General features: G+C 33.3%; 20 protein-coding genes and 1 pseudogene across 29 annotated transcripts; 7 read left to right on the top strand and 14 right to left on the bottom strand.

Annotated features, from left to right (window-relative positions):
- Positions 1-6,372: 6,372 nt before the first annotated feature.
- On the bottom strand, positions 6,373-8,052 carry LOC140954594 (uncharacterized). Its single transcript, XM_073404733.1, has 2 exons — positions 6,856-8,052; positions 6,373-6,544 (listed from the first exon to the last, which is right to left on the bottom strand). The coding sequence occupies exons 1-2, from the start codon at positions 7,997-7,999 to the stop codon at positions 6,510-6,512; spliced, it is 1,179 nt and encodes a 392-aa protein (XP_073260834.1). The 5' UTR covers positions 8,000-8,052; the 3' UTR covers positions 6,373-6,509.
- Positions 8,053-12,675: 4,623 nt separating this feature from the next.
- On the top strand, positions 12,676-16,132 carry LOC118057639 (BTB/POZ and TAZ domain-containing protein 1). Its single transcript, XM_035070279.2, has 5 exons — positions 12,676-12,883; positions 13,117-13,250; positions 13,649-13,952; positions 14,059-14,375; positions 15,656-16,132. Exons 1-5 carry the CDS (start codon positions 12,731-12,733, stop codon positions 15,828-15,830), a joined length of 1,083 nt encoding a protein of 360 aa, XP_034926170.1. The 5' UTR covers positions 12,676-12,730; the 3' UTR covers positions 15,831-16,132.
- A 7,225-nt stretch (positions 16,133-23,357) lies between these two features.
- On the top strand, positions 23,358-24,278 carry LOC118057641 (peptide methionine sulfoxide reductase). Its single transcript, XM_035070281.2, has 2 exons — positions 23,358-23,717; positions 23,784-24,278. The coding sequence occupies exons 1-2, from the start codon at positions 23,400-23,402 to the stop codon at positions 24,036-24,038; spliced, it is 573 nt and encodes a 190-aa protein (XP_034926172.1). The 5' UTR covers positions 23,358-23,399; the 3' UTR covers positions 24,039-24,278.
- A 26-nt stretch (positions 24,279-24,304) lies between these two features.
- LOC118057640 (vignain) lies at positions 24,305-26,118 on the bottom strand. Its single transcript, XM_035070280.2, has 4 exons — positions 25,563-26,118; positions 25,107-25,342; positions 24,871-25,011; positions 24,305-24,732 (listed from the first exon to the last, which is right to left on the bottom strand). The coding sequence occupies exons 1-4, from the start codon at positions 26,002-26,004 to the stop codon at positions 24,469-24,471; spliced, it is 1,083 nt and encodes a 360-aa protein (XP_034926171.1). The 5' UTR covers positions 26,005-26,118; the 3' UTR covers positions 24,305-24,468.
- A 1,343-nt stretch (positions 26,119-27,461) lies between these two features.
- On the bottom strand, positions 27,462-31,311 carry LOC118057642 (vignain). Its single transcript, XM_035070282.2, has 4 exons — positions 28,733-31,311; positions 28,275-28,510; positions 28,029-28,169; positions 27,462-27,874 (listed from the first exon to the last, which is right to left on the bottom strand). The coding sequence occupies exons 1-4, from the start codon at positions 29,178-29,180 to the stop codon at positions 27,611-27,613; spliced, it is 1,089 nt and encodes a 362-aa protein (XP_034926173.1). The 5' UTR covers positions 29,181-31,311; the 3' UTR covers positions 27,462-27,610.
- Positions 31,312-31,460: 149 nt separating this feature from the next.
- On the bottom strand, positions 31,461-34,136 carry LOC118057643 (uncharacterized). The gene is made up of 2 exons (XM_035070283.2): positions 34,032-34,136; positions 31,461-31,666 (listed from the first exon to the last, which is right to left on the bottom strand). The coding sequence occupies exons 1-2, from the start codon at positions 34,134-34,136 to the stop codon at positions 31,580-31,582; spliced, it is 192 nt and encodes a 63-aa protein (XP_034926174.1). The 3' UTR covers positions 31,461-31,579.
- Positions 34,137-35,457: 1,321 nt separating this feature from the next.
- On the bottom strand, positions 35,458-39,188 carry LOC118057644 (autophagy-related protein 16). The gene is made up of 5 exons (XM_035070284.2): positions 38,925-39,188; positions 38,611-38,737; positions 38,235-38,416; positions 37,932-38,127; positions 35,458-36,734 (listed from the first exon to the last, which is right to left on the bottom strand). Coding segments are annotated over exons 1-5 (1,530 nt in total). The 5' UTR covers positions 38,927-39,188; the 3' UTR covers positions 35,458-35,711.
- A 351-nt stretch (positions 39,189-39,539) lies between these two features.
- Positions 39,540-43,373, bottom strand: LOC118057645 (uncharacterized). The gene is made up of 5 exons (XM_035070285.2): positions 42,886-43,373; positions 41,507-41,543; positions 41,179-41,415; positions 41,025-41,072; positions 39,540-40,246 (listed from the first exon to the last, which is right to left on the bottom strand). Exons 1-5 carry the CDS (start codon positions 43,185-43,187, stop codon positions 39,761-39,763), a joined length of 1,110 nt encoding a protein of 369 aa, XP_034926176.1. The 5' UTR covers positions 43,188-43,373; the 3' UTR covers positions 39,540-39,760.
- Positions 43,374-51,907: 8,534 nt separating this feature from the next.
- LOC118057400 (alkane hydroxylase MAH1-like) lies at positions 51,908-53,667 on the top strand (annotated as a pseudogene).
- A 3,859-nt stretch (positions 53,668-57,526) lies between these two features.
- Positions 57,527-60,931, top strand: LOC118057401 (alkane hydroxylase MAH1). The gene is made up of 2 exons (XM_035069959.1): positions 57,527-57,699; positions 59,464-60,931. The coding sequence occupies exons 1-2, from the start codon at positions 57,527-57,529 to the stop codon at positions 60,929-60,931; spliced, it is 1,641 nt and encodes a 546-aa protein (XP_034925850.1).
- A 1,662-nt stretch (positions 60,932-62,593) lies between these two features.
- Positions 62,594-64,709, bottom strand: LOC118057647 (leucine-rich repeat receptor-like serine/threonine/tyrosine-protein kinase SOBIR1). Its single transcript, XM_035070287.2, has one exon. The coding sequence runs from the start codon at positions 64,611-64,613 to the stop codon at positions 62,721-62,723; it is 1,893 nt and encodes a 630-aa protein (XP_034926178.1). The 5' UTR covers positions 64,614-64,709; the 3' UTR covers positions 62,594-62,720.
- A 5,504-nt stretch (positions 64,710-70,213) lies between these two features.
- Positions 70,214-74,142, top strand: LOC118057408 (protein-L-isoaspartate O-methyltransferase 1). 3 transcript variants are annotated; one of them, XR_012168065.1, is made up of 5 exons: positions 70,214-70,477; positions 71,982-72,252; positions 72,915-73,079; positions 73,490-73,834; positions 73,994-74,142. XR_012168065.1 is itself a non-coding variant. In XM_035069966.2 (5 exons), exons 3-5 carry the CDS (start codon positions 72,021-72,023, stop codon positions 73,738-73,740), a joined length of 648 nt encoding a protein of 215 aa, XP_034925857.1. In that variant the 5' UTR covers positions 70,340-70,477; positions 71,520-71,668; positions 71,982-72,020; the 3' UTR covers positions 73,741-73,971. The 3 variants fall into 3 exon arrangements, 2 of the variants coding, with proteins under 2 accessions (XP_034925855.1, XP_034925857.1); XM_035069966.2 differs by lacking the exon at positions 73,994-74,142 and adding an exon at positions 71,520-71,668 and having other exon boundaries at positions 70,340-70,477; positions 73,490-73,971; XM_035069964.2 differs by lacking the exon at positions 73,994-74,142 and having other exon boundaries at positions 70,215-70,477; positions 73,490-73,971.
- Positions 74,143-74,209: 67 nt separating this feature from the next.
- LOC118057407 (28 kDa ribonucleoprotein, chloroplastic) lies at positions 74,210-77,069 on the bottom strand. The gene is made up of 4 exons (XM_035069963.2): positions 76,449-77,069; positions 76,256-76,357; positions 74,759-75,040; positions 74,210-74,506 (listed from the first exon to the last, which is right to left on the bottom strand). The coding sequence occupies exons 1-4, from the start codon at positions 76,980-76,982 to the stop codon at positions 74,441-74,443; spliced, it is 984 nt and encodes a 327-aa protein (XP_034925854.1). The 5' UTR covers positions 76,983-77,069; the 3' UTR covers positions 74,210-74,440.
- Positions 77,070-79,491: 2,422 nt separating this feature from the next.
- LOC118057581 (probable galactinol--sucrose galactosyltransferase 2) lies at positions 79,492-83,822 on the bottom strand. The gene is made up of 14 exons (XM_035070211.2): positions 83,408-83,822; positions 82,949-83,214; positions 82,724-82,814; positions 82,573-82,621; positions 82,404-82,495; positions 82,192-82,299; positions 81,984-82,103; positions 81,457-81,867; positions 81,216-81,357; positions 80,800-80,867; positions 80,545-80,679; positions 80,221-80,447; positions 80,035-80,123; positions 79,492-79,948 (listed from the first exon to the last, which is right to left on the bottom strand). Exons 1-14 carry the CDS (start codon positions 83,584-83,586, stop codon positions 79,667-79,669), a joined length of 2,259 nt encoding a protein of 752 aa, XP_034926102.1. The 5' UTR covers positions 83,587-83,822; the 3' UTR covers positions 79,492-79,666.
- A 6,600-nt stretch (positions 83,823-90,422) lies between these two features.
- Positions 90,423-95,491, bottom strand: LOC118057412 (E3 ubiquitin-protein ligase RGLG2). Of its 2 annotated transcripts, XM_035069974.2 has the most exons (12): positions 95,291-95,491; positions 94,175-94,425; positions 93,585-93,669; positions 93,359-93,499; positions 93,160-93,273; positions 92,976-93,073; positions 92,043-92,122; positions 91,861-91,966; positions 91,639-91,766; positions 91,307-91,547; positions 91,075-91,131; positions 90,423-90,962 (listed from the first exon to the last, which is right to left on the bottom strand). In XM_035069974.2, exons 2-12 carry the CDS (start codon positions 94,400-94,402, stop codon positions 90,882-90,884), a joined length of 1,359 nt encoding a protein of 452 aa, XP_034925865.1. In that variant the 5' UTR covers positions 94,403-94,425; positions 95,291-95,491; the 3' UTR covers positions 90,423-90,881. The 2 variants fall into 2 exon arrangements, with proteins under 2 accessions (XP_034925865.1, XP_034925864.1); XM_035069973.2 differs by lacking the exon at positions 95,291-95,491 and having other exon boundaries at positions 94,175-94,749.
- A 3,206-nt stretch (positions 95,492-98,697) lies between these two features.
- Positions 98,698-102,868, top strand: LOC118057415 (rhodanese-like domain-containing protein 11, chloroplastic). 4 transcript variants are annotated; one of them, XM_035069978.2, is made up of 11 exons: positions 98,701-98,943; positions 99,065-99,160; positions 99,395-99,502; positions 99,910-100,006; positions 100,232-100,271; positions 100,375-100,449; positions 101,273-101,360; positions 101,488-101,555; positions 102,337-102,409; positions 102,506-102,553; positions 102,636-102,868. In XM_035069978.2, exons 1-11 carry the CDS (start codon positions 98,782-98,784, stop codon positions 102,642-102,644), a joined length of 864 nt encoding a protein of 287 aa, XP_034925869.1. In that variant the 5' UTR covers positions 98,701-98,781; the 3' UTR covers positions 102,645-102,868. The 4 variants fall into 4 exon arrangements, with proteins under 4 accessions (XP_034925870.1, XP_034925869.1, XP_034925868.1 ...); XM_035069979.2 differs by lacking the exon at positions 101,273-101,360 and having other exon boundaries at positions 98,698-98,943; XM_035069977.2 differs by having other exon boundaries at positions 98,703-98,943; positions 102,506-102,868.
- A 440-nt stretch (positions 102,869-103,308) lies between these two features.
- Positions 103,309-105,227, bottom strand: LOC118057414 (cytochrome P450 71AP13). The gene is made up of 2 exons (XM_035069976.2): positions 104,205-105,227; positions 103,309-104,072 (listed from the first exon to the last, which is right to left on the bottom strand). Exons 1-2 carry the CDS (start codon positions 105,114-105,116, stop codon positions 103,461-103,463), a joined length of 1,524 nt encoding a protein of 507 aa, XP_034925867.1. The 5' UTR covers positions 105,117-105,227; the 3' UTR covers positions 103,309-103,460.
- A 5,505-nt stretch (positions 105,228-110,732) lies between these two features.
- On the bottom strand, positions 110,733-113,135 carry LOC118057416 (cytochrome P450 736A117-like). Its single transcript, XM_073404797.1, is given in 3 exon segments — positions 110,733-111,525; positions 112,109-112,131; positions 112,134-113,135. Coding segments are annotated over 3 exon segments (1,533 nt in total). The 5' UTR covers positions 113,032-113,135; the 3' UTR covers positions 110,733-110,913.
- A 3,765-nt stretch (positions 113,136-116,900) lies between these two features.
- On the top strand, positions 116,901-120,453 carry LOC118057417 (serine/threonine-protein kinase AFC2). Of its 4 annotated transcripts, XM_035069982.2 has the most exons (12): positions 116,901-117,106; positions 117,737-117,926; positions 118,203-118,229; positions 118,325-118,478; positions 118,585-118,633; positions 118,731-118,845; positions 119,109-119,200; positions 119,344-119,500; positions 119,584-119,648; positions 119,733-119,830; positions 119,918-120,020; positions 120,144-120,453. In XM_035069982.2, the coding sequence occupies exons 1-12, from the start codon at positions 117,020-117,022 to the stop codon at positions 120,288-120,290; spliced, it is 1,284 nt and encodes a 427-aa protein (XP_034925873.1). In that variant the 5' UTR covers positions 116,901-117,019; the 3' UTR covers positions 120,291-120,453. The 4 variants fall into 4 exon arrangements, with proteins under 4 accessions (XP_034925873.1, XP_034925874.1, XP_073261044.1 ...); XM_035069983.2 differs by lacking the exon at positions 117,737-117,926 and having other exon boundaries at positions 116,975-117,106; XM_073404944.1 differs by lacking the exons at positions 116,901-117,106; positions 117,737-117,926; positions 118,203-118,229; positions 118,731-118,845 and having other exon boundaries at positions 118,387-118,478.
- A 5,030-nt stretch (positions 120,454-125,483) lies between these two features.
- LOC118057419 (sesquiterpene synthase 2-like) lies at positions 125,484-127,995 on the bottom strand. The gene is made up of 7 exons (XM_035069989.2): positions 127,834-127,995; positions 127,449-127,716; positions 126,986-127,352; positions 126,697-126,915; positions 126,444-126,582; positions 126,080-126,328; positions 125,484-125,943 (listed from the first exon to the last, which is right to left on the bottom strand). The coding sequence occupies exons 1-7, from the start codon at positions 127,945-127,947 to the stop codon at positions 125,650-125,652; spliced, it is 1,650 nt and encodes a 549-aa protein (XP_034925880.1). The 5' UTR covers positions 127,948-127,995; the 3' UTR covers positions 125,484-125,649.
- An 8,268-nt stretch (positions 127,996-136,263) lies between these two features.
- On the bottom strand, positions 136,264-138,659 carry LOC118057420 (sesquiterpene synthase 2-like). The gene is made up of 7 exons (XM_035069990.2): positions 138,504-138,659; positions 138,124-138,391; positions 137,661-138,027; positions 137,372-137,590; positions 137,118-137,256; positions 136,740-136,988; positions 136,264-136,601 (listed from the first exon to the last, which is right to left on the bottom strand). The coding sequence occupies exons 1-7, from the start codon at positions 138,639-138,641 to the stop codon at positions 136,308-136,310; spliced, it is 1,674 nt and encodes a 557-aa protein (XP_034925881.1). The 5' UTR covers positions 138,642-138,659; the 3' UTR covers positions 136,264-136,307.
- Between the last annotated feature and the right edge of the window lie 735 nt (positions 138,660-139,394).

Raw genomic sequence — 139,394 nt, 5'->3', positions numbered from 1 at the left:
CTTCATCCTCATCAAATCTCATCCAATTGAGTGCATGCTCCCACAACCACCACCGAGCTAGGTGGAGGTGGAGGTGGAGGTGGTGGTGATCTAAGATGAATCTTTCGACATTCAAGGCCTGCCCAATTATGAAGGCTTCGACTTTGAATTCAAGATATTGTTCATTCAAAACCTCCATCATGGGCTTGAGGAAACCAGTTTTGCCTTTCTCCATGCTAGGTCTAGTGCACTTTCTACAAATATTTCCCAAGTATATATTAGTCATGGGGGAAGTAGTTTTTTTTTTTAAATATTGACACGGTTTGTGTAAAGTTTCAGAAGAAAAATGATATAGGTTAGAACAAGTTTTAAGAAAATAGTTTAAATATAACCATGTTATTAAATATTAGTTTTGTACGCAGGAAAATATCGTTGTTAGGTCAAAAGTCAAAATGCATGTCCTTTGTAAGTTACGTGTATAAAATTCAATAAGATTTTTATTAAAATTCATTGGCTAAGAGATGATGTTCTAGATTCAATGGTCAAAAAAGAGAAATGAAATAAATTGATGTGGCGGAAAAAAAAATAAAGAGTGAAAAAAAAGAAAAAAAAAACAATATGGCTGGAAACACATTGAGACTTTATTTTTGACATATCTGGTATTGTTAAAAAAAATTCAATGAGACGATGCAAACCACACCTTAAAAAACTACTAAACGATTCTAACCCTAAATTAATTTTAAATTACCTTAATAATAAATTAACCCCTAACAAATTATTACCTTATTTAATGTTATTTTAGTTAGAATCATTTCGTCAAAATTAATTATATTAAATATGTTGAAAAAGAAGCCTTAGAATATCAATTAATACCTGTTTGTTTGACGGCAAGGGAAGAAACTTGAAAGGGGAAGTGATTGAAGAAATTTCAGAGAGAAGAAGTGGAATAGCCAACTGACTCAATTCGATCATGCTTTTCCAGAAGTCAGCAGAGCAAATAGGGACATAACATTGCCAGTGACGTTAGGAAAGGGGTAAATAAGCCATTAAATAATAACAATTATTATTTATTCTTTTTGGGTTATCTTTAATTGAAAATCATTTTCATCCATTAAATAATAACAATTATTTCCAATAAATAAAAAACAATGTCAAAGCTTTGTCCCTTTCTTTCATTAATACAATTAGAATTACGTTCTCCAACAAAGTCAAAGCTTTCAAGTGATGAAACTTGGAAGGAATCCTCTGGGCCTGACTGCATTTTCAAAATAATGAAAATGAGGATAAGGCCCATTACTTAAGATTTCTCAATGGGTCGACGTAAGCCTAGTAAAAGCCCAATTGTATTCGGGACCTTGAAATCAGGTTTTAATCCAAGACTAAATAGAATGTAGAGAGAGATTGATGGCATGTCTCCCCTTTAGATTTATCCATCAAATAAAAGAAATTATTTCCTGCAATTTGAGTGCAAATATTTTGAGAAATATAGTTTTATACATCATCATAAGCAATCTTTCCTGCATTTTGATTAAGAGTTCATTTCCTATATCTATCATCCCTTACCAAAGAAAAAAAAAAAACAAGATAGATTTATTTGTATGTGAAAAAAATGCTTTAATTTTTTTTTAAATTGTTTTTTATATTACACATCAAAACAATATGGATATACAAAAAAATTAATTTTAAACAAAAAAAATAACAATATTAATTTTACAAATAGTATCGTAATGTTGGTCAATTAAAACCCTTTTGGTCAAGTATGCTCTAATCCACCATGGATTTTAATTATTGTTAAAACTAGTTATTGGCGTATTGTAGGTTTAAATTGACGCTTTTGAAGAGAAGTTGGTCTTTACATTTGACGGCAGTTATAAATTGAGATGGATTAAACCACATTTTGCAGAATTGAATGTGTATATTTATTGGAATCATTTACGATTTTTCTCTATTTATTTTAAATATAAATTGAAAACTTGTTCGTTTTGAATTTCCCATTGAAAACAAAAATGTAAAATAATCGACGTCCAATGTAATTTTTGAAAAAAATTAAAAAATCTGGACAATCTATTATTGTTTTTTCTAAAATAAAAAAAATTCTAGTTTTCTTTTCAAATTTAATTTTAAAAATAAAAATAATACCAAATGACATGTTTTTAAATGTTTATTTAAGTTTTTAGATTAAATTTTTATTTTGCAACTTTTTTGAGCTATTTAAATGTTTATCTAAGATTTTAGAGTGTTTGTTTTAGCTATTTTTGTATAAAAATGGTTAAAAAGAATTTTTTAAGTGTAGAAACCCAACTTATGGTTTTATATTTAAATTATATTTACCTTAGGATTTATATTTAAATTATATTATATTTTTACTAGTTTTTAAGTTGTTTTTAAACTTGTTAAGGTGGTTATATTATGTTAAAATAATTTTAAAATGATTTGATTTGAAGCTAGATAAAAATAATAAGCTAGAAAAAATCTCGTGACTTCGATTTTTTCTAGTGCAAAAAGCAATTTTTTTTTTCTGCGGTGTAGTGCGGTCTCCATAGCTACTATAGATACAAAAAGTGTAGTCGTATATTTTCTCTTGTATGCTTTTTTGTTATTTGTTTTTAAATAAAAATGTCTCTCAGAGCATCATTAGAAAATTAAATTTTTAACACATAAAAAAAATTGAAGCTATTCGTTTTGAATTTCCCATTGAAAAACAAAATGTAAAATCATCAACGTCTAATATAATTTTTGCAGAATTTTAAAAAATCTGGACAATCAATTATCGTTCTTTTAAATAAAAAAAATATTTTTTATTTTTATTTTCAAATTCATTTTAAAAAACAAATAATAAAAATAAAACCCGAACAGTGTATTTAGGGTTCTCATCTAGCTGTGATTGAAATGATGGAGCCGAACCTTTCCTTTACTTGGATAAGCGAGAAGGGAAAAGATACTATAGGTTAAATCCACTTAAACACATATGGAAAATATAGGTCATTTTTTTCGGTAAGTTAGGTCGGGAAACCGAATCGATCCAATAAATTTTATTTATTTATTTATTATTTTTTAAAAAATTATCTACTTTTTAGGAGAGGTATTTTTCACGAGAGAAGATAACATATCGATCACATGAAACCATGAATATGAGAGGAAACTCTCCGATAACTTGATTAAATTTTTTGTTAAAATTTTTATAAAAATCTTGTTTTTCGTGCAAGAACAAAAACATCAAAAACAATCTTCACTTTCATACTTTCTTACTGATCAAGTTTGCAACAAACAATCGATGCTTCGATTCATTTCTAGCAAAGATCATTGTCCGATCCTCTTACCACACCCTAAACACCAAAAAAAAAAAAAAAATCAAAGAAATTCAAAACAATACAAATGTTCATGATCTACCCAGAGGAGGCTAGCTATTTTCAAAATACTCTGCCATCAAGTATGTCATAGAAACGAAAAGAGCCGCTTGAAGAAGAAAGTATAATAGTATATTCCATGAAAAGGTGATAAAACAATGGAACAATGCAACAGTAGAGAATGTATGTTGCAGCCAAAAGCTTGAGGTCTGCGTGTATTGTATTAGGGTTTTATAATCCCTTAATGTCCACAATTAATGCCTAAATACATGCCTAAGAATATTCACATTCCATAATAGGAATATTACAATCAGCTCATCCCATATTTAGATATTCCATAATACCCCCCCTCAAGTTGGAGCATGAAGGTCTCGGATGCCCAACTTGCGCAATAAAAATTCATATTGTTGCTTTCCCAAGGCTTTTGTGAATATGTCGGCAAGTTGTAATGAAGACGTAACGAATGTAGTCGTAATACTCCCAGCCACAATGGCATCACGTATAAAGTGACAGTCAACCTCAATATGCTTAGTGCGCTCGTGAAACACAGGATTCTGTGACATATGAAGGGCCGATTGACTATCACAATGAAGGGACATAGCAGTCGGATGAGAGACGCCAAGACTTTCCAGTAAAGCTTTAAGCCAAGTCAACTCACATGTCGTCATAGCCATGGATCGGTATTCTGCTTCGGCGGAGGAGCGGGAGACAATGTGTTGTTTCTTGGTTTTCCAAGATACCGGTGAATTACCAAGAAAAACTATCCAGCCAGTAAGTGATCGTCGAGTAAGGGGGCAACCGGCCCAATCGGCATCACACCACCCGTGTAGTCGCAGATCACTGTCACTACGAAGAAATACACCTTGACCCGGATTACCCTTAAGATACCGGACCACCCGCAAAGCAGCGTCCCAGTGTTCCTCCCGTGGGCATTGCATGAATTGGGATAGAATATGCACACTATAAGAGAGTTCGGGTCGAGTGAAGCAAAGATAAATCAATCGTCCTACCAAGCGACGATATTTTTCCGGATCGACTAATGCGGTACTAATGGACAAAGCAAGTCGATGATTTTGTTCTAAAGGAACAGCTGCTGGTCGAGCCCCTAGTAACCCGGCCTCCGAAATAATGTCAAGTGCATATTTGCGTTGACAAAGAACAAAACCAGCAGGATTGCGCGCCACCTCAATGCCCAAAAAATATTTTAGGCAGCCAAGATCTTTCATGTGAAAGCAAGCACTAAGATAATCTTTGAATGTCTGTATATCACCCGGATGATTGCCAGCAATAATAAGATCATCAACATACACAAGGACACTAAGTTGTACTTCCCCTTGCAGATATGTGAATAAGGAGTAGTCAGAATAAGATTGCTGGAAACCATAGCTCGTCAAGGCGGTTGAGAGTTTAGCAAACCAGCACCGAGGAGCCTGTTTTAACCCATAAAGCGACTTCCGAAGTTTGCAAACTACCCCAGTTGTCCCGACGCGAAAGCCAGGCGGAAATTTCATGTAAACTTCCTCCTGAAGATCACCATGCAAAAATGCATTATGAACATCCATCTGATGTACTGCCCAATTCTTCGCGGCGGCCACAGCAAGAAATACCCGTACGGTAACCATCTTTGCGACAGGCGCAAAGGTGTCCGTGTAATCGAGGCCTTCAGTCTGATGATTGCCCAAAATGACTAGGCGAGCCTTCAATCGCTCAATAGTACCATCAGAATTATATTTGATCTTGTACACCCACTTGCATCCCAAAGCTTTCTTCCCAGCCGGTAGACTCTGAACAACCCAGGTCTCATTAGTTTCGAGTGCGGAAATTTCACGCTGCATGGCATCTCTCCAACCTTTGTTTCGGACTGCCTCCGAATAAGACACGGGTTCCCGCTCAGCTGTGATGACTGCAAGAAAGTGTCTATGTCGCATAGAAAATTTGTCACAATTCACATAATGTGCTAAAGGATAGGGTGTACCTGAAGGATGCAGTGGGTCGAGTGGCGAGCGAGATGGACTCAGTTGAATGGTGTTGGTGACATAATCATGAAGTCGGACGGAGGGATACCGCTGGCGATGTCCTCTTCCCAATAGATTATCCTCTTCTTCTAGATGAGGAGAAACCGATGGGGCAATAGTGGGAAGTGACTCAGAAGATGAATGATCAAACTCCAGCATATCCTCTGGTATAAGATCGTGGGCCTCATCAGAAGTGGTGAGAGCCATATCGGGAGTGGAAGGCCCATCAGTAGTTTGAGCAAAAGGAAAAACATCTTCGGAGAACACAACATCCCGAGAGACAAAAAAATCTTGTCTTTCCAAATCATACAAGCGCCATCCCTTCTTCCCATAAGGATAACCAACAAAAATACACCGACGACTTCTACTTGCCATTTTATCCCCCGTCTTCTCATGTGCATAACACAAAGACCCCAAAACACGTAAGTGATAATAAGACGGTTCCACCCCATGTAAAACGTGATATGGTGTTTTCCCATCCAAAATCAAGGAAGGGGTCCGATTGATTAAGTACCCAGCAGTCAATACACACTCGCCCCAAAATTTAATTGGAAGAGAACCTTGAAATCGCAGAGCGCGGGCTACATTCAAAATATGTTGATGTTTTCTCTCCACACGCCCATTTTGTTGTGGAGTGCCTGTACAAGAAGTCTGAAAAATAATTCCTTGATCAAAGAAATATGATTTCAGACATGTAAATTCTGTCCCGTTATCGCTTCGGACAATTTTGACTTTCCGAGCAAATTGTCTCTCAACCATGACAAAGAATTGTTTAAGCATACTAGATACCTCTTTCTTGTCAACAAGCAAATAAATCCATACAACACGAGAGAAATCATCAACAATAGTTAAAAAATACGAAGCACCACATGAAGAAACTGTTCTATATGGTCCCCATAAATCACAATGAATCAGTTCAAAAATACCCAAGGTCTTATTTTCGCTAACACAAAATTTATCTCTCCGCTGTTTTGCTCTTTGACAAACATCACAATTTTTATTCAAACTGTTTTCCTGGTTACTAGAATGAACTTCGGGAACTAACTTTGTTATTCGTAGAGAAGGATGCCCCAGTCGCTGATGCCAAAGATCAAGAGACGCTCGATTACTGATCTTCATTGTATTAATCCGCGGTATCCCTTTGAAATAATAGAGTCCATCTCGTCTCTCACCCGCACCAATCAGCATCCTCGAGGTGTGGCCCTGTATAACACATAATTTTTTAGTGAATAGTACAAAACAATCATATTGATCAATTAATTGCGACACAGAAATTAAATTGCAAGTAAGTCCTGGCACATAAAGAACATTTGCAAGGCACAAATCTCCATCAAGAACTGTTGTTCCCTCTTTGACCGCCAAAGCACTACTTCCATCTGGTAATCCAACGGGACACTGATCAATTATTCTTAAATCAGTAAGTTCCTCAATGGACCCGGTCATGTGATTAGAAGCCCCGGTGTCCAATATCCACACCGAACCAGTCACTGTCCCATATAAATTTTTAAGCTTACCGGTCATTTTATCAGTTATTTCCTTCGGCTCTCCCAAGATAGCCTTTAATTTTGCCCACTGTTCGTCACTCAAACCTGGGAACGACAACGACGAGCTTCCTCCTGCGTCTGCAATAGTGGCAGAGCTGGACCCGATGTTGGTGAGAGCAGCGTTAGCACGGTGGGTTCCTCTGTGACCCCGGCCTCTTCCCCGACCACCGGAGTACCCTCTGCCACGGCCAGCCTCTCTTCTCTCGTCTCCCCTGGGTCTGTCACCCCACCATTCAGGGTATCCCGTTAGGGCAAAGCAATTGTCTTCTCCATGCCCTGATTTATGGCAGTGCGAGCAGATCCCCTTCTCTTGCCCGTCGGTTCGAGTCATGGAGCCCTGGTGTCGTCCGTCGGTTCGGTTGCGAGCAACAAAAGCCACAAATTCTCCTTGTTCTTCTCTGCCTCGAGTCATCCCCTTCACCTGTTCTTCTTGAGTGAGGATGGAATAAACCTTGTGCAGCCCCGGTAATGGGTCTTGTGCCAGGATGTTAGATCGGGTTGTCCCGAACCGCTGCTCATCAAGACCCATGAGAAACAGGTGCACCTTCTCTTCCTCTCGTCTCTTTTCCAATTCTGAACTCAGATTGCATGTGCACTTTCCACACTTGCACACCGGCAATTGCTCAAAATTGCCCAGCTCATCCCATAATTGTTTCAATTTCCCATAGTAATCCATGATAGTCATTCCTCTCTGTTTGCAATCGGCCAATTGGGACCTTAATTGTTGAATCCGAGGTCCATTGGTGATGCTGAATCGGTCTTTGATGTCCAACCACAAATCCCGTGCAATCTCTACATGAGATATGGTTGATCTGAGTGTGGATTCGATAGTGTTTCGAATCCAGGACACCAACAATGAATTGATGGTCCACCAGTCTTCCCAATCTTCTGATTCTTCACTGGGTCGTGCAATAGACCCGTCGATGAACCCGAATTTCTTTCGGGCTCTCAGGGCTGTTCGGAACGAACGTGCCCACTCTTCATAGTTGTTCCCCTTCAGTTGGACCTGAGTAATCGTAAACCCAGGATTATCAAGAGATGTAATATCGTATGGCGAAATTGTTTTTCGATTCTCGCCAGATACAACCCTGCTGCCGGACATGGATTCTGCCATGTGTTCTGTTTGATTGTGTTTCGATTGTTTTACTGCTCTGATACCATGATAAAACAATGGAACAATGCAACAGTAAAGAATGTATGTTGCAGCCAAAAGCTTGAGGTCTGCGTGTATTGTATTAAGGTTTTATAATCCCTTAATGTCCATAATTAATGCCTAAATACATGCCTAAGAATATTCACATTCCATAATAGGAATATTACAATCAGCTCATCCCATATTTAGATATTCCATAATAAAAGGACCTCGTACAGGGCTCCATCTTTATCCTTCAAAGACACCACCGATCTTCCCACTTGAATTAAAACTACCTTAACGTTCTTCTCCAAGTGGTTCCATAAACAAATCCTCCCCGTCAATAACCTCGTCACTTTATCTCTTTTCTAGATTTCTTTTCCGGTGGGGCAGTCCACGAAGCCGCGACTTCTATGCAAAATCTTCCACTTCCATTAAACTATTTCCTGCAGTCTTAAACAATATCAATAAAGAATACCGGAGACGAGGCCTTCTGGCAACCGGCCACCTGGTTTTCTTTTGCCCTGAGTGGGTCAGCCGGCCAGCTGCAATCGTCCATTACCGTCAAAATAATGATTAAGGTCGGGATTATGTGCCACGTGTGGGAACTTTACTGGCAACCCTGGGAAGGAAGTTCACTGCACAGCACAACCTGGGATGTTTTTGTCTTGACGAGCAACTAGGTCTCTGCCACGTGTCATTTACAAGACGTGTCATCTTGTTGGAGGTACAAGTGGAGCAGGAGTGGATGAGAACGAGTAACAGGTCAGGCTGAGCTGAGACCCTTCTGGTTATCCAAGAGACGTTTATTATATTTCCGGCCTTAACCCTTCTTCCAAGCTGGTTTATCCCTTCCAGGTCACGTTCTGGTGTTTCTTTCTTTTTCCGTGGCGCCCATTTTTCTGATATTATATATGGGACACGTGGACGGAAAAGAGCTAGAGGTGAAATAAAATATTAAAATGTACGGGGTATTCATTTATGTGCAGCAGGAGGTACATGCTTAGCGGTTACGCGTGTTTCCCACGCGCCCATGGATAAATATTTAAGCCTCGTCGAAGAATCGCATTGGTTGGTGGTTGAAAAGAGGGAAAGAAAATCTAATCTCAACTTGCCTACAAAGACGGGACCTAATTTGGTTGGTTTTGGATTGGGTTGCCGGAGATTAGAAATGGTTGGAGGCCCGAGGTGAAAAACAAAGTGATTGAGTAAAAAATTATATATAAAATAAAAATAAATTTCGAGAGTTTTTTATTTTTATTTTAAGTAACACATGTTAATTTTTGTTTTGAAAATAACATAAATAAACAAAATAAAATCATAGCTATGATATAAATTAACTAAATATAATTAATAAAAAAAAACATAAATAAACAAAATAAAATTATAGTTAAGATTTATAACTATTAAAAGGATGGCTAAACAAAAAATCATTGATAACATCATAATCTGAATAAATAGTCTTCATGAAAATTGTAGATAATCTTATCTTTTAAATCCAAAATGAATGGGATTATTTAGGTTTCTCAAATTCCATATATAAATTAAACATTGAACAAGGTTTGGACTACAAGATACATTCAAACTTTTTTTTCATTGCTAATATTTAAACTTAAAAACATCATAATTGAGTTTTAGGCTTTTCATAAATGTTTTAGGTCTACATCTTAGATTTTCATCAAATTAAACCAAACCTGAATCCGATGTCAATATTTCAAGTTATAGAGCCCGTTTGGCTCTGCGGCTGCGGCTACATTTTAATTAAAACGCAGTTTGCAGCCGTTTGGTAATGAGAAAAATTGATTTACTGTACCCGGGTCCCATGTAAATTTTGCGTCAAAAACACAGTAACCGAAAAGCAAAAAAATCATGCTTTTCACGCACTGTGCAGCTAATTGCACTATTCATTGAACAGTGCAATTAGCGTGAACAGTGTACATGGTACACTATTCACGTTAAAAAATAATGCAGTGCAAGTGAATTGCACTGTTCACGTGAACAGTGCAATTCACTTGCACTGTTCGTCCAGTTTAGTTTTTTTTTTTTTCTTCTTCTTCTTCTTTTTTTTTTTTTTTTTTTCTTTCTGCAATGTGTTAATTTTATTAATTTTTTTTTAAAAAAAAACTAGTTTAGAGTGAATTAAATTCATTCGCACTGTGATGTGAACAATATTTTTTTCTTGAAAAAATAGTATAGAGTGAATTAAATTCATTCGCACTATAATATCAATTCTATATCTGATAATATTTTACCTAATTTTATTACACACTCAAAAAATTATGAAAACTATAGTTCTTATCGGATGAATTTTGTACGTAATGAAATTATACATAGTTTAATGGAATAATAAAAAATATTTTATATAAAGAATTATTTATTCCATGATGTAATAGGAGTAATTAAATCTACAATATTTAAATTTAAAACCATCAATATTAATATATATTTCTTAAAATTATTTTATAACCTCAATTTTAAAAACATTCTTAACCAAACACATTAAACTACTTTTTATTCAACCTCAATTTCAACCACAGCTTTAACCAAACACCTATTTTTTCAAACCAATCTCAATTAAAAGTACTTTTTATAAAAACAACTTTTTTCAAACCACAACCACAACAGTTATCGCAATACCAAACACGCTTTAATAATCTAAAAACTAAATGATATTTGAGTTTCAATAGAGTCAACCCAATTAAGATTTATTCTCTAAGTCTAGCTCTTTCTCTTTCTCTTCACATAAACTCTAATTTTAGTAATTAAACACATTAATCAATCATTTTAATTATAAGATATGTTTTTTTTTATATATAAATTTGCATTTAAAATCAACATTTATTGTAAATTAAAAATATTTTATATTATCAAATTTATCATTATAAAATGTGTTTAAATTAGAAAACTTAATGATACTTTAAATGTAATATAATAATATAAAATCTTAATAGAATCCACCTAATTAAAATGAGAGACAAAAAAGGAGAAACCTTGTCAAACGTTTTTTATTAGCAGGCCTAACAACTTTAGCTCTCTTAACCTTTTTTTTTTTTTTTTTTTAGAAACTCTTTCTCTCTTCCTATGAGGGTTAAAATTGTTGCCAATGTTGTGACAAATGAATTTGTAAAAACATAAAGTCCTAAGAAATTAAATTCTTGGATAAATCATAAAAATCAAGTAAGATATTAAAAAAATAATAATAAGAAAATAATAAATCAAATTAGAGCTTCCTTAATCTTGGTCAAGAAACTTAATTGCAATAGGCATTAAAGGGCATCGAGAATAAATAAGTTATAGGAAAATAAAATCTATAAGATAAAAAAAAAAAATTTTTAGAACCAAACCAATAGTATATATTCATAGAGTGGCTCATCTGAATATCCATATTAATAACAATTTTAGAACCAAATCAATACAAATTTATAATTTAATAGGTGGTACAATAATAAAACTTGGAATCAAAGAGTTTGTTCCCTCGTGGTCTTAAGTTCCAGTCATGTTGTTGCTAATATAATAATCATTGGAGGCTTATATGATTATTAATTTCAGAATCTGTAGGATTAGTTGAGATATACGCAAGTTAATGTAAAAACACGTATTAATAAAAAACATTACAGAAAATAAATAACAAATCTGACCAGCAGAGATAACAGCAAACCATTAATGGCAAAAGGCAGGAGATAAGGAGACAAAAACGAAAATTATTGGATCTCGGGCTTCATATTATTATCCCTCAACAGGATTAAATCCATGACCACAACTGAATTCTGAAACTAAAATCCAAAGTCATTAAAAGAATTCCTTTTTCCATGGTTAATCTGCAGTAAAAAAACAAAATCAAAGCAAAGAAGAGAGAAATAATCTTGTTTCCTGCCATGTAATTAATTCTCATAACATGTTCCATCTTTTGCAGTTGATAGAGGATGAAAATACGATTCTTTTTTGTGTCTGTGCTAATTGATCATCAAGAACAAACATAAATTAGTTACAATTCTGCAGACAGCACTGCCATAACTTTGATTCCCGAAGCAAGCTTCATTGTTGGCACCTGAAAGAAAATGAACTTGACATTTACAGCAGGAGACAGTCAAGTTTCCCCCATTTAAATCTGGGTTAATTGAACCAGAAGAAACAATTATCAAAGGAGAAGAAGGCAATCGCCTTGTTTTCATCTGTAACTCTAAGCTCTAGATAATTCTCAATGGTTGCGAATCCAACACCTTTTTTTTCATCCCTTGATCTTACTTTCACTATTGATGTTCCTCCTCCCATTAAAAATCTCCTTTGGAGTAAGATACCATAACTAAGAAAATTAAATTGAAAGAAAAAATTAAATTTTAATGAAAATTCAAGATAAAATTTAATTCGATTAAGGTTATGAGTTAACATTTTATCGAGTTTACTTGCAACGATGGTGCCTAGGTTTTTTTTTTTTTTTTTTTAAAAAAGAAAAGCCTTCCTGTTCGTCTTTACAAAATAGTAACTGACTTGACTGGCGTTGTCATGTTAAACCAAAAAAAAAGGGACACAGATATTTTAATAATAAACGCACCGCCAAAAGCGCGTGGGCTAGATATTTCAGTAATTTTACTCCCAATGTCCGTTTTCCGAATCACCTGCCTCTGTCATTAGCTGTCTATAAAGCCCGAGACAACCATCCCCATCTCCCACATATGCATTACACATCTCATAGAAAAACAAATCGTGTATCTCATGGAGGAATTTCACAACACCGCCTTCCCCACCATCTCCGGCGACCTCATGAGCGATCATTTCCAGTTCTCCGATCAAGATTCATTGCCAAAACCCGACGTCGAAATCCTCACTTCCAGTGGCCTCCGCATCCCGGCTCACACTGGCATTCTGGTACGTCGTCCCCTTTTCTTTTCTTTTCTTTTCTTTTGGCTTGCACTTTCACTTATGTTAATTGATTCTCAGATCGAGTAATCTTCGGAAACACCTATAAAGGGTCCAAATCTTTTAAACCCGTTTTTGTTTTTTTCAATCGAAGTTGGCCTCGAAACGTTAACAACCTGCATTTTGCTTTGAATTTTTATATTCTAATTCTTGTCTTTTATATGCTGTTGTTTTTTTGGCAGGCCTTGGCGTCACCGGTGCTGGAGAATGTCATAGAACGGCCTCCTAAACACCGTAGCTCCGAGAAAACCATTCCTATCCTCGGCGTTCCATGCGAAGCTGTTTCTGCTTTCATTCAATTCCTTTACTCCTCAAGGTTAGTTTTGCCCTTTCATTAATTTTTTGAATTTTTTTTGTTTGATTATTATTGATAAGGTTATTAATTATTTATTTAATTTTACATGCTTTTTTGTTAGTAAATTGTCATGTTAATCAGAGCCGTTCATTCTTTGAAATCCAAATCAATTCCAACGGCTAAAAATTAACAAGAGCTCTCAGTCTAATTTGACGGCTTATCAGATATTTTTTACTCTTTTTTTCCTTAAATTCTTGGTGTCCGAAGAAACCTGACCACACATGTTTTCTAAGGCTACTTTAGCTTTAGTATTTTGGTCGGTCACGTAAGCGAAAATAGGGATATTTTCTCCAAAATCCGAGGGGCAAATTTGATTAGTCTTCAGTTTCTGTGAAATGATGGGAGTGGCCCTGGTGCAGGTGCAGCGAGGAGGAGTTGGAGAAGTACGGGATCCATCTTCTGGCATTGTCACACGTTTACTTGGTCCCACAATTGAAGCACAGATGTTCAAAAGCTGTTGGGCAACGGTTGACCATTGATAATGTGGTGGATGTGCTTCAATTGGCTCGGCTCTGTGATTCACCGGATCTTTATCTCAAGTGCATGAGGATGTTGTCTAGTAATTTCAAGGCTGTGGAGAAAACAGAAGGGTGGAAGTTCATGCACGAGAATGACCCTTTTCTTGAGCTTGAGATTCTCCAATTCATTGATGAAGATGAATCTGTAAGTTTTAATCGCTAATTTATGGGAATATAATTAAATAACAAACACAATTGACCCGATCGAGACCTATTAAAGGTATTAATTTAAATCGTGAAATGATGCGCAGAGGAAGAAGAGAACAAGGAGGCATAGAGAGGAGCAGAGATTGTACATGGAGCTAAGTGAAGCAATGGAGTGCTTAGAGCACATATGCACAGAAGGGTGCACAACTGTTGGTCCATGTGACTTGGAACCTAGCAAGAAACGGGATCCGTGTGACAAGTTCTCCATATGTGAAGGTCTCCAGCTTTTGATCAAGCACTTTGCCATTTGTAAGAATCGGGTTAATGGAAAATGCACAAGGTGTAAACGGATGTGGCAGCTCTTAAGACTTCACTCATCAATCTGTGACCAAACTGATTCTTGCAGGGTTCCACTTTGCAGGTAAGTGATTAAAGTCCCCTTTATTTTGTTTCTCTATTGTCTAGTTTAGCTTGTTGGATCGCAGTTAGTAAAAGAGTTTTTTGATTGTGCATTATACAGCTAATTGGCCTAACACGTTTCTTAATCATCCGTGTTTGATACGTACATGACCTGAACTTGCTAGTATTAGTGGTCCATGGAAAGAGAGATTTTTTCTACTGGGATGTGGAAACAGTGTTAAACTTATCATTTCTGATTGGATCTTGCCTTCTTTTTTTGGACTTGGAAGACTCTTCAGAGATTCCCCACCAAAGAAAGAAGGCCCTTTTAAGGATCTAAAGTTGACACGTTTTACATCATTGCTTCCTATACCAATGGTCCAAAATGTCTTGCCCTGGATATGACCCTATGGCAGCCTCCACCTTTTGCCTCTTATCACTCCGCGAATCTTCAAAAAAAAAAAAAAATCTTCCATTTAGTAGGTAGGGCTCGCAAAGTGTATTTCGCCGCATGATAATAACCTTCAATTAATTGACAGAACCACTTTTTAGTAGTTTGTTGTCATGTAGTGTCGGCTTTTGGATTGCTTTTGATTTTTCAATGCTAATTTGTTTGCCTCTTGAAGAATAAAACTGGTAGGTGGCTGATAACAGTTGCTTAGCCTTTCTCTGTTGAGCCTTCTAGGTTTTACCCTATTGTGTGGTCATTCTTTTGCTCCGGATTCCGCTTAAGAATCCGGGGGAGGAGTTATTTATGTCCATCAAATTCCAATGAAATGGCTGCTGGTTTAATCAAAAAGAGGAACATTGAACCAATCTATCAAGGCCAGGCGAGGCCTACCTCAATGTGACAGATAAAAATGGAAATTTCATCAGATTTTTTTTTAATCTTGATTATGGTTATATTTTGGCTGTACCTGGGGATGGCCCAACTTGACTGTTTATGGACTGGGAGGGACCGAGGGAGGCGTAGAGCCTGTACTAGTGGATCACTTCTCTCTGCTTTTAGGAGGCATAACAACGGAGAAAATGCTACAATCTTTGATTACATGACAACCAACAATTTATTGTCCTGTTAGTAGTAATTGAAGATGATTAAAGTCTTGTACAAAAATTTCTTGGAAGTTCTTCAAGTTGTCGTGTCCTTTTATAGAGCGATAAGGGGTTCCATGTTATGGCATGTTTTTTTTATTTCAAGTAATGCTATGATTATCATGGCTTCGACTTGTAATAATCTATTGCAACTGTACCAGTCCAATACCTAAGCTAGTGCTCTTGCTGTTTGTTTTTAACCTGTGACAGGCAATTTAAATTGAAAATGCAACTAGAGAAAAAAGGAGTTGAAACGCTGTGGAGATTACTGGTGAAGAAGGTTGCGTCTGCCAGGGCCATGTCTTCTCTCTCTCTCCCCAAGAGGAAAAGAGAAGAACCAAGGGAGACCATGCATGATCATGGTATTAGGAACTTCAGACTATAATTGGACAACTGTACAAGAGTCATTATAATTTCAGTTCTTTTTTTTATTTTTGATATTGAAGAGCTGTCTCAGGTTTTTGTAAAAAAGAGAAGTGTCATGTTGTGATAGTTTAGTCCTCCGGCCTCCCAAGAGAGTGGTAGTAGATAGGAGTGGTTGCTTGAAATTCTAAACCTCTTTAGGATATGCAAGCAGGTCTTTCTTTTCTTGCTTGCCTTGCATTCCTTAGCTTTCATTTCTTTGTTCAAGTTGTCAAATAATATAAGAGTATTTTATATTATACAAACAAGTTTTTCATATTTCAATGCCGGAAAAAAAAAACATGCCCGCAACTAACTCTTGATGCCTGTCTCGTGTTCCTAATCAACCACTTCAACTCTTGAGATTTGTCTTGCTCCATGGAAACTGATGAGCTCCAACAGGCTGCACATTTGGGAAGTTACACGAAAGATCTGATGAAGTAAAGGGACTTCCGATTAGTAATCATAGAAGAGTCCTGTACTCTTGTTCAAATTAAATTGAACAAGTCAGTCAAGCTCGGTTATCTTGTTGAGACTTTGTTAGATTTATTTATTTTTTTAATTATTAATCTGGATTAACTTATTGTGACTTGGATTTTGACCGGGTTATTGTTGGAGCCTGGTTTGATAACCTTTTGCTTTTTATCCGGGGGAACATACAGGAAATTTTATTCAGTCATGAAGGGCCACTCTCGGACTATTCTGCACATTTTCTTTTTCTTTTTGGAGTGATGTTCCTCGGTAAATTTACACGCTGCAACTCACCAGGGAAACATGCGATCATGAAACATAAGCTTTTGATCGTTTCCAAGAAATAAAATAAATAAAGGGAATTCCTTTCAGAATCATAGCACATATAGGATGTGATCAGTAACTTTAGGCCCCACTCCATGCTCAAAAGTTTCTTTTTCAGAACAAACATTGAAGGTGTTTACAGTCTATGTATGAGAAAGTTAAAACTAACCTCTCATCCTTAGTCTAGTGTCTTGACGACAAGTAAATAAGAGATGGCAAAAAATGAAATGAAATCCGATAATGGGTTTTCTGAATATTTTATGCAGGTGAAGCTGAGACGATGAGACCGTACTGTTAAAGGGCGACAAGAAATCAACTCAGGGGTCTACTACTTGGATCTATCATCATTGCATTGCTTCGATCACAGTGGTCCTCTTGCTGTTTAAAGCTACTTCTCGAGAAACAACATATGAAGGCCCTCCTAAACAATAACATATTGAATTAGCAGGGCCTTCATATGTTTTCTCTCTCACCTCATTGCGCATGTCAAAGACTCACGTCACACAAATGACTGTCTTTGCAATAAACACCTTTGATGCCATTGCTAATAACACCCCCACTTGTTTCTCCTTCAATCATAAATGTCACAAAACTCTCAAAAGATAATCATCATGTCTGGAAAGCTTAATTAATTCCTTTCTTTCGTGGTTAAGGTATCTTTGGATATCTTGATGGAACCATTCGCATTCCACCTAAAGAAATTTTCATGGCTGTAACCTCTTCTGTCATCTCAACCCAAAAGTTTAAGCTGTTAGGTGAGATTCCAGGATATAATTTATATTATTTTTTAACACACCTTCTCAAGTGAAAGCCTTTTAGGCTTGAAACTTGTATATATCCATATTACCATGTGCTTGATTTTTTTATCAAATAAATGGAGATGGTGAGATTTGAACTCATGACCGCTTGGTCATAAAGCTCTGATACCATGTTAAAGAACCATCTCAACCCAATATCTTAAACTGTTAGGTAAGATTCCATGATATAATTTATATTATTTTCTAACAGCGCATAATGACATATTAAATTAGAGTTTTGTTAGCAGGAAGTGTTGCTGCTTCTTCTTTTTCATTGCAAATAGGTGTCAGGGTGATCATTATTATGACGCAACCAACAGTCCCTTGTCAGGTGTTCAAACCAGCAGTCCCTGTCAGGTGTTTAAGGCGTTAATATTGATTCGGGTAGAATCCTTCCCATGGGAAAAGATTGAATGTGATGTAGAATTTTGGTGCGCAAGTATAACTTCATGAACAAATTGGGTGCACAATGCTCGTATCAAGTACCTTTCTTTCCACTCTCTTGGGATAGGAGACGGCGGGTTGCACTTCCAGCAGATATTTGGGAGGGGGAAAAGGATAATCACCGGTGGGTGAGAGTTGTGTTTAGCTGTGATGTTGTTGGTTCATCTGAAAGTGCGGTGGTAAGGAAATTCTAATTTCAGGTTAGGTCGGCCTTAAAGTTCCTCTGTACAGAGGTTCAGTTGCAGCAAAATTGGAATGGGAAATCAACATAGCCTTTTCAGCTACTAACCAAGAACAATTCACTTTTTATCATGTTAAAGTTTACACTTATTTTATCATCAAAATAAACAAAAAATAATAATTTATTAATGCCACTATGATTTAGTTTTTTATTTGAATCTTATTTTTAAGATCTCCAATCAACTAGTTATAATTATCATTATATATATATATATATATATATATATATATATATATATATATATATATATATCTTTAAAGGCTTTAAAACCATTCTCATCGATGCATTATACACAAGCTTTCTTGACAAACCTTTGGTTAGCTGATATATAATATTTTCTAAATATTGTTGACTATCACAATGTACATAAATAGCTCGTATTGGTTTAGTCAACATGGAATATCTTCTAAAAAATTCCTAAGTCATTTGACTTCCTTTCTAACTTTATCAAGAGCAATGAACTCTAATTTCATAGTGGATCTTGCGATATACATTTGTTTAAAGGATTTTCATGAGACATGTACTCCACCAAGTGTTAAGATATATCCACTAGTGGATTTTGAATTCTTAATGTCAGATATCCAATTAGGGCCATTATACATTTCAAGTGTCGTCGAGTAACTAATATAGTGTAGCTATAGTCTAACTTGCACCTCAAATATTTAAGTACAATTGATATTGCTTACAATGATTGGAACGATACCAATCCATCAAATGTCCTAGAAGTTTTTATTCTTAGTATGGCATATGCAACACCCAAGTCTGTTATGTCAAACTTATTAATTAATATTTTTTTTAGTAAACTTGATCATGTGATCATTGCTGTCTAAAATAAGCATATCATCAACATAGAAACATATAATAATATAACATTTATCTATGTTTTTCATATAAATACATTTATCAACTTTGTTGATTTTAAACTCATTTGACAATATAGCCTTGTCAATTTTTTCACGTCATTATTTAGATGCTTATTTCATATCATATAATAATTTGACAATCTTACATTCTTTCTTTTCTAATCTATTAACAACAAACCCCTCAAGTTGTTCTATGTTAACCTTCTCATTAAGATCACAATTTAAGAAAGTTATTTTTATATTCATTTTATATATTTCAATCTTGTTAATAGTTGTAATGTCTATTAACGCTTGTATGAAAGTTATTCTTGACACATGTTAATGCGTGTCAAAATATTTCATACATTTTTGTTGTCTAAAACCTTTAACAAGAAGTCTAACTTTACTTGTCAATAAAGTCATTGGTTTTCATCTTTCTTTTAAAAACTCACATATAGCCTAATAGTTTACTTCTAGGAGGAAGATCCACTAGTTTTCATGTATGATTATTTATAATTAATTTAATTTTTTCATTGACTGCCTTCTTTTAATAAGAAGCTTCCAAACAAGATATTATTTCGGAGTAGGTTCAAGGTTCATTTTCAAAAAAGTATGTTAAAAAATCAGGGCCAAATGTTTTGATTATTTTTTCTCATTTTCTCCTTCTAAAATGAATTTCATCATCTTCGGATTAATAATGATTACTTGAGTTAGCCTAAATCATTCTTTGAAGTGAGTGATTTTCTCTTACTTCATTCCATAAAAACAAATCTTCAAAGAATATAGTATTTCTTGATTCCATAATAGTATTAGGATGAATATTCTCAACACTTGATTTATGTACAAGAAATTAATATGCACTACTATTATATGCATATCTGCTAAATACATGATCTACAGTCTTAGATCCTATTTTGATCTTTTTAGGATTAGGTATTACTATCTTTGTAAGATATCCTCAGACTTTGAGGTATTTGCAGAAAAGTCTCGTACCTTTCCATAAGTCATACAATATCTTATCTAATTTTTTTGGGGTACTTTGTTAAGTATATTATTTGCAGTTAGAATTACCTCCTCCATAAGTTTTGAGGTGCTTTTAATCTTATCAACATTGCATTCATCATTTAAGTTCTGCAATGTCATTTTGTTGTAGTGAATAAGGAGAAGTAATTTGGTGGATAATACTATTTTGAAAACAGTGTTCGCTAAATGATGCTTTATGTTTTTTTACATCAATCACTTCTTATTATCTCTAATTTTTTTTCTCAAATTCCGCAATGTCATTTTGTTTAATTCTTCATAGACCAGATCTAAATCCAAATTTTAGTTGGTAAAAAATAATATTTTGTGGCCTAAAATTTTATTTTACAATAAACTTACATTAAAACCCAAGCACGAGTCGAGCTAGGCTGATGCACACGTGTTTGCCAAAATATTATTTTCTAATAAACTCATACTCAGGCCCGAGCACGAGTCAAGTTGGGCCAACACATACTTGTGTGTGAGTTTAACCCTAAAACCCACTTTACCTAAAATCTTGGATGCTATTTGAATCCAATTTTAACTTTTCAACTACCTATTTTATAAACACAAAGAAAATCTTGCTTCTTTCCTATGTTGGATAAAATTATTTTAAAGAGTTTCGAGTTTTAAAACTTGCATATTTAATGAGATAATTATAACAATGAAATTCCATGACACTTAATAAAGAATTTTAGTAAAGAAATTAAGTATCGCTAACATTATTCTATCATGTAATATGTTTCTTCTAGTTTGAAATCAAGATTATGGTAAGTGTAATATTAAATGATAAAGATTCCCTCTCCATGATTTTAAAAAACTTTCTTCCATAATTGATGTCAAGATTTTGATTACAAGTTTATTATTATTATAAATATAAATATAGATTTGTTCAACAATTATATAAATACGACAACAATTGATCGATAAGTTTATGATTTAAAATTGTTTACACCAAAAGTAAGTGGAAGAAAAATTAAAAAGATTGAAGTTGATATCTAAAATTATTATATCTTTAAAATTAAAAAACAAAAAGAATTGAAAAGTTTTGATTAGACAACTACAGAATTGAGATAAGAACAATTTAAATAAATAGTTCCTTCACGCTCATGAGGAATTATAGGGGAAATTAATAGTTTTATTACTAGGTAGCTTCATTATCGTGCCTTATCTTCTTCAATTAACATGACAGCATCCCCTGCTTCCATATTCTTCCTCGCAGAACTCAACTTGACAGTGTCCCCATAACTCTACTGTTTCAACAAGCCTATTTTGAAATTATTTTGATGCGTTGATATCATGCTTCCAGAATCTGTTTGTTTTTGTATTTTAAAAGCATTTTTAAAAAAAATTAATTTTTTTTTATTTTTTATTAACTTCAAATTAATATGTTTTTAGTGTTTTCAAATCATTTTGATGTGCTGATATCAAAAATAATTTTTAAAAAATTAAAAAATATCATTAACATGTATTTTAACACGAAAAACTATTTAAAAAGTAACCACAATCACACTATCAAACAAATAAAATATGCCACCAAAATTCAGCCATAGTTAGAGAGTGATTGCTGGGATATAAAATGGCAAGATTTTCTCTCCTAAAATCTCATCTTCAGACACAACGAAACTGACTTCCCTTGGAGAACTTTTACGACCATCCTTTAAAACTTTTGAGGGATCAAACTCCTTCATCCAGCAAGTAGCAAGAAAAAAAAAAGTTGTTTTCTAGAAGTATAAACGGGCCTGGCTACTTGCTTTCTAACAATGGACTGTGATTATTTTTTAAATAATTTTTCATATTAAAATATTAATAAGTTAAAATATATATTAATGATTTTTTTTTTATATTTTAAAAATTATTTTAACACATCAAAATAATTTAAAAATATATTAATTTAAAATTAAAAAAAATAAAAAAATTTAAATATTTTTAAAACATGAAAACAAACAGTTACTTTCATTTCTGCCCTCCTCCGCAAGGGTGATAAGGTGATGATGCGATGCTGGTCTGACTTTATCGTTTGTTCTTACAGCTCAAGCTACTGAGGAATGGACCAGACATGGATTTTTAATTAAATATAAGGACTACCATGACATGACATGTCATAATATGATATGGTATTGTCAAGTTTGTATAGTTTATTTCTATTAAAGTAGAGAGCAACCATTCTATCGTGCAGGAAGAGATCATTGAATTCAAGACTCTTGCTTTTTAACATCTTCAATCTTGATGATGAAATGAAAATAAAATATAATAAATCTTTGCTTTTCCACAGAATTTGTTTCAATAATAAATCAAGGTTTATGATAAAAATAATAACAATCAAGACTAATATTTCAACCTGATAAGATCCAGATCTAGATTCAATCATGAAGGTTAATATCAAATAAATTTACTGTTGAAGGATAAAATCAAAAATTAAAATCAAACTAAAAAAAATTATAATTTAAAATTTGATAAAAAAAAACTCGTAGAAAATAAAATTGAAAAAAAAAACTAATTCTAAAAAAATTAAATAAGATAAATAGAAAATAAAAGAATGGGGATAAAATTAGATGAAATAATTAATTTAATCTAAGTTTTAAAAAATTCCTTTTAAAAAAGTACATTTAATAAAGAAAAAACACATGAAACAACTCGTGTTACTCTAAAAAGGTTAGAAAAGTCCCATTAAAAAAGAAACCAAACACATGATGATTAAACCAAAATAAAAAAATAAAAAAGAGAATGCAAAAGACCAAACGAGCTTGAAAATCTCTTAACGTCAAATTAATATCTCAAGCTTGCAACCCATTTAATTTTTTGTTTTGGCTTCTAGGGATAATTACATTAATTTACTGTTTAATTAAACATAAAACACTCCAAATATCCAAAAATAATATATACATGCCATAATTATGCTTATAGACATAATTATTTATATAAAAGAAATTATTTAAGAATTCATATATCAAATATAAAAAAATCTCATTCATATAAATTACATTTGCACCAATTATATTAAAGGAGTAGTTGGTTTAAATTAATGTCACGATACCCATTTTTAAAAAAAACTAAAATATATAGTAAAGATAACAATTGTTGTGATACTTAAAAAAATATTTGAAATTATAGTAGTGATTATTTTTTAAAATATTTTTTTATTTAAATATATATTAAAATAATATTTTTTATTATTTTTTAAAATTTATTTTTAATCTCAGTATATAAAAAAATAAAAAAAATTATTTTAAAGCAATAAAATAAATTCAAAGATTTTTAAAATCATTTTTTGAATATAAAAACAAACGCTCTCCAAATGAGCTGGCGAAGTGCCAACGTAATCAGGGTTCCCTCGCAGCTTGCACAATCATCCTCCACAATATTTATTAACACTCGTATTTTCAAGCGCCTAACACAGTCCACGACAGAAAATGGCAACCAGCACCACCAATCCTGCTCTGGATCCGGATCTAGACCAGCCAGACAACCCGAATCACGAGTTCGCTCAATTCGGAGCTGGATGTTTCTGGGGGGTTGAGCTTTCCTTTCAGAGACTACCTGGTGTGGTCAAAACTGAAGTGGGCTACTCTCAGGGTCACGTCCCAGATCCAACTTACAAGCTGGTATGCACCAACACCACCAACCACGTTGAAGTTGTTCGTGTCCAATTTGACCCGGAAGTTTGCCCATATACCAACCTCCTCTCTCTTTTCTGGTCTCGACATGATCCTACCACCCTCAATCGCCAGGTATTCGTCTTGCTTGACTTTGCTGGCAAATTTCCGATGGATTGATGTTTTGGTTTGATTTTACAGGGTGGCGATGTTGGTACACAGTATAGATCAGGGATTTACTACTACAATGAGGCCCAAGCTAAGTTAGCCCAGGAATCAAAGGAAGCTAAGCAGTTGGAATTGATGGATAACAAGGTTGTGACAGAAATTCTGCCAGCAAAGAGATTTTACAGAGCTGAAGAGTACCATCAGCAGTATCTGGAGAAAGGTGGAGGTCAGGGTGTTAAACAGTCTGCTGAAAAAGGTTGCAATGACCCTATTAGATGCTATGGTTAAACCTTCCTTTAAAAAAAAAAACATCGTTTTGATGAATAATATAGAAATTACACTACTGGGGCTAATTTAAATGTGAAAAATTCATTTTGTTTCAAATTGGATTCCACATTTTAAACTGGTCTTGATAGTTTGGTTTCACTTTACTAGGTTGTCCTGTCCACTTGCACCAAGTATCAATAAGCTTATTGTGTATTGTATTCTAAAGACATCCCAGTATCAATGAACTTCCTTTTTTTTTAATGTTTGTTTCATTTATACAGACAAGGTATTTTGGAAATATTTATTCATCCCTCACCAGTACATGGATTTGAAGCAGGTACATCGTTAACAAAAGTTTGTATTTGTTCAAGAGACCTGAAAGTTTCAAACTTTGATACAGTAAAAGCAACATGAAATTACAGCGAACTGAAGTCAATGGTATATGTGTAGTTTAGAGTTCGTCCTTGGGAGAATCTGTGGGTCCTATAGGATTAGTTGAGGATTTCTTGATGGGATAAGAAGCCTCCATTGCGATACCACAGAGTCCCCTTCTGTCAGAGATGCTACGCTGCATCCTGATGTAGCCTTTCTCTCCCCATTCAGATCCCCAGGAATTCCTCACAATCCAGTACTTAGTGACATCAACTGTTGTTCCATAGCCTACAATTGCAACTCCATGATCCAGCTCTTTTCCACACTCTCCAGTAAATACACCCTGCGTTGATATTGATATTCAATTTGTAAATGTTTAATCACAAATTCCTTGGCATTTTGAATTTCTCATTGTCTTGTCTGGTGGCAATTCCTTCTTTAAATTGACTAGTTTTCAGGAACTTTTCCGAAGTTAATTTACCTCTGAGTAGAACTGGAAATCTGAACCTCCAGCGTCTATGGCTACAGATACGGGTTGGTTTGCAACAGCTTTTAGTAATGCATTCTCATTATCATGAGGCACATCCTCATATCCATCAATAGACACTGCTGGCTGGTTTGCCTGCAAAAAACACAAAAAGAGTGATACTTTGTGCTGATCATGCTCGAGCAATTTACTACTTCCATCAACCATATTAGTTGAATGTGAAAGAGCACCTTTTTAGCATCACAGTGTCCATCTTGAGAACGGTAAGGATAATTAGCTTCTGTTGTTATGCCTTTCTGTTTCGTAATGAACTCAAAAGCATAATCCATTAGCCCTCCATTACATCCATGGTTTTCCTCGGTGTTACAGTCCACCAACTCCTGCTCGGACAAAGATATCAACTTATTTGTCTTAATAAAGTTAATACCTTCAACGGCTACAATTGTCGAAAATGCCCAGCAACTTCCTGTACCACATTGAAAACATTTCACAATTAAACAGCGATCAATTGTTCTACCCCCCTTTTCTGACAGTGCTATGTTCAGAAGGGAGGTAACCTTTATTTTTGCTTAATCAAAGCACGAGTATATTCCCCTGTACATGTTTGTTGCATGACTGAACGAGCTATAGAAGGGAAATACTAAGGTGAAACTATATCCATGTGAGAAATGAAAAATAAGCCTTACCGCATTTGCCCTGGTCCTTAACAGGAGTGACGGCGCCTTTCTTCCTCCAATCAATAGAGGCTGGTACTTTGTCTATGTTCCCATACATGAAGCTTCCATTTCCCAGCGGTGCTCCCCGAAACATAGTATGATGCTTAACTTTAGAGCTAGCATAAGCGGTCCTGAATTCATGGTTAGTCATGTCTGCAAACTTATTCAACTTTAACTTATAAGGCCTATCCATCTTGTTAGTATTATGAACATGCAAGACATTAGCCCTGAACACATTGAAACGCTTGCGTTTCTCGTCAAGACTCGTAGAAACAGTGTGGTGGCTCCGCCACTTCTCATACAAATCCCACAAACTTTCCTCGGATTCTAAATCCTTTTCATGGAAATCAAAACTCTCGGTGAATCCTAAAACCAAAGCTAAATAAAGAGCGACAAATAAGAGTTTCTTCATTTTCGTTGATTTGCTAGACTTGAACTCAACACAAGATGGGAAATAATCAGGAACTAATGATTGCTTTATATAGAGGAACGAAAGGAGAGGAATGATGGAAGAGAAGTAGAACAAACCAGAATACAAAAAATAAAAATGAAGAAGTTACAAGTTCCTTAAGGGCATCAATTATCTGTATTTAATAATCGGTCAATGTACAAGAATCACCATGTATAGTTTCAGTTCTTTCCATTGATATTGAAGGAATTTTATCAGGTTTTTGTCATCATATTGAAATTGTCATCTCTAGGTACGTCATTCCCTCTCCATTTCTTTATCAGGGTTCTTTAGAGAAGGTGAAGTGTTGAAAAGATATGAAATTGAGTGAAGCATTCTTTAAATGAGGGAAGCGATAGGAGTACTGGTTGCTTGTAACTCTTAATTTCTTCATTTTAAGAACCAACTTGTCCTCTTGTATCTTTCCTAGGAATCTTTCAGCTTTCATTTCTTATCTAACAAGTTAGCAAGTCAAATTAACATTTGTTAGCACGAAGAAATTTTCAAAACTTGAAGAACAAGGATGCCATTTCATTGTCTCGGCCATCTGGTAAATGAATTGTGAGTGAACTTAGCTCGGCCCGATTCATGTACATGTGAGAAGTTGCAGCAGATTGGATAAAGGGATGCTGGATCTCCAATTAGAAATTACAGAAAATTCCTGTCCTTTGTTTACTGTCTGGAGAACATACGATTAGGAATTAAGAAATTCAATCATGGAGCACTACTCTTCCTCTAAAGGCTTTAACTCGCATTTCTGTTTGTTTTACAGTGAATTCATTCGTTGACTCACCAGGGAAACATACAACCATGAAACTAAGCCTGCTAAACTATTTTGAAATGAACATTGTTAGATTGAAATTTGAAAGTGGTAGCTTCAGGCTCCAGTCATTTCTATGTGCATCAGAAGTCAGATTTCTCTTTTTCTCCGCCATAGAGAGTACATGCTATAAACATCCTCCTACAGCTACCCAACTAACATCATCCATAAACCGATTCAGAACACTGTAGTTATCTGTCATTCAATTAAATCATTCTCGTAAACTGAAATGATGCCCCTTTTTAGCATAAATGTGAAATTTCAACTTTTTAGGTGAAAAGAATTAGTCTGAAATTTCAATTTTTTTTTATCTCAGATTTCATCTCCTTATGCAATGCTGATAAATAATGATGGCCGGTTAACATGTCCTGAAGCAACCTGCCGATAGAGAAATCATAAATCATGATTCTTTGCCTGGTAAAGCGGGCAGCTGCTGTTATTTGGGAGAAAGCAAATGCAATGGTTGACAGCTTTGTTAGGTTCTGTAACGACAAGGCAAATAGTCCTGACATTGCCTTGGATGGTTTAGGACTTGATTGACTTGCTTTCCTTGTTTTGTTTCAAGTTTCTTAAGTTCTTCAACTGTGAAGTTTTTCAAAAATTTATTCTTCAATATATAGTATAACATTTTAAGAAATTACATCATGATCAAATTAGGGATACGTTATTTTTAAGAGGCAAATCTGATACAGCAGGAAAAACAACTGAAATGGATAGCAATTCTGAAACCAATGATATTGCTTATGTAGTTTAGAGTTCATCCTTGGGGGAAGATTTGGTTCCTGAAGGATTAGTTGAGGAGTTTTTGATAGGATATGAAGCCTCCATAGCAATACCACAGAGTCCTTCCTTGTGAGAGATGCCTCGCTGCATCCTGATGTAACCTTTCTCTCCCCATTCAGGTCCCCAGGAATTTCTAACAATCCAGTACTTCGTTCCATCAAGAGTTGTTCCATAGCCCACAACTGCCACTCCATGATCCAGCTCGGTTCTGCACTCTCCAGTAAAGACACCCTGCATTTCCCATTAAGCTTGTAAATATTTTGTTTCAAATGCTAGTCGTTTGACAGACTGCTCAAATGAACATTCTATTCATCATCTTTGCAAAGGAGAATTCTCGGATTGAGGCTAAATTCACAAAGTATTTCAGTAACTTTCTGAAATTTACCTCGGAGTAGAACTGGAAATCTGAACCCCCAGCATCTATGGCTACAGATACTGGTTGGTTTGCAGCAGCTTTCAGTAATGCATCCTCATCATTTTCAGGAACTTTCTCATACCCATCAATAGACACTGCAGGGTTGTTTTCCTGTAAAAAAAGGAGTTGTACTTTTATGTTATGCTGATCGTAATTTAGCATTGATTAGTTAATAAATCAAATTTAGTTTAATGTAAATGTAATAAGAAATGAAACCTTTGCATCATCACAATGTCCATCTTCAGCTTTATAAGGATAAGTAGACTCTGTTGTTATGCCTCCCTTTTTCTTAATGAACTCAAAAGCATATTCCATTAGCCCTCCATTACATCCTTGATTTTCTGTAGTGTCACAATCCACCAACTCTTGCTCAGACAAAGATACTAGCTTATTTGTCTTAATATAATTAATACCCTCAACTGCAACTATGGTTGAAAACGCCCAGCAACTTCCTGTACCACATTGAAAAGGATATAAGAATTAAATTGCAAGCAATCCAAGCAAGCAAGGAAGGATGAAAATTTGCAGTGCTGTTTTTTGATAGGTCTATGCTCAAATAGGATGCAGCCTTTCTTTCTTCCTAATCAAATATCATGCATGTCGCTTTGTGATGAATGAACGAATTGAAAAAATAAGGTAAACCTTCATTGTAAGAAATGAAAAGTGAGCCTTACCACATTGACCTTGGTCCTTAACAGCAGTCACAGCACCCTTCTTCCTCCAGTCAACAGATGTTGGGACTTTGTCTACCTTCCCATACATGAAGCTCCCATTTCCTCGTGGTGTCCCACGAAACATCCTATGATGTTTAACCTTTGATCCAGCATATACAGACCTGAATTCATGGTTAGTCATGTCTGCAAACTTGTTCAATTTCAACTTATAGGGCTTACCCATGTTGTTAGTTTTGTGAACATGCATAACATTTTCCTTGAACACATTGAAACGTTTGTGTTTCTCATCAAGACTTGTTGAAACGGTATGATGGCTCCTCCATCTCTCATACAAATCCCACAAACTTTCCTCAGATTCCAAATCTTTTTGATGAAAATCCAAACTTTCAGTGATTCCTAAAACCAAGACTAAAGAAAGAGCAACAAGTAAGAATTTCTTCATTTCCATTTGCTAAGCTAGAACTCAACACAAGATGGGGAATAAGGACTACTATTGGTTGCTTTATATAGAGAAATGAAACAATAGTGGAAGATATGTAGATCAAGTTGTAGAATAGAACAGAGGATCATTAATTAATGAGGTTACAAGTTCCTTATGGGCATCAACTATTTAATTATGTATAATAATGGAGGAGGATATGGAGATAGTGTTTGAGAAATATGGAAAACAAACTGTGTGTGTACAAATGGAGTGATTTCAACTAAACAAGAAAGTCCAAATATAAGCGAGTTTGGTTCACATGTATATATCAGAAGGAAGGATACAAGTAGTTCCTGAGCAGTTAATAACATAAAAAACTTGTGGACTTAGGGCATTTTACAGGATGATCCTTACATGCAGAACACGCTATCGCACCATGTTATGATATAAGAAAGAGAGGGGAAGAGAAAAGGGGTGGTGACCACTGATTTACTAAAATGGTTGCGTCCATAGAAGCTTTTGAGCCACGATAGTTTTGCAAGCTCGGAAATAAAGTTGCTTGCGACTGCTTCGGCTTTAACTGAACCCACTGATCATAAAGTCTTTGAAATGGTTTGGTAGAGAAACTGTAAAGGGATTGAGTGAATTCTGCAAGAAAAATCTATTTTCAGACCCAACGAAACACGAGGACGGAGAACTCTCTCCAGATTATGGCACTGAGCCACGTTTTTTGCACATCTGTGCCCACCGGCTACTGCCAAACTTTCCCACAAATTGAGGTTAAAAGTGGATGAAATGTTCTTTAATTACCACCAACGTGACCATTCAGTATCTACCTTTTGCGTTTTTTTTTTGTGGGATTATTTATTGAAGGGTCAATTATCTTCAGGTAGTTTGCTGATGTCGTAGCAAGACAATGAATCAATGGAAAAATCCAATTTCTTTAAACTGAAAATGACTAGATTTTTTTGTCAAGGCATTGCTTGTAGGGCTACACTAGCGTAGGGTGTTGGGTACTTATCCCTTCCACGGTTACAGCTCAAACCACACTATATTCTCATTTCCGCGGTCACGAAAACATTCATGAAGCTTAGCTGTCGTTCGATTTTCAGCATTTTTCGAAAGCTAGTCATCCCTTCTTGAAATGACAAAAGATTTTGATATACTATCACTTATGAGCTACAAGACGGACATGAGTTTCTGCTTGAACTGAAGGGGTTGCGTGCCTTGTTCATCTTATAAGAAATTATGGCAGGAATGAACCCCATTTCAAATGATTAATGATCCTAAAGTAGGGCTCAATTCTTGAGGACATGTAAATAATTAAGGAAATCCAAAATAGCAAGGCTAGGCTGTTCCTTCGTCATCTATCAACAATATATCCAAGCTCGGCAGTTTCTCCGCCATCCATTAACATGGCATGCCGGGATTAGGCCAGGTAATACAATTAGAGCCATAGCAAGAAACCTATTGTTTGTTTGATTGATTGATCCGCGAACAAGTATAGAGGCGTTGGTATAGCAAACTGGAAGAAGAAAATAGTTAACAACGAACAATCTCCAGAAGCTGGCCGGAGAGAAATACCAGTTCACAAACATACTGGTAACTTGGACTGTAGTTGAAGGAAAAACAAAGAGCATGCAAATGCTTGTGGTCATCTCATTAACTTCATTAGATAACAGGATTGGGCTTCTTCAATCTACAAGGAGGGCAGGGGAGGTCTGTTTCCAGGAAGAACATTATGGTTTTGTGACTGCAAACGGGTAAAGGAAGTGAATTACAGAATACAGGACCACCAGAGATCAGCGTGTTTACTCCTTTAATTTATCGTGGGACTTCAATTATCAGCAATATAAATGCTTTACAGGAAGATAATTAACAACGGTTCACTGAAACTATTGACTTTTTCAGAATCATCTAAGACCATTCATTGGTCATGCTGTTTTTAGCATACCATATCTACGAAACCTCAACTCTTATATCCCCAAATTCCCAATTAAGTCCATATAGCACGGGCAATCTGTGCTTTACAGTAATTGCAATTGCAGGTTCAAAAGAATTAAAGACATGATGAAGCTGAATCACATCAAGCAGTCTAGCAAATGCAAAGGCTATATTCCTCTTTTCTCTTTAGTGCCAAAGACTACTGAAAAGGCCTTATTAATTATTATCTCTTATGGTATGATTAATTACGGCATGTAACTCTTTCAATAATAGCAGTTAATACTTCAACAAACATTTAAACAATTTTGATACGCTGTCCATCAAAAAAGAGGAATAAGCAACAAGAGATAAGAAAAGATGGCATAAGCAAACTAATTTGTCAATTCATTTATTTTCAGTGACAACATTTGTAAAACGAAGTACCAACCAATTATGGTACTTTGGGGAAATGAGGGAAATTGAAATTTGACCATACAAGTAACTCATGCGAGAGCATCCTTATCTTTAGCTTGTCGCAATAGCTCTTCTCTGACCCTCTTGATCTCCATCTCCTTTTCAAATCTTTCTTGCTGAAATGATGATAGACAAACCCAATTAATGGCAAGTATTTATACACAAAAACTCAAAATTCAAGTAAGAATTGATAAAACAGTGGGTATAAAATACACCCCCAGTAGTATGATGAAGAAGATGAATAAAAAATGTTTTAAACAGCAACACAGTTTAATTTTCTGACTATGTATATTGCTCTGCATACTTTTCATAAATACTTCCAATTAAAATCTGGTCTCCGTGTCTGCAATGCTCAAACTTGTAATTCCTTCTCCAAGCAAATAAATCAACTCAATAATTTTAAAACCACTAAATGACAGCTTTGGCACATCCATGTGCCACCTTTTGCCTTGACAAAATCAGCTACAGGACATGAGTTGTCTGTAATGTCTACAACAAGAATAGTTAACTATACCCATTGTTGTAATGAATTCCCATGTCTACTAAAAGCAGCGATACTCATACAAGAAAAAGTTTCAAGCTTTGCATCCAGAAACTTGTCCCTCCACAATGACATTCTATAATTAGCATTCATGCTAATGTATAACAATCAGAAACTTTTAACTTATCATTAAGAAGCATATCAAACTCTGGAACATCCTCCAAGAGACTAACTCATCCTCCAAATAGTTCATGGCCAGATTTATTACAATCTACATTGTCCAAGGCCCAAGCAAGATCACCTTACCGGTTTCCGTTTATTTTAAGACATTTCCTATTTAAGAACCAGATGGCACAAATAAAATCTCATGTAAATGCTTTCAAAGCTGGCTAAGCAGTAAGGAAAAAAACTTGAATTGACAATGATGTCCGGAAATCCACCTAATTCAAAGCCAGCTATGCTTTCTTTGGTGGAAGGATAAAAATAAAGAGCACCTAAGGAGTAAAACACAAGGATGTAGAGCAATCCTTACCTCTAGTTGTTTAGTTATTGAGAGGAGCAATGAGACAAGAAAAAAAATACAGATAAAAACACAGACGCTCATGCCTTCCTCATACTATCCCTCCAGATTAGAAGGATTGGAAAAAATGTGAACCTAGGAGGAGAGCATAGAACGTCTCCCATTTCTTGGGTGTATATCCACTTAACCTGATTGAATGGGTACTTCATCCTTCTAATTGTTTCCCTCCCTCCTTACCCATCCATCCAGTTTCCTCCCAAGCAAACATAGTGTGAATACATATCCATCAAAATTCACACAACAGGATGTGGTACACAAGAATGTATAATTGCAGCTTAAAAAATGAACAAAAAGCTAGTCTTTTCCAACGAAAATTACAGTAGAACCTTTGCAATAGAAAGACATGAAGGATCAAGAGGAGAAACTTCACCTACAATCGAAACATTTCCAGGTACCTTATCTATCAAAACCATAACATGCTATTCATCTTTTATTACCTCCATAACTAAAGTATCACTATCCTGCTCTGTAAAACAATAAAGGGGAGAAAGAGGGTGCAATTTGGGACAGAAACCAAGTCCAGAATCATTTCCAAAAATTTAGAGTTACCCTATCACCACAACAAATTAACAGATGCTCAGTGATTGATAGAGCCACTTTTTTCATAGAATAGGTTTTACTTATGGAGATTAATCAGATCAATGGTACAAAAGTAGCTGGTAACAGAAAACTAATTAAACCAAGCAGCTGTCTTGCGGGGAATGCAGCACCAAAACTTACAGAACGCACATAACACATTTTTCATTAGTAGTCACTAATCTCAATAACGAGATGTGCAAGCAATAACATCACAATCTATTAGAAAGGAGTTGCAGAAATGCCAAAAAAGAATTACGCAAGACCATATCTTTAGTATATTTCATCAAGCCTATCATTAGAAATCTTTCAAAAACTCAAGTATAGGCATGCATTGTGAAAGGAAAGGATACCCCCTTGTCAACCAAATACAAAGACCCAAAAATCAATAAATTTCTACTTATCACTTAACCTAGCAGGTCAAGATTCCTTCTAGGAACCCAAACTTAATAATATGCTTTCTATTAAGCTAGCTAGTAAGGATTTCAACTATCTTTCTAACTCTCCCCTTTCATTAAATAAATCAATCAATTTCTAAGGGCATATTCAACTGCACCATCAAATTACAAAAAAAAAAAAAAAAACCCACATCAAATTCCAACCACATTTTAACCAAGTAAACTATTTTCATAGTAAGAAATAAAGATTATCCAAGAACAAAGAAACAAATTTATACCATCATTAGACAAATTGGTGAATACCCATATTAATAAATGAATTGGGAAGCTCCAATTCACACCTAGCTTTTGTTTTTGAAAAAGAAAAGGAACGAAGGAAGTGATCAGAAACAATATTCAATTCAAACTTGAAAAAACAAGAGGTGAAGAAGAGATGAGAGACGAACCTTTTCATCCTGGCGAAGAGCATTCCAGACATGGATTTTGTCCATAGTTTGCCAAAATATAAAGGCACCCACTGACATGGCGAAAAAGCCGGCCACTTTCACCATCTTTGCTTAGCTTAGCTTCTCTTCGCTTCCTCCAAAGTGTCTCTGATTTGGGAATCAGATCTAATGATGGATGGATAGACGCGGCTCGGATTCAATGGCCTATATCTTACTGATGGGACTGTACAAGATTAAGGCCCACGTGATTAACTAATACTCTAACTGTGGCCCAATCTCACAATACCTCCTCTTTTCTTTTCTTTTTTACAAACAAATTTAACTTCTTCTTTTTTTTTTTCTTTTTACAGAAAATAATAAAATGGAACTTCTAGCCAGAGGTAAGCAAAAAAAATCAAAAAATCAATTAAATTAAGAAAACCAAAAAAAAAAAATTAAAAAAACTGAACCTTAAAAAAACCAATTAAACCGATTAAAATTATAAAAAAACCGACCGGTTTGGTTTTGATTTTATAAGTCTAAAATAAAAAATAAAAAAAACAAACCGAAACTGAAAAAACTGGAAAAAAAACCGAGCCAAAATCAGAAAAATTAAGCCAAACTGGTTGAAAAGATTTTTATTCTAAAAAACCAAATCAAACTGAAACTGACCGGTTAGAACCGGTTTCAGTTTTTTTTTTGAATTTTTTTTTTTGTTTGGTTGCTTTTTTTTGATAAAAACCAAACCGAACCGAAAATAATCACTCTACTTCTAGCCTCTGGTGCAAATAAAAAATAGTTTTTATTTGGACCTTCAAAAATGAAAAATCAAACAGTGCATTTTCATTATTATTTTTTATAATTTTTTTTAAAATTATAATTATAAAACTTAATTTGGAGTCTCAATTTTTAAAAATAATTTAAGATTTGGATTGTGATTCAGACCTGAATTGTAGATTAGCTGAGTTAATGAATAAATAAGAGGATTAACTTAAATTTTGAGTTTTTTTTGTGAAAACAAAATCCCTAAACAATGTTCAAAGCCTGCTTTATCTAAGGTTTACTAGGACAATAACCCTAGATCCCAACTTAATAAAAAATTATAAGAATAGTAAAGTATATTTACCAAAAAAACCCAAATACAAAATGAAAATCATCAAACTTATGTCAGACATACATTAAAAAAAAATCTTAAATATTTCTTAAATTTCACATAAAATGAAGAAAATTTTATGATCCTAAACACAAACGCATCTTTGTCCTGCAGACATTATTCAGAAGAGGAAATAACTCAATGCATGTCATCACCTGAACATCCTCTTACTTTCCAACTCTGCACAAATCAGTTTCCAACAGGTTCCTTTGTGGAAATTATGCAACATAAATGTCCTTGTACTGTAATCTCAGAAACTCGAAACACTGAGGACAAGTACATTAACCAGTAAGAAGCACAAAACCAGTAAATCAAGAACGTTATTAAAGAAAAACCTGTCGTGCTCTTTCAGCAATTGAATTCAACCAACAGAATCATTCAGTAAGAATAAACTAATCAACTATGTCTGTACAGAAGAAGAATTTTTTGCCATATTGCTAACTTGGGGTTCCATTAACTTGATAATGGCTTACAGTGTTCCACAAACTTGTTTGAAGAAATTCTCCGTGTAGACAACCTATCATATTTACAAGTGAAGACGCAAACCATCATGTCCAGGTATAGATAATTCCATTCTTGTCAGAAGAGGCTAGTGGTTTGCCAAGACCACTCCATGAACAACAAAGGACTGGAGCTGTGTGTTCCTTCAGGGTGCTTACTATATCACCTTGAGATATTGACCAAATATGTACAGATCCATCAGCTGAACCAGCAGCAACATAGTTGTCATCAGGACTGATACAGGAGCGACTCCAATTCGAAGCCACCCTGTTTCCAGTTGCTCTTAGAGTGCCACAAACTTCCAAGGATCGCATATCAAATAAGTTATGCAAGTTGTCTCTCCCACTTGTCAGTACAACACTTCCATTTCGAGACGCAGATATAGATGTGACAGCTAGTGAATGTGCAGCAACTTCACTAAGTAGCTTTCCTGTCTGAATATCCCACAAACGAAGATTCCCATCAACATGACCTGAACAAATAGTCTGTCCATCCATGCTGAAGCAAAGAGAATTGCAGTTGCTGTGGAAAATGATCGTGTTGGTGCAGAAACCTTTTTGCAGATCCCACACTTTTATGGTACGATCATAAGCAGCACTGACAACATGACGAGTTGAAATTTTACTGACATCAACAGCACACACTTTATCAGCGTGACCTGTGAAAGTGTGACGTACTCGCCCTGTGGTAACATCCCATACATACAAGTTGTTTGAGCTGCTAGCTGCAATGATGGATCTATTGTCATGAGTAATGGAAAGATCAAGAACAGAGCCAAGACAACCATAAAGAGTGTGACTTAATGATCCTGTATTTGTATCCCACATCTTGATTGAACGGTCTTGCCCCCCACTAATCAATTTTCCAGAATTGTACTCAAACAATATAGAAGCACAGCCACCCTCATGAGCAGTGATCTTGTGCTTGCATGTAGAAGGGATCGTTGATTCAACAAAGTACTCAGCACCATCTTCATTTCGCCGGACAACTCCATCCACTTGTTGCCTAGCAAGGCTCTCTAAACCACTTGCCTTGAGCCGATCAATCATTTCTTCATAAAGTGCATTAGCCTAAGTTCATAAGGACATCTTTAGCTAACTACATTTATACCAGCAATAAAGCAGGAAGAAAATAATTCCCACATGCATCTCTTCAGAAGCAAAAGCAAGAACTTAAAGACACTGTATGCAAACTCCACAATTTCACAACAGATTATATGAAGGTTGGTTCTGCAGATTGGTTTCAGCATCTTTTGCAATGCATGTTCACTCTGAATCACTCAACTTACAAAAGAGTACAACCTCTCAAGTGTCACGTTGCATATTCAACTTTCTCTATCATGAAAATACACTAGTCCAGAGAAATGGGGAGACTTCTGTATGAAAACTTTTATACAACATCTGGAATTTCATACACAAAAAAGGAGCCAACAACCTTCTGCAAACTCAATACCAGATCCAATCACAAACAAAACATATAGTTTCTAGAATTTCTTAACCATCCATGGGCTTTATGAAGGGAATAACATGGAAATAAAACAATATATATACTCCCAAATGTCCGCCAAAAAGGATCTTCCAGAGGAAACTACTTCAAGAAGTGTTGGTCAATTCTAAAAACATCAAGAAGAATTTCTTCTTCAGATTGATTTTTTTTGTAAAATACAAAAAACCCACAAAAATTCATATATCAAAAGGAGGTCAGCATATATTTCAGCAGCCACTAATGTTCTTCTAAAACAGCAAAACACTGATTGCCTAGCAAAATCTCACCCAACAGTTGATACTCATCCAATACATACACTGTACATTATCAAGCTATAGCAACACTGATAAGCAGCCAAGAAGATCTCAAAGTGTGCCTATCAAGAATCCTAAGTTCATGGAGAGCTATTGAGCATTTAATTGACGTGATGAATAAGCCATGTACTGTTAAGCTGCACATGCAAATAATCACACTAGAGGAGGCAAGCAGAGGAATGAGTCGAGTATGTTATTAGTCAGGTCGGTTAGCTAGTGTTTTGTTATTAGAATAAGTGCCAGCTATTTAGTTGGAATCAGTTGTAGAGTCTTGATTTCATGTACTTGTGATATTAAATTTAGGAAGAGTCTGTTATTTCCTTGTGTATTTAAACTCTAGTAATATGCAGTAAAGGAACAAGTTGATTCAATAACAAATTGTTGTGGTTTATTCTCACCCTAAGTAGAATCCTATTTACATATAATTACAACATCTTTGACAGGGACCTATCAAACACTACAAAGTACCTCATTAAGGCGTTCGGCATCCTGCATCTTTTGTAGCATCCATCGATCAATCAACATCTTATTTTCAGCCTCAGCATTCTTAGCTTTAAGAGTCATCTCTTCCAATTGTGTTCTAAGTGCATGGTTCTCACTCATAACCAATTCTAATGCATTAATCTTTTCCTCAAAATCCTCCTTCAACTGACCACACTCATCCCTGACGAAAAAACACAAGTCTAAATAACCCCACAATGCCAAAAACATTAAAATCATCTGTCTTCCTAACAGGATAAAAAACAAAAGTAACAGGATAAAGAAGAAAACCTTATTTGAGTAGCCTCATTTTGCAAATCAGTGATAGCTGCTTCCTTCTCTTGTAGTGAAGTCTTCGCTGCTCTCGATTCGGCCACCTCCACCACAAGTTGGTTGGATAAAAGAGATTGAGCTTTGTAACATTGCTGAAGTTCTACTTCTAGATTTTCTGCTTTCTCTTTCCACTCTGATCCCTTCAATTATATACAAAAAATCAACTTGAACACGGCACTAATACTAATTAACTGCAATCTCATCATTATTATTATCAGTTTCATTAAAGAAAAATACAATCATAAAGCCCAGAAAGAAAATTACTCCCCAAATGAAAGCATGATTCGCGGTGAATAGCAAGTAAGAAATTAACAAAAAGAAAAAGAAAGAAGACCTGAGAAATAATGGGCCTGGAAAGAGCAATAAAGGCAGGGGCATGAGCTCCTTCTTCCAGTAAATGCCGCTTCTTTAAAGCTTTCAACGCCTGCTTTATTGCTTCTCGACCAATCTCTTCTTGCGACCTTAAAAACAAAAATATTGGAAACCAAAATTAAGCGAAACAGTCCAGTTTTTGCTTCTCTTTTTTTAAAAAAAAAAATAAAAAAATAGGAGGATCCGGAAGCGTAGGATTTGCTTCTCTATTTAAAAAAAAAAAAAAAAAATCAAAGAAGAGAAAATTAATAAAGGAAACTGTTTTGATTTACTTACATATCGATCGATAAATTGATCGACTGGTTTTTCGTGGAATCAATTTCTTTTGAATTTTGGAGTCTGCGAGGAGAGGAGAGGAGAGGAGAGGAGAGGAGGAGCACCGCTGCTTCTTGCTTCAACTTTCAAGCAAAGAGAGATTGAAAATTCGAAAGGGTATTTCTGGAAATATAAAACTTAGAAGATGAAGAAACCAAAAGGAAGGAAAGATTAAGTTCATTTTTTTATTATTGGTTTGAAGTTTATAACCTACTAATTTAAGAAGACTCATAACCATATTTTCTCAATTTTATTTTAATTTTTTTATCAATAGACCAGTTGCTTATAAAATAATCAACTCAAGTTAAATTAATTTATATATGATTTAATTTTAAATTAAATTAAATAAAAAATAATAATTTCATTTTATGAAAAAACTTAATCGACGCTATACCATACAAAAAATAATTCCTGAGCGTTTTTTTTTTGCAAAGAATTGATGTTTCTAAAAGAAATGATTTTTCTATATTGATTTTTTATTTTTATACAATATTAAAAAAAATTTTAAAAAATAAAAAATATATATTGTTTTAATATATTTTTAAATAAAAAATACTTACAAAAAAACAGCTAATATTCCATTACCGACCAAACATAATATATATCAAAGAAACTCTACAATTACATGACAGTCATTATGCAACCGTAACAGGAAGGCACACACTGAAATCCATAAAGTTGAAAGAAAAAGAAAACACAAATAATTTCCCCATCTTTATCCCCTTTCCTTTCTACTTTCTTATCTCCCCCCCTCCTACAACACATTTAAACAACTTTTACAGATGATTTTGGTATTGTTATCGAATTCTATCCACCCAGTCCACACTCTTCCGTGCTTTCTCTAGCTGTAAATCCATGTTTTTTCTCGATTTATCGCAGTATTCCACGCTTCTCCGTGACCTCTCCATGTGCTCAAACGAGACCTTTAACTTTTCTGCCTTGTCCGTGTGCGTGAACTTGAATTCGTGAAATCTCAGTCTTTCTGGCCTCTCTGTGCTCTTCCTTGGTTTTTCCCTCCTATCTGTGCTCTTCCTTGGACCCTCTGAACAATCACTACTTCGTCTGGCCTGTTCAAACCCATCTACACTTCTCCTCCCGGCATTTCTTCGGTTTGCTGATTTCTCAACTGTTGATATAAACTTCTTCAGATGCCTCAGATACTCCGGATACATCTCCAAATTACAGTGACTACCCCCTTTGAGCCACAGAGGTTCATATTTCTCTTGGCACAGCTCCCAAAGTTGCTTGCCATGAGAACAGTCAACTACTTCATCAGCAGTTCCCTGCAAGAAATACTTGAGATTTCTTCAAAGGGTCCAACAAGAAATGGCCGTGTGGGAACAAGAAAGCTGAGATAATTATAATATGTTGAAAATAAAGTTCATTGCATTCTCCGAGTTTGCAATGATGTACGGAGTTGGCTGATAAGGAGCAAGCGTCGCCTTTAATCACACCTCTATCATCAGTTAGTGAAAACGACAAGGAACACAGGATATAATCTAACCAAGGAACTAGGGAGACATGAAGGTGGGGGCGGCGCTATTTGTTTGATCTTCCAATACTTGATATTAGCTGTCCTCGATTTTCAGACGTTTTATTTACCAAATGTACTTTCACAGATGCATTAGCCTAAGCTCCCTATAATTAAACTTCAATGTAACCACACATTCAATTTCACTACTCATTGTATCTCTATCCAACAAAAGCCCGTCCTCTTGGTGCTTTAAATTTCAATGAATTCATACAGTTTTGTTCTGATTGTTAGAAAGTACCACGTCTGACTTCATTTCATCCACCCTTCTCTTTCGCAAGAACATTTCATTTACCACTAGTTTCTCAAATGTATTTTCATGTTCTGTATTATTCAAATACTGCGCATTCATATGCTATACAAGACTTACTGCAGGACTTGCACAGAGGTTTTTACTATCCCCAACAGTTTATTTGCATGATATTACATTGGTTGACCAAACACTATTCAGAAAGTTTCATGAATGGAGAAAATAATGGAAATAAGTTTTCGTAATTTAAAAACACTAGATATAGAACTATGATACTTACATGGATTACCAGCGTGGGACACTTCACCAGAGGAATTTTGTCTATGTTCTGGACAAATTTAAGCGAAGCCATGTTCAGAGGCATAGTAGATGCATGAATACTCTTTAAAACATATGACATGATATTTAAGAAGACCAAGAAACAAAATATTAACCTTGTAGATGTCAAACCAGTATGAGCGTTTCACAGGATACATCACTCTTAACCCTGATAGTATAGGACTATGCAGTACAACAGCTCTTAGTCGAGGTAAACGTGCAGCAAGATCCACGGTTGGGCCACTTCCCACAGATTGGCCATAAAGGATGATATTTTCCTGCTTGGCACCATAGCTCTCCTCGAGACACTTATAAGCAGCTTCAATATCTGCATATGTATTGTGTTCACTGGGCTGCAGAAAGTAATTGAACGACCTTCAGAGGATCGGTTGCCAAAATAATTTTACTCCAATATAAAGTTAATGAAGATTCTATACAGCATACCTTTCCTGATGATTGTCCATAGCCAGAGTAGTCATACCTAGACAAATTGAAAAAAAGATGCTTAAATTCCCTTTCTATATCTGATGCTTGAGTGCTGGATAAACTGCATAAAAGACTCAAACAAACACAGAATCGGACTGGTCCTCTATGAACTCTGTAAAAGGCAACCACCTATAAGAAAAAAATGCTGTCTTTGACCACTTAATATTTAAACAAGGCACAGGATGCCTCCCAGTATGAGGCGTTGTCAGTGTCTATATGATTGCTGTGACAACATACCCAAACCAACACCTCTATAAAAAGTTCTCTGGCGTGAATTTTTTTTTTTTCCATTTCACACCAGAGTTTTCCCAAGTTGCATGCTTGGCCACCTATATTAAGTTGCATAACAACAACTTGATGCAGTAAAGAACTCTATATAATGGATCCAATCAACCTAAGATCCAAATTGGCACTTGCAAGTCTAGATTTATGCCAGTAAGGTAGATCCGTACCATTTTTTTTCAAATAAGCAGCCACATGGAGTTCTGTCAAAATCTAGACAGAAAACTAGCTTGCAAAAGCATGCTTCTGGATTTCTGAAACAACCCTCATGCATAAATGCTTGTTCTTCTTCAATTTTCAGGCCCCCATTTTTGCTTGCCAAATTTTTTATTCATTTAAGTCACCCCATACAAAGACTTGGACTTTCTTGATAAAATTGCAGAAAATAGAAAACAGTAGACTAGTGTTAAGACCTTGCAAGACAAAGAAGATGAAAACATGAGTAGTATACACAGAACATCAGGAAGTTAAAAGCAGCAAAGTTAGTCTCAATTTTCTCCCTTAACAACTATTAGCCCTAAATCGCCTAATTGATCCAGTATGCCAATTGCCTAGATCAAAACTCATAGGAGATTCCATTCTTTCACTGAAACTATCATAATTCCTGGCTAAAACCAAGAATCTTAACCAATCTAAGAATAAAATCACACAATCATGATATCAGAGGAAGGGATCTGCATAAAACAACTCTGTTTAGCTAATCTGTGAATCAGACACAAATCAATTACTTGATCTCAAATTCTTCCACCCACTTTAACCAAATAAACAATCAAGCTTTATGAAAAATACCTCATAGCCACACCAAAAAAACAACACCTTTCACCTGCTAGTAACCTTTTCCCAATAACCCCAAAAAAATCCCTTCCTTCTACACAAAGCAAACTAAAACTCACTCAGAAATCCCAACTGGGTATCACTAATTCACCTGATTTTCACCAAAAACACATATTTTCTCCACATGCAAACTCTCATAAGCCATAAAAAACCAGACAAATGAACAAAATCTATAAACTTGAACAAAAGGGTAAATGAGAAAACAGTGAAAAAGAAATTACCCCATGAGATTAACACGCAAGTGAATACTCAATTCGATGAAGAGCTCATACATCTGACCAATATCAGCTGCATTTCCATGAGAGTAAAGCAAAGTAGAAGTTGCCATTGGATATCTAACGTAAACAGCAACAATCTCAGTCCCTCGCCGAGTTGGGAGACGCAAAACATCAACATTTTCACGGTGAGAAAAGTGTTCAAGAAGTAAGAGACCAGCGGCATCATCTGTAATTAGCTTGTATGATGGTGGGTTTGGTGGGAAAAATGCTAATTTTGCTGCCATTGATGAAGTCACCCCTCCCATCTCTAAAAAAAAAAAAAAAGACAAAACACCTGTTTTTTCTTTTATTTTCTTTCGCAGTAATAACAACCTTAGCAGCAGCAACAGCAGAAGTAGAAGAAGATGAACACTCCTTTCCTTTTCTTTTATTTTCTTTTGTTGGTTTGTGAAGTGATATGAGAGTGTTCTTCAATGGAGAAATGTGCTTAGAGGGGCATGATATGATTACAGGTTGGCTCATGCAAATGTCTATGATACCATCCATACTCACGTGCGAAACTGTTGTCCCGATATATTTTAACAAGTCTTTTGCTCTCTATTGCACAAGTGTCCCTTTTTATTTTATTTTATTTTTGCCTACAATTTGGAATCAGGACACTTTGAATCCATGTAGCGGTTAAATTAGGAACCACTGTCATGGGCCTTTTGTTTTCGTTTAATTTTTTTTAAAAATGTTTTTGAATTACAGTTCTTAAAGTGATTTATTTAAAAATTATTAAAATAATATTTTTAAAATTTATTTTTAACATCAATATATCAAAATAATCTAAAAACACTTCAAAAATTAATTAAAAATTAAAAATAATAAAATAACAATTTAATCACAATACCAAACAAATCATTATTTTGAATTTTTAGTTAGTTACAAAAATAAATAAAAAAATCATATATTATATTATTATTTAAAATATAAAATAGTGTGGTACAATGATATTCACTATTCATTTCATTCTCTCACAAAATATTATTTATTTATTGTTTTTTTATACTTTGATCCCTATATTTTTCAACTTCTCCAGTTCAGTCCCTTGACTTTTTTCCTTTTCAAATTAGCCTTTATTAGTAATGTTATCGTGGTTTTATGTGACTGCATATGTGCTAATATATTTTTTTTTTCATTTTTTTTTTATATATTTGATTGGGTTGTCCTGTGTTAATTGACAATTAATTCTATAAAATTAGCTCACTACTCCTTATAAAAATAAACTTGAAAATTAAACTCAAGGCTAGAGGACCAAAGAAACATAGGGCTTTTCACAATTTGCAGGCAACAGTTTCATTTTCGCCCTTAGATTTTAGTTTTATTGGGTTCAGTACCTCTTTTTCTAGATTCTTACATTTTAACCACAAACTTTACTTTTATCATGCTTCACTTCCTACAGTTGAGAGAGAAGAGAGAAAAACATCAAGAAAATTTGATGAGAGAGAAGACTTGGCTGCCAGATTTCAACCATTAAAAACTTTAATTTTGGTGTTTATAAATACCAATTTAAGAAAAGAACTTAATAAAAATGATTTTCACTGTCAATGATATGAAAAAAAAAAAAGAAAAAAAGTAGATCAACCCTCAATATTTTTTTAAAAAATTTTGATTTGATTTTTATTTTTTATGTAGATTATAATGTATTTTGTTGTTGGAAATTTATAGATTAACGTGATTATTTTTTTCACATTTTTGGGGTGCAAAAAATGATTGAAATTTAGGTTTTTGAATAAAAAAAATTTGAACAGAGGGTAGAGATGCTCCGGTGATTTAAAAAAAAAATTTTAACTACGTGGCCCTGACTGTAGCTCAGGAGCGCCTAGGTATGCTTCTATATACCCTCATCTTTAAAAAAAAAAACACATTTTTATATCTTAAAAATAAAATGATATTTAGATAATTGATTACAATATTTTTTTTTTAAATAGTCAAGTTATTCTATGTTTTATAAAAGATATTTAATTTTTTTATTGTAATATTTTTTTATTGTAATATTTTTTAGTTTTAATATTTTTTATGATTATATAAAAAACTTATGTGCACATTTTTAAAAACATTAGCATAAATATTTAATGAGAATCAAATATATATTTTATCATTTTTATTTTTTATATTTTATCAATTTTTATATTATTTCCTCTAATTAATTTTTTTTATACAATCCCTTGAAAAGAATTGAAATATGATTTTTTTTATTATGTGCTTTATTATTATTATTATTATTATTATTATTATTATTATTATAAATAATGATAAGTTTTAATCTGAATAATTGTATTTTCATAAAAAAAAAAATATGTTCTCTTCAAAGATAAAAAGAAATTAACAAGTAAGAAAAATGAAGTTTTGGATAGAGAAATGCATTTTTTTTCTTATTTAATATAAATCATTTGAGTTCTGAAAAATATTTATTTTATTCTCTACAAGTTTTTATTAGTAAAAAAATCATTATTCAATCAAAATAAAAAAAAAATTAATAACAAAAAAATTTAATAAAGAAATACACTTTTCTCTTAAAATATAGATTATTAAATTTCTTACTCTAAAAAATAAATATCGTTGAATTCTTTTGTAATATAAGTTCTCATCGTTACAGAATTAAATAAAAAAACAGGTTTTAAAAGTCACTCTACAAGCTGTGTTTAAAAGAGAAGAGGAAAGAAAGTAAACATTGGCTAAGTATTGAAGAGAGAATAGCAATAAATTAAAATACAGGGACATCATTGCAAGACAGGTTTTTTTTTTTTTTAAATAACCGCGCACCAGCGAATCCAGGTTGTCCCATTTTGTTACACGTGTCCTACTATCCCCAACTGGAAATAAAATTCGTCAAAGTTTAGATCCACGGGAGCAGATATCTAAATACAAAACACATCGGACCGTCACGTCGTTGATATTTTGTTTACACACCTTGTAAGTGTTTATTATTGTATTTTAAAAAAATTAATATTTTTTTAGTGTTTTATATTACATGAGCTAATATTAAAAATAATTTTTATTTTTTAAAAAATATTATTTTAATATATTTTTAAATTAAAAATATTTTAAAAAATAATTATAAACACACCTCTAAACGGGCTACCATTTATATTCAGCTGTAAAATTATTTTTGAAAAATATTAAACTTATATTTTCTCAAATTAATTTTTTAAAATTATTTTAATATATTAATATTCAAAATATATTATTTTAATATATTTCTAAATAAAAAATATTTTAAAATACAATTCTCTTTTAACTTCCATCTTATCTATGAACAACACTCCCGTCCATCCATTTCCAACAATACTGTAGATACAACTTGTGCATTATCACTCAATATAAAAAAAAGTCCAGTGACTACCTAGTATTTAATATTTATTAAACACCCCATGGTATAATTTCAATTAATTATATACAAAAAAAAAATTAATTATATACAACAAAATCAATCAACACACGTGTGTGGGTGTGTATATGCGTGTGTGTGTATGCCACTCATTAATAATAATTAAGATAAGAGGAGAACAGCAAATGTCAACAACAATGCTGCCATCACAAAATAATTGAAGTAGCAAGAAAGAACCATAAAGTATGGTTATGTGGTGGTGAATCAATTTATTAGTCAATTATGACTAAGACAATATGTTTAATCAGCAACAATATCAATCTTGCTTGGGTTTAAATTTACTTCAAATTAATTTTTTTAAATCAATTTAATTTTAATATGCTAATATTAAAAAAATTAAAAAATATATATTATTTTAATATATTTATAAACAAAAATCACTTTAAAAAACAATATATATAACACTTTCAAGCCCCTCGAAATCATAAATTACTAAATAAAAATAAACATTTGAATTAAGAAAAAAAGTGGGGTATTAAAGACGACTTAGGATCCTTTTCAATCACTTCGATGTGTTTTGGCAGCGGGAGAAATGCTTTACAATCTTCCATGCCTCTATTATTATTATTATTATTATTATTGTTTAAGGACAGTGGCTCGATTAATCCTCCCAAAATTTCTAATTTAATTGTATAAATTCATATCTTGAACAGAGGCCTAATCTTCAATTAACGATCCTTTCCTCGAGATTTTCCAATCAAACTGAGTAATCTTCCCCAGCGCATCATCAAGCGAGGCCTCTAACAAAACAAATAGAGGAATAAGAAGAGATTTATTAACAATTAAGATTTAAGATTTACGTTTGTGTTCATAGCTGGGAATGGAGGTGGGGAAACATGGGAGGCCGGCGTGCATCGGGATGGACCCGTATGGCCCCAAAACTAAGGGCAGAGTCCTACAAAGTATAAAGCTAAAAAGAGGAGTACAATATTATTGCATTGCCTTTTCTAGGAAAGTGCAGAATGTAGAATCCCAGGGAAGGAGACGGGTGGGGGGAATCTGCAGAATCTAGAGCAGACCACCGCAGACCACCGTAGGCCTCCTTGGCCCTAACTATTCCGAAGATCAAAGAACCCCACCACAAGAATGCAAGGAGCATGTTGGCGATGCTCGCGACAATATCCTCGAGAAAGAGAGAATACCCACATGTCTGCTTGTCTAAATCCTAATGCCATTATCGGCGGCCAACCATTGGGCTTGGAGTCTGTTGGCTTTATGCCCATCAATTCCTTTTCTAATTAATTAGCAAGTCTTCCTAGGCAAGATGATAACTGTGATTGGCTACGAGGAAAATTCTTCGATGATCTTGAAGGGATTTTCATTCTTCTTTTTCTTTGATAATGAATCCTGAAAGCTCCTTGAATTGGAAAAATAAAACTAGATCCAAAGAATTTTGTTGATTTATTTATTAACGTAAGTGTTTAGACCAGCTTTTATAGATCTTGATTAATCTTATATACCCTGAAGTTAACAGACATATAGGTCTCCAATGACCTTGAGGTTTGTGGAACTCGACCTAGTAACTTCTAGGAGCAAACTTAGAGTCTGATCAGTTGAATTATACCTCTCAGAATTGAATTTTGTTATGTTTGTCCATACATGCGCGCGTGAGAATTGTGACTTTACTTAAAAAAAAAAATATATAGAAAAATAAAAGTAACTAAAACTTCAAACCAACCAAAAAAATAGCATCAAGCTAATATGACAAAGATGGACTACAAAAATTATATCATACCATATTATATTATATTATTAACAAAAAAAAATCTAAAAGGGCCAATAAATTATTGTAGCATGTGAGGAGATTTATTATGGATTCAGTGTAATATTGATTTTGCTCTTTATTGCTTTTAATAATTGTCTTTGCACTGGGTGCATATTTTTCATGAGATCTAAATATCATTTGAGAATTGATTGGGGGCAAAGTTGATTTTCTGTATATTTTATGTACAATAAAAATGCTATATTGCCTTTAGGAGCTCAAAAAATTAGCCTCTGGTCCAAAGGTTTTTGCGTATTTGCAGGCTTATTTGCGCAATTAAATAACATTTGCGCCCTTAGGGCCTAAAAAATATTGGCCTTTGAAGGAGGGGTTGTCTTTGTACATTTTATGTATAGTAAAATTTCATGTTTGCCCTCTAAACTCAAAAAATTAAAGGTTGTCTTGGGTGGATATTTTTGTATTTGCATCAAGTTTTATATATATAATATTCATATGTCTTTACAGCTTTTTCGATAATTTGCTTTATTATAAAATTAATAAATCAATAAGTAGGCCTACGCGTGCCACACACGTATAGGCGTGTCATCAACCTCTACGCCATTCTAGTGGGGGCACGTATGGTGGCTAAAAAAGGTCGATCACCTACTCACTCGATGTGGAAGTGGTAGTGCATCTTTTAGGGTGGCGTGTTTTGTCATATAAGCGACGGTTTGACGATGATTGATCTTTTTTCCCCTCCCATTCTTTTCTCTCTCTCAAGCCTCGGTATGTGTGTGAAGTTTTGAAAAATTCAATTGTGTCCTCCAATTTGTATTTATTTTTTATTTGATCCTTATTTTTTTCATTTCTATTTTTTCTTTAGATTGATATTTCTTTAAGTTTGCTTTGTTTTTAATTTCATTCCTAATCATTTAATCTCGTTAGTTTTTTTTTTATCCAATCTGACCCTCATTCTTTTAATTGTTATTTTTTATCCTTTTCATTATTTATTTTATTTTATTTTATTTTATCCTTTGGAGTTTGATTTAATTTTATTTGGTTTCCAATTTTAGTCCTTATTTTTTTTATTGCTCTTTTTTTTTTTTATCATTTTCTTCATTTTTTTTTTCAATGTATTCCCTTATTAGTTTGTTTCAATTATTATTTTTTCATTGTTTAGTCCTCATTGTTTTAATTTTAATTATTTAAAATTTTAATTTTTTTATGGTTTGAGATTTTTTTGTCTTTTACAGGTAATATCAGTTTCATAACCCGATCCACTAGTTTTGATGATGAATCTAGTTTAAATTTGATTTTTTTTTAATTTTTTTTTATCATTTAATATTGAATTATTGGACCTCGAGCTTCTTGATTTGCTATTCTTTCTTTTTTGCTAGGTTATCTCTGTTTTATATCTCAGATCGCAAATTAATTGAGTTAACTTGGGTTGATTTAGGTTTTTTTAATTTTACCCTATGCCATTTAATTATTGATTTGCTATTCTTTTCTTTTTGTTGGGTTGGCAACACGTGAGTGGTGAGTTTAGGATTTTTTTTATTATTATTATTTTAGAAAGAGAGGTTGAATATGAAGGTTCATTTGACCTCTCTTTTTTTCTCATTTTTTTTTTCTCTTTCTCGTTGTTTTTTTTTTTAATTGCATGTTTTCCTCCCTCCCCCTTCCTTTTTCTTTTTGATGATTTGTTTTACCGATTAGTTTTAACCCCCCCCTCCCAACACACACACACACTCACTCACTATTCAATCCCTTATTTATGCTATCTAATATCCCCCATTTTAATCCCTTTTTCATCTTATCTTATCCTATCCATTTAAGTTGTTTTAGAAAAGGGTTTGTAATGTTCATACTGGTCCCTCCCATTCTTCAGTTACATTATGCTTGATAAATTTTTTGTTGATTTGTTTTGGGAAATTCTTGATTTTAAAAATTCATCAACATTCACATGACATGATGAGAGAAAAAAGTAGAGAAAAAAAATCACAAAATAGCAAAACAAAATCACCAAAAATCATGTCAAAATTATATTTTTTGAAAATTGTTTTGAAAATATGTTTAAAATAAAAATAAAAAGCATGTGATGACATGGAGAAAGATGTCACGCTGTAGCAACGTGTGCAACTTTCTCTAGTGTTGGAACTCCCCCATTATTGATGGCATTGGATACATCTTGGTGAGACCTTATCGGCAATGCAACATTTATGGCATAAAGGTCTATTTTTTTCCTCTTTCTTCTCTCTATTTTCTCTCTTATCTTTTTGAAATTCACTTTTTTCTATCCAAAATTCAAAGTTATCCTCTCATTTTGTTTTTATCTCAGTATTGGATCTCATTATTTGGAGTTTGATTTTTTTTTTTTTTTCTGTCTCTCCTCTCCTCTTCCTTTATTATATATTGTGTTGATCACTTTATAATTTAAAAAATACCTAAAAACCCCTGCAATTCGTGGATAATATTATCTGCTAACTCTTTAAATTGTAGTTTCTTTCAAAATATTATGTCTACTGTGTTATTATTATTATTATTTTTTACTGTATTAGAATAATAATTAAAAAAAACTCCAACTATTCTATCACTAATGGCAACCCAATTTCAAGCACGAGTGACCTACTGGGTCTATGATATCTTTTCAAATAATGGGCTAATTCCTTAAAACTCAAGAACTTCACAGTATGTAGAAAAATAGAAAAGAAAAGAAAAGAAAAGGTAGCCTCTCAAGAACTTCGTAGTATGTAGAGCTGCTAGAGCACGCTAGAGGTCCTCTCCTCTCCTTTCCCAAATGAATCATTTTCAGATTATTTTCAATGGTATTTGAACACATGACAACTGGATTGGTATTTAATTTTGTGAAAAATTGTTCAAGACTTTCATTTTTCAAAAGAAAAAAAACTAAGCTAAGCCTTTTTCTCTTCTATTTGAATTTAGTCCTTGATTTATAATAACTCTTTTTTGCTCTCTTTGTTCAATTTAATCCTTAATTTATAATAACTCTTCAATTGAGTCTTGAGTTTCTTCCCACTTGAGCTTATGCCTTTTTCTCTTTTATTTGACCTTTGATTCTCTAATAACTTTAATTAAGCCTTGAATTTAAACTCACCTAAACTCAATGAAAGCCAACTGGGGAAACAAGAAGGAAATGGAAAAGAAAAAGACATCTAACCAACTTGGTTGCTGTATTGTCATCATGTTCATGATTTAAATAATAAACTAAATGTTTAACTCGGGTTAATTAGGGTGATTTTATATGTTGTCTTCTCAATATTAAAACAAAAAATATCGTCCATAATTTTTTTTTAAGCCAACTCACATTTACACTTATCATCTGATTTATTTTTGAACCCATTAAATTATTATGTATGTCATGACAATTCTCACACTGTTTAGTCTAAAGCTTAGACCATATAAAGAATTATGCTGAGAGGTTTGAGGATTGATTTGCTAAGCTAACTTTAATAATACTATCAAAAAGTTCTTCATGATTTACTCGGTTTTTTAGAGCGTGTTTGGTAGTGTGGTAGCGATTGCTTTTCAAATAGCTTTTCGTGCCGAAAAGCATGCCAATGATGTTTTTTTATTTTTTAAAAATCATTTTTGACATCAGCACATCAAAACGATTCAAAAAGTACAAACCGAACTCAATTTTAGCAAAAAAAAAAAAAAAAAATTCAAAATTTGACGAAACGCAGTTACAAACGCAATGGCAAACACTCTCTTACACTAAAAAAATTAAATAAAATTTTTTAAAAAAATTAAAATTTGAACAATATCATCTTGTATTTTTTTTAGTTAAATTGAGTTTTTACTGGGTTAACTTAATATACAATGAATTTACACATGTTGTTTAACAAAAATGTTATTGAAACCTTCAATTCATGCATGGAGGAAAGCGTGGCGAACGTAAGAAGCATATAAGTAAGCTTTGGGAGGACTTATAGGACAACATTAGACATAAACTCGCATCCAATTAATGGCCATGTTTTCTTATACATACATGCTATTAGCATTTTCAACTATCATTTTAAATATTTCTTTGCCTTCTCCTTTGGTGGAGGAATAGAAACTCTCTGCTTATCAACTGGCCTATTGTTGTAATGTTTCCAGGGCTTTTACTCAGTGCATCTCGAGCCCACGAGTCTGTGACTGATCTTCTTCCAAAAAATGATGGCACACTCGTTTTTAAAGGACCTTGGTTTGCTGGCTTTGACTTCATGATCACCAGTAATCCCATGAATGTTCAGCCCATTTTGAGCAAAAACTTCACCATCTACCACAGAAACCTCGAGTTCAAGCAGATTTTTGAACCATTGGGTGATGGGATTTTCAATTCTGATGGAGATTGGTGAAAAACACAAAGAAGAATAAATCACACTTCGCTTAAGCATAGAAAATTTGAGCTCGCTCTCGAGAAAATCATTCAACAAAAAATCTTGCAAGTTGCAAGGACTATTCATGGTTCTTGATCATGTCTCAGTCCTAGGAGTTGAAGTGGATTTACAAGACGTACGTCTGCGCTTTGGTATTGGGATTTGATCCAAATTGTCTTTCAATCGATTTCCCTCAAGTTCCATACGAGAAGGCTTATGATGTTATGGAGGAGGTTGCGTTTCGTCGGCATCTTAAGCCACGTGGCTTTTGGAAGCTACAAAAATGGCTTCAAATTGGAGAGGGGAGGAAGATGGAAGAAGGCTTGGGAGATCATTGATCATTTCTTGTACCAACGCATTTTAAGAAAGCGAGAGTTATTAAGCGAAAGCAAAATCCAAATAGAAGGAGAAGATCACTTCGATTTATTAACATATAATTTGGTCGAAGATGATGATAAAGGAGGAGAAAAGGGTTTCTTCAGAAAACCAGATAAAATTGTGAGAGACATGGCTTTTAACCTTTTGGCAGCAGGGAGTACTAATACTGTAGCTTCTGGCCCCGTTTGGTTTTTGTGGCTCGTGTCGACACACCCATTATTAGAAATGAAGATTTTAGAAGAAATAAAAGCAAATTGAAGTGTAGAAGGAGAAGAGAAGTGGAGGTTTTTCAATTTTAAAGAGCTAAGTAAACTGGGTCATCTTCATGCAGCTATATGTGAGGCCCTTAGACGGTATCCACCCGTTCCTTTCGAACACAAAGATTCAATCGAATTAGACATTCTTCTAAGTTGTTAGACAATAATATAAATCATATTTTGAAATCTTACCTAACAGTTTAAGTTATTGGATTGAGATGGTTCTTTGACATGGTATCAAAGCCTTAATGATCAAGCGGTCACAAGTTCGAATCTCACTATCTCCATTTATTTGATAAAAATTAAGCACAAGGTAATGTAGGCTTATGCAAGTTTCGAGCCCAAAAAGCTTTCACTTGAGGGGGTGTGTTAGAGAATAATATAAATCATATCTTGGGACTTTACCTAACAGCTTAAACTATTGGGTTGAGATAGTTCTTGGACACAAATGGGCATCATATTGGTCTAAACACAAGGATCGAATATTCTCTTTACTCAATGGGAAGGATGTAAGAAACATGGGGTGAAGATTGCCAAGAATTCAAGCCGGAAAGGTGGATTTCAGACCAAGGACAAATCAAACCTGTTTCCCCTTACAAGTTCATAGTATTCAATGCAGGACCGAGGACTTGAAACACGGCTTGAAGGTTAGAGTTCTTCAAAGACGTCAATCTTAGAAGAGCAGGCTGTTGGGTTGATCACGAGTTTCTCCCTTTGGGCTATTTAGATTGCCATTAGCTATTCTATTTTTCTGCTTTTATTGTTGTTTTGTTTTACTCTTCTTGTTGTTGTCTCCTGTTTTCTTGTCTTGTGGGTTTTGCCTTGGTGTTTCTGTGTTCATTTGCCTATCACTCTCCCTCCCTCTCTTTCTCCCCCTCTCTGTGTATGTAATATGTATACGCAAGTGAATGCTAATTAAAAATCTTGTATTTTAAATTCAGTAGCCAGCCTATCAATGATCGTTTGAACTTTCTTCCATTAATCCCTGTAACCAAGGTATCATTGACGAAATAAAAAAACAAAGTTATATGCTTTTCATTGGATAAATAAATCGACAATGAGAGCCTTAATTTTACATGTGATCAAATGAAATCTATCAAAAAATTTAAAGAGCAAAATTTTTATTATCATGAGAAGTTTATTATTTCATATTTTTGTATATCAAGTGCATAATGATTGAAGCAAAAATTGTTAAATTTACCATGAAAATCTATAATATTATTTAAGAAACATAAAAAAATTGAATGATAATTTAAATATAATGTCAAGTATTTTTTTTTTTATAGTGTCCAATAAAAAACCTTGCAAAAATAAAAATAAAAAAGGGTTGGGTATTTGTGCTAATAATATGAGGCTTGTGCACGCAACCCAATAAAAAAGAAGGCTTGTGTGCTTGTCCTTCAATATTTTTTTGTTTATGTTACGTTGGATGTAATATTATTAAAATTATAAATTAACTTATAAAACCATACAATCTATTATATTATATTTTATTAATGTTATGTATGAGATTTTTTTTCTTATTAAAATTATATGAAAGATATTTATTTCTCATGAATGCCATCTGAAAAAAATAACTTTTTAACCCTTCCATTTCATCAAAATAACAAAGTTCATGGATTATAAAAATTCCTTGAACCATTTAGGTTAATTGTTCATAATTTCTATTATTTAAGTATTCATACTTTAATTTTCAAAGTATTTATCATATAAAAAATAAAAATAAAATCTATTATTCTTGAAATTTAAAACTCATTCTCATAATGTTACAATTAATCCCAGCAAAAAAAAAACGAGAAAAAAAAACAAATAATAATAATAATTGAATGCCGAACAATCTCAGCCGCCTGTCACCCTCTCTGTCATCTTATGTGGGTGGGGATGATTAAGCCTGCTTGAGACGTCGTGGACTTTCGGTTACCCTTCAAATATTATTTTAAATGTTTGTCAAAAGAATATAAATTTTTCTTTTATTTTATATTCTCAATATAATTTTTATATTTTAAACTTTTAACTTCCTAGAGACATTCCATCATCTTGTGCAGTTAACGGTAATATTTGACATCGTTATTTTTATTAACTAAGACAAGATTGTAACAGAGATTAAGGAAATAATTAATTATATTGCAGGAGTTTACCTTCATGCGAAAGATGATAAAATTATGTTTTGAACGTGAAAACAGGAATGCGAGGACTTTTGAAGCATTAATCTGATTGCAGTGGATAGAAAATTGGTCGCATTAAGGCTAGGCATTTCTGAACATTCCGTATTTTCATTTTTTTTTAACTAGCTGTTATGTCCCGAATTGTGAAAATATTTTAAATAATTGATAATCGTTGCATTATCAACGGTTTGATAATTGATGATGTATCAAAAATCTAACTAGCTTGGAATCGAATTCTGGATTGGATAATCGGTTAATCAACTGGTCCTAATAATCTTTTGCATTCTTTTTAGCCAAAGTAGGTAATAGCTTATACTTAATCCTTAATTAATTGACCAAAGCTGCTCGTGACTGATACCTGTAAAATGTCTCATTTGGTGGAGGTGAGGACTTTTCTATGTTTAAATAAGTATTTTTTTTATAGAGAGAAAATACAAGAATATTTTATAGAGAGATGCTTTGAAAATATAAATGCAGTAGAGAATTAGAGATTTTGAACCTTTGTTCTAAAAGTCTCATAGTATATTTATAGCCTATAAGTCTTGTTCTTTTGTGAAAAGAAGGGTCTGCACTATAATTACCCTGATAACATTTAATGAGGGATAAATATCTCTTACATCTATATTAATGTTTGATGAGAATATGATGGATCCTTGAAGAACTTTTATACAGCTAGAAAGGTGTAGAGAGATTTAGAGTTTAATACGTCAAATATAACTAAGCCTATAAAGACTAAGTTCTTCCATGAGGTTTTTAAACCTAAGAAGATTGGTCATTCCACTGGACATGTCAATGGATGATCATAACCTTGGACTTAGCTGACCACAAAGTCCAAGTATCTTGGATATGATATGTTTTTCAGACTCAAGTTACCTCGAACTTAGCTAATTGTCAAGTTCAAGCACCTTGGATCTGACATGTGTGTCATACCCACGTTCTTTGGACGTGGCTGACTGCCAAGTTTAGATGTCTTGAATTTGGTATATTTGTAAAATCCATATGTTTTAAATGACCAAACAAAAACTTAATAAAAAGTTGACTCATCAATAATATATTCTTTTAGTTAAATTATGATATTTTAACTAAATAAAATATAATTAAATGATTTGATCAATCAATAATCTAAAAATCCAAGTACTCTTTATCAAATCTCAACATATTCCTATAATATAATTTATTACTAAAAAGTAATATTTTCATCATTTATTTTACTTATAACTCAATTTAAAATTAAAGGTTTTTGTGATATATATGTAATATGATATTTTACAAGAGTATAAGCGATTTTTGGAAATATTAGAAGGCACTAATAGGAAAAATAAAATAAACTTAGTAGTCATGTAGCGTTAATTAATTTATTATATTAATATTTCATATTAAAAAAAATTATATTGAAAATTAAATTTCAATAAAATTTAACTAAAAAAGAGTGTAAACCTAATTAAACAAATCATGTGGTATCCAAGACTTTGGCATGTCATAAATAGAGTTTTTTAGTATTTTAACATAGTAAAAAAAAAAAAAAAAAACACTGTGCAAAAAATATTTTAGGAAGTAACACGGTTTAAAGAGTCGTAGATAACATTTGCGATTCACGAGTTGTAAGTGTCACTTGCAACTCTCTCAAATTGTAAAATTGTTATACATAAGATTCAATAAAGAGAGAGGAAAGAGGAGAGAGAGAAAATTAGAAAAAAAGAAGAAAAAGACCTTAGAGACATACCGAAACTTCGATGATGATACAACTAATATCGTTGGAAAGATCTTGACGGGACAAATCTATTGATACTAAGAAAAGTCATCAACGATGATCAGAGTGTGACACATGAGTGACCTAAAGGCAAGTGAGCCTCAACACTTTTGGACAATTATTTGTGATCTTTTTTTGTGTTGTTGGATTGGTTTTATCGAGATCTTTTCAACAATACTAGTGTTGTCTTCATTGGAGTTTCAATGTGCTTTTGGTGTTATTGTTTCTCTCTTCTTTTTCCTAAATGAATAAAAAGATAACTAATGTTATTAATCAAGAGAACATCATCCATATGGCTATGAAAGTGGAGAGACAACTCAAAAGAAAAAGGGAATGTATAACCAACTTACAATTCAGGTTCATCATCATCATGGAAGTCAAATTCAAAAGATCAAAAGAGGTTGCCAAATTAAAACCCTTCACTAGCACCAAAGTTGAACCACTTAAAGCTAAGGTTAATACATGTATGGTTTCTAAAGGTAAATATGATACTCAGCCTAAATGTACTCGCAACGTTAAATGTTTTAAATATCAGGGGCTTGATCATTACGCTTCAAAGAGTCCAAACAAGAGAATAATGGTTATTAGAGACATTGAAGACGTGGAGTTTGAAAGTGACATAACTGATTGTAAAGACATGCTACCATTAAAGGATTGTATTGATGAGGAGATTGCATACCCGGTTAAAGGTGAGGCTTTAGTTATAAGGCGTACACTTTTGGTTCAGGTCAAGGAAGATGATATTGATCAGTAAAGGAAGAATATCTTTCATAAATGTTGCCATGTACAAAACAAGGTATGTAAATGGAGAACATCTTTCATACATATTGCCACAAAATAAGGTATGTAAATGGAGAACATCTTTCATACATGTTGCTATGCACAAAACAAGGTGTGTAGTTTGATTATAGATAATGGATGTTGTGCTAATATAGTTAGTATTATCCTTGTTAGTAAACTAAACTTGTTTACTATTAAGCATCATAAACCTTATAGATTGTAATGGTTGAATGATTATGGTGAGTTGAAAGTGACTAATTAGGTATTCTTTCCATTTTTTATTTGGAAGTTTATTGATGAGGTTCTGTGTGATGTGGTTTCAATACATACAAGTCATATCTTGTTAGAGAAACCATGTTAGTTCAATAGGAGAATATTGATTATTAGAGAAAATGGAGACATTGATTCCAAAAGTGACAAATCTAATTGTGAATACATGCTACCATTAGAGGATTATGTTGGTAAGGAGATTGCATACCTTGTTGAAGGTGATGCATTGGTTATAAGGCGTATACTTCAAGTTTAAGTTAAGAAAGATGATATTGATCAGCAAAGGGATAACATCTTTCAAACATTTTGTCATATACAAAACAAGGTGTTTAAATTAATAATAGATAGTAAAAGTTGTGATAATATAGCTAGTATAATCCTTGTTAGTAAACAAAACTTGTGTAAAATTAAGCATTATAGACTGTATAGATTGCAATGATTGAATGATTGTGGTGAGGTGAAAGTGACTAAGCATGTTTTTTTTTTTTTAAAGTATGTTGATAAAGGTTTGTGTAATGTGGTTTCAATGTATGCAAATCATATCATATTAGGGAGACCAAGATACTTCGATAGGAAAACAACACATGATAAGGTTAGAAATAAGTATACTATTATAAAAGATGGTAAAAAATTACTACACTTGTAATTTGTAATATCCTCCTTGTAATTTTGGAAGAAATAGGAGAGAGAGAGAAATAAAAACAAAATAAAATGATATCGGAGTCGCACTGAAGCTTCTATAGCAATATCATTTATACTATTGAAAAGATTTTAACAAGACAAATTTAATGACATCAAAAGTCACAAATGATGAACGAAGAAGGCCATACGAGTTGTCCAAAAGTATCGGGGCTCACTTGCATTTGGGTTGTTTGTGTGACTCACTTAAGTTATCATTAATGATTTTTCTTAATTTTTTTGGATGAATCTTGTCGAGATTTTTTTAATAATATTATTAGAGTTTCAATGTGTTTTTTTTTTATTCTTTCATTTTTCCTATCTCTTTTTTTTGTTTATTAAATTTTATGCTCATTAATTTTTTAAAAGAGTCACATATGATAACAGCAAATGTTATTTATAACTATGTAAACTATATTATTTATCTAAATATTTTTTAAATTATGTTATTTTATCAGTTTTTTTCCACTATGCTAGAATAAAAAAATCGTGAGAAATGCCCACCGATTGAACATTAATGACGTCTGATTGTAATTAAAGAGCTATTTGTGGTCTCGAAGACCTTGGCATGTCAGTACTGACCCAACCAACAGCATTGAATGAACTGTTTGATGAACCCTCTACATTTTCCGCGACTCAACGAACTCTGCAACTTATCGATGTAATATAAAAGAGATTGGAGGACTTGCAAGACAACACAATAAAATCAAAAAAAGAAATAAAAAAAATGCTACTGTTGGCTTTTCTATGCATCATCTTTCTTTGTCTTTCCTTTTGGTGGTGGAGGAATAGAAGCTCTGTGATTATCAATTGGCCCGTGGTTGGAATGTTGCCGGGGCTGTTTCGCAATTCATCTCGAGTCCACGAGTTTGTAACCTATGTGCTTCAACAGTGTGGCGGCACATTTGTTTTCAAAGGGCCTTGGTTTGGTGGCCTTGACTTTCTGATGACCAGTAATCCGGCGAATCTTCACCACATTTTAAGAAAAAAAGCCTTCAATTATCACAAGGGCCCTGAGTTTAAGGAGATTTTTGCTGAAAGTTTTGGTAATGGAATATTTTGTGCTGATGGAGATCGGTGGAAAACCCAAAGGAGAACAGTTCACTCTTTTATAAAAAATAGCAAGTTTGAGGAAGCTGTAGAGCGAAACATTCAACGAAAAGTCTTGCATGGAATATTTGTAATTCTTGAGCATTTCTCAGAACAAAGAAGAGAAGTAGACATGCAAGATGTGTTGAAGCGATTCACGTTTGACTGTAGCTGCCTATTGTTGTTGGGATTTGATCCGAACTCTCTTTCAGTTGAATTCCCTCAAGTTCCATACATGCAAGCTTATTATGATATGGAGGAGGTTGCACTTCAACGACATCTTAAGCCACAAAGGTTTTGGAAGCTACAAAACTGGCTTCAATTTGGGGAAGAGAGGAAGATGAAAAACGGTTCGGAGATCTTCGATCGTTTACTGTACCAGTGCATTTCAAGAAAAAAAGATTTATTAAACAGAAGCAAAATCCAAATGGACAGAGAGGATTTCGACTTGCTAACATTCATGTTAGTTGAAGATGATGATCGAGAAGAAAGGGAAATGAGTGCCTTCAAAAACTCGGAGAAATATGCAAGAGACATGGCGTTTAACCTCGTATCAGCTGGAAGTGAGTCCGTAAGTTCCGGTCTTACTTGGTTTCTTTGGCTTGTGGCAACTCACCCACCGGTAGAAAAGAGTATTTTAGAAGAGATCAGAACAAATTTAAATGCAAAAGGAGATGATAAGGGGAGGTGTTTCAGTTTTGGAGAGCTATCTAAGCTAAATTATCTCCAAGCAGCTATATGCGAGGCCCTCCGACTCTATCCACCCATACCTTTCGAGCACACAGTTTCGATTGACTCGGACACTCTTCCGAGCGGGCATCGAATCGGCAAAAATACAAGGGTTATTTATTGTCCTTACTCAATGGGAAGGATGGAAGAGATATGGGGTGAAGATTGCCTGGAATTCAAGCCAGAGAGGTGGATTTCAAACAATGGAGAAATCAAACATGTCTCGCCTTACAAGTTCATAGCATTTAATGCAGGGCCGAGAGCTTGTATCGGCAAGGACTTGGCCTTGGTGGAAGTGAAAGCTGTTGGCGCCGCCGTGATATGGAATTATAGCTTGAAAGTGGTTGAAGATCATCCTATTTTACCAGCTAATTCTATAGTCCTTCATATGAAACATGGCTTGATGGTTAGAGTATTGAAGAGATGTCTTTCCTAGAAGAGATGGAAGAGATGGAAGAAAAAACAGTAACTCGCAAGCCACAATGAAACAGGACCATGCCCAATCCAAACTGAACCAAAAACCCCACAAAAAAGATGGAATCCTGCGGGTCACTATGAAGCCTGACCCAAACTTAATCTCCAAGAAATTATATTTCGATGTGCACCTTCGTTGAACAATGTGGAGGCACAATCTAGATCGCATCATCTTCCATTGTGTTTTTAATTTGGCCAATGTCTGGAGTGCCTTTGTATCAATTTCTACGGCCTTTAGTGTGGATAAAGAGCTGCAGGCCTGTGTGTTTCTTTGTTTGATAGTGATCTTCTGATGTCTCGAAAAACTTATGGCCATTGCAGTTCTGAATATTTTTCCCAGCCAGAAATTGCTTGCAGAATGTTATTTTACAACAGTTCTGGCAACTAAAACCATGTAGGATTCCGAGCGAGGAATTTAACAGCTTTCCATGTGCTTCGCGTTTGACAAGATGAAGAACATAGAAAAAGAGTGAACCCCTAGGCCAATTTCTTGCATTTGCTTTGTCTTGAAAAAAGATTTCTTGCATCATTTATCTTGACATGTTGGGGGACAGTTATTATGCTGTCATGGAAGTGTTAATTTGTATGTTTCCTTGCTGTTGTTTTCTTTATGACAAGCGAAAGGTTGAAATAAATTTGGGATCAGATTGGCTGCTTTAGAGTAAACTCTTCCCATCAATGAAGAAGAGGAAGGAGCAGTCATGGAACTTGCATTCTTATAATCTATTTGCTAAAATCCTACCTTTTCAAAGTGCTTACTGCAAGAAAATTATGATTGCAAGTTGAAAGGGCTTGGCACTATCACCGTGCAGTTTCTGTGGCCATCTTAGGATTTATTTATGCACAATATTTTATGTTAGATCGGTTGCCCTTCTTCCAAATGTTTGTTTCACAAAATCTTTTAGCTGCTTTAGAGCAGGAAGTGGAACAGTTTATTTGCAAGTCAGTTCTTTGTGAAGCTATTTGCTGTTTATTCTATGGACGATTTTTAGCACTGAAACTAAGAATACTCCTGAAGCTCTTCAAGATTAATTCCTTGTATGAAAATTTGACTCCATATTTGTGATAGATTTGCATAGATTTCACTTCTGTCTTGGCTCAAATGATGAAATGAGTTTATCAAGCATGGAACAAGCATGGAACCATTCACTAAAACAACGCTTAATCTTGTATCATTCTTCCCCGCTAAGCAGAGAGAGAAGAGAAAGATTCAGGTTCCAGTCTTGTCCTTGCCATCTTCAGAATCTACGCAGACGCATTACATGCTATACGGAATTTGTAATCGAGATTTATAGATTTTTTCTTTCTTTCACGTTTCATAATTTCATATCAAGGGCATACAGCTTCTTTCCTCAGAGCTCTGCTTTGTGTGTATAAATCATATCCTTCCCCTGTTTCTCTTCTTATCACAGCAAACTCCCCTGATCGTCAAGGGTATCTATGTATGTTGAACGCGTTTCCTATGTATACTAAAGAGAATTGACTATGGCAGCCTCTTGTTTGGGATAAGTCAAGAGGATTTGTGCCAGACTTTGATATAAGGATGAACTAGCAAGAGCCTTTCATTTATGTTATATGCAATTCAGATTGAACACACTTAATTTGTGTATGTAGACAAACTATAAGATGGAAACACATTTTACAGGCTTCCTTGGATATAAACTTGTTGATAATTCTTAACACAAGTTCGAAACATATATTTAAACAGCATTATTCTTGATTTCTTACACATCATTGCCTTCCATGCTCAACTAGTGTTTGATTTGTGACAACATGCACCTAACATCCTTACTATTTGGCCTCTGTTTTGGGTCATCAATAGTGCAGAAGCAAGCAATCTTCAGAACCAGCAGCATTTGCTCCTCTAGCCCATTGCCCATCAGCTTTGGATCTATAGCTTGTCTTGGATTGTCCGAAATCATTATATTTCTCATCCACTTAACCAAACTCATTTCACGAGTGTTTTGAAAAAACTCATCAGATGGAAGCTTTCCCATCACCAATACCCCAAGCACCACTCCAAAACTGTATATGTCACACTTGTCTGTAAATTTGAGCGTTTGGTGGTACTCTGGTGCGATGTACCCCACTGTTCCTGCAACATTAGAAGTTGTGATATGTGTTTTGGCATCTGGCATTGCTTTTGCAAGTCCAAAATCGGCGATTCTAGCTTCCATGCTGTCGTCGAGAAGTACATTTGCAGGCTTGAGATCTCTATGAATGATCCGTGGACTGTGGCTCAAGTGAAGGTACTCAAGTCCCGATGCTACTCCGACTGCAATTCTGTGGCGAGCTAACCAGTCCAATTCTCTTCTCCCTTCAGTAACATGATTCAACGCATCTTGTAGACTTCCGTTTTTCATTAATTCATAGACAAGATAATGACAATCAGGACGAGACACATGAGCTAGAAGAGGAAGAAGGTTTCGATGCCGGATGTGGCCGACGGTATTGATCTCTGACTGGATTTGTCTCATTTTCTTGTGTAGAACCTTACTATCTTCTTCAGTCAACTCGGCAGCATCCTTTGGAGGCTGAATAATCTTTTTTATGGCAATCATTTTGCCATTACTTCCTGGCAGCTCAGCTTTGTAAACTTCTCCGCATCCACCTTTCCCAATGACTTCCAAGTTTGCAAGCCCATCATCTTTTTCCAAGAAAGCTAAATCCTCTGCTCTCTTGATCAATGGACTAAATATTGCAGGTCCTCCATCTCTCCGTCCGCCTTTTACTGCTGCCAATACCATCTTAGACAATAATGAAAACACAAACCCAGATAAACTCCCAGCTACTGACCCGGCGAGAAATCCAAGGAGCCAACCGGCAAGCTTCCTTTTGCCTTTCTTGTGCTTGTGTGACGCTGCTGCTGATGGTCCAGGAGCTGGAGCTAGGTTGTAATTTTTGCTTCCAGAAGAAGTATTCCTTGATTTTGTACTCGACGTGTTCTCCGCCAAAATATAACGTTTTGGGTATTGGGGCCTTGAGGATTCACCTTTTCTTATCACTGGCACAGGTCCTTCAAGAAAAGTGTTCCCTGAGAAGTCGAAGGACTGGAGATTGCGAAACGAACGTATAGACTTTGGAACTTTTCCAGTGAAGAGATTATTTGCAAGAGAGAGATTTTCCAGGTTGGGGAAATGCTTTAAGAAACTCAAATTCCCAGAAAATAAATTGCTAGAGAGATCAAGAACTCGAAGACTAACAATTGATGATAATTCAGAGGGAACTTCACCTGAAAACTTGTTGTTTCCAAGCTCAAGAATCTCTAGTTTCTTGCAGTTGACTATTTGAGCAGGGAACTGGTCAACCAGTTGGTTGTTGGTTAATGAGAGCTCTTTGAGCTCGGACAGCCGTCCAATTGCCGGGGACAAGAACCCGGTGAGCCGTTGAGACTTAAAGACGAGTCTTGTGATTTTGAGCACATAGGTGCCGTTGGGAGAGAGCCTCCTCTCACAAAACACCCCAGGGGTGTTGCATGGTGTAGAGGAGGAGCTGCGTTGACCGTTGATACCCAAGTCTTTCTGGATGTTTGCGAAGGCTTTGAGGTCTGAATGGTCAAGGCTTAATCTTGCATAAGTGGGGAGGAGGAGAGATAGGAGTAAGAGAATGAAGAAGAGGTGGTGTTTCTGGTGAGGAACGGCCATTTCTGGTGCTGCTTTCAGGCTGGGAAATGGTGGTGGTTGGGAGATTTCACGATGTGGCAGTATTGTTTGAAATCTCCATATTGAGGGCGGAGACAAACAAGTAGATGTCTTATTTTATAAGCACACACCGTTTGGAAAAACTGGGACAGTAGGGCCATGGCATTTGATTTTTGTGCTTTGTTCTCACTGGAATTTTACTAAACATTTACCCATATAATTAATATTATTGACCAGAACAACCTAGTAATTAAATATATGGAATTTCACACTTGAACATCAAGATAAATGTTTTTGAAGTTATTGCCAAGAATTTTAAGCTACCACTTGGTAATCCGTAATAGACTGCTATGAGAAAATTTTAAACATTCAGCACATTTATTTTTGTATTTTAAAAATATTTTTTAAAAAATTTCAAATTATTTTATTTTTTTTCTTTGCTTCAAATTAATATTTTTTTTTTTATGTTTTTAGATTATTTTTGATGCTTTGATTTTAAAAATAATTTTTAAAAAAATAAAAAATATATTATTTTGATACATTTCTAAGTGAAAAACATTTTGAAAGCAACCATAACCACACTCCCAAACAACATATTTTTTCAATTTTTTTTCCTCCTAACAAAGGCCACCTAATAATAATATTAATTTTTCTCATTTGATGATTAAAGCTTATTCGGACTTCTGATGGCTTTTGCAGATGCTAAAATATTTATATTGAAAAAAGTTAGATTATAAAAGTGTTTGATTAGATATATTGTTGAATAAAAAACTATTTCAAAATATTTGAGAGACCACGTACAAGTAAATGCTTGAGACAAACTTATTCATTGGTAATTTGATACATAACCACTATAATAATAGAAAAAAATTATTACCTTGGAAATAATATAGCCTTGTATTGTTAATATTTTTTTAACAATTTTCAAAATTTAATATAATGTTTAAGGAATGCCTTTATTTTTTTTTAATCATTAAATAATAAATTTAAAAATCTTGCCTAAAAAAATTGATAAATAGTAATCTTTAACTTGTATGTATATGTGAGATAGGAATGACAAATTCACTTGAATTTGATAAATAACAACCCAAAACAATCTGAATGGATAGAGAATTTTCAGATTCGATCAAGTTTTGAGTTGGATTAAAGTAAAACTTGAAGGTAAAAGATAAGTTCGAGTAGGGTTAAAAGTTATTTTCTCAAACTAAAAATTTCTCCTTCATAATTGTTTTGTATTATCAAACAACTTCTAAGATTATGGTGAAAATAAAAAGTATTTTCAACTACAAAGATAAATTACACAACATATAATGAAGTTAAAAATAGGGTTTTCAAGCCCTAAAATTACAAAATAAACTATTGAGAAATCTAGAAAAAATAATTACACCACACAACTGGTTTAGTATGTCATCCAGACATAGAATTGAAAACTTGTACCCTATAGTGATTTTATTGATGACACGACTATTAACACATATAAATTAACTACTATCCTTCTTTGGTGTTAGTAAAGCATAGACATCATATGGACTCAAACTCTCTTGAATTAGCATTTTTACAAACAATTCTTCTATTTGCTCCCTTAATGTCTCCCTTTATTTTAGACTCATCCTATAATGAGGTAAATTCATAACACTAGTCTTTGGTGTCAAGTCAACATGGTGTTGGGTATCATGCATAGGAGTTAAACTCATTGAGTAGGTCATTTATAATGACTTTTTGAAACTTCTGCAATAGAGATTTAACAACTTCAAGGACCTTTACTATCATGTTAGCTTCTTTGAACATCAAAAAGGACTTTACAATTAAGGTATGCACCTCATTTATCTCATTCAAGTTTATTTCAATTTCTAAAAAATATTGGGTAATAATAAGGAATGTATTTCCTCCTTCCCAGCTTTTGATTGGGAATCCCCTTTTAGAAGTATCAAAGTAAAATAATCTCATCCTTAACAAACCTATAGATGTTTTATTGTACTTCATGCCATACATTTACTTCATTCTATCATGTCATGTGAAACAACAAATTATAAGCATTCATATCAACTACATCACAATAAAATATATCATTATACTTGCGCACGCACGCACACGTGTGTGTGTGTGTGTGTGTGTGTGTATAAGAAACTTTACATCATTTAGTTACTTTTACATTTGGTACCTCTTTAATCCACCTTATAGTGTAAGGTTCATGATGTTTCTTAATATTCAAACCCAACTTAACAGCCATCTCTGTACTAACAATATTCGCATAGCTATCGCTATTAAGAATAACATAAAAAAGATGTTAATTTATCATGTATCTAGTATGAAAAAAGCTTATGTCATTGGATCTCGTCATCAGCTTTTGAGTTAGTAGTAGAAGTTTCACTAAATAAGTTTAACCATCACCATCCTCATATTCACCCATCTCATTAGGTTCATAAAATTCCTCTAGATATAATTTTGAGCCTTCTCTGGACTTTTCATCATCATATCCAACTACATTTATAAGTTTCATCTCATGACACACATTGGATCTATGCCCTTGTCGAATGAATTTATAACACTTTATAGGAGTTTGTTTAGCATAGAAATTATTTCTCTTCAGTTATCCTTTTATGGATTGTTTGGTTAATTTTTATTATGGTTAGAGCCTGTAGTAGCTTACTTAGATTGGTTGTTTGTTATCACTACTGAATGGCTATGCAGCTTATCCCAAATAGCTTGTATCCCTTTATCACCGTCATAAAGATGATTGCCACCAATTACCCCCGCAATGCTCTTCATGGCTCATCATCGATCTAGATATTGACTTACTCTGATACAACTTGATGCAATGTATAATGAAGAAAAACTAGAGTTCTCAAGCGTTAAGATTACAACCTAATTATCTATAGAAAATTCTCTAATGTTTTTATTAAATCTAAATAATAGTTTGAATGATAAAAAAAACCAATTATTTATATAGAAGTCCTAATAACTTATCTAAATAAGAAAAACAAACTAAGTAGAAAACAAATAATTAAAATATAAAAATATGTAGGAAAATAACTAAAATAGCTGAAATAACAACTTTTAGACATAATTTCAGGAGATCCAATAATTTAATGAACGACAAAATAGCTTTCATAAGAAATAGTCTCATGAATCTTCATGGAAAATTTTGGACCTAATTCATTAGTCAAATATTTTGTTATTGTTGTTTTAAGTCAGATTATCTCTTTGAATATCTTTCTGGACAGTTTCTATTTGTCAATTTGATCCATAAAATCCTAGGATAATTATTCCACATCATCAAACAAAATTTAAGTGTCTTTATTCATATAATTTTTGATATATTTAAAATATAAATATTTTCTAGATTGATCACTTTAATGTTTGGATTTAAAAAATCAAAGAAGGGAATAAATTTCATTAATCACGTAGTCTATTATTTCAGGTTATAATTATACTACCATCAACCTCATAATATTTGCACTCACATTATTATAATTAGAATTATGTGGGCACCAAGAGAGATAAGATTACTAGTACTGAATTGACCTCAAAATTTAATATCCACATGCATTGTCAAGTTGTTTCTCAATTAATTTAATTTCACAACAAATTGACTTAATACTGTCATTGTTCATGGGACACTCCGTGTCGTTTGAAAAAAATTCTCAATTAATTTTAATTTCATAAAGAATTGATTTAATAGTATATTTGTTTACTTTTTAAAAAAATAATAATTTGTTTTATTTTAAATTATTTTTTTTATATTTCTATATTTTTTAATGTGTTGTTATAAAAAATATATTATTTTAATATATTTTTAATTTAAAAATACTTTAAAATATAATTATTAACACGGATTGCAGAGCAGATTTGTACGTGATTGCACTGAAACCAAGTCTTTTAAAATTTTAATCCACGCACCGTGTCTCGAAAGGAAGGATCTTAATAATCTCAGTAGTTAGGGTTATTTTAGGATAATAAAAAACTCAAATTAATAATTTTCTAAATGCTTAAGAAAACACCCATCATTTCCTCTTCACTTACGGTGAGCTTGTTCTACACGTTAAAGGGCCAAAAAAATCAAAGGGGAAGCTTCACAGAAGTCTTCAAGTCAACAGGTCTTCCTTTGCCGGCCGGTCCAATCAAACACGGTGTGGGAAAAGTCTTCAAGCAGCCTTGAGCCGCAGACCACATGGGCCCCACAGCCCCTCCCTTCCGAAGTTGCGTCCGTCCGTTTAAGGCTCTCAATATCCATTGCCAGATGGATAAGTTTGTTTCTTTAATGTATAATTAAAAATAAAAATAAAAAATCCCTTCGCCATCCACAGGTACTTTGACCCGTTCTTGCTCTTGGGTCGAATAATTTATTTTTTTTTAATTAAAAAACAATAAATATGTAAGTTTTTTAAATGTATTTTTTATTAAAACATTCTTAATTATATATATATATATTTAAATTAAAAGGTCTATATATATTTAAATAAATTAAAAATAATTTATGATAATAAATATATAAAAAATATTAATACGTTCATTCAACTCATATTGTTTTACATATATATATATATATTTTAAAATTTTATTACTTAATATTTAATTGATTATTAATTGCATCACTGTATTTTTTTTTTGTTTGATTTGTTTTTTCAATTACTTTGATATTTTTTTATCTTTTAATTTTATAAAAATAATAATTATATATAAATAAAATTATTTAATTCAATTGAGTCAATGCCCTAAGTCTTGTTTTGAAATTTTTTATATACAAAAATATGTCCATATACATCTATTTTATATATATATATAAAAGGATGTTAGAAGCCAGCATCAATCAGATTTTCTATATATTAAGTGACAATAGTTATAAAAATGTTTTTAAATTTCCCTTTTAAAATATTTTCTAGGTTCAACATTTGAATATTTATGCAAGAAATCATGCAATTAATATAATAAAGGGGAAAAAATAAAAATAAAATCATATTTAATAAAATATACAATTCAAAAACTAACCCCGAAAAAAAAATCACAGTTACTTATTTATCATTAATTTGGTTTTATTTTGTTTAGAGTCATTGCCAACAATATTGGCTTCAGGTATCACTTGTAATAAATATGGAGTGAAATTAATAATCTCATATACTAGGAATGACCTTAGTTAAAGTAAAAAAAATATGCTAAAATAATAAAAAAAAATAAATATTAATTTAATCCCGGCTGAATCAAAAATTTATTTATCATTAAAAAAAAATATTAAAAATTTATTTAGAAGTGTGGTTGCGGTTGCTTTTCAAAGTGCTTTTAATACCGAAATGCATCAAAATAATATTTTTTTATTTTTAAAAATTATTTCTGAAATTAAAATATTAAAAAAATCCAAAAAATAAAAAAATAATTTTTAATAAAAAAATTAAATTTTTATAAAATATAACTTATACCCCGTTACAAAACATTCTCTAAAATAATCACCAATGACCCAACAAGGCATATGAAGCCCATAAACACTCAAACCAGCCCAAAATCCCCCAGCAACAAACCCACATGTTTCCTTTCCTATCGTCGGTTCACAAAAGCAACTATCGTGTCATCCCTGCTAATTAGCTGACAAGTGTACTTTTTTTTATTATTATTGAAAAGAAAGGGAAAAAAAAATGCCAATTTCTCTATCCCTGCCAGCAGGAGTCATAGCGTATGGTTACCGCAACTACTCGCCTCCTCTTAAGCGTCTTTTAGCCCACAACAACAACGACATCGCTCTCTTTCGCTATCTTTATCTTCGCAGCAGCTGCAACCATATTCCATCTCAACTTACCTCTCTTTTCTGTTTTAAATTTTTCCCAACAAACCTTAATTGTCTCCTCACGGGTAACTCTCTTTTCTTCAGGATGGAGGTAACACCTACACTATTTTGGTTTCTCTCTTTTCTCCATTTGTTCTCTTACTGCTCATAAATAATTGGTTATATGCTAAAGTAAGGAAATGAGTGTTTTTTGTGGTTGGATTAAAGCAAAGTCGTGAGTTTTTTTATTTATTTTTTATTATTTTAGTTATGTTGTCGAATTTTGTTTGATGTATTCGGAACGTGTTTGTTTTTCGGACTGTTAATAATTGGGTTATTTGAAGGTGAAATAATGAGTGTTTTTGTTTTTTTTTAACAAGAAATTTATGATTTTTTTTTCTGGGTTTGAGAATATCTATATATAAATGATAATACAAAAGATAACTATGTGGTTTATTTTTTGTTGATCTCTACAATCTGAGAATTTGTTGATGCAGGTTTTTTCCCATAAAATTTATTCTTTTCTGTGATTTTAGGATAACCCTTTCACTGAATTGATTGATTGCTATGTTCGCATTTGATTTATCCTGTGATGAATGCTGCTTATAATATAGTTCATATGATCTGAAGTTCTATTTCTGGGGCATTGGCTGCGGAATGGTTTTTGCAGTCAAAGTTTGTAGTGCGAAGTAAAATTCATTCGCTGACAGGTGAATAAAAAGCTAAGCTGTTCTAGATCACTTTGTTTATAATGCAAGTGGAAATGCAATGCAGTGGTTAAGTGTGTAAGTTCAGGACGACTATTTTAAGTTTGTTTGCCCCCAACAAAAATATACCCCCACGCAGGTTGATTTCAGCTTTAGCTGCTTGAGTGATCAACAAATATACTTTTAGGTACTTCACCATAGAATCCAAGGGGTTTGATTTTCCTTGAAGTATCTCCAAAAAATAGCCCTGAAAAGCTGTAGAAAGTAGGAATTGATGGATTTGCTTATGTGAAAAAGTATGGTGACTTCAGATTCTAGATGAGCGTCTTGCTAGTAATCATTACAAAGGTTGGTTGCATTCATAATATTGTGCTGTGAAAGTACTTGTTGAGATGCGCCCTCAATAAATGTAATCCTTTTTGGGATGTTTGATGCGTGTGATTTCAGGGAAATCCGTTTCAAGTTGGGTGGACATACTATGTTCTTCTCGCCTTCATTAGTGGGACCAATTACTTCCATAGTAGTGATACACAATTTTTCCCAAGCCCAGGGCCCTGGACCTACAAATTCAGCCCGTAGCCATTTCTAATGTGGAGGTCACCCATGAGAAAATATTTCCTATGGAGATATCGGTTCCTTGTTATCTACCTGATTTCAATGCATTCATATGACTTCATCATAAATAGCGGTGTTTATTTCCATGCTCTCTGGTTGTGCTACTGATATCAGCATTTTTTTTTTTCAAGAATATGGTGTTCCTTTTCTCTTTATAGGAACAACTGAGCTTTATGTGTTTTTTCCCATTGCACATAACTTGTCATTATGTTCTTTATGCATCCTGCTAGACGTGTTTTGTTATCATCTTTTTGTTTGAATATTGTTTTAAACTTTCTGTTTGTCAATTTTCAGCGATTCTGGTCTGGAAGTAGCATCAATAAAAATAAAGCAATGGTGGAGCATTTGCAGCATTATGGGGTCATCAGTTCTAAAAAGGTCTCTGAAGTAATGGAAACTATCGACAGGGCTTTGTTTGTGCCAGATGGTACTCCAGCTTATGTTGACAGTCCCATGGCGATAGGTTACAATGCCACCATTTCTGCACCTCATATGCATGCAACTTGCCTGCAGTTGTTGGAGGAGAATTTGAAGCCTGGAATGCATGCCCTAGATGTTGGCTCAGGTGCTTTTCCCTTTCATCCTTCCAATCTCCATTAATCCTTTCAAATCTGCATTATAAATTACTTGTAGCAATTTCATTCTAAGGGCTACTTGTAGAGGTCTCTTGAAGACTTAGTGTTAACAAACAAACATGATAGTTTTAGGTGTGAAATAACTAGGCTTTAAGCATAAAAAAATATTGGGCAATGCTGTAGGTCGTGATGCTGAACAAGTTTGAGATCTTATTCTGTGACCAAATATTCCTAGTTGGATCTAACTAGTGTTTTGAAACAGTAAGGGAACTATGATTTACAAATCCTGATTCAACTAGGAAGTGGACTGGAATTTGTAAAGTTTTAAGAACCATAACAAGCAAACAACTCTAGAAATTTTTTCAATTTGCTCATTTTTTTTCTAAATTGTTTCAATTGCCGTTGACCACAGTCAATAGAACCCAATGGTCTTGCTGATTGTCATTAGTTGTGCAAAGCTTCTGGGTGAGTGTAGGCATCATTGATGGTAAACTCGTTCTAAAATGGTAGGGGGTGGGAGGTAGGGCTTGCTTAGCTTGGTTGTAGTGGGGACTTCATTTAAGAATAACGAAACTCGTGCATTTATAGTTCTGGAACATTTCTCTCTGCATGCAATTAAATCCTGAGTTTCTCACTTTGTTTACTTTTGAAGGGACTGGGTATTTGACAGCATGCCTTGCTTTGATGGTTGGACCGCAAGGTCGTGCTGTTGGTGTGGAACATATTCCAGAGCTGGCTAATTCTTCCTTAAGGAATATTGAGAAAAGCGCAGCTGCCCCATTGTTGAAAGAAGGTTCCCTCTCAATTCATGTTGGTGGTATGTTTCAACCTTGCAATTAATAATTTTTTCTTGAATGTTCCTTTGTATCCCAAGGGAAGAGTGTAGGTGCTAATCTACTTGCCGTAACAGTACAATAACTTGAGATTTCCATAAATGTTACTTATTAGGGTGAAGATTATTCGAAAAAGGACAAATCTTAATAGGGTGAAGATTATTCAAAAAAGGACAAATTGTAGTAGGCATTCATATGGAAGTCCTCTTGTTAGATTTTTATCATATCTCCTGCAAGTAAAGGTCATAAAAAAAGGATTTCCATGGCAAGTTTTTTCTTTGGCTAACTTAATGTGTTTGCTGAAAGAAGTTGAATCTTCTGCTGATGAATTTTCAACAGAAATCAGCTTTAACAATGTTAGTAACTGGGCTTCAATTGTTTTTTTTATCTGTAGATGGAAGACAAGGCTGGCCAGAGTTTGCTCCATATGATTGCATACATGTTGGGGCAGCAGCACCAGAAATCCCACAGCCACTTCTCGATCAGTTGAAGCCTGGTGGCAGGATGGTGATTCCAGTTGGTAACATATTTCAGGATTTGAAGGTGGTTGACAAGAAGGAGGATGGTTCCATCAGTGTTCGGAGTGAAACTTCTGTTCGATATGTCCCTCTAACAAGTCGAGATGCCCAATTGCGGGGTTATTAGGGCTGGAATGTCTTTTAACTCGAGGTGCGAGGTTGTCGGAGAAATGCTGATGCCATCACTTTCGAAGTTGTGCAGATGTATGAGATTCTGCCAAGTATGGTGTTCACAAAAACCTCCTAAGCTCGTGCTTTCGAGTTGTAAATAATATATATTTTCCATCTCTTGTGTATATCTTTGCTTGTCCTGACCTTCAGCTGATTGAAATCCATGTTGATCAACAATTCCTTAAAAGTGTGTCATTTTCACTTTACAGCGGAGTTAAGGAGCTATTTGTACATATATTTTGACCGGTCGGCCGTCATTAGAAGTTGCGTATCAGCTGCAAGAAAAAAGCTTGAACTCTAGCTTGTGCATGTCGGTGGATGGTGGAATTAATACATTACAATTACTACATTCTTCATAGATGTCCTTGGCCTGACAAATTTCAGCATCCTGAAAGTTCCATTATTGGAATGTCTGAGACTTGATGTCGTGCCAACAAATTTAATATTATCTCGGAGAGCACAATGTACTCGAATTTGGGAAGCAATTTTTATGGAACTGTGAAGACACTTTGTGTACAAAACTCCTAGTGAGCTTCCATTCAACTGGCCAAAAAACTTGATACCACAAAACTGATAAGAGAAAAAACAAAAGGAAACAAAAAAGAATAAAGGAAAAAGAAAACCGGCAGCAGGATATCTATTCAATTCATATTAGTTCAAAAGGAGCTGCGCCTTGGTCTTTCCCCAGCAACATTTACTCTAATCGCTCTCCCGTCCAGATCCTGCAAAACCGGAAGCACACATATCATCGAACAGAAATTTGAAGGGCATGCTGCTGGTCCTTATAGAATAGATTACTACTGATACATTGATGCCAGTGTTGAGAAGATAATCTGCAGAACTGAAGTTATCAGCCCTCTTTTTTTCTTCTTTTTCTTTTTTTTCCCTAATGAATTGGCCATACTTGTAGTGCGAGTAGTTGCCTTTCCACATACAAAAGTTAAGAATTTCAAAAGTAAGCTCTCAAGTCATACCTGTCCATCAAGCGCGGCTATGGCATCATTCAACTCGCTCTCTGAGGACATAGTTACAAAGCCAAAACCACGTGAACGGCCAGTATCCCAGTCAGAAACAACCTGAGCACTCACAACTTTACCATGTTCGCTAAAGACTTCCTCAAGACGACCACTATCCACTCCCCATGGGAGGTTGCCCACATAGATTCTATAGCTGGGTTCAGACACACGAGGAGGGCGTTCTGGCCTTGATCCTCTAGGAGCAGCCTTGTTTACAGTCAAGAGCCTTCCATCTAAGTTCTGTTCAATACAATATCAAACAGAAAACAGCTTGGTTAATTGGAAAAAAAAAGTCATTGCAAGATTTGATGATTTTCTAATTGTTACGACTTGATTAACAAGGAGAACATCTATCACTAACGTTAATCACTTAATCTTAAGAATTAACTCTAATGAAGTAGAGTGTTAAATCATAATCCACTATGCCAAGTTGAAGAAATGTTGTATGAACAATGCATTACTCTACTTGTAACAATTGGCATTTGAATTTTAGCCAGCACGCCAATATTAACTCATCAAGTCAAAGCACTGAAACAAAACAGAGCACTTGGTACATGAATTAAAACCAGAACAGCATGGAAAATATGAAAAACTTCCAGCATCCAGGAAAAATAAATGAAATGGTCATTAATTTCCATGCAAAGATTTGGTGTTTGACTATAGACAATTGCAATTTTTATTATCTGCAACCAATCCCAAGATCAGGATATTTTCTCAATAAATAACATGCTTGCTTTACTAGATAAGCAAGTTTCATCCTGTCTAGTAAAATTACATAGTTTAAACAGCATCTTGTTGGTGAAAATCACATGCAAGAGAAAGATGATAACATAGCTTTATGAAAACAATAAGCTCCAGCTGATAACGGTCAACTAAAAAAAATACAAAATAAAATAAATCATGGTCGAAACATTTTTCTTGAGTCATGTAATCTCCAATAAGGATTTATCATGTCCTACCTCTACACCAATTGGCCATTATTAGCAACGTGCCCCACCCTTAAATTCAAATAAAAGGCACTCACCCTAGCAACACTTCTTTGGGGTTTCACCACATTCTATCTGATTGTATATTTAAATGACCTAATGCACCACTCTAATTATCATATAAAGTTGAATCCCACATGAATGCTATCTTCAAATAAAAAACAAAGTAATGTTACTCAACCATAAATGATAATTTTTCTTCTCATATCATACAAAATACTCAGCCATCTGAACCAAACACGAAGTTCAATTAATTAGAGCAAGGAAAATTCCACAATGCCAGCATCTTTCTTCTTCTAACCTTAAGAGGCATAGAAACATCATATGACATTCTCCCCCTCTACCTATTCCCTTTCAATCATTTGTAGCAACTATTATAAGTTAACATCTAGTCTTATATGGTTCCAAATCACACATAACCAAAAGTTCAACAAAAAAAAACATAATAATAATAAAGGAAGAAACTTACATAACGATTGAACATTTCTATAGCCTTGTCAGACTCTTCAACGGTACTCATCGTCACAAACCCAAAGCCACGACTTGTATCAGTTTCCTTGTTGTAAATAACCTACAACCCCTCAAAACAAAACCTCCATAAAAACCTTGAAACACACTAAAATGCAAATATTCAAAACAAAAAAGCAAGGACATTTATTTACCTCAGAAATCTCAACAGTTCCAGCTTGATCAAATAGCATAGCCAACTTCTCACTAGTAACATCATAAGGCAAATTCCCTACATATATCTTAGCTTCCTCCGGTGGCTCCACAAACCCCTCCTCGTCACCTCTCTCTCCTTCACCTCTAGCAGCTTCGGTTTCGGAAGCAGCTGCATCCTCTCCTTCAGCCTCCCAATCGGATACTCTACCTTCAACATCATTACTTTCTTCATTTTCCCTAATGGAGTCTTCTTGTTCTGACTCAGTTAAAGTGATAGTGGTGTTGTTTTCTTCTTCTTGTTGAGCCCATTCCGAGGTCTGGGCCACAAAAGGGATTGTTAAAGATAAATGGGTTTTGGGTTTTACAGATAACGTTGATAAAGAGCGAGAGTATGAGAGTTGGAGCTTGATGGGTCTATGTGAGATAGGGAGAGGTTTTAGAGGGGGTTTTGAAGTGAAAATTGAAGGGAACGAACATATGCATGTTTCTGCCATTACCAAAGGCTTCAAGGTGGAAGCAGCTGTGGCAGACATGTTTTCGAGAGACGAAAGGAGAGGAGAGGAGAGTTAAGGGGTTTAGAAGGTAGAGGATAAGAGGCAGAGTGCAAAGAGAGGATGGATTTTAAAGCTAGAGAAGTTTTTATTTATTTATTTATTTTCATGGACTGCAATCGTGGGCCTTGCAGATTTGGTAGTGGGCTTCTTGAAGATTCTTTTATGGAATATGAAGGGTGTCTTTCGTAAGAGACGACTTGTCATTTAAGTTGGAGACCTGCAGATTTAGCGATTGACTACGGCACCCCTCTAATCCTAGTCGTGTTGCTAACATTTTTTATCTACTTTTTCATGAGCTCTTGTTTGTATAGTTTATCCAGTAGAATAAAAACTAAGTCACATGACCTTTTTAATAACATTATAAAATAATAATTTTATATTATTTTTCATAATGAAAAAAATGCAAGCTACAACATGAGAAAAATGAATTGTGATCTTAATAACTACAGCATGAGAAGAATCACTCGTCTTGACATACAGCACCGATTGATGAGATATGTCCATATCCGCAATATAATAGGCTCACCATGAGATATTATTCCACATAGCTTCCAGCGGGTTTTATATCTTAAAAGGCGCCTTATCATGAAAGAGATGTTCTTGATGTCATATAAGCAATCAAAGCCCTCGTCTTCTAACTAATGTGGGATAATAACCTCATCAAAACCCCCTAAACAAGGGGTTTGAATAGAGCACATGACTCATTTTTACAGACAACACCAACTAATGAGGTGTGTCTATATAAGTAGCATGGTAGGTTCACCATGAATTATTATCCCATATAGCTTCCAGTTAAGTTTTTTTCTTAAAAAGCGTCTCGCAATGAGAAAGGTGTTTGGGGTCATATAAGTAACTAAGGCTCTCTTCTCCTAATTAATGTGAGATAATGGTCTCATTAGAGCCCCTAAATAAGGGGCTTGGGTAAAGCACATGATTCGTCTTTATAGATGATGCCAACTAATCAAGTGTGTTCATATTTGCAGCATAGTAAGCTTACCATGAAGTATTGTTTTACATGGCTTCTAGTAGGTTTTGTCTTTTAAAAGATGCTTTGTAATGAAAAAGATGTTTCTAATATCACATAAACAATCAAGGCATTATGTGGTATAATGGTCTCATAAATAGTAAATGAAATGTTAGTCTCATCTTTCGCCATGATTATATATATATATGAGGGGAAAGGATTCAGCTGAACATACATGGGCAATAAGGCAAAGTTGGTTTAGCATTATAGGAAATTCCTTTTTTAAAAATTACGTTTGAAAATATGATTTTAATTATTTTTTATTAATAAATATATTAAAATAATATTTTTTTTATTTTTTAAAAAAATTATTTTTAATATTAACATAACAAAGTAATTTAAAAACACTAAAAAAATATTAATTTAAAATAAAAAAATAAAATAAAATTTTTTTAAATTTTTTAAAAAACACATTTAAAATAGAAAAATAAATATTATCTTAATTGAAATTTATAATTGTGAATGGATTGCGCTAGGACTTTTGAAATAAAACCCGACAGTAATCACTTTTAGCAAAAAAACAAAAAAAAATTCCTACGAGCCGGTCAAAGTTACTGGTCAGTATTTATACATAAAAGTATATTTTATTTGGTCTCTAAAATCTGTAATTATTTTTAATTGGGAATCTATACTTTGATTTTATTATTTGCTTTGATAAATTTCAATCAAAATTGATTCTAAATTTTCATTTTTGACAATTATATTTTTTTACAAAAAAATATAGACATTAATTTATTATGAAAATTTAATATAATAAATCAAATTTTAGTCAAAAAATATATTCAAAGTTTAAAATTCTCTTTACTGTACTTTCAAGACATGTCCATTTATTTCTATATGTAAGTAAACTTATTCTGAGAGACATGTAAAAATAAAATTTTTTTTATCAATCAAACATGTTATTTTTATTTTATTTTTATATAACAATATGAAATAAAATTAAAATAAATGACATAAAAATAAATAAGTCTTTATATATTTTTTTGTCAATGAAAGATTAACACACGTGATAAGATATTTAAGTTATCTTGTTATAAATACAAGATTCCATAAATAAAAATTAACTAATAAAGTAATATCATGTGGTATTGAAAAAAAATTGAAAAATCCTATAAATCTCTTTAAATAAAAGCTCCCACCTTAGTTAAAAAGAAAAGAAATTATTGGAGTTACAAAAAAATTTTCAATATAAATTCTTTTTGTAAAGTGTACCAAAAACTCTTAAACCTAATTCAAATTCATCTATGCTATTTGATCAAATTTAAATACCTTATAAAGTTTTTCCACAATATTTTGAAAATAAATTAAATATATTTTTTTAAAGCATCAAATTATTCTCTACAATACATGCCTAAATTCACGTTTCAATAAAGCATAAATATTAACTTGATTTCACAAATAAATCAAGTTATATATCAAATTCAAGAAAAAAATCATATGATTATTTATTTTCTTATAAGAATATTTTAAATAAAAATGATATACAATCATATATTTTATTAAATCAAATATTTATACAATTGTGATTGCTTAATTTAAGGCTTAAAAAATCGTGTCTACAGAATCAATTAAAGCCAAATCCTGGAATGGAACTCTTGAACTTCTGTAGAATGCATATTTCTATGGAAAGACAAACACCCTAATATATGAATTCAATCTCTCTTAAACTGCCTGTGCATTCAAGTTTGACCGTCAATAATCCATTTTTGTCGTTGTAAGTGAACTCTTCTTCTTTCATGTCCACCCTGCAAAAGGTTGGTTTAGTGTTGGAGTAGGCTCCAAATCGGCCGCCGCCTCGGCCATCGACTTTGATTGTGCAAGATGAAACATCGATAATGCAGTTTACAGCTTCGACTGCTCCTCCCGAGTTGTACATGTCAAGCAATCCTATCGGAGAAAACTGAAGATTCTGACCAAAAACCTGTTAACATGATAAATCAGCCTGGTTCTGAGTAGACTTTACAGGAAGATAACATAATGGTAAAGCAAGGAGGTTAATTTACTGACCTTAATTGGAGAGATGGTATATATCTCGTATTTTAGAGTGGTCAAGAACACCTCAAGAATTCCTTTCTTTGGCAGCATGGAAAGAGATCCTGCAACAGGAAATAATTTACCAGAAATTCTAGATAAGTTGGTTTTGGATGCAGAGTATCTGATAAGATAAAGAAAATGACGGATTGGAAAACTAACCCGAATTGAAAGCATAGACTGCACAATCTCCATTCCAATCTTCACCGGCAATATCGTCGAGAAATTCAACATCAATAGGACTCACATGACCTGAAAGGGATGAAGGCCCGGAAGGCGCAGCAGGTATTTCTTCAGCTTCTTGTTTCATCGGCCAACTTCCTGCTCCTTGGCAATTAAAAACACCGATGACCCCAGTTAACTTGTTCAAGTTCCATATCTTCAACAAACTACAAAAGAGTTGAAAGCACAAACTGATTAGTAAAAGGCCAGATAGATGTTTATTATTGACACACTTGGGATTGTAATCTGAGATAGCATGTTCACCTTTTCGCATCCATGACAGGATCTTCAAATAAGCAATCTCTTGTGGGACGGCCAGCATGTCTAGCTCTCAGGATAGACCCATCGGGCAACACGAGCTTCTTAAGGATTTTGAAGTCATGAATGCCTGGCTTGTCACTGTATTCATATGAAATAATAAAATATTTTTGCAATGAAAGGTATGTAAGAATAAGATAGATTTTTCCTGAAGAGATTCAAAAATCAAAAGAGAGACGGGTCTTAATCATTTTGCCTCACCTTACATATACTGCACATCCACCCAATGCTCTTGCAGCACCATGGAAGTCAGCAGTCTCATGTTTGCTCTGAAAACCAAGAATGAATATTACTTCTGTTTCTGTAATGTTAAGCTTCATTATTATTTCTCATAAAAAAAAAAGAAAAAAGAAAGTTTCCACTTCTATTGTAATTAATTGTTTGGATACCTATGCTTAATTTTTGTTAATATCAGGATACAAAAATTATGTCTATTTGTAATTTTTTTTTTAAATCTGTTCACTAGGTTTCAACTGCAGACAGTTTCTGTAATACAAAGCTTTTCATTAATGCAACTCATGAAAATTTTGATAATTATACCAGGTTCCATGCACGATGCAGAATATTCAACTACATGTTTATTAGATATCATTCTCGGAATATGCAAGATATCTTACATGGAACATGTCCCAGTCTGGAACAACAATCTCCCCAAGAAGAAAGCTGTTGAAAGCTACAGACGCAATGTGCAAGGTCTGAAATGTTGGCTGTCTTGGCATGAAATCCTCTGATGCTCTTGCAATTGCACTTGTCTTCGAACTGTCAACAAATATTCACTCTAATCAGAATTACAAGACAGTTCTGTATATAACTTAGCGTTGCATATTTTAAGATTGAAAAGGCAGGAAAGATGAAAACCTGTAGATTGAGTCAGAGTTGTGACTCATGCAACAAATTAGATTATTTTCTTTGAAGTTTCTTGAAATAGATTTCTCAAGTGCTTCCTGATACTGTCTAGTCAACAACACTCGACCTCCACATCCAGAACCTAAAGTTTCAATCAGATTCTGGACGTCCACCTTGACTCCATCTACACCATTGCTTGCCAGATAGCTATGAAGATCATTGTAGAAATCAAATATCTTACTGGGATCAATGACTCCAACTCCATATTTCTCCAAGCTGTCCATTGCAATGTCTCTCATGTTCCCCACATTACCAGGTGACTGAATTGGATATACAAGTTTTGGGTTGTACTTTTTCATTGAATCAGATGATGGAAGAACCCCTCCCCAATAACCAGCTAAAGCGTGCCACACATAAACAAATCTGCATTTATCAAGATTTTCTCTATGGTTAACTATACAATTACAATAACAATAGAAGAATCTCTATGGGAAAAAAAAAATTTGAAATTCAACATCCAGATTGGGAGGAATGGTTACTTTAATCCATATTTCTCTTTGATGGTATCAATAAATTCATGCAAATTGGTGCAGTCTTCATCTGGACCTGAACTTTTGAATTTTCTATTTTCTTTGATATCTGCCAATCTAGTAGCAAACCTGTGTAGGCAGGAAGAAGTGAAAATGCTTATTTACCATTTCAGGTTAAAACAGGAGGAATACTTGTCAGATTGAAGATTAAACTTACTGTGTCCCTTCGATAAGAGGTTCACCTTCCTTGCAAAATTCATTCACTGTGTCTTGCCATCCATCATCAATAATAAGAAACTTTGGTGAACACCCACCCTCTAAGAAACTGTTAGAAAACATGGAGCAAATAAACAACATTAATAAAATTCCATCAGATAAATAAATCGGTTTCTTCCCACATACAGAGGGCTCTCTACTTTCTTATTGTACCTTTGAAGGCCCTCTTTGATTCCTTGTGGATTTACTTGAGTGTAAAAAGCATCCCAAGTACACCAGCCAAACCAGTCTAAATGTGCAGGAATCTGCCATAAAACCAGTCATTTGAAATGAGATTTTACTGTCATCCGTCTACATTTTAAAAAAATACTAAACATTATACCTTCTTGTTCTCAATGTGGCAAAATGTCCCCTTGTGTTGCTCCAGTATCCTGTATGATTCATCAAGGTACATACAAAAGGAATGACATATGCTAATTAAGAAGAAATTCATTAAGTAAAAGATCATAAATTTATGTTGATGAGAAACATACTTGACGGAATTCTTAATAAGCTCAAAAGGGTTCTCCCCTGAGTTTACAAATACTGCTTCAAGTGCTTGTGAGGTTTGGACATTAGCATCTCCTAAGAAATCATATCAAAGAACCGAAAACATATCACAAGCAAACACAAGACATATGAAATTGAATCGATACTAAAATAAAGCCTTTAATTGAATTATATAGAAATCAGTGAAGGCAAAATAATCTCAAACTAACCGCTTTCAACGCAGAAGTGGAGCTCATTTGCCGAAGTTCCTTGCAAACTAGATCGAAATAGTCCATCCAAGACAGGCAAGAAAAGAATGTAGAAAGTATTATCAGTTGATGTTTCAGAAGAATTCACCTCATCATTCAGGGCAGATTCCTCTGTTGCTTCCAACAAAAGCATTTGAGTTTCCATGGGAATTTCACTACCGGATTTCCCAACACGAGGTATCATCCACCAGATTTTGACCCTAAAAAGGCACAAGAACCTGTACTTCCTGTAATGACCAAATACATCACAATGAAACGACTAGTGACACGGTGCAAACAAAATCAAGATGAGGGATTATTAGTTCTTGATGTAAAATTCTCAAGTTTGCATTTTCTTTTTCAAATAGAATGTGAAGGCAGATAAAGTAAAACGAAACCAATATCATTAAAGCAAAAATTTCAATAGGTACAGAAACTTACTCAAGAACTCCAAGGCTAAACACATGGCGAGAACTTGGAGATGGAGATGTAGCACCAAAGAAAGCAGAGCCATTGCTTGCCGGAGAAACAAGAATGTTTTGCGGAACTCTGGTCAGAACCACCTTGCCTCTCACCATGAGGCAGCCATCTTTGATGATAGGCGTGGCTTTGATTGTCATTTTAGTCGAAACAAAACTGCAATTAGTACTATGCCTCTTAAAAAAAGCAGGTACAAGCTTTTGTCCGAGGGAAGTTATAAGACCAATTTTGAAGACAAATAAAGCTCGTTGAGGACAAGTGGAGAATGAAAGAATGCGAACAGATTTTGATGGAAGAAAAACAATGTGTTGACGAGTTCACCAAACAAGGCAGCTATTTATACTTGTATTTTTCCGGCTGCTGGGTTTTTTCTTTAGGGGAAACATCCTGCTTTTATATATATATATATATATATATATGGTTGTGAGGAGTCATACTCCACCGTAAATATTCTCTTCATTGAAAACATGCAAACATTTAATTTAATTGTATGTTACTAAGGGTGGTAAATACTTTTTTTCAAAGTAATTTTTATTTAAAATTTATTCTCAATATTAATATATTAAAATAATAAAAATATAATTTAAAACTAAAATAATTCTAAAAATTTTCCGTTCAATCCACAATCTCAAACACTGCTGAAACGTTGAGTCATTAATCTCAGGTAACAAAAGAGGGAAAAAAAGAAAGAAGAAGATAAGTCTTGTCATTATCTTCATCTACCATTAAAATAACTGATCCTCAAAGATCTCGACTTTTCTTATGATTACTGTTACGAACAAAAAAAACAGAATGTTAGTCGACAAGATTGGAGATCAGATCAGAGAATGGAACTTTCGGTTCACTGAGTTATTGTTTCTGGAACCTCTTTATCCTCGTCAGCAAAATGATCTTGCATTTACTGTCTTGTATTTGACTTGAGAATTTCCTGCTTCTCTTTTCAAGTTGAGAACTATTTAATAAAGATTAGGAACTATTTAATAAACTAGGGCAGATCTTAATGCGCGGAGCTCAAAGCTAAAGAACAAGATAGGTTAAGACTAGAGAGTCCAGCTGACGTGCTAGTGAGCTGGATAATAGTCATAGCTTGATTTTGACTCGGTACTTGATGATGGAAACGGGTGGCCATACCAGCTGGGCTATTCTGATGACAAGATTCCATATTTTTGTGATGACTTCAAGTCATTGGTTATTTCACTTTTGTATAAGATGGTATAAGAAAAATTTATAGAAGAAAAAGAATATAAAATATGGAAGGAAAATCTGGGGGAGGTCGTTCCTAATTAATTAAAAAGTAGTGGAATTGCAAATATCTAGACTTGATGTGGATTTTTTAAGCAACCTTAAAGAAATAGATAATAATTAGAAAAATTAAAAATTAAGTTTGATAAAATTTTGACTCCAATATAACTCTATAAGTAAAAGCCAAATTGTATTGAAAAAAAACTTGGATTTATAGATAACCTTATATCTAAAAACCCTAAGTATATAAATAACACTACGAAACCAGTTAATCTCTGATAAGTCCGTGTATAATATTTGTCTTTGCAAATAAATGTTGTTTTGCTACAAACAAATAAAAGAAAAACTCATGATTATTCTCCAACTTGCTGTTAGAATTTGCAGCTAAAAAAACATAGTATAGTCTCCTCTAACTTATTATAATGGGATTTTTTGGGTTGCAAGTTAATAGGTCTAAACTGGTAATTAACTAACATCGGTTCAATAATGAAATAAACCCTAAACAATGTTTAATGGGCTCAAAACAAACCCAAATTAAAAAATAATTATTCAAAAATAAATAAATAATATAGGATAATAAAAATAAAATCTTCATGTCAAAATCAATTCCTCCATTTAGCTCGAATCTCCAATTTTCACATATTTGTTTTTTAGATTATTAGTCCTAACTTCAAACACTTTGTTCTTTTTCGTATAGATGAATTATTGGTCTACAATATATGGTTAGAAAGCTTTAGATGTTTAGTCTCTAGAACAACTTGAATTACAACAAAATTCCAAATGTAGCTCTAGATATGACACATATATCATACAAAGATCTAGTATAAGTGTAAAACATATTTGACAAGATTTATCCAGTAACCTTGATCCTATGAAATAATATATTCCCGAACTCTATTTGACTTGAAAGTTTATCGAAGTACATACATGTGTCTAGTATTTCACTATGATATTTTAGCTCATTCTAATATACGGTTTAAGACATTTATCTGGTCTCGCAAAACTAATCAATAGACATTTTAAGGTCAATTTAAGACCTGACTTGATTCGTATCGTCCCTTCTTTTTTAAAAAGATTTAACCTTGAATCTATATCATGGAAAACATCTTATAAGGTGAAAAAATCAGTACAAAACTAAAGAATAACATCATCATCAAAACCAAAAAGAACCTTATTAGCAAAGAAGGTCTCTTTGACATACAAGCTCTTCTTTTTAACAATCTTCTTATCTTCAATTTCAGTTGCTCCTTGTATATTTAATTAGGTGTCAAAGATAAAAGAGTTATAGGTCTTCCATTCATTTCAAACGAATACCTATTTATCACTACATCATGCATAAGAATGGTACCCTCTTGTTTAAGTTGTTTCTCTACCTTCACGGCCATATGCACAATCTCCTTCAATTCCGTATAATGATGCAAATCCACAATATAAGTTATATCATAATCAAGGCCATTAATGAATCTAATCATAGTAGCCTCCATATCCTCCTCAACATTAGCTCGAATCATAGAAAGTTCTATTTCTTTGAAGTATTTATCAACACTTTTTGTACCTTAACTCAAACTCCGCAATCTTTGATGCAATTCTTTATAATAGTGGCTAGGCACAAATCTCCTTCTCGTAAGGGATTTCATCTAATCCCAAGTATCAATTTGTCTCTTATAATTCCTCATGTAGTTTGTTATTAATTAACCCCCCCAACACACAATAGCATAGTTAGTAAAACCAATCACAATAATCTTGAGTTTCTTGGGCTCCGAATAAATATGACATTTAAAAACCCACTTTACCTTCTTCTCCTATTCTAAATCAACTTTTAGATCATTATTCCTTTGAAAAGTCAATATCAGCTTAATTATACACAAACCTCTACCTAACTCACCTAACTTAGTATTATGGTCCCGATACCTATAATTACCTCTCTGTCCAAAATCATCACCATATCATTCCCCTACTTGTTGACAATTATGCTGCTTTTGAAAACATTCCCCATGTCCCACGGAAACATATTCAAAATCAACATCACTCACGTCCATATTATTAGTCATAAACTCATTAACATTAGTGTTGACTCGCCTAACAGTCCCCTTAACATTAAATTATCTTCGCTCAGGCCTAATTCAAACCATACCATGATTATTAACATGTTGCCTCTCCAATCTATCCAACGTATCTTCAAATTTATTGGTCATCCGATCCATCCACTGATTCATAATGCATAACTAAGTTAAAATTCCATTGTCTCCTCTTTGTGGCGCCAAGTTGTTGCTTACTTCCGACATCTTTAATTCTTTAAATTGGTTATTTGATAAGAAATATATATTCCTCATCCACTTCTTTACGTGTTTACACTATCTTTGTGTTTCACTCAAATATAGTTTTTTCACTCAAATATGTTCGCGACACCTATTTTCTTATATCTCATCTTTCTTCAACTCTTGTAGAATTAATTTTTAGAGCCCAACTCTAATATATAAATTGGTGAAAGGCCTTGAGGCTTAACTTGGAGAATAGTGCTATTGCATTAGAAAGGCTTTAGAACCTTTCCTTGGAGATTGTGGGGCTATTGCCTTAGAAAGATCACATACCTATCTCTTGGGGAGTAGTGGGGCTATTTTCCCAGGAAGATTACATACCCATTCTTTGGAGTCCTTAAGCATTAGACAAAGAATATGAAAACATAATTATTTTGAATAAAACATTCATAGATTAGAAACTTACATTATTATTTAGTATGATACAATATTAAAAGGATTAAAATGCTAAAAGTGGGAGAGATTATTTCCTTACATATCTTATAGATGATAAGTGTTCGCTTTAACTATTCTTATGATTTTAAAATAATCATCCTATTTCGACCGGGCTCTTCCTTGGTTTACTCATGATTGGAGTCCTTTTTCAAGACTTAGTAGAGATAGTCTTTAACTATCAATCTATCAATTTATTTTTTTCAAAACATAACATTCTTCTGTGTCGTATTCTTTATCACTGTTGAACAAACAATATTTCTTGAAAGTGCGAGTACTGAATGATGATCTCATGGGATGAGGGTATTGAATCTTCTTTGCAGTAAACTCTTTCATTAATCAGTATACTGGTTCAACATCATATATATATATATTTCTCTCTCTGGCTTTGGGTTTGCAATCACAACTTCTGCAGTCCGATTGATTGTCGATAATATTCACCAATACAGCTTCTTTGCAGATACATAATATGTTGCAAACATGCATCAACCTCTTTATCTGAATGATGTTCTTGACATGTTGCCATCCGTTGTAATTAACTACTTGTTGATTTAAAAGAAAAATCACGAGAAAACAACACTTGCCTACTGCATATATACGATGTGTTTGAATTGAAAGATCATAAAAAATGCTCGTTTTTTGAAAGTTTACTCGCACCTTTTTTTTCCATCGAATTCAACATGTTTCTATAATTGAGGCGATGAATAATTTCTTGGATTTTTTTATTACAAAGAAAAGATTTGAGCTCGAAATATCTATTGATTAATGTCAATAAAGATACATTGACCATAATTGTTTATTTTAAAGATGTATTTTTCTCATAATCTAATCAAATTATGTAAAAATCTGATCCAACTGATCGTGATGTTGATATCGAATATTGGATGAAGTAAAATTGATCTCTCTAAATGAAATAAAATACCTCCATTCACAAATAAAATAAAATATAAACCAACAAACTATAGTTTATTCAAACACATTATACACAAGCAAATTTGATTGCATAGAAGACTCTTCATGCAATTTTTCCAAGAGGATATCTTGGAGGCAAGCCATTAAGGCCGGGAGCTACAAAACGTCTCTCACCACATTTGAAAGGTGCGCGGTTGACCTGCATAACTAGAAAATTTCCACCAAAAAGGTCGTTAATATGAGCCTGGCCATTCTTCAGCCTCTTCCATGCCTTGAGCCAGGAAACTTTAACCCTAGAGAATGACCTAGCTCTTTTCCTCAAGAACCTTCTCAAGCCCGGAACTCGAAGCTTCAGACGCTTCGTAATGGTGAACTTTTTAAGCCTGGGAAAGTTCCTTACCCTCCTCAAAGCTCTCTCCTCCTCAGCTTCCTCATCGAACCAACCTTCGTGCCTAAGTCTGTAATAATAAGAATATTTTCTCACAGATGACATGTCAAAGAGAGATGTGAGTAATGATACTTGAAGAGAACCCAGAAGAGTTTTTGAAGGAAATCAGAGTACTGTGGTGTTTTACTTCACATTATCTAAAGGGACAGATCGGTTGTTGCCAGTCTTGTTATTTCGCTTTAAAATGAAAGCGACAAGAGATAGAAAGTCGTTGAGTGTATTCAAGGCATCAAGAAGCTGGTGAGACTGGGACATGCTAATTAATTTTTTTTATTAGTAAGGAAGAGATTTTAACCTGAGATTTTTCGGAGAGATCTACGGAAGTGTCGGTAGATGTTGAATAATTTATCAAGAAGAAAAGATGGTGTTGTTACCGACAATAAAAATAGCAAATTAAAGTCATTTTCTTCAAGCTATGATTGCATCAGAACTTAATTGCTCTGATCAAGTCCTTTAAAGCAATTAATTATTATTAGATTAATCCCACGGCTCCTCCAATCTAACATTTTTCAAGAATTTTTTCAAATCAACTCAACCCTGATTGAATAAAAGCAATTCTTAAAAAATAAAAGTAAGAGAATGCGTTTCGTGGATGTTGAAGTAATAATGTATATATTATTGAGTGCCACGGTATGATAGAGAGATAAAAAAAAGAACCAAAGACGAGGTGAGTTTGCAAATCAACACATCAATTTCCCCTCATCATCACTGATTTCCCACCTGGGATGTCATTTGGCCTCAGTGAAACAAATAGTTTCGGATAAAGAGGGTAAAACAACCTTGACTAAGGAAAGATGTAGGTAGGACATGATAATGTTTGAGCTGGCATGAAAAAAAGTTCATAGGGTAAGTATGGATAGGAGGTGGGTGATTTGAAGGAGAAGATGAAATGGATGAGCTAGTGTCTGTGAAAATGTTAAGACCTGGAGATGGATAAATGATGAGAGACTGTGTTGGAGTTGAAGAAGATGAACTAGATGGAGGGGCAGACAAGGGACCGATGATGGAGTAGTGCAAGGAGTTCTATAATCGAGAGACAAAGTAGAAGGAGGTGAGGTAAAGGACGACACCATGAGATGAGGTAATGGGGTAAACATGAGAATTCTAATCCATGGATAATCAACGACAAGAGGATAGGAAGGCAAAGGTTTTAGTGATGGAGAGGAAACTAATGAAGTCTCATGGAACTTACAATGATGAACGGCATGCATATGACGAGTTGAAATATTTATGCAACAACATTCTAGTTGATCCAGACTATAACCAAGGAAGATAGACAGGGCAAGGTGAAAATAAAGTTTATGTTTGTTATATTTATGTAGAAATGGAAAGCATAAGAAACAAAAAAAAAAAAAAATTGAAATGCATTGTGAGGTTATCATTTGAGAAGTTTCAAAAAATAAGATTGTTGTTGAAGAATTAATGTAAGCATTTGGTTGATGAGAAAAAAAAAAAATCAGTTTTGAAGATATAAGACCAAATGTTTGTGGGAGAAACATATCCGAGTAAGGTGAGACCGATTTCAACAATATTATAGTGATAGCATTCCATAGCCCTATTTCATAATTAATAATTTGTCCATATGGCAGAAAATAGCATATAAATAGTCAAAACAAAGAAACTCTAACAAAAACCAATAAATAGGTTTATGGCCTGCTATATAAAACATGTAATAAAACAATATAAATTAAGCCTAATAATAATAGGTTTGGCTGTACTCCATCTACAATCAAGCACGGGTGTGAACTATATTTCCAGTCCGGTGTCCCCGCCACCTTAATCAGGGTAAACTTAAATTCAAACAACAATACTACATAATCAAGGCTGCCAGCTATGGATCCCGGCTTCCCATAGCTGATCAAACTATATATAGTTAAAAGGCAATGAACAGCCAGAACTGCTTTATTTACAAGGCTAAAGATCGTGTAAACAACCTTCCATCTGATCTGTTATGCACATCCACACCAAGTACTAATCCATAGACATAGCATAGCATGGAGTTGCAGTGGTGACAATAGAGAAATACAATATTTTGGGACAAGCACTCACTCGGTTGTTTTTCTTTAATGCAAGCAGATGCCATTTAGTAGAGCCTTATTCTGGTGTGGATGGTGCTTCGACAGATGGGGCATAACTGGAGATCTTGACCACAGTCACAGCATGTCTGCAATTAAATAAAGCTTAACATAAGATGCATTCCCATTTATATGCTAGGGATAGAGAATTGCGTGTGTGCGTGTGTGTGTAGAGAGAGAGAGAAAGAGAGTTATATTTACCTGATGTCCACAACTAAAGGTCATATCCTTAGGGTCGGTGAGGCAAATGGGACAAAGCTGTTAATGAAAATAAGAAGTTTAAATTCATTTCATTCACTTCGGATCTAACATCATAACCTTGTTCTATAAGAGTAAATGCACTAGCAAGACTATTATGAAGAAGCACAATGTGAAACAGAAGGAGTCTTTAAATATTAATTCAATAGCATATAGGTATGAATACGTGAAGTACATGATTATCAGAAGCAGAACTTCCAGGAAATGCTGTGCCATCATGTCTGTCAGAAGAAGGCGCGCTTGGATGAGTGCTGCTTGAACGAGCAGGTTCTGGGTTTCTGAATGAATCTGCACCAGCACCATACTGGGAAGGGGGGAGAGGAACCCCATCAATGCCCTTCCTGAATGAATCTGCACCAGCACCATACTGGGGAGGGGGAAGAGGAACCCTGTCGATGCCCTTCCCTCTAGAAGCACTGATAAAGAAAGGAAATGAAAAAACAATTTGCATTCAGCACTTCCAGGGCAGTAAAAACCTGTGTGTAGTGTAGAGAAGTCAAAAGTTACCCCAAAATATTAAGCTCTAGTGTTGCTTTATACTGAGAAGGTATTTCCATCAAAGCAGAAAGAGAAAACTCTGCTTCTTTTCTGGATCGGTCCATGTTCTTTGACATTATTTTTGTAAAATTCACAAACTACAAAAGGTAGCATTTCCCAGTTTAGCACTGACCAAGAACAAGTTAGGAACTACAGAACTTGAAAATAAAAGTGAAGATAAAAAATTCTTGCCTGGAAATTGTCAAATGCCCGGGCAGGGATGTTATCATCAAATTCCTTCATCATGTCCCATGGTCCATCTCCAACCCCAACTAATATAATGGACAGGGGGTACTCGCTGCAAACTAACAAAGACATCAAAAGGATTTTCGGGGAAGAAAAGGCTACTTATGTAACAAGGCTACACATCTTACCTAGCTTTCACAATTGCTTCAACAGTTCCCTTTTCCTGCGGGCTTAGTTGGCCATGCTCAGTGTCAACACTTCTTGTCACCTGTGGCAACCCATAGTTCATACAATCAATCTTAAATAAATGAGATAAAAGCGAGCATGTGTGAAGTTAGGACAGCATATTTTGTTGCAGCATGTGATAGGTATTGTGTGGAAGAAATTTTAAGCAGTGCTATTGAAAATTTTAGTTTTTCGTTGTACAAGCTCCAAAGCTAGTAATAATAAGTGATCTCACTTGCTTTCTGATTATTATTTATTTTTATTTTTTTGAAATACTAACCACTTTGATTAATCAGGAACTCAGCTGAGTTGCTTAGTTCATTAGAAAGTTAGGTAAGCCCAGCAATGTACCCTGAGGTGCTGCCTGATGTGCTAAACAGCTAAAATCACCAAACAAAATAACCAGAAATCAAATAAAAAAGAAACTCTATCAATGCCAATGAAACATTGGTCCGGTGATCAAGGACTTAAAGCTGAGACTTCACAGTTAGAGTACCATTTCAAATCATCCCCACTGCAAAATATTCAACAGACAAAAATAAAAATAATAACAAAAAGAAAATCCTACCATACTTCTGTTGATCACATTCCCCTAAGCATAACTTATTTCAGTATATTTAATCAGCAGCAAGATTGCTCAGTTACAAAAACATTAAAAAATTCAAATGCAGCTTTCTCACCTGAAACTAAGTTATTTAACGAAAGTTAAAGGCCAGCATCAAAGTTATAATTATGCTGGTACAAAATAGTATCGTTTCTAATTATTTCAAATGCCACAGAAGGTTTAAAAATGTCATGTGTCCAATTGGGCTAGAAAGGTGAAAAATTCATCAGTTGCAACTTTTTGCTGGTAACTCATTACATTCTATGAAATATCAAACACAACCACAAAGTACCTGCCCATCAGCTATTATAAGTAAAACATGGTACTGGCCGCCACTTTGCTCAACTATTGTAATAGCCATTTCAATGATAGGGGCAAAAGATGTTGGTCCTATCACAATACAAAAAATATTATAAAAGTCAGTAAGCAGGAAAGCAACCAAGAAAGAAGCTAAAGAAAGGGATTCGATTTGCAACCTGCAAGTCGTAGCTGGGGGGCCAATTCTCTATATCGTGTCAAAACTTCTGCAAATCCATTACAAAACCTCTCATCCGGAAAAAAACTGAAAACTTCTTGATCATGCGTTGATGCTGATAGTTTATACAATTACATTTATAAGTTATCATGAGGATTAAATATTTTAGCAGTCAATGCAACACTTGTTCCGAGAAATACCATCTCCAAATCCAAAACAGGGAATTAAGTTATCCTCATCAAAGGAAGATAATGTTTTTCCAATGATAGATATTGCTTGCTCATAGGGATTTTGCTCATCTCCAATGTGATGCAGGCTTCTCCTGTTGAATGACCTTGCACCTGATATTTAAAAAGGTTAACAAATTAAGGCAACTTGGAAAAAGGAAAAGAAAAAAAAGCTTGAATATGCACTATTAAGTCAAACCTGTCCACTCATTGCTTTTTGTGAAATCAATACCGACAATAAGATTTGAAGACTCCAAGCCAGCACGTACCAGGGCATCAGTAACCTGTGAATACGTTGATTTTAGCACAACATCACACTCTTTGTTGCAACAAGATGTTATCACAATCAACATTACCAAATTCATTACCCAGACATTAAATTATTTTCTTAAGAGATCAATATCTTGGTTTCATTAGAGTAATTCACCCTTGTCCCTGAGAATGGTTAAAGCATTAAAAACAAGCTTCAAAATTCAAGCTGGTATAAAAATTTTATTCCATGCGAAGCAAATCTATAACACATTCTCAAAGATAGCATCCCCCACACTTTGCAACAAAGATCAGCTACATTTAATTAGTTCCTCCACAATTGTACTGTGGTTATGCTGATATACAGAGAAATTTGAAGGCATATCTCACCTGCTCCAGGCTATTATAAAAATCTATAACACATTCTCAAAGATAGCATCTCCCACACTTTGCATCAAAGATCAGCTACATTTTATTAGTTCCTCCACAACTGTAATGTGGTTATGCTGATATACAGAGAAAATAAAAAGCATAACTCACCTGCTCCAGGCTATTATAATTATCATCTATCCTTGAATACTTTCTCTCCAATCTCCTAGAAGTTGGTGCTCGATCACCATAGCTCTGAGGTGGAGGTGCATAGTGCTGGTATGCCGTATGTTCTTGGCTTGGTTGAGCATATGGTGACTGGGGATAGCTGTTATGACTCCATGAATGTGAACTAGAAGGATAGCGTGATCTTGTACGTGTGGAGAGTATCCCTCCCATTAAAGCTGCAAACTATCAATTCTCTGCGATTCCAACGAATTCAAAAACAATTCACTCTCCCAAATAGATGAAATGGAAAAATAACCATCATCATGCGAACTAAGTCTTTCTAAGAATTGTTTTTGGTAAACCTTTCTTTATGGTTGATAAGATACTTCTCTAGATATTCAAGCGAAAAGTGGCACTCTTTAAAGCCTCAATGATAAATACTACCACAAATTCTATGAAACAACCTGGGAAAAGATAGAGTAGTAAAGCTGGATAAACTCCTAATTAAAGGGAAAGATTCCTTGTCGGCCCCCTCAACTACATTGTTTAAAAACAAAATATTGTGTGAGGAAGAAAATGTTGATAATAGCCATAGGGCAAGAAAGTTCAAGGAAAGCAAGTAGTTCATGAAATTGAAAACGATAAAAATCAGACATGCCAAAAACACAGGTCAATTCTTTCCATTTAAAAGTTTTCTTATCTGGTATTGATGTGGGACCTGAAAAGGAAACCGCAAGTTGCTGCCTAATGTAAAACCATTTAGTCAAGACTCAAGACATTCTATGGCTCAAGAGTGTCATCCAAACTCTTCAAAAAGACAATTATACAACCTGTTTTTCATTATTGAAGCGCTACTTTTTCCACATATATCTAATATCTAGACTTTTCTCATTGGTCAAACACGGTTACAAATTTGAAACTGGAAACATCAACATACTTTTCTAGTACTCCTTCAGAATTCACACCAGTGACCATACAAATTTACAGTCACAATCTACATTCAGTATTCAAGAAAAACTCGTTTTTTCCAAATTCCAGATCAACCCATTTTTGTTTTAGCATGGTTCAAGAAAAGAAACAAGATTCTTTATACTAGAAGAATTAAATAAAAAAAGATACCTTAACAAGAGTTGAGGTTCCTCCGCATTTCCACAAAGGGTGAGAGTGATATCAGTGGGCGGAGAAGTCCACAAAGATAGATAGCAAAGTGGAAATGGTAGTAGGGTTAAAGTTGAGCTGAAGAAAAGAAAGTAAAGTGGATGTTTTTGTTGTTTACTGCATCGCATTGAGAGCTGCTTCTTGGAAGTTTCCTTTCCTTGTACAAATTGTTCCTTGTACGCCCCAACTACCCCTTCCATTTTTCTCTGTATTCCTATTCCAATCTTGGTGTCACGCTTGTGGATAAAATTTTAAGTTAAATTTTTTGACACTGTAAAAAAGATTAATTAAGAAATAGAAAATTGATGGTTCTATTTAATAAAATAAATTATAAAAAGAATTTTAATATCAGCTAAAAACTAAAACAAAAACTAAGAAACAAATAATATATGTATAAATTGACGAACACCCTCTGGATTTCTGATCAGCTCTGTCGTTGTCCAAACAAGAGTGGCCGATGCAGTATCTGTTCCGGCAAGGAACACTGTGGCTTTCATCTTCAAGGCTTTTATTGACTTTGAAAAGTGAACAAAAGACTCGAGAAAAATCACAGAGAAAATAAACCTATGAAAGATCATTTACAGTTAATTACATATTTGAAATATAATTTATCATTAATTTCAATGATAACCTTCATGTATTTAAGAATTATCATTAAATTAACTTTTTATTTTCTTAAAATAAAATCACAATTTTTTTTTTTAAAAAAATGTACAACCTTTCTCATTTGAAAAATATTTTATAATTATAATATATTTTTATATTACTATTATTGAAAATGTTGACCATGTTCAATTTAAATTACAATTGTAAAGGAAAAAATATATATAATTCCTTGAATTTGAAAATCATGTTTTAAAAAAACTAAAAGATTAATGAGCATTAGCATAGTAATTTATGATAATTATAATAAATAAAATTATATGATAAAAAAGTCTTTATTTTAAAAAAAAAAAAAATAATGTTTTAGGTAAAAAAATTTTAAAAATAACAAAGGAGTGATCTCATTTTAAACTTCAAAACACATTTCCATTTGCCTAAAAAACTAAAAAAAAAAATCATATCCAAAAACTCCGTGTTTTTCATGATAAGATCTCCTTCTTCTTCTCCTTCTCATTTTTTTTTTTTTTTTTTTAGTGTTTGTAACCATCATTATCCTATTAGTGGATATATCATGTAAACAATTAAATGGTTACAAGTTTAACTACCATTAATCATGTGAAATATATATATATATATATATATATATATATATATATATATATAATGAATTTTTATCTTTAATATTCATGAAGTTAGAATAATGAGTATAAAATAAAGATAAAGTTCTTAAGACAAAAATAATTTACAAAAAAAATTATAAAGTGATTATAATCATGTAAATTTCTATTGCATCAAAATATTATTCCTACTCAACGTTATATTAAAATTACACATTCATTAGAAATGTTGAGAGTAGTAAATATTATGTTTATATATATATATATATATAATGAAATAATTATTCTTAAAAGTTGAGGTATGAGAGATACCTAAATTAATATATATGTACTTTTTAAATAACAAATACACTAAACTAACTTGCATGCGAATTCTATATAGAGATATTACCAATATCTATAAAAAGATTAACGTAGTAGTTGTTTAAGTAATTTTTATATTTGAGATTACTAAATTATTTTATACATATATTATCATATTTTGATTCTGACTACATATTATCTTAACTAAAGGTAATAAATTAGCAAATTTTAGGTCTAACATAAACTATATAAAAAGGTATTTTGAATGATCAATAAATGACTCATCATTATAGGTGAATAAAAAAAATATTTTTATATGTTCTCAAATAGTATTATTAAGAAATCTTTGCACAAGGTGAAATAAAATTTTAAAAGAGTTTAAAGTCGTATTTAAAAAATTAAAAACTAGAATATAATTAATATAGAGATTATAATATAAACCTAGAAAAATCAAGTAGAGATTTATTTGCATAAATTTCTAATAACTATCCTGGAATATGTAATATTTTTTAAGGAGACAAAGTAATATTTTATAATTAATAGGATTATCGGTTTTTTTCTATAAATAAAATGACATACCTCATATTTTTCTTAATTGAAAAAACACAATAGAAATGAAAGAAAAGAGTTGACACTCAAGTATAACAATCTATCCCTCCTAAAAAGGTTTATGAGACTTTTTATTTAGTATCGTGTGTGAATTACTGTTAGATGTAGAATAATAAAATGACTTATGGTTTGCAACAAACTAATCTTAAAAAATTTATCAAAAACCTAGGAAGAAAGAACTAATTTTTAAATAATCTTTACATAAATTTTAATCAATCTTATATTGTTTAACGAGATTTATAAAACTCATTAAAAAAAAATTAAAACTATTATTTTTGTTTCGTTCATGTTTGTTGGAGAAACCTAAGACAACCAACTCCCTTTAATAACCAGAATAAATAGAGGCAAAGGTTTTGATGGTTGTAAAAGATCTGATTGGATTCTCCCACTCTCCCCCTTCAATTCCATCTTGTATTTACTTTTAGGGACCAAAACAAAACATCAAATGAAAATTGTTACTACATGTAAATACTATGAAATTTGGAGAGTAAAATGTAAAAACAAATTACAACTTTGAAAAAGTAAGAAACTAACCAAAAACTATTGAAAATTACCATTAAATAGTGAATGAATAATGTTAATGTGGAAAACAAAATAAGCCCAACTCAATCAAATTAAGAATTTTAGAATTTCAATTAAATAAAATAAGCCCAACTCAATCAAATTAAGGTTCTTAGGGAACAACTCATAAGCTTAATAAGAAATTATATTGAAAATAGGATTAATTATTTTTAGTTTGGTTTGGTTTTTATAAAAAAAAAAATCGAAACCAGTTCAAACCGATTGGTTTCAGTTCGGTTCGGTTTTTTAGAAAAAAACCGATTCAAACCTGATTGGCTCGGTTTTGACTTAGTTTTTTCGGTTTTGTTCAGTTTTTTCAGTTTGGGTTTGGTTCAGTTTTTTCAGTTTCAGGCTTATAAAACCGAAATAAAATCGAACCGGTCAGTTTGTTCAAAATTTTAATCAATTTAATTGATTTTTTTTTACAGTTTTGATTTTTTTAGTTATTATTTTTTAAATTTAATTAATTTGTTTAATTTTTTTACTCAAGTTGATTGATTGAGAGGGTGCAAAATAAAACCAAGCCTCAAAATAAAGAAAATATTAGTCATTGGATGTCCATCAAAATGTCCAACAGTTTAGTGGGCTTTGTGCAGTTTAGCCTATAATGTAGAATACACAAAACCCAATTCAGGTGATGGATAAGACTAATCCAGTCAAGGTTGTCCCAAGCATATAGCTATCCAGAATAAGCAAACTGGATAAACTAATTAAAAGACATCTCTAAAAGCTCGAATCTCTCACAGAAAGCTCTTAACAATGGATTCTCTTGAACTTCCCTCTCTCAATGCTCACAAAATCTCACATTTTAACTTGCCAAAAGAACAAAGCACAAGATTGTTATCAAAAGTGCATCACTTCAACTCTTCAATGCAACCACCCTCTTTGAAACTCAGTCCAACTTATAGAGCTCAACGTTCAGTATGTCAAGTTTCAATCTTTCTTGATTTCTGGTTTATGGACTCCTTTTGTTCCGCTTATTTTCTTGTTATTTTTATATGGGTTTGTACATTAACTGTCCCTTTTTTTGTGCTCTGATTAGCAAAGGAGTGTGATACAAATGCAAGCTGGTGATGAAGACTTTGAATTGAAGCAAATGAGAGACATGGCTGCTGCTAAGAAAAGATGGGATGCTCTGGTATTATTTAAGCATCATAGTTTTGTTGTTTATGTTGTCTTAGTATAATGTTACTGGTTTCGACAAGGAAAAGCACGAATCTTGGATTCAATTCTTGTAGCATTGTCTCAAGTATTTAGAAAAGAAAAAAAAAAGTGATTTTATTGCTTCGATTTTTTAGATGGACCTTCTAAATTCAAGTGATGTGCTTTATGCTTTTAAGTTCGATAAATGTGACTGTTTCGTTACGTGTAGATTAGGGAAGGAAAAGTAAAGATTCTTACACCAAGGGAAGCTGGGTATGCAATTCAACTGTCTAACAAACCTCTGCTTGATGTTCGTCCCTCTGTGGAACGGAAAAAGGTGGGATATCTTTTCTCTTGATGCTTGCTTTTTTAACCCAATTGGGATTTCTATTTGCTTTACTAACTAGTTGTTAACCCAAATTAACATAGATCATGCCAACTTTTTTTTGATGAATAGCTAGTATTTGTAACGGTAAATTTCGCAATAGCCATGCTCTATCTATTATTATCATTGAAAGCATTATATTGTAATTTTGCCATGTAGAGGTCTTACGTTTTCAATGACTGCTCATATTCTCCCATAATTAACTCATGTTTTGCTTGTTCTTTGACAAACTGGTAATTGAATCCTTTTTCTTCCCTCATCCCATTTTCATTTATTGGAAACTTTTATCATGCTCAATAACTATATGGATGGTATCATCTCTTTCATAATTGAGTTAATGACTTTTCGCCTGTTTGAAGGCATGGGTTAAAGCCTCAACTTGGATTCCAATCTTTGAAGCTGATGATAATTTTGATGCTGGAACTGTTGCAAGAAAGGTCACAAATTTTGTGATGGGTATTTCACAATTCCTTCTCTCATATATTTCAGTTTTCGTAGATTATATATTTGTTAAACTCATGAGCTGACCATATGCTTTACATCATGTGTTAACACATCTACCGGGCCTCTGAGCAGGAATTTATGTTATATGATTGTTATTTGGGCATCACAGATAATAACAATAATAATAATCTTACTTGGGCATAGTAGAATCATCTCAAGTGGTTTGTGTTTTTGTAGGAGGTTGGTGGAGTGGTATGCCTACATTGTCTTATGACAAGTATGTGTTGAATATTGCCATTTTCCTCCCCAAAGTACTTGGTTTTACTTTTTTGTCTGCTTAAAAAATCAGTTCCATATTCATTTGTTTCTTCTTTAACCAGGGAATTCCTATCAAAGGTTGAGGAGAAGTTCCCAAAAGATGCAGACCTTATAGTTGCATGCCAGAGAGGATTGAGGTGAACTCTTAGTTTAATACAATCACAACTGCAGATATCAATCCATCAACATGCATTTGTAGGAGTGAATTTGTCATTTTGTGTTTGCAATAATTTTTATCATTCCAGAAGAATCATTTTGTTTTAGTTACATGTCAGGCATGGTTGTGTGAAATATAAGGGCAGCAACATGTGATTTCTCACCATGAGTCAGACATGCTACTGTTTTATTTGATGAAACTAGGATGTATTATAGCAATCACATCTTTCAATGTGATTTTATGTCATGGACTTGAACTTGAACTTGATAGCATGTTCTGCAATAATTTCATCTGAAAGAATGAACTTTTGATTTAGGTAATTGTGAGATTTGATATTCTTCGGATGCCCAAGCAACATTAAACAATTGATTGGATGATGGAGATGAGAATTCCTTTCTTTTCTAACGCAACGCAAGAAGACCATGACACGGACACCAATATATGTGGAAACTTGATGGCTTTAGAGAATTGCTTAACAGTTTAAATCTTATTTAGTGTAGTCAGTCAACATAACATGAAAAGGGGAAAAAAAGGGGAGGGGGGTAAAAGTAGAGCCAAGTTATTGTTATTCAGTCTTGTGTATTTGTTTATGTGGATCTTGATTTACCTTGTGCCTATTCTTGGCCCCGGCTCCATCTATTATTTGTTGATGCCGGCTAACTTAAGTTGACTAAATAATGTGTTCACTGGCCTTAAAAATGCCATACTTAAGGAAAAGAGATATGAGGTGGGAAAATCAATGTAATTGTCATTATATTCGAAATATATTTGCTCGCATCATTTCAACTATAATTTCCTGGCAGATCTCTAGCTGCTTGTGATCTGCTAAACAATGCTGGGTATAGAAACCTTTTTTGGGTCCAAGGGGGTCTTGAGGCTGCTGAAGAAGAGGTATATGCATTTCCAATGTGAAGTTGAACACTCCCTGTCATTCTTATGCATCACCTTCCCATTTTATATTTTTCACTTTATGCTAATCAAGTAAAGAAATTGAAAAAGTTTAATGATTCTGATGTAGGATTTTATTGGTGAAGGTCCTCAGCCTCTTAAGTTTGCTGGAATTGGTGGGGTTTCTGAATTCCTGGGGTATGTCTCATCTTTACCACCTTCTAGTATTTAACTTTGCAGGGGAAAGTTTGATGTTTTTTCTCCTTGTAAATGTACCTGACAGTCTCAGATATGGATCCCTGATACAGTACATGAATAAAATGTCTATCCTGCAATACATAAGTTTTGTCTAGATGGTTTCATGCCCAAATATGTAGCAGATGTATCTATGCCTTTCCATGATTATGCATGGTCGAATTCCTGTAAATGCTTGTAAGTTAAATTGGCATTGATTACTTTGGTTGTAAGTAATGGTAATGCTGGTCTTGTTTTTCAGTCGTGTATTTGTGTATGTGGATCTTGCTTTACATTGTGCCTGTTCCTGGCCCACGCTCCATCTATAATTTTTTATGCCAGTTAACTTATGTTGACTAAATAATGCATTCACTGACCTTAAAAATGTCATACTTTAGGAAAAGAGAGATGAGGTGGGAAAATCAATGCTATTATGGATGATATGTAATGGTAATGCTGGTCTCCTGTGGATCGGCATCACAATCAATTTTGAAATTTATGAGTTATAGTTATGGTCTGTGACTAAACTGTGCTCTTGTAATTTTCGGTATATCTGCTTGTAGAGAGGCTTATAATCATACCCCTGGTACTCTCTTGATGATTTTTTTTGTCATGTTAACAATTTCCTATTATGCACTGTAGGTTGACAAATGAATGTCTTTGGCCCTAGAATATTTGAAACTGTTATATAATATCTGACCTTTCCATACTTTGAATTTGTTGCTAATTCCCGCATGACTTTCAGCTGGACAGATCAGCAAAGGGCTGCTGCTGCCAAAGAAGGTTGGGGTTATCGATTATTGTTCTCTGCTCGTCTGGTAATTGTATATGTTTTTTTTTTTTTATCTCCTTTAAAATCATCTGCATAGTCCAGTTGTTAGAATAGAAAATTAGTGTCTTTGTTTCTGGCACAGGTTGGAATCTTTCTCGTTGCGGATGCCTTGTTTATTGGTGCTCAGCAAGTAGGTCGCTATATTCAGGATCTAAGATCACATTGAGTTGAGCTTGAAGGCACATGATTGATTCACCAGCATGTTTTTGCAGTCCCAGTGACAACATAGACTGAGAGTGCATGGGATACCAATTTTGAAGCCAAGAGTAGTGTAGAATGCCAAGTACATACCTCCATCTCATGTCTGTAATGTTCAATCATGTTGTATCTAGGCATGGCTTTATTCCATGTGCTATGATGTATGTGCTCTGAATTATGTCTCGCTATATTCAATTATCCAAGAGAATTGCTCAAGTCCTTATTTATGGAGTTGATAGTTTCTTCACATAGCTTATTTTTCAATGTCATGGATGTCGTTTACTTTCTTTTTTGAAATGTTAAAGAGTCAATCCAGTTCTCAGGCTAAGCAGATCAGGGATTTACTCGTGGCACCGTTGTCATTTGTTTGGTATTAATCCTATTTACCCTTAATCTTATTTATTTCACCTAAGAATGCATACGATGAAATATATATATTTCAATTTAGTATTTTGTGGCCTGAGGAAATGTATCTAATTTACTGAGACAAGCATTATATCCTTGCAATTTTATGATTAATTGAAGCTCAAAGGTTACACAACTTATCAGTTGATTATGGGGTTTAGGTTCCAACACTAAGGACTAACCGGGATGGTATAAATATGGAAATATAACCGGTCACTCGTATATATAATAGTTTTTACTCATCATTCTAAGGTAGTTTGGGTTTGCATTGCGAACCGAAACTCAAGCAGCCATTAGGTGACACTCCAATGTCACCAAGGTAGGATTTAATAATAAGTTCAATTTCTTTTACAAGCAAACCATAACTAACAACTTTTATTTAGGAGACAATTATTTTTAAAGTTGACTGACAAATAAAAAACTAGACTAGTGCGTTAGTTGAAGTGTGGTTTGGCAATGACATGTAGGGGAACTGTCCTGTGCATTGAGATGCCGAAAGCTTCTGTATTATCTATATCCTGAGCTTTGATACCAGGAGGAAGCTCCCAATCAAAGCTGTGGAGGAGTTGAGCTAAAGCAATTTCGACAGTTGCTACTCCAAACGTGATTGCTGGGCAGCTTCTTCTACCAGCTCCAAATGGTATTAGCTCAAAATCTTGCCCCTTGAAGTCTATACTGCTGCCCATAAATCTTTCTGGTTCAAATGTTTCAGGATTTTCCCACAGTTCTGGATCCCTCCCCATTCCCCAGACATTGACATAAATCCGTGTTTTAGCTGGAATGTTGTACCCATCAATGATAACATCTTCTAAAGATTCTCTTGGAACTAAAACTGGAACCGCAGGATGTAATCGAAAGATCTCTTTGATAACAGCTTTCAAGTAGTGCAGTCGGGGCAGATCACTCTCTTGCACAACTATTCTGTCTCCGACAACACTTCGCACTTCAGCTTGTGCTTTCTCCATGACTTTAGGATTCATGATAAGCTCTGTCATTGTCCAATCAAGGGTTATGAAGGTTGTATCAGTTCCTGCAGCAAACATGTCCTGAAACAACAGAACAATAATTATATTCACTAGTTGTAAATTATGTACGAATGACTCAGTCTACAAGTAATTTGATGTTTGGAACATTGGAATTGAAGATACAACTAAACCAATCATGAAATGTTCACTGACCAAGATGACAGCTTTAATGTTATCCATGGTGAGAGGCATTTCAGAAGATCCATCCTTTTGAATATCAAGTAGAACGTCAACAAGGTCCTTCTTCTCCTCTTGTCTACCCTCAGAATTTTGGTGCTCGGTTATTACCTTATCGAAGAACTGATCAAACCGTCTGACGGTGTGCTGGAGTTTCGATTTCATTCCAGTTAGACTGTGCACAAACTCCATTGAAGGAAAATAGTCTCCAAGGCTGAATCCTCCAAGCAATGCTTGATAATCATCAAGCATCTTCTGGAACCCGTGCCGATCATACTCTCCTCCTCCAGAGAAATCCCTTCCCAAAGCAACCCGACAAAGAACATCATTGGCATATAGTCCAATCATCTTGCTAAGGTTGGTCGTGCCAGGATAAGATTCTGCAATCCGATGAATCAAGCGAGCAACTTCTTCTTCTCTAACAAAGCTGTACCATTGGACACGCTTGGCACTAAGAAGCTCAAGTATGCAAATTTTCCTTATATTCCTCCAGTAAGCACCATATGGAGCAAAAGCAATATCAGTGCAACCATAGAACAAGTGTTTGGCTGAGAAGAGCTGAGGACGGCTAGAGAGTACAAGATCATGGGTTTTCAGAACTTCTTTTGCCAATCGCTCCGATGAAATCACTACAGTTGGGATCTCCCCAAGTTGTAAAAATATGATTGGACCATACTTCTTGGCAAGCCCTCGGAGAGATATGTGAGGCATGTTACCAAGCTGGTGAAGGTTGCCAATGATTGGCAACTTCGCAGGGCTTGGTGGGAGATTAAGCTTTCTGTTTTTCAGTTTCCCCTTCATGAGAAACTTGAGCGCTACTACTAGAGAAATAGTTACAAAGAGCAAGGTCGGATTGGAGCTTTCTTTCAGCCATTGTAGAAAAGCCATTAATGGATCTCCCCCAGACACTTCTTAGTGGATTGAGTGGGTTTACGGTGTTGACACCACAAATTGAGCCAGACACACCTATATGAAGGAAGTAATGTGACTGAAATTAAAGTACCAGTGTTACAAAGTAAGATCGAACAAATCCTCGTGCAGTGGATGTAGAGTTTTTTTTTTTTTTGGTTTCTACCGTAGTAAAAAATATATAGAATAAAATATAGTGCAAAATATATTCATAGAAATAATATGGTTCAGAGAGTATAATATTTGTATTTTACGAGTCCGTAAGTGTTATCTCTTATTTTTTTTTAATTGTAAAATTGACAGATACAAGATTTAATAAAAAAAGAGAAGTGAGGAGAGAGAAAAAAAAAAAAAAAAAACTTCAAAGACACACTAAAACTCTAATGATGACACTACTAGTACTGTTGGAAAGATATCAAGTTATCAGCAAAAAAAATATCTAACGATAATAAGAAAGGTTGCTAATAATGATCAGAGCAGGTCTTCACGAGCCATTCAAAGGCAAGTAAACCTTGACATTTTTTGGACAACTCATGTGGCACCTTCATTCACTGTTTGTGATTCTTTGATATTATTGGAATTCATCTCGATGAGATCTTTCCAACGATATTGATGATGTCATTATCGAAGTTTCAATGTACCTCCACAATCTTTTTATTTTTTACGTTTTTCTCTCTCATCTTTCTTCACAAATTATAATGAAGAGGGAGGAGAGAGAAATAATAAAGAAAGAACAAAATGGATTCCGATAGCACATCAAAACTCTAATAATGACATTACTAGTACTATTTGAAATATCATAACGAGACTAATTCAACAACATTAAAGAAGATCACAATGAATGGAGTGGGCCACAATAGGAGCCATCCAAATGTGTTAAGATCACTTGCTATTGGGCTGCTCGTGTGGCCCAATCTGATCATTGTTGATGTTGTTGGATTCATCTCGTTAATATCTTTTCAATGATAGTAGTAGTGTTAAGTTTGGAGTTTTAATGTGTCTTTAATGTTATTTTTTTTATTATTAAATTATATGTTCCATCAATTTTGTAATTAGAAAAAACCATAAATAACACTTGCTAACTCATAAATTGCAAAAGTTATTTGGATTTTCTAAATTATATTATATTATTAAATATTTTTTACACTGTTTATATATATATATATATTATGCTAGAGTCCAAAATTACTTTTGGCATATCTCAGGCTGTAAGCTGGATGAGATTTGTTGAATGGGATATAGATGTTTAGCCTATGAAGCTAGGGCCTTGTTTGTTTCCAGGAATTCACTTTTCTGGAAACCATTTTCCTCACTTTTCCATGTTTGGCAATATATGGAAAGTGAGTCAAAGGAAATGTAATTCCAGTCAAAGGAAAATGTTAAGTTTAACATAAGGAAAGTGTTTTCCGTTTTTAATTCTCGGAAAACACTTTCCTGATGTGGGCCAATGCTGCGTTGTCATGTTTTTACGTAACTGTTCATGTTAATTGCACTGTTCATTGAACAGTACAATTAACATGAACAGTGTATTGCATACACTGTTCACTAAAAATAGTGAACAGTGCAGTTTTAGTGCACTGTTCACTTGCCTGCGGGGACTTCTTTTTCTTTTTTTTTAATGTGTGCTATTTTTTTAACATTAAAAAAAAATAGTTTAGAGTGAATTTTATACCTTAATATTTTATCCAATTTTATTACATGCTAAAAATATTATTAAAACTATAGTTTTTGTCGGATGTATTTCGTACGTAATGAAATTATAAATGGTTTCATAGAATAGTAAAAAATATTTCACAAGCTTATTTCTTTATAATATGATATGATATATATAGTTATATTTTATAAAATAAGCTATGTATGAATATAGAATATAATAAAAAAAATTCATCATTATACATTTTATATTTTATTTTTTTTATTGTAAGTGATTAAATATTTTATATATATTAGATAAATTTGAAAAAAAAAATTAATTTATTAATAAATTATTTTCCAATTCATTTTCCATAACACAACCAAACACTGGAAAGTGTTTTCCATAACACTACCAAACATCGGAAAATACTTTCCCGGAATTCACTTTCCAGGAATTCACTTTCCCCGGAATTCATTTTCCAAAAGGAATTCACTTTCCTGCAAACAAACAGGATGTTAAAGAAAAATCAGAATAAATCAAGAAATTATTATCAAAGCAAGCCTAAGCATGTTAAATATCAACCAGATCAGTTTCTTTTGTAGTCTTTTCATGTATCTATACTGTTTTCCATCTTTCTTGTCTTCTGTGCACTGTCGCGAGTCTCGTGAGCTTTATCCGTCCAATAATTGATGCTCTTGAAATGGTTCGGACTTGGAACATTATAATTTTTATATCAATATAAAAATCTTTATTGATTTTTACCTTATCATATGAAAACCTCATCCCACTTTACTAGTATCAGTTGACGAACTATCACTGCTAAATAAATTAAAATTAAAATACGTAAATAAATATTGATCTATTTAATCTAATTTTTAAAATAAAGAAACTCAATAAATCTTGGAAGCTAAAAAAATACCACACATAAATAAATTAACCACAAGTTAAAATCCAAACTTACACACCAAGCACATAATAATTGTTAAAATCCAAATTAACATATATGTGTTATCATGGAATCAAGGTGGATAAAAGCAAAGCCAAGGTGATCATGAAAGCACTTTACAAGCTAAAAAGGAAATACAAAACCTTATTGAAAAAATTAATTTCTTAAAATAGTTCGTATCGAAAACTAAATGAAAAATCTGACCATTTAGTAAACTCTTGAAAGGAATTAACACATATATGTTTCCATGAACTAAAGAGCATCAAGCTACCTTTAAGCAATATGTAAAGGAATTTGTACAAGAATACGAGTTTAAAATAATTTTATTAGGCTTGACTTCAACTCTTTCGAGCTTAATATATAAAATATTTAGTCGGGAGGAGTTGGTTTCTTTTGATTTGTCTGTTCTCTTTTTGTTGCTATCCCCTATTTCATGCAACAGTTTTTGTGCTTTCCTTTCCTCTACTTGTTCTTCTGATGTAAGTTAGGCTACTATCTTTGTAGCTTTTCCTTTTAAAATTTTTTGACTATTAACAAAAAATAATAATAATAATAATTTTATTATGCTTAGGTAAAGAAGCAAGTAGGATCCACCAATAAAACTTTGATCTTTAACATAAAAAAATTGGTTAAAAACAATCAAAAGGGGTGGCATGATGTGTTATCAAAAGCATTGTGAGCATATACAACTTCATCAAAAAATTATCTTTAAAACATCATTTTGATGTAATTAGATTTATCTTGTTAATATCTTCTCATAATAATAGTGTTATCTTTGATGCATCTTTGAAGTTTTTTTTTTTTTTCTCTTTTCTTATTAAATCTCGTGTACATCAATTTTATAATTTGAAAAAATCATAAATAATACCTGCCACATATTCACGTCAATGTTAGAATTCTATTCAAATTCAAATTCTCACTTGTGAGTTGTGACAACTCTTCGATTCCATCTAGTGGTGGAAATTAGAGCTCAAAATTTCCAATTTTGTCGTATAGCCACATATTCCAATATATTCACGTCAATGTTAACATCAATACCAGATCACTCTACGAATTCTTTGAGTTGCTTGGAAAATAATTTTTTTTCTTGTTTCTTTTCTTTTTCAAAAACCCTAAAAAATATGATAGTTTCTTAGCTATGTAAGGATTGAATGGCAGCATGCTAGTATAGAAGAACAAAGCAGGATGTTTATAGGTTGTTTATTATCCCAGTCGTATTCTTATAGAGGTTGAAAAATATTGTTTCATAGCCACCAGTAATTTTTCTAGTAGATTATAAGATGGCTTTATTATTTTAGCTTGATTTCCTATGTACTAGTAATCAAGTTGAGTATAAGGCCTTAATTATAGGTTTGAAAATACATTTTAGAGTTAGAGCATAGTTAACTAGAGTAACGTACAAGAAATTCATTATCAATTATAAATAAATTGGATGGTGAATATTAGTATGAACAATATCCTACTCTAACTCTATACTATGTGCAGGTGGCCAAAAACATTATTGATAGGTTTTCTAATTTAAATATATTATGTAAAACACATAGAACTAGAATTTTGCTTAAGTGTTTAGGACAAAAAAAAGAAAGCATTATTAATGATGATTGAGATTCATGAAAGACTTTTCTAAGCTCATCAGTATAGAATACATATAAGATGATTAATCATGAATTATAATTTTTATTTGCCAAGCATAACTAAATATTGTATATATTAATTATGCAAAAAGGGTGTCAAACATGCCAGCAATTTGATTCAATTCAACAAGTGCCATCAATTAAACTTAATATAATAGTCAAATCATAGCCTTTAGGAGCTAAGCATTAGATATTATTAATAAAATACACCCACCAACTTTAAGGGGTGTAACTTAACTAGTTAGATTTTAAGTTTGCTTCCTAAATGTTATTGATTCAAGTTTTATAAATCTTAGGGTCACTGGAGACTTACATGATCGTTAACTTCAAGGCCTGTTAAATTAGTCGAGATACGCGTAAACTAACTTGAACATTCATGTTAATAATAAAAAAATAAATATACACTTACCATCCTCAAAGAGACATAACTATAGTTTGGTTGCTACATATTATTTCACCAAATAAGTCGAAGTATTCTTTGTCAACCAATCTTAATCCAGTTCATTGAGGAACAAAAGAAATTTGAACTCCCAGAACAATCATGATTAATCAAGGGTTAATGATCACAAGGCAAGATGCAAAGGAATTTGTACAAGAATATGAGTTACCAACCAAAAGCATTAATGCGTTATCAAAAGCATTGTGAGCACATACAACTTCAACAAAAAACTATCTTTAACATCGTTTGGATGATTCTAAATTTCTAACATTAAAAAACGCACACAAAAATGTGGCCACTGACAAATAATTCGGCTTCTCATGCAAAACATGTTAGGTGATTTCGATCGTTTGCATACCCAATGTCCGATCAAGTAAAGTAATTTATGAAATTGTTTTCTGCAGATTGGAACATGCACATGTTAGATACAGTAATGTGGACTGTGGAGAAGATTGCTCGTCACTCGAGAGATTTGCAAATACAATAAAGCTGTATCTTTTGAAGATCAGTTTGTGGCTGGAGGTATTTAGTCTTGTAGTTATTGGGTAAAGACCCTCCATCCCTGACCTTGCTGCGCTCAGGTGTTGAGAAATGTGGTGTTATTATGGAGTGTTCATATGACAGTTAAGCTACTGTCTTTTTTTTTTTAATTTGAAATATGTGCAAGCTCATATTAATCTATGCTTATGTTTAGTTTCTATCAATTATAACTTGTGACTATTTGGTTAATAAAACTTTGATACTATATTAAATAATTACCTTTAATTTAAAAAAAAATTATATAATTTTCTAACATGTCAAAAAGATTTACGATTCAAATTCGTAATCATTTGATCATTAAAATTTTGATATTATATTAACAAATCATCTCACTCAAAAATTTAAATTGTTACATGAAGTCCTAAGAATAGTTTTATATTACTACGTAACAATAAGGGCATCCTAAAACATCATTCACCATTGGGAGAACAAGTTCTATTCTATTACAGAAAAAGTGACAATATTACTATGAGATCCTCACTGGTGAGGGAAGGAAATAAAGATCAAAACAATTATTCCTGTAGAAGGTAGAATATTTGGATACCAATTAAGCAGAATGGTAACAGCAGGACCTCTCCACTCTAGAAAGAGTGAGGAGTTGCAATAACAACAAGTGGGAATTTCCTATGGATGGTTAGCCCTGGAGCCTCTGTTATATCCAAGTCTTGAGGTTTTGCTCCACCAGGCAATGCCCAATTGAACTTGTGCAAAAGACTAGCCAACGTAATCTCAATCAGAGAAGAAGCAAATGTTGTTCCTGGGCAGCCTCTTCTTCCAGCTCCAAAAGGAATGAATTGGAAGTCATTTCCCTTGAAATCTACAGCGCTCTCCAAGAACCTTTCTGGTCTAAATTCCTCTGGCTTTTCCCACGATGAAGGGTCTCTCCCAATCGCCCAAGCATTGATGATTACTCTGGTTTTGGCTCGAATATCATAGCCCTGTGCCTTGACATCCTTGGTTGACTCTCGCGGAACAAGCAAGGGAATTGGTGGGTGTAAACGAAGAGATTCCTTGATAACTGCTTTCAAGTATAGCGTTTTCTCTGCGTCATCCTGGGTTACGCTTTTTTTGCTTCCGGTGATCCTTCTAATCTCATCCTGTGCTTTCTTCACAACTTCGGGGTGTTTTAGCAACTCCGTCATCGTCCATTCCAAGGCGGTCTGTGTTGTATCAGTTCCTGCGGCAAACATATCCTACAAGAGGGTATAAATGTTAGGATTGTTGTCATTAACAATCAACAACATGTGCAACCTACTCTAAAAAATATTTTTAGAGTTGTAATTATCAAAAGACTATAATAATAATTACATCAATCATTGATAAAATAGTACAATTTATGTGCAACTATTTTCATTGAAGATGAGCTAGAGCTGGTGACACTATTCTTGCCTATAAATAGACACCAAAAAAGAGAGCAAAACAAGAAAGAGTGGTGAGTGTGTATAATAGAGTAGAGAGAAAGAGAGAGAGAGCTGCAAGGGCAACAATGTTAGCTAGGAGTTGAGTTTGAGTGAAGTGATCATTCTTTTCTATGTATTTGTTTTGTATAAAAAAGTCAGAGATCCAAAATTGTTTTAACTTGCTGTTTTCCTTTATGATGGAAACCAATATAAGATTGAAATCACCTTGTAAGTGGAAGAAAATTTAAACTAACATTAACATAGCAGTATCATAGATATAAGAGACAAATCACTTTGTAAGTGGAAGAAAATTTAAACCAACATTAACAGAGCAGTATCATAGATATATTCAGATTAGGGTAGTCAGTTTTCTTACCAAAATGATGGCTTTTATGCTATCGAAGCACCATCTGTGCTATTGTTTTGGATTTCAAGCAGAACATCCACAAAGTTCATTTTATCCTCATTCACACATACCCTGTTTGCCTTAGATTCTTCAATAACTTCATCAAGAAAGCGATCAAGTTCTTTAAAAACCCATTCCACTCTAGCATTCAAACCTGTCAGATGATTTATCCAACCAAGCCAGGGAATGAAATCTCGAACATTGAAAACGCCCAACACCGCACCAAACTCTTCCAATAGTTTCTTAAATTTTCTCCCACTATCCCCCTCTCTGTACTTCTTGCCAAAACTAACCCTACACACCACATCATTTGTTAATTCAGAGAATAGTTCACTTAGATCAACTTGTAATGATCTTGAAGAAAATAGCTCGACGTTTTGGACTAGCAAAGCTGTTTCCTCTTCTCTTATGGATTGGAATAACTTCACCCTTTTAGAGCTAAGTAGCTGCACGACACATATGCTTCTCATTTGCCTCCAATACTCGCCATAAGGGGCCAAGGACAGGTCCTTGTAGTCATACAAAAGTCTTCTTGCAATGCTTGAATCAGGCCTATTTGAAAATATGACATCATGAGTTCTCAAGATCTCACGAGCTCCGTCAGCAGACGAGACTACGAGTGTAGGAGCGTTGCCAAGGTGCAAGAGCATGAGTGGACCATGGCGTTTAGCCAAAGATTGCAGAGAGCGATGTGGGTACGAGCCTAGCTGAAGGAGATTGCCCACAACAGGAATCTTTAATGGTGAAGGAGGTAAGTTTTTGTTCCTTGCAGAATTGAAGAAGAACCATCTGGTAACAAAAATAAAAAGAAGGCAGGCAAGAGAGTATGGATGCAATATAATTGAATGAACCTCCAACATTTTCACAAATTCTGGATAGACAGATGAGATCATGTCATAACCTCTGCTCTCGGGTGACCAAATTCAATGTTTATACCAAGAGATTGGTGAACTACAAATCAGTGGCTCTCACAGTACCCTGATTTTCGTTCTTTCGCTATCTTATCTTTTCAGCGAGTATAATTTATATATTTTTTAAATATATTTAGTTCTTAATTTTTTTATTAAACAAAATAAAAATAATAAGATTCAATCTAATAATTTAAACTATTAAAAAAATAAGATATAATTTAATCTAATAATTTAAACTATTAAAAACTTATAACAACTTAATTAATAAAATTTTAATATTATATATAAAAAATTAATTCAATCTAATAATTTAAACTATTAAAAAAAATAAGATATAATTTATATAATTTAGTAAACAATTTTATTTCTTTCCTAACTTGTTGAAAATATAATTATAACAAATTTTGAGGTTGCCATTCATCACTAACATAGAACTGACACAATGATTGTTAAGATATAAGATGATAGCAATTAATATGATTTATGACTCTAAACTTGGAGGCAATGTGAAGCTCCAATGATGACAACTTAAGTACTCTTAGAAAGATATCAAGGAAATAAATTCAACAACATCAAATAATCTCACCAATAATAACTAGAATGTGCCATACTTGCCAATAAAAGACAAGGGATTCATCCGTCACTTTTGGTCAATAAGTGTAGCTTATTTTTGATCACCATTAATTACTTTTTTTCATTTTGAATTTATCCCATTAAGATCTTATTTATAATACCGATAGTGTCATAATCGAAGCTTTAGCATGCTTTCATGGTCCTTTTTCTCTTTCTCTCTTTTCTCTTCTCGCTATAATCTGTGCTAGCTTATTTAACAATTTATTTGATATTCTGTGTTTTCTAATTTTTTTTAAATCAAAATATAAATAAATAAAGAGATCATAAATAACCATGATGGAAGTCCTACAAGTAAAAATACAGACATGTATAATAAACACTAACTAAAACATCTGAATGCAGATAAAACTAGGTTGATGGCCAGCAAACAAGAAGAATCATATACAAAGCCCAAAGGATCAGCCGATACAAATAGCTAGAGGATGAGGTCAGCAGCAACCTCATCAAAACCAGCATACTGCATCAATGACCAGGACCATTGAAACAGGCTCCATTTAGCAAACTTTTAACTGTGCGTTTTCCAATCTTAATATGTAATTTAACTATTTTATCAAAACTTTTTTAAACCGTGTTCTTTTACCATAATTGTAGACGGTGCTAATTTTAAAAAAATTCAAAATTTGTAATGTTTTAGAATTTATTAAGGTATTTTCCAAGTGTTTTAAGTCTAAAAAACTTAAATTTTGATTTTTTATATATCATAATAGCTAAAATATGAGTAAAATCATACTACAATGTGTCATATGATTTAATTTTTTTTTTCAAAAACAATTGTCCCCATTTATAATAAAAAAAGAAGGAGGGCTTAAACACACAAGCCCTTACTAAATAGATAAGCCGTATTGGCCTAACTTTTTTTTTTAATTGATACTTTTTTTATATGTATTTTTTTCAAAATATTTTTTTAATTTATATTTAAATTAATACAACTTCTCTTTTTATTTTTTTACATAACTTCTTTTAAGTGGTGATTATGTTTTAGTTCTTCTGTATGCATTAAATTTTTGAAGAAATTATTCTAATTCATTTATAATTTTTTTTTTATGTTTTATATAAATAAAAAAATAGTTATTTTTGGATAATTAAGTATAAAACTAAAAAGGCATGGTTTTTTCACTATGTATGATTTCACTGTTCATCATCTCACACATTATTATGGATGGACTATAATTTTTTTTTTTAATTTAGTCATCAAACTTTTTTTCTAGTGATTTAGTCCTAATTGAAGACTAGTTGATTTTTTTTTATTTTTTTTTTTATGTAAAAGGGTGGGGTCGGAAAAAAGAGGAACATAAATGAAAAAGGTGTCAAGCATGGGTGGTGTGCCATAAATTTTTTGAAAAGGATGCACTTTGGTCCCCGAACTTAAAAAATAACACAAATTATAAAATTTTGGTACCTCAATATTTTTCAAATTCAATTTTGGTACAAAATTTTACTTTTTAGTCTCTAATTAAGAGAAGAGAGAGAGAGAGGTTGCTGAATTTCCATGGTTGAGAGAGAGACATGTCTTTGACATCGATTTAGACCACCAAAATGGATAATATTTATATCAAATTGTTACTTTTGATGAGGAAAGCTTATATTAAGTGTTTTTTTTTTTTTTTACTTTTAAAGTTCATGAAAAGAAAAAGATCTGAGCTAAGGTTGATTTTGGTTTTTAGAACGGTTTTTTGAGGCTACAAATAGGTTTTATCATGATTTTTAAGGCGTTTTGGATCCAAATAGATTGAAAAATAATTTTTTTATATAGCTAAAACAAACCTTATACCCTGATTTTTCAACTACTAAAGTAACCAAAATCTAGGCAAGATAAAAGGACACATTATTTGTCTTAGTAGGCAACGTGTCGTCCACCCTAAGTGCAATAGCACAAGACCTAACAAAATGAGATAGGTGAGCTAGCCTAACTTGCCATGCCGAGTAACATTGACTTTATTTTTTCTAATTGTTTTTCAATGAATGCTTCTTTTTATATGTTTTTCTTAAAATATGTATATTTAGATTAATACACATTCTCTCATTGATTTTGTTTAGAGAGTTTCTATTAAATGATAACTATTTTTTGGTTATGCATTTAATTTTCATAGAGGTTTTTCTGATTTATCTACTTTTTTTTTAATCTTTTGTATGAATGAATTATATTTTTGAAAATATTTTTTTTACTATAAGATAATATTTATAATATGTCTAGCCTTGCATAATAATTTTTTTTTTATTCAAACAATTTAATGTGTTTATCTATTTTTGTTATCGTTTGATTGAATAAAAAATATATTATAATAAATAAAATGTAGCAAACATAATCAGGTAAATCTCTCATCTTATGAGATTAAATATTTTGATCTCCACATGTCTCTAGATATTTCAAGTTTTATTTTTAAGTATCATTAATGACTTTTTATTTATTTATTAACACATGTAGTTCTCGGTTTATTTGATTACATGTATACATAAACCTTGTGATTTGCACTAAAAAATTTCAAACGACATAAGTGAGTTGAAAAAAACCTACATATCTAATTTTTTTTATAGGAAATTAAAATATCTGACCTGCGACGAAGTATGAGTCATATAATTAGCATTTTTAATTTTTGTAACCTTACATAATATTTTTTTATTTAATAAATTATCTATTTATTTATTTCTATTATGATTAAATACAAATTTAGTTTTTGTAAACAAAAGTATTCAACACAACGAGGTTAAATGTCCTTGCTACAAGGTCAAAAATCTTAATTTATATAAATCTCTTGTTTTTTTTTTTTTTGTCTTCATTTATCATTAATAATTTTTTTTAATTTTTAAATACATATAGTTTTTAATTTATTTAGTTATATAAATGCTTAAGGGTTTAAAAATATACTTATAATCTACACACACATTAAAAAAACATTTATATATAATTTTCTCAATAAAAAAAAAATAACCCGCAAAATAACGCGGGTAAAATAGATATGCATTATCCATAACCGTTGATCAGGCCTTTTGACGTGCGTGTTGTCACGCTTAGACAATTCCCATGGTCCGCAAAACAGCTAACTAAACCACGGTTAAATCCTAACTGTAGTCAAACAAACAGAACCGAATCATGGAATCAACAAAAAGAATAAACCCTAACAAACACATGTCAGGTTCAAATCCTCGGCTAAAACCAACCCACGTTGACGGTCAGATCTCTTCCTAACCGCCTCGCCTCCCATTATGTTCACGTTACCTAAAACTAGGGTTAGCTAGCTAGATTTCTCCTCGCACCAATTAAAAAAAACAATCCCAAATTTCTCCCTTTTTATTTCCTGTCAAGATCGCTAAATCTTCTCTGGATTTCCCTTCGATAATGGAGATGGAGCACGTGACCGTCTTTCCCATAACGCACCTGGATCGACCGAGGAAAAGACCTCGTTTCGGCTGGGACGTGCCTCAGGTATCATCAGCTCTCTCTTTTTTTTTTTTTTTTTCAATTTGTTCTTGACGTGAAGGATCTAAAATATTTTATTGTGTTTTGAATTTAGTTCCGGTTCTCTTGTTTTATAAATAATGGATCTCGACTTTTGATTTTAGATCTGTTTCGATTAGTTCTTATCCGTTTATGGTTATTCTTTCGCAGATCATTGTTTTGTATACGGATTATATTGATGTTGGTTTATAAAATTAATTGAATAGTTTTTTGTTTTGTTTTTTGTTTTCATTATTTTCCACAAAAATCAATATGTTAGATTAATATTGTATTTTTATTATTATATTATATATGCTAATAAATATTTTATTTGCAGAAAAATAATTAATTCGATTAAAGTTTTTATTTTAATTTAAAAATAATTAGATAAGATATGCTGAAAAGTTGCTGAGGTAATTCAGACCTAAATCGTGTGCTAAAAATGAAGATTTCTTCTATTCATAATGTTAGCAATATTATTTGATTCTGTAATTTTTTGTTTCTCTCACAAATGAATTTTGGAAAAGAGAAAGGGGATGCCGAGGGTATATGAAGCTATCTGGTGAAAAATTTTGATTTTATATCTTGAGTGGTACATAAATGGGTGGCTGTGTGTAGGCTCAGGTAGGAAATTTTTGTGGACAAGAGGTTGGGAATGTAGCAAGCTATGCATCTTCAGGAGCAATCTCAGACCATACTAGTTCTCTGTTTGTTAAAGGAGTGGCTCAAAATGGTTCTCCCCCATGGAGGGAAGATGACAAGGATGGCCATTACATGTTTGCGCTTGGAGATAATTTAACTTCTCGCTGTAATTACACTTTACCATCCATACCTTATAAACAATGAATAGGTTTATATATAAGGTCCTCAAGTTGCAAATCTTTTGCTACTGGGGCTTTCAAGAATTCTTTTCCACCAATTATGGATTTGATAGTGTATCAGTTAAATTTGACTTTGAATTGTTTGTTGCATTAGAGTCCTATTAACGAGTAAAAATAGGACTGAGATTTTCTTTTGACATGTTAATCGTGATGGTTGTTGACTGAGTTTTTTTCCCCGCTTCCTTTTGCCTCTATTGTTGCAGATAAGATACATAACAAAATGGGAGAAGGTATGCCCTGTCACTTATTTGCATTCCTCATTGCTGTGAGGTTTAGTTTTTGTTCATCTGACCTCTTGGATTTATACTGTTCGCTCTATGTATAGGCACCTTTGGTCAGGTTTTGGAATGCTGGGACAGAGAAAGAAAGGAAATGGTTGCCATCAAAATTGTACGTGGCATCAAGAAATATAAGGAGGCAGCCATGATAGAAATTGAAGTGCTGCAACAGCTTGGTAAACACGATAAAGGTGGCAACCAGTGAGTTTCTTGACCTACCTCTTACCTGATTTATTGCCAATGCCAATCATGTGACCTGCTTATTTATGCCTCTTTGTCAATGGTTAAATGGGTTTATTCCTTGCAGTTGTGTGCAAATACGGAACTGGTTTGACTATCGTAACCATATCTGTATTGTAAGTATATATGATTAGTTTCTGATGGAATGATTTCCTCAATTCACAAATAATTTGGGGGTTAAGACTTCTGGGTGAATGTAAATGGTTTTAACAGGTATTTGAGAAGCTTGGACCAAGCTTATACGATTTTCTTCGCAAAAACAATTATCGCTCATTTCCTATTGATCATGTCCGTGAGATTGGCAGACAACTGTTGGAATGTGTAGCATGTGTGTAGTAATCACTTTAGCTAGTCTCTTTTCATGCATCTTTTATCTTTTATCTTTCCCTTCAATCTTTTTATTTATTTATCAAATGCTAAGTTCTTAGCTACGTGGAAATACATAATGAGATTAGCTAATGTATATTTTTTAGGGAGATTTTTTGTTTTGGTACTCTTTAGAGTAGGTAGTTGTATTCTTAGGCTAGAATAAGTAAAGAGTAGTCTTGTATTTCATTTACTTATGTTGCTTCTGCTCTTAAAATCTTGCAGTTATGCACGACCTTCATATGATACATACTGATTTGAAGCCTGAGAACATACTCCTAGTTTCTTCTGACTATGTAAAAGTTCCTGATTACAAGGTGATGCTTAGCTTTTTACCATGCTATTTATGCTGTGCGCTGGCCATGCTTTATGGTTTTCATGTGGCATTTGCTTTATCCTTGTCAACTCAATCTGGATGAATTGGTTTCTTAAGGCCACTGACATATGTTGCTTCGAGCAGAACTCGACTCGCTCTCCAAAAGACAGTTCCTACTATAAAAGAGTCCCAAAATCAAGTGCCATCAAGGTGATTGATTTTGGTAGCACTACCTATGAGCGTCAAGATCAGAATTACATTGTATCAACACGACATTACCGGGCACCAGAAGTTATTCTTGGTAATTCTTTTGTTATTTGTCCTTTTTTTATCACTTATTTTTTGTAAATAATTGGAGATTACAAGTTTCAATTTTCAACACAGGACTTGGATGGAGTTATCCTTGTGATGTATGGAGTGTTGGTTGCATCTTAGTGGAGTTGTGCACAGTATGTTTCTGAACTTTGCATTTCTACTTTTCTACTGTAGCAAAATGCAAATGATTCTGGTACAACTTTGCATCTGTTGAACAGGGTGAGGCTTTATTTCAAACACATGAAAATTTGGAGCATCTTGCAATGATGGAACGTGTGCTTGGTCCTATGCCACAGAATATGCTGAAGAGAGTGGAGTGAGTTGTATATCATATCTGCTAATTGATATATAATCATATGTTATTATTTCAGCTTTTGCTTAATCCTTTCTTGTGCTTTCTCAGTCGACATGCAGAGAAGTATGTTAGAAGGGGTAGATTGGACTGGCCAGAGGGAGCTGCTTCAAGAGAAAGTATCAAAGCTGTTTTGAAGCTACCTCGACTCCAGGTTTATGTTTTTTTTTTTTTATGTGCATATGTTTCTGTGAGATCAGTTATTGCTGAGGATTTTGTTTTTACTTTGGTTCTATTCTCACGATCTCTTGTCTGCATATGTTTTTTTATTTGGCAGAATCTAGTAATGCAACATGTGGACCACTCAGCCGGAGATCTTATACATCTCTTGCAAGGATTGCTTAGGTACGATCCCATGGACAGGTTGACAGCTCGAGAAGCTCTCAGACATCCCTTCTTTGCAAAAGATCATCGTAGGATTTGAGAAATGGACTGGCAATTGATTGTCTGCAGAAATTTTTGCTGTAAACAACGGGGGCATAAATCCCAGGATATTTGAATGTGTTTGTAACAAACTGCTAACCCTTCTCCAAGAGTGTACAGTATGGAAGTCTATTGAGAATGATAAATAGAATGTTGATCTGCAAGCAGCCTGTCTAATTTCTCATTCTAACCTCTGACTCGAATTTTGAACATATTTTTTTCACAAGTGACAAGAAATCTGGAAAATCCCCAAATCCTTCATAAACTGGCTAGTAAAAATAGCTGCAGCTGAAAATGAAATTGATACTTACGCTCTTCCTATTTCGTGTGTTAATTGATGAATCTTGATTTTTTGACACCAAAATATCTAAAAATATAGCTGCTACAGAGATGTCGTTGCAGCTGCAGTTATTCAAATTTTACGACAACGTAGTAGACAAGATTACTGTCAATTTTTTCTTCATTTAGACAACTAAAGAAAGATATGTCCAGTGGAATGTCGATAACAGTGTCATATTGCAGTAATCTTATTATTTTTCTGTTTTGTATTGTTTGGATAAAACTAAGGTTCTTGAATTCTAAGATTTCAACTTTAGATGATAGTAAAATAGGTACAGAAAACTTTCTGAAAACCTATAAATTAATAACCTGATAAAAAATATAATAGCATGTTAACCATTTATATTTAGGTTTAAAACCAACCTAAACAGAAAAAAATAATTAAAATTTAAAATTAACTTGAAAATAATTAAAACAACAAAAACAACATTTTCTAAACCTAATTTAAAGGCTTTTTTTTTTTAAATCCTTACTAGTAATACTAGTCGATTCCCCTGTAAAACCGAAACTTTAGAATCATTTTACAAAATTTAAGCTCGATTTAATGGTCATGTCGTAACATGAATTCAAGGTTTGTGACTGGCTACGCAAAAGCAGTGCCATAAGGACACCATATCTACGCTAAGTCTTGAAATATATGTATCATAAAATAAATTATATAAAATCTCGCAACATTTTGTAAAATTTCTAATATCCTTCAAGACCAATATAAACAAATCATAATCTAGAATACTTATTAAAATATTAAAATCCAAACTTTCAATAAAACAATGTTACTTATTACAATATTAAAATCCAAACTATAAATAAAACAATGTAATAATGAAGCATTCTAAAACATCAAATCAAGACTAAAATGAAAGTCTCGCGGAAATAAACAAGGTACTCAACAAAGTTAATATACCAACAGAAACTAAGAACCTGAATATAATATTAAAAAGAAAGGGTGAATTCAATCAACTCAGTTAGAGAATAACATTTGATATACATCTTAGATATTACAAATTATATGTTGCGTGCGTGCGTGCACACATACTAAGCATATTAACACATGATAGTGAAATACATGTCAGATTATATAATAGATAACATATGAAACCCTAAGATTTCTAGAATAGAGCACTGTGAGATGATTATTCACACACAGGTTGATGCATCTCTCACCAGCTAAGTGTACAAATATAATGTGTACAAAGACTAACTACTCTCTACTAATATGGAGTCTAACAAGTCTGATATCAAGACATAAAATATAGTTATATAATTATCAAAGCAACTGAATGTCATATCAAATAAAACTTAATTCAACATAATGTAAATATATTCAAGAAACTTATAAGTACATGAAAATAAATCATCATATATAGATATTCAAGAATGTCATCCATACTCATCATAAAACCAACATATATATATATATATATATATATATATATATATATATATATTATATTACATGCATATTAAAAATTACCCTACTCACCTGGAAAACTACTGATGGTTGCTAGGATGAACATCAGTAGAACCTATAACGAATACATAAATTACTCAAAAATAATTCGTATGAGATAACATAAAAGATTAAAACTTTAAGATTAGAGATGAATGTTAGCAGAATCTATAACAAGTACATAAATTACTCAAAAATAACTTGTATGAGATAACATAAAAGATTACAACTTTAAAATTAGAGACCAAAACTTAATTATAAAACCAAAACAAATTCACCTAACCGATCCTGAATTTGTCCTAAACTGACCGAACTTAAAAAAACCAATCAAAATCCATTGCTCGATAAATCATTTGACTGAAATGATCAATTGGTCTACTGCCATCACAAGACAACCATTCGACCGACACCAACAAGTCAACCAATCTGCCGGTTGATCGGGATTCCAGATTCTTGATCAACCAATTTTCTAAAACTTTACAAATCAACAAGTAACAAAAACCATTAAATGATAGCATAGGGGCAAGGCCCTAATCATCGCTAAAGATGAGTTCAAGAGGAGTAGATGTTTTATGGCCCGTAGATCTTAATGACAAACAAGAGGATTTTCTTTTCGGACAAGCTTGACATTGAAAATTAAGATGACGAGAGGTACAAACAACTTTTTTATTAGAAGCTAAGAAACTCAGAATACGGGAACTGGGGTGACCGAGGCGACGATGCCAAATAACAGCAGAAGTGGCCATGCTAGTGGACAAAAATGCTTGTGGCAGAGATGTGGTGGAAAACTTGAAGAGGATATAGATGCCGTCTTTACTCCAACCGGAAAGAAGGACTTCCTCGGTGATGAGATCCTTGACATAGAAAATAAAAGAGTGAAACTAAAAAAGACATAACTTTCATGACAAAATTGTTAAACAAATAACACACACACACACACACACATATATATATATATATTTAATATGAGGAACATGTAATATGTTGGATAAGGTGAAGACTTGTTTTGGTGTATACAGGAGATTATGTGCCGTGTTAGATATAATAAGTCTCTTACGTTCATCAACATGCAATTGATCATAACGAAGATAAAGTTTTGTGTGTGTCATACCAGTAATGTCTAGAGAAACGTGATGATTTGCACACGTGTCAAGAAACCAAGTGGTAGAATCCTCGGCTGATGTAGTACTAAAGGAGAAAAGGAGAGGTTAGCCAAGGCGTGATTTCCATGGTGATCAAGCTGAGAACACGACTGTGCGGAATGATCAAAGATGTGGCAGAGCTGGCATTTTATTTGCCGGTGCGGCCACTGATTTGTTACTGCACCACAGTGTGGATGGTGTTGCCACTGTCCACTATGACTACGGGGTTGCTGCCAAGGAGAACCAACACTAGCACCATGAAAGAACTGATCGCTGGGCTGAGGCAAGTTGTTGCGAGGATGCCGCTAGCCACTCCTTCGTCCTCTACCCTGATGAGCCATGAAAGCATTGCTATTAGACCTAGAAAAACCATGTTGGGCAGCATATACTAAGGGAGGCTGTGTAGGGGTGGGCAGTAGGGGTTCAGTAGGCAGACTGGAAGGTACTGAGCTGCGATGTATGAATTTATCAGTAGATAGGTGACTATGGAGCTTAGAGTATGAAAGAGGGTCAGCTTTGGGTGACAGACTTGTAACCAAATCATAAAATTTACCGTGAAGTCCCTGAAACACATTTAAGTTGAAATCAGTGAGAGAAATATTTCTACCAGCCGCAATCAATTCATCAAATAAACCTTTTGCGCATTACAAGTAGAAAGTAACAGTATCATCACCTTGTCAAAGATTCTAAAGAGAGCCATGCACTGCATGATCCGAGAGTTAGATGGGGAGGCAAGAGCAAGTTTAAGGGTGCTCCAAACACTAGCAGAAGTCTGACAATCAACCACGAGATGAAGAACTTCAATAGAAAGAGAGGACAACAGAGCACTAAAGATAAGTTGGCTTTGCTATTTCCAAGATATAAACGTTTGGTAGGGGCCATAATTAAAGGTAGCAGAGACAGCAGAGTTCATACTGGTCAGATTTTGCAAAGAGGAGCATAGAGCCAAGCCGTCAACAAATGAGAAGACTCCTTGACCTATCAGATATGGCTTCATCTGCATACGCCAAAACAAATAATTGTTGTTGTTGAGTTTGAGATTGATCACCTGCTGGGTGTTGGAGAGGGGAATAAATGTTGTTGCAGAGCAGAGGGAATCAGGGCTATGTGGGTTGCTGTTGTGAATCCAACAGAGGGAACTGGAGAGAATGAACTGACATTAATGCCAGCAGCAACACTCACTAATCGATCCATAGTAGGATGACAGAAGCTGAGATCGGGAGAGAAGATGGCAGTAGCAATAACCTGCTGGAAAAGGAAACTACTAAGCATTATCATAAAACAAACCAGGAGAAAGAAGATGAGCACGTCTGTATTGATCCCGTAGAATAATTAACAAGCACATAATAATGAGATCACGTCTGTGGTAGAGATAAGAGGAGAAGAATAATGGTCTGCGGTAGAGAGGAGACCGATAGTGCCAGCAGAGAATAATTAACAAGCACATGATGGGTTGCGGTAGAGAGGGGAATGGTTTGCGGCAAATAAAATAAAATCATAACAAACTTGAATCACAGCAGAGGCAGAGCCGACCAGGCTAAGAAGAAGAAAGCCAAAATTTATTTTAGGTAGAGAGACCCTGATACAAGCAGAGATTTGTAATAATATGATGAATAGCTTAGTAAAGGCAACTCCTCTACTATTTATATAAATAGGACATTGTACATATATTATCGTGTAACCTATTAAACATAATCAAATTATACAAGAGGAAACATAATACTTTCTATTTTACAACACATCTCATAATAAATATCAAATCTGTAATTGTTTGATCTCTTTAATCTACAAAGCAAATAAAAATTAAAGATTTGTTACATAAGAAATTAGTAAATCTTAGAAATAATTTTAAACTAAATAAAATGCAATTGTTTGTGCTTGTGTTATTTAGCTTCATCAATTTCTCTAATTTTTAAGGCTGTTATTAGATTAAATTTTAAGGCTTGTCTTAAGTTGTTTAGTAGTTAGGGTTAATTAGATTTCTTGTTTTATAATTGATTACAAAGTGCAAATTGATATATATGTATCGATGATCAATTGTTACAGACTCGATGATAAATGTTGACTTGGATCAAGATTTGTTCTTTTGATTGATTTCAATATTTTAATTTGAGTTGTTTCTCAATTATTTTGCTTTAAACTGTTACACTCAAACCCCCCATTTTCATTTATGGAGCACAATATTAGGATAAATAGTCTTTGTGGAAACAATCTTTACTTGCACTACAACATTTTTTGTTAAACAATCTATTTTTAAACACCAACTATATATATATACATATCAAACTAAAATAGAAAAAATACAAAATAAGAAAAATAAGTCTTCTTATTCTATTAGAAAGTCTCCTTTTCTCCTCATTAGCATGGGGATATGAAAGGCAGGCATTTGTTTCCATTGTAATCGCAAGCGGAAACCGGCAACATAGCAATTATACTGGCACTGAATCTATAAGCAATGACGCAACATTGTTTTTCATTACTTTTCCAACATGGGTATACCCATCTTCCTCCTTGTAAGTGACATCGAGGACTCTCGAAAGATTGAGAATGCGTTCAAGCAGAGGCATAGGCACAGCGGTAGGTTTGAGACACTCTTCATTTACATCCTTCCAAGCATTGACGACTTGCATGTGAAACTCTTTATACACTTCTTGTTCCGAGAGACCATATTGCCTTATGTAACATTCAACTCCTGAGGCAGCATGTCCTCTCTCTTGTTCAAACTGAAAAGTATACATAATAAGACCTGACATAATTAGGCATTGTTTATTTCCTCCTCAAAAATCATCCATGAATTCCAAAACTATCAAACAACTCTTTAGGAATTGTGTTTTTTAACAAATTAAAATAAGCTCATACCTTATGTGATTTTACATCATCCATGAGTCTGCCAATTGTTTCTGAGGCTCTAATAATTTTAGGGTGACTGAACACCCAGTCAAATGCTTGCTTGGTCACCATGTCGCCCATGCCAATGAAAGACACGGTTGTGAGCATGGAATAACCAGACGTTACTAGAGCCACCTGCATATATTCTTCCATCGTCGGGATATGGTTTTCATGGAACCATATGGCTTCGTTAAAGTAGGCATGGACTAGAACTTTCATCTGTTATACATCGTACATATAAAAATGAATACTAAGTTAAACATAATAGAGTAATTTCTACAACATAGTATATTAGTATTTGATTTAAGGAGAGAGTCAAGAGTGTGGTGCATACGGCTTCTTTTCCATAGTGGACTCTGTAGGACCATCCCTCCTTCGCCACTTTTTCCTCAATTTCACTATAAACATTCAATAGTGCCTCATAACATATTTTCATGTAATCTGGAAGCTGGTCCATGCTTTTAGTGTCCCACCTGAAAATTAAGTGTCCAGGTGTTTGTAATCGCAATGCAACCGTTATTTGTCTCTCAAGTAAGCTCTGCTTTTTTTAAAAAATAAAATAAAAGAGCCGTTTCCATGCAACAAACCTGTCAATTGCTCCTGTGAAAAGTTCCAGCTCTTCAAGGGTGCCATAAACATCATAGATGTCATCAATAATCGATGTCATGGCTATTACTTTGGTAAGTATTTTCCTCGCGAGGGAGTACTGAGGCTCAAAATATACACCTACTATCCAGAAGAAGCACTCGACCACCCTGTCCCTTGCAAAAGGAAGCCTTCTAGCAAAGTCCAAACCCTTCCACCACCTGAATGAAATAAAATATTGAGCACCATGTGAAGAAGTAAATAGCTTCACAAATAAAATACAAGTATCACCTTGTAATTTCTGCAAGCTCTTCTTTATGCAAGTCTTGCAGGAGATTGAAATTCAACTTTGCAAGCCTTAGTAAAGTTTTGCTACATGACGGATCGTCCTGATAGATAGAAATGTAGCGCCTGCTCTCCAGTCTTGGAACGCCCCTTCTGATGGGCTGCTTTAGGGCATGAGAAACTTTTGCTGTTAGTGGACAGTTTGGACTAGATGCCATGGACTTGAGGTGGATGGTTGTGAAAGCAAGGGCCTCATCAAGAATATCTTCTCCATGCACCGCTAGATGTGCTGCTTCATAGAGACCTAGGATGCCTCGAGCGTCATTGGATTGCTCGAAATAACCTTTGTCATCCTTGAACTTGTTGAATATATCTGAATTAAATCACCGAAGAAATGGACTTGAAAATTTGTATGAAGATTATGTTATGCACATTTCTTATAACAGATGGCCATACATATACTAATTACCACATGAAACGTTGTAGCCATGTTGTCTAAGTAGTCGAAAACCAAGAGCAGTGTTGTAAAGGTCATCATCTTCGATATCAATACGGTTATTGTAGATATGCTGTAGTGCTTCTTCTATCTCTGTTTCAAAGTGGTAAGCCACACCCAGGCGCTGGATTGCATCTATAAGATCCAGCTGTTGTGATGAATTACTAGCTGCGGCCAGGAGTTCCCTCTTAAACTGTTCCCTCAGCTTTTCAATTTCTTGCAATTCAATGGCTTCACGCACCTGCATTAGTTACCATAATATTAAACGCATCATTAAAGTTCTCAAAGGGAGAAGAAAATAACAAAGAATATATATATATATATATAACATAGTATTGTCCTTTTTGCATGCAATTACCTTGTCTTTGGGGAGATGGGAAATGAATTGATCACCCCAAATGCTCGGATGAAAATTGGCTGTCCGGCGAATAATCTCATTATGATGAGCTTCTTGGGAGACTTGGGCAGACATGTTGCTTCGGCAAGGATGCTCAATAGATGGCTAGTTTTTTATCGGTTAGGGAAATAGAGCAGTGAACAACATCTGCATAGATCACTTGTATTTATAGGCAGCTGAGGGGGCTTGGGTGTCTATTAATCACGTTAGAATATATATATATATATATATATATATATATGCCAATTGATTCAAATATCTCACTTTAAGTAAAATTAAAAAGAGAAAGAGATGGTCCACAATATTTGACCTGAATTTCAACACCTTCTGTTTAATTACTTTAAGTTTGCTGATTGTCGCATGGAGAGCCATAAAGCTATTATATTATAAATAAATAAAAGCTACCGCGATTGCACTGTCTCTTCTCGTTTTCCATCCTTAGCCACTCGGTAACCACGTTTTTTGTGTACATTTAAAAAAATATTGTTGGGTATAGAGATCTTTTATATGAAATGATGTGTTAAAATGCATTTATAGATGCCCAATCAACTAATTAAAAATCAGGCCCTTTAATAACAATACCACTCTTATATACAAGAAATACAACAATGAAACATAATCTAAATAAAATTAAAATCAAAAAGAGTAGAATGAAACTTCTCAAATCAAATACATGGTGCTTGATTTAATTCATATATAGATCACTTTAAACGATAAACCTCATCTTTATTATTTTTAATAATATAATATTCTTAAAATATAAGAATAAGCTTGATCATATTATTTCACTCCAATTCAATTTGATTTTGATATAATTTGATGGATTTGATATATAATTTATATGATCAGAATTCAATTAGGATTCGAGTTCGTTAACCTATGTATTAAATGAATTCAATATAAATTTATCTCAATATGCTTTGATAATAATTTATTCTGAAATTAACATTAATATTATTTTTAATAAATATAATATTCTTAAAATAAAAAAACAAATATATCATACATAACAAATGTCTTATTTATGACTCAGGTCCACGTAACTAACTTGCATAATACATAACTCGAGTCATGAGACTGAGATAACTCCATAAATATAAAATTAAAACAAATAATAAACTTCAATACTCAGTAAACCTAATATTAAAAGATGAAGTTAGAAAAAAAACAAAACTAAGTTTGGATTTAAAAATAAAAAATCCTCAAAAATTTTAAGAATCAATGTAAAAAAAGCCTTGACATGTCAATGTCTATTACTACAGTAAAATGCCCAAACCAAACCTTAATTTAATACATGCGCGTTGGAAAAATGCACCAATATAACTAAATTCACAATCTAGAATTTATAATTATTTTTTCTTTCCTTTTGCAATTAAACATTAGGTCAAGTAAGCAAAGTAATCACAATACATTAATATCAAATTTTTACATAGAAAACCCTGATTTGAAGAAAAAAACATGGGATTGTGGTCCACTTAAAAACTTCCACTATCAATAATAATAATAATAATAATAATAATATGTGCACAAGTGTTTTTCCTTAATTAAAATTAAAGGTTAGAGCATAAATCATAAAAAAAAAAAACATATTTTTAGAATACATCAATATTAAAAGGAAAAAATTGAAAAGAATTTTATAAAACTAGAAGTCATGTTTTTGTGATAAACAAATCAACTTAGACACCTTTAATATTTAACCCAACCTTACAGAATAAAAATTTATGTGTTTGAAACTTCTTATTCAAATTTAGCTGATGATAGAGAATTGGTTACTTATCAAAGTTTAAATAAAAATTATCTAAGTTATCATCTTCTCTCTCTTTGTTATATATATGTGTGCGCCGTCCATCAACTTAAAAATAAAAATAAGTTAAAATTGCTTTTAACTATCCTTTTAGTAATTTTTAATTGTCCCATTTTTTTTATCATTTTAAAAATCAAAATTAAATTTTTATTATTATGTCCTTTAATATATTTTAAATTTGAAGTTCAAGAATGCATAAAGGTTTCGATAACTTCGAAGTAAAAAAATAATAATAACATAGTAAAATCAACATAAATTGGGTAAAGGTTGATTCTTACAAAGAATAGGTGCGGGCCACCTACCATGGAATGGTCAAATAAAAAAAGGACAATGAGTCTTTTTTTTATTAGTTAGATATTTTGTAAAAAATTGATGGGTACATAGGGTATATTGATAAAAAATATTTTTTAACGTGTATTTTTTGTTGAAAATATATGATATTAAATATATTGAAATGATCTAAAATGCTAAAAAATAATTTAAAACTAGAAAAAATAAAAAAGTATAATTGTACTGTCATGAGGAACGAGTCTTTAATATCTATTTTCCCAGTCAAGGGCGACTAGATATGCTATATTATTTACTCGATAGACGATTTTATTTGATTTAAAGAGTAGTGGAAATTTCTTCGTAGAATGATCAGATGGATGACGTCTTCGCCAATTTAAGAAGGCATTACTGAAAGGTACACATGCCTTTGCAACTTCGAGAAGGCATGCCAGAAAATAATAAATTGATATTTTTTTAATATTTTTATAATTTTAATGTGTATTTATAGAAATTTGCATACCAATATATCCGCAAAGTGAGATTTGGTGGAGCCGTAGGGACGACGGCTGAGAGAGATCCATTTTTGTGGCTGGCGTGGGATGGAAACAATTAACCAAGCAAAATCAGGCACGGCTAAGGTTCTCTTTGCAATTTGTCCGTTGGTTTTAGTGGCTGTAGTAGCCAAGCCCAAGCTTCTCTCTCGCAACTTACAAGTGGCTACATCGCACCGGACACTCTTTTCTATGGCCATAGGCCCCAGACAATATTAAATGAATTGCAAAATATCGACTGCATATTTTGTTGACACTTTTCTATCGTTGAAAATTTGTATGTCAATTATGTGGAATGCATGCTGTGATATTTTCCAATGCCACATATCTAAACATGAGTGTCTAGTCCATTGGTCAACAACAAAATTTGTCTTTGTGAAGGTCCTGGGTTCGATCCTCAAGAGTACCAGCCTGTCACCCCCGCGGTGCCTTACCTGTCTACTGGGCTTGCAGGATGTTCAGTGGGCCCGGGGAATAGTCGTGGTGCGCGTAAGCTGGCCCGGACACCCCGGGTTACCAAAAAAAAAAATAAATAAATAAATTTGTATGTCAATTATGTGGAATGCATGCTGTGATATTTTCCAATGCCACATATCTAAACATGCTCTTCAATTCTTTGGGCAATGAAATGAATATTCCATTAGCAACGTAAAAAATAAGGGGAAAAAATAGTTAATAATAACCAAAATAGAAATTGATAAAATTAAAATATGTAAATCAAGACATTTAATCGTATAAAATAAAATTTTTATCTAATTCTGTTTACTTAACTTGTTTATTAAAATCAATAAAAAATAAATCTATAATCTAAAAAACTCATGACTTAAAAGATAAATATACATGAAATTGATAAATAAACTCATGCCTAAAAACAAAATTATGCAAGGCCAAACATATCAAAAATATTATTTAAAACTAAATATTTTTATTTTTAAAATTAAAATGCATTTGTATAAAACACACAAAAAATTCTAAATGAATTAGTATAAAACCTTGAAAAAAAAAAACACATTTAAAAAACAATATTAAAAAAATACAGAGATAAGATCATATGAAGCAGAATCTCTAACAAATCAAATTTCGAATAAAATCAATAAAAACAAATCAATTACATAAAAAGATCTAAAAAATAAGAGTGAAAATAAAACATTAATTAAAGGACAACTAAGAATTTGATTTGATATGTGTTTGTAGCGGGCCATGATTTTTCTTTCTCGAAAACAACTTGAGTGTATAGACTATTTTGATATGTTTTTTTTACTTAATATGAATTATAAGTGTAAATCAAAAAATTTATCCAAATATCTAATAATCATCTCTGTAAATAAAAAAATAAAACTGTTAATAATAACTAAAAGAGAAACCGAGAAAAATAAGAAATGGATGTAAATTAAGATATTTAATATCATAAAATGACTAGTTTGAAAACCCATTTTGAGTTCATGAATAGAAGATGCAACTTCTTGATCAAAATAAGTATTATGAAGATTTTGGTGATCTCGTTTATGATGAGAAAAATATGTATTAGTATTGTACATTAATCTATGATGTTTATTTTGATGTAATTATGTTGACAATGATAACATAAACAAATAATGACACTAATGGAAAATATGATAGTATTAATGGTGTCTTTGTCAATAAGTTAGAGATTCAATGCATATAAAATATGGAAAGAGTTCAACAAAATAAAATTATTGATTTAAACTATTTTGATTCTTTTAATTACAAGTTCATTGCTATCATAAAAATAAATTTGTTCAAGGGTTATATAGATATAATAGAATTGATGAAGTTTGAGTATTGCCACTTATTACTTTCTTTATAAGCGAATGAAAAAGGAACAATTTTTCAATGGTTGTTTCTTATACAAAATTTAAAATTAAAAAACTAAAATTGATGTTTAAAATTGTTATAAACTTGAAAATAAAAAAGAAAAGGACTTGCATAGTCTTGAATAGACATCTACAAGATCAGGCCAAGAGCAATTCAAGGAGTAATAGAACCAAGAACATTATGCATATATATGATACTCGATAATTAGGGAATAGAAACCTTGACTTCTCGTGTACAACTGCCGAGGAAAACAACATTCAAGCAAATATATCGAACATATGTTTTAATGCTTTGCCAAATGCCAACAGCTTAAAGCTTCTGTTTGTCGGTTGAAAAACATTGCATTCAGTAGTATCCCAAGCATTCATCGAAAAAATAGAAATTACTTCCAATTACTCATACAGAAAAAACTAAGAGTAGTCTTGAACTCGGAATTTTATTTTTGCTTTTTTCTTTTTAATTATTTTTTTTGTTTATTTTAGTTTTTAATGTTAAATTTTTTTCTATTTAATTATTAAACTTTCATGACACGTATCTCCGGCTTGACGGGTTAACCCATTTAATTTTGAGTTTAACCCGTCAATTTGTTTCCTCTATTTAGTTATCAAACTTTCATGACGCGAATCCTAGATTTGACGGGTTAATCTGGTTTGAAGGGTTAACCCAGTAAATTCAGATTTTTTTTCTTTTTCTTCATTAGTTTTTTTCTTCCTGTTTGTTTTTTTTTTCTTTGTTTTTTTCTTTTTAATTAATCTATTTAATTATCATATTTTTATAACACGACCTTGTAGCTAAACCCGCATCCAAGGCTCTTGGGTCCGGTGTTGCAACCAGACTCACTTAAACTTGAGTAATGTAAGTTTAATATTATTATTAATATTATAAATATTACTCTCAGGTTAATCGTTGCAGCTAGACCCAAGGCTCTTAGGTATATCTTTGCATAAAGACCTAACACTTTTTAATCTTAGCCTTTTTATATTTTTTATGAAAGAAAAAAATTAACCCGTGACGTATGTTTTTTTTTTTCCTTTTTAAGCTTTTTATTGTGGACTGCACAATGCAGTCCACAATGAAAAAGCTGATGCATTTAATTTTTTTTTTGTCTTTTTTCATTTTTTTTTTTTTTATTTTTTATTTTAGTTTGTTGGTATTAACTTTCTTTCTATTTAGTTATCAGACTTTCATAACACGATCCTAGGTTTGATGGGTTAACCTAGTTGATTCAATTTTTTTTCTTTTTTTTCATTAGTTTTTTCTTCCTGTGGGTTTTTTCCTCTTTGCTTTTCCTTTTTAATTAATCTTTTTTTAAAAATTTAGTTCATTAATATTAAATATTTTTTCTATTTAGCTATCATACTTTCATGACATGAATCCCAGGTTTTACGAGTTAACCCAGTTGATTCAAAAAAAATTTTTTTTCATTATTAGTTTTTTTTTTTCTTTCGATTTCATCTTTTTCATATTGTATGCAGTCCACATGGAAAAGGTCGATGCCTTTAGTTTTTTTTTTTTTTTTGCTTCTTTTTTTCTTTTTATGCCTTCCACGATGGACTGCACAGTGCAGTTCACAGTGAAAAGGCTGATGTTTTTTTTTTATTAATTTTTTTATTTAATTTGTTGATATTATTTTTTTTCTATTTAGTTATCAAACTTTCATGACACGGATCTCAGGTTTGATGGGTTAACCAAGTTAATTTAGATTTTCTTTTTCTTTTTCTTCATTAGTTTTTTTCTTCTTATAAGTTTTTTTCTTTTTAATTAATATTTTTTTATTTAATTTTTTTCATCAATATTAATTTTTTAATTTAATTATTGGCTGATGCCTTTAGTTTTTTTTCTTTTTGCTTTTTTGCTTTTTTTATATAAACTGATGCTTTTTGTTTGTTTTTTCTAAATTAATTTTGGTTTGCCTGTTAATTTTTAGTTTGTTAATGTTCAATTTTTTTTCTATTTACTTATCAAACTTTCAAGACATGGATCTCGGGTTTGACATGTTAACCTGGTTTGACGGGTTAGCCTAGTTAATTCTGGATAACCTGTCAATTTTTTTTTCTCTTTAGTTATCAAACTTTCATGACACGAATTCAAGATTTGACAGGTTAACCTAATTTAAAGGGTTAACCCAGTTAATTCAAATTTTTTTTCTTTTTTTTCATTAGTTTTTTTTCTTCCTGTCACACTTTTATGACATGACCTTACAGTTAGACCCGCATCCAAGACTATTGGGTCTGGTATTGCAGCCAAATCTACTTAAACTTGGGTCATGTAAGTTTAATGTTATTATTAATATTATAAATATTACTTTTGGGTCAGACGTTGTAGTCACACCCAGGACTTTTGGGTATAAATTCGCAAAAAAACTTAACACTTTTAGATCTTATCTTTTTTTATATTTTTTATACGAAAAAAATAATCTGCGGTATCACGCGGGTCATGTAACTAGTATATTGTAAAACTCATTCTCCCCTAACTTCAACTCTGCTGAACAGAAGATTTAATTTGTCAAATTTATTGGTTGTAATATCATTTACTTTTCCTTCCAATGCAAGTAACCGATCTAGCCTAATATTTCAGTCATGAGTTTACTTTTTTTGTTTTTCAGGTCTTAAAAAGTTTTGAAATACTCTAACGCTAATACCATAAAAACAAGTGTAATTTTAGATATAATTGTTGAATTAGGCTGAAATTTTATCAAATTATTCTGATTACTTATTTATTTTGGGGCAACAAGCTTGCCATTTGTTTTCCTTTACATGCATAAATTAGCTCTGAAGCCACTATTTCAAAATCATCTTTATTTTCCTTCTTTTCGGATTTTTTTTCTTATTTATATTAGAATTTTCAATTTAATTAATATTATACTAATTAGAATGCTTTCCTTACATTTAAATAGCCTTGGAGGCTACTTCTTAGAAGAGAATTAATGAAAAAAACTTTTATGAATACATCAGAGTCTCTTTATAATTTTCTCTATAATTAAGGGTTGTTATCTTAAACTTGAGTACTTTATTTAAAATAATATTTGACCTGAATTTTCAACACCTTCTGATTTCAACATCTTATGTGTTAAACAAGGTTGCTGATGGTGTTTTATGGAAAACATTTTGAATTGCAAAATATCGACCACATATTTTGTTGATATTTTCCAATGCCAACGTAATACTGTTATTGAAAATTTATTTGTCAATTATGTTGAAAATTTGTTTTCAATTATACGGGCAATGAAAAGAATATTCCATTCGCAACGTAAATAAATGGGAAAAAAATTGTTAATACAATAATGAAAATAGAAATTAATAAAAGAAAAAGATGTAAATTAAGATATTCAACTATATAAAATAAGACTTTTATCTAATTACATTTATTTAATTTATTTATTAAATCAATAAAAGATAAATTTACAATTTAAAAATCTCATGACTTAAAACATAAACATAAATGAAATTGACAAATAAACACATGTCTAAAAAAAATATTATGCAAGGCCAAACACGTCAACAATATTATTTAAAAATAAATATTTTTTTAATTTTAAAAATAAACTGTATTTGTATAAAACACAAGAAAAAAAAAAAGATTCTAAATGAATTATTATAACACCTTCAAAAACACATTTAAAAAAAAAACATAAAAAAAAAAAAAACAAATGCAGAGTAATAAGATTATATAAAACAGAATCTCTAACAAATCATATCATATATTAAAAAATAAAATCAATAAAAACAATCAATTACTTTTTTGGAAATAACACGTGCTCACACTTCCATATTTTTATTAAAGTTTTATTTTTGGTTGCTTGGGACAGCACACCATCTACATATCGAGCTAAAATAGAAAAAGTACAAAATAAGAAAAATAAGTCTCCTTATTCTATTAGAAAGTCTCCTTTGCTCCTCATTAGCATGGGGCTATAATAGGCAGGCATTTGTTTCCATAATTGTACTCGCAAGCGGAAACCCGCAAGATATCAGTTATATTGGCACTGAATCTATAAACAATGACGCAACATTGTTTTTCATTAATTGTCCAACATTGGTATACTCATCTTCCTCCTTGTAAATGACATCGAGGACTCTCGAAAGATTGAGAATGCGTTCAAGCAGAGGCATAGGCACAGCGGTAGGTTTGAGACACTCTTCATTTACATCCTTCCAAGCATTGACGACTTGCATGTGAAACTCTTTATACACTTCTTGTTCCGAGAGACCATATTGCCTTATGTAACATTCAACTCCTGAGGCAGCATGTCCTCTCTCTTGTTCAAACTGAAAAGTATACATAATAAGACCTTTACCATATTTATGGCATCAGTGTAATTAGTTGTTTATTTCCTCCTCAAAAATCCATGAATTTCAAACAATCTTTACTTAAATGTTTTTTAACAAATTAAAATAAGCTCATACCTTATGTGATCTTACATCATCCACGAGTCTGGCAATTGTTTCTGAGGCTCTAACAATTTTAGGGCGATTGAACACCCAGTCAAATGCTTGCTCGGTCACCATGTCGGCCATGCCAATGAAAGACACGGTTGCGAGCAAGAAATAACCAGACGTTACTAGAGCCACCTGCATATATTCTTCCATCGTTGGGATATGATTTTCATGGAACCATTTGGCTTCGTTAAAGTAGGCATGGACTAGAACTTTCATCTGTTATACATCGTACATATAAAAATGAATACTAAGTTAAACATAATAGAGTAATTTCTACTAGGTAAACTACAACATATAGTATATTGGTATTTGATTTAAGGAGAGAGTCGAGAGTGTGGTGCATACTGCTTCTTTTCCATAGTGGACTCGGTAGGACAATCCCTCCTTCGCCACTTTTTCCTCAATTTCACTATAAACATTCAATAGTGCCTCATAACATATTTTCATGTAATCTGGAAGCTGGTCCATGCTTTTAGTGTCCCACCTGAAAATTAAGTGTCCAGGTTTTTGTAATCGCAATGTAACCGTTATTTGTCTCTTAAGTAAGCTCTACTTTTTTAAAAAAAATAAAATAAAAGAGCCGTTTCCATGCAACAAACCTGTCAATTGCTCCTGTGAAAAGTTCCAGCTCTTCAAGGGTGCCATAAACATCATAGATGTCATCAATAATCGATGTCATGGCTGTTACTTTGGTAAGTATTTTCCTCGCGAGGGAGTAGTGAGGCTCAAAATATACACCTACTATCCAGAAGAAGCACTCGACCACCCTGTCCCTTGCAAAAGGAAGCCTTCTAGCAAAGTCCAAACCCTTCCACCACCTGAAACAAATAAAATATTGAGCACTATGTGAAGAAGTAAATAGCTTCACAAATAAAATACAAGTATCACCTTGTAATTTCTGCAAGCTCTTCTTTATGCAAGTCTTGGACGAGATTGAAATTCAACTTTGCAAGCCTTAGTAAAGTTTTGTTACATGACGGCTCGTCCTGATAGATAGAAATGTAGCGCCTGCTCTCCAGTCTTGGAACGCCCCTTCTGATGGGCTGCTTTAGGGCATGAGAAACTTTTGCTGTTAGTGGACAGTTTGGACTAGATGCCATGGACTTGAGGTGGATGGTTGTGAAAGCAAGGGCCTCATCAAGAATATCTTCTCCATGCACCGCTAGATGTGCTGCTTCATAGAGACCTAGGATGCCTCGAGCATCATTGGATTGCTTGAAATAACCTTTGTCGTCTTTGAACTTGTTGAATATATCTGAATTAAATCACCGAAGAAATGGACTTGAAAATTTGTATGAAGATTATGTTATGCACATTTCTTATAACAGATGGCCATACATATACTAATTACCACATGAAACGTTGTAGCCATGTTGTCTAAGTAGTCGAAAACCAAGAGCAGTGTTGTAAAGGTCATCATCTTCCATATCAATACGGTTATTGTAGATATGCTGTAGTGCTTCTTCTATCTCTGTTTCAAAGTGGTAAGCCACACCCAGGCGCTGGATTGCATCTATAAGATCCAGCTGTTGCGATGAATTACTAGCTGCGGCCAGGAGTTCCCTCTTAAACTGTTCCCTCAGCTTTTCAATTTCTTGCAATTCAATGGCTTCACGCACCTGCATTAGTTACCATAATATTAAACGCGTCATTAAATTTCTCAAAGGGAGAAGAAAATAACAAAGAATATATATATATAGACATAGTATTGTCCTTTTTGCATGCAATGACCTTGTCTTTGGGGAGATGGGAAATGAATTGATCACCCCAAATGCTTGGATGAAAATTGGCTGTCCGGCGAATAATCTCATTATGATGAGCTTGATCAGGAGTCTTGGGTACAACTTCTTGGGAGACTTGGGTAGCCATGTTGCTTCGGCAAGGATGTTCACTAGATGGCAAGTTGTTTATCGGTTAGGGAACTAGAGCAGTGAACAACATCTGCATAGATCAGGTGTATTTATAGGCAGCTGAGGGGGGTTTCGGTGTTGATTAATCACGTAAGAATATATATAATTTTCAACACCTTCTGTTTTAATTACTTTAAATTTGATAAACGAAAACCTTTTGTTAAACATGGTTGCTCATGTTTTAATTACTTTTAATTTGATAAACGAAAACCTTTTGTTAAGTATGGAAAACATTTTGAATTGCAAAACATCGACCACATATTTTGTTGATATTTTCCAATGCCAACTGAATACCACGTTGAAAATTTGTTTGTCAATTATATTGAAAATTTCTTTATTTATTTTCCAATGCCACGTATTCATGTGGAATGCATGCTGTGAGATTTTCCAATGCCACGTATCTAAACATCATTAATTGGCACAGAATAACCACTTGAAAGAGGAAAACCTTTTTTATATATATAGTAAACGAGAGAATTATATATTAATTAAGCAGCCTCATCAAGCAGGTCGGGCTGAACGAAAGATAGAATATAATGGGAATATAAAAGAAAAGAAAAGACCAAAGTGAAGAGGGACTTAATTAGTTAGTCCAATTCATAATACATTCAGGATTTCTAAAAAGATTTGAGCCTGTATAGCTGAAATTTGTAACTGAGGACTTCAACCAGAAAGCCAAACGGTGAAAGGTGAGATCAAAAATCATATCCTA

The sequence above is a fragment of the Populus alba genome, chromosome 15 (assembly GCF_005239225.2).
Source record: "Populus alba chromosome 15, ASM523922v2, whole genome shotgun sequence".
Taxonomy (NCBI): domain Eukaryota; kingdom Viridiplantae; phylum Streptophyta; class Magnoliopsida; order Malpighiales; family Salicaceae; genus Populus; species Populus alba.
The sequence above is the reverse complement of the archived record's forward strand: the minus strand, read 5'-3'. Positions and strand labels throughout refer to the sequence as shown.

Coding starts and splice junctions, on each gene's coding strand:
- LOC140954594 (XM_073404733.1), bottom strand. CDS start 7,999: ATGGCAGAATCCATGTCCGGCAGCAGGGTTGTATCTGGCGAGAATCGA. Junction 6,545..6,855: donor AATAACTGATAAAATGACCG/GTAAGCTTAAAA, acceptor TGTGTTATACAG/GGCCACACCTCGAGGATGCT.
- LOC118057639 (XM_035070279.2), top strand. CDS start 12,731: ATGGAGGAATTTCACAACACCGCCTTCCCCACCATCTCCGGCGACCTC. Junction 12,884..13,116: donor CGGCTCACACTGGCATTCTG/GTACGTCGTCCC, acceptor TTTTTTTGGCAG/GCCTTGGCGTCACCGGTGCT. Junction 13,251..13,648: donor CAATTCCTTTACTCCTCAAG/GTTAGTTTTGCC, acceptor GCCCTGGTGCAG/GTGCAGCGAGGAGGAGTTGG.
- LOC118057641 (XM_035070281.2), top strand. CDS start 23,400: ATGGCAACCAGCACCACCAATCCTGCTCTGGATCCGGATCTAGACCAG. Junction 23,718..23,783: donor CTACCACCCTCAATCGCCAG/GTATTCGTCTTG, acceptor TTGATTTTACAG/GGTGGCGATGTTGGTACACA.
- LOC118057640 (XM_035070280.2), bottom strand. CDS start 26,004: ATGAAGAAACTCTTATTTGTCGCTCTTTATTTAGCTTTGGTTTTAGGA. Junction 25,343..25,562: donor TAAGGACCAGGGCAAATGCG/GTAAGGCTTATT, acceptor AATGTGGTACAG/GAAGTTGCTGGGCATTTTCG. Junction 24,733..24,870: donor ATTTCCAGTTCTACTCAGAG/GTAAATTAACTT, acceptor ATATCAACGCAG/GGTGTATTTACTGGAGAGTG.
- LOC118057642 (XM_035070282.2), bottom strand. CDS start 29,180: ATGGAAATGAAGAAATTCTTACTTGTTGCTCTTTCTTTAGTCTTGGTT. Junction 28,170..28,274: donor GACATTGTGATGATGCAAAG/GTTTCATTTCTT, acceptor CTTTTTTTACAG/GAAAACAACCCTGCAGTGTC. Junction 27,875..28,028: donor ATTTCCAGTTCTACTCCGAG/GTAAATTTCAGA, acceptor TGGGAAATGCAG/GGTGTCTTTACTGGAGAGTG.
- LOC118057643 (XM_035070283.2), bottom strand. CDS start 34,136: ATGGTGAAAGTGGCCGGCTTTTTCGCCATGTCAGTGGGTGCCTTTATA. Junction 31,667..34,031: donor CTCTTCGCCAGGATGAAAAG/GTTCGTCTCTCA, acceptor TCATCATTTCAG/CAAGAAAGATTTGAAAAGGA.
- LOC118057644 (XM_035070284.2), bottom strand. Junction 38,128..38,234: donor AATGAGGCTACTCAAATAAG/GTTTTCTTCTTT, acceptor TTTTTTCGTCAG/GGATGAGTGTGGTCAGTTGA. Junction 36,735..37,931: donor ATGCCGAACGCCTTAATGAG/GTACTTTGTAGT, acceptor TTATGAACTTAG/GCTAATGCACTTTATGAAGA.
- LOC118057645 (XM_035070285.2), bottom strand. CDS start 43,187: ATGGGAGGGGTGACTTCATCAATGGCAGCAAAATTAGCATTTTTCCCA. Junction 41,544..42,885: donor TTGCGTGTTAATCTCATGGG/GTAATTTCTTTT, acceptor CAATTTGTCTAG/GTATGACTACTCTGGCTATG. Junction 41,073..41,178: donor ACTGGTTTGACATCTACAAG/GTTAATATTTTG, acceptor AAATTTGTCCAG/AACATAGACAAAATTCCTCT.
- LOC118057401 (XM_035069959.1), top strand. CDS start 57,527: ATGGTTATTAGAGACATTGAAGACGTGGAGTTTGAAAGTGACATAACT. Junction 57,700..59,463: donor AAGGAAGATGATATTGATCA/GTAAAGGAAGAA, acceptor TTGGTGGTGGAG/GAATAGAAGCTCTGTGATTA.
- LOC118057647 (XM_035070287.2), bottom strand. CDS start 64,613: ATGGCCGTTCCTCACCAGAAACACCACCTCTTCTTCATTCTCTTACTC.
- LOC118057408 (XM_035069964.2), top strand. CDS start 70,238: ATGCCAATTTCTCTATCCCTGCCAGCAGGAGTCATAGCGTATGGTTAC. Junction 72,253..72,914: donor TGCCCTAGATGTTGGCTCAG/GTGCTTTTCCCT, acceptor TTACTTTTGAAG/GGACTGGGTATTTGACAGCA. Junction 73,080..73,489: donor CCTCTCAATTCATGTTGGTG/GTATGTTTCAAC, acceptor TTTTATCTGTAG/ATGGAAGACAAGGCTGGCCA.
- LOC118057407 (XM_035069963.2), bottom strand. CDS start 76,982: ATGTCTGCCACAGCTGCTTCCACCTTGAAGCCTTTGGTAATGGCAGAA. Junction 76,358..76,448: donor GAACTGTTGAGATTTCTGAG/GTAAATAAATGT, acceptor GAGGGGTTGTAG/GTTATTTACAACAAGGAAAC. Junction 74,507..74,758: donor TAGCCGCGCTTGATGGACAG/GTATGACTTGAG, acceptor CCGGTTTTGCAG/GATCTGGACGGGAGAGCGAT.
- LOC118057581 (XM_035070211.2), bottom strand. CDS start 83,586: ATGACAATCAAAGCCACGCCTATCATCAAAGATGGCTGCCTCATGGTG. Junction 82,300..82,403: donor ATCAAAGAGGGCCTTCAAAG/GTACAATAAGAA, acceptor GTTTTCTAACAG/TTTCTTAGAGGGTGGGTGTT. Junction 80,124..80,220: donor AGTCTATGCTTTCAATTCGG/GTTAGTTTTCCA, acceptor TTCCTGTTGCAG/GATCTCTTTCCATGCTGCCA.
- LOC118057412 (XM_035069974.2), bottom strand. CDS start 94,402: ATGGGAGGGATACTCTCCACACGTACAAGATCACGCTATCCTTCTAGT. Junction 91,132..91,306: donor GTTCTGCTTCTGATAATCAT/GTACTTCACGTA, acceptor TTTCATTAACAG/CTTTGTCCCATTTGCCTCAC. Junction 90,963..91,074: donor CCTTTAGTTGTGGACATCAG/GTAAATATAACT, acceptor ATTTAATTGCAG/ACATGCTGTGACTGTGGTCA.
- LOC118057415 (XM_035069977.2), top strand. CDS start 98,782: ATGGATTCTCTTGAACTTCCCTCTCTCAATGCTCACAAAATCTCACAT. Junction 100,272..100,374: donor CCTACATTGTCTTATGACAA/GTATGTGTTGAA, acceptor TTCTTTAACCAG/GGAATTCCTATCAAAGGTTG. Junction 102,410..102,505: donor TATTGTTCTCTGCTCGTCTG/GTAATTGTATAT, acceptor TTTCTGGCACAG/GTTGGAATCTTTCTCGTTGC.
- LOC118057414 (XM_035069976.2), bottom strand. CDS start 105,116: ATGGCTTTTCTACAATGGCTGAAAGAAAGCTCCAATCCGACCTTGCTC. Junction 104,073..104,204: donor ACATTAAAGCTGTCATCTTG/GTCAGTGAACAT, acceptor CTGTTGTTTCAG/GACATGTTTGCTGCAGGAAC.
- LOC118057417 (XM_035069982.2), top strand. CDS start 117,020: ATGGAGATGGAGCACGTGACCGTCTTTCCCATAACGCACCTGGATCGA. Junction 118,634..118,730: donor ATCGTAACCATATCTGTATT/GTAAGTATATAT, acceptor TGGTTTTAACAG/GTATTTGAGAAGCTTGGACC. Junction 120,021..120,143: donor TGAAGCTACCTCGACTCCAG/GTTTATGTTTTT, acceptor TTTATTTGGCAG/AATCTAGTAATGCAACATGT.
- LOC118057419 (XM_035069989.2), bottom strand. CDS start 127,947: ATGTCTGCCCAAGTCTCCCAAGAAGCTCATCATAATGAGATTATTCGC. Junction 126,916..126,985: donor GAGCTTGCAGAAATTACAAG/GTGATACTTGTA, acceptor TATTTCATTCAG/GTGGTGGAAGGGTTTGGACT. Junction 125,944..126,079: donor ATGATGTAAAATCACATAAG/GTATGAGCTTAT, acceptor TATACTTTTCAG/TTTGAACAAGAGAGAGGACA.
- LOC118057420 (XM_035069990.2), bottom strand. CDS start 138,641: ATGGCTACCCAAGTCTCCCAAGAAGTTGTACCCAAGACTCCTGATCAA. Junction 136,989..137,117: donor TCCACTATGGAAAAGAAGCA/GTATGCACCACA, acceptor GATGTATAACAG/ATGAAAGTTCTAGTCCATGC. Junction 136,602..136,739: donor ATGATGTAAGATCACATAAG/GTATGAGCTTAT, acceptor TATACTTTTCAG/TTTGAACAAGAGAGAGGACA.